The sequence below is a fragment of the Erythrolamprus reginae genome, chromosome 1 (genome assembly GCF_031021105.1).
Source record: "Erythrolamprus reginae isolate rEryReg1 chromosome 1, rEryReg1.hap1, whole genome shotgun sequence".
Lineage (NCBI taxonomy): Eukaryota > Metazoa > Chordata > Lepidosauria > Squamata > Dipsadidae > Erythrolamprus > Erythrolamprus reginae.
In genome coordinates, this window is record NC_091950.1 from 93,192,143 (window position 1) to 93,336,321 (window position 144,179).

The following is a 144,179-nucleotide window of genomic DNA, read 5'->3' on the forward strand; positions in this document are numbered from 1 at the left end:
CGACTCCCAGGTTGAGAACCACTGCTCTAAATGGACATGCTCCTTCTAAAGGTTCGGCTGCAAATTATATTATGCTCTTTTCAAAACCAGTTGAAGGTTTTCTTTTTTCTTTTCTCCTTTTTTCAGTTTCAAATGCATGCTTTCTCCTTATAGCTCTTCTCCTTTTTTCTCTCTTGAGTATCATGTTCTAATGCTGCTTTATCTTCATCTTCTATTTTTAGAGTTCATCTGTTTTCCTTTATATTATCCAGATAACGTAATGGAGGGCATAAGGAGATTTTTTTGGTGCTGATAAAGAAAACACCAGGCGGCAACATACCTTAGCTGTTATTCTCAGTGGTATGATTTTGAAAGTATATACAGAACTGAGACATCTTTGGAGTCAGTAAGGACACTCAATATTAATTTTTCAATGGCTAGAAAATGCTTTTCGCAGTAATATTTATAGTTTTGATAAGGCATTGGAAGCTCGCAGATTGTTGCACTTGACTGCTATACTCACTGTGTTTGTTCAGCCAATTGCATACAAAGCTACATTATTGCAAACAGCAGAAATATTTTCAGGAACTCATAAGGCAATGCAATTAAGAAATTTATCAGTGTGTGTGTGTGTGTGTGTGTGTGTGTGTGTGTGTGAAAGAGAGAGAGAGAGAACAAGAGAAGGTGACACTTCACATTCAGAAAGGGCAACTAGGTCATACCTGTATTCAGGAAGATGCTGGATAGCTTGAAAGGAGATAAATGAGAACATTGATTAAAAACAGAGTTTCCCTTTGAAACCTCAGAGTTAGTAATGATCTTGGTGATTCATCTGTACTGGGCTTGACAGGCTGCAAATTTATATCCATGGTCTCAATTACAGAGGCAACAGGTGAATCCTGGAAGACCTGAAAGACCATGGGGGTAAACCATTCATCCTGGAGAAAATCTATCTGTGAGGTCACTAAAAATTGACAACAGTTTGATGACAGATAATGAAAAAATCAAAAGAGAATCATGCTTAAAGTTGCATCTTTAAGCTATTAATGTCTTCAATAATATGGATGTTGGGATTTAGTACGGAGAGTACAGAAAAGATTTTATAAGCTTGAATTGTTTATCTTTTTTGATCCAGAAAAATGACTACAGAGATTCTTGGCCCCTAGAACTTCAGTCCAGAATTTAACCCTTCCATGCTTCTCATGGTTGCTGAATTACGTTCATAAAAGAATAAGCTTGTTTCAAAATTAAGTGTACATGGCATACATTTTCATACAGTAATAAAGTAAGGATTATCCTTAAATCTGATCTAAGATGTGATATAATACAGTGAAAAACCCTTTGGGTAAATGTCAAATGGGGAAGAAAGCTATTTCTGATAGATTTACATTTAATTTGTGTGTGTCAAATCTGTAGAACAATTGTCATGTTCCTTTACAGTGTATTCAGCATCAAATATATAAAACATATTGGTGTATTTATTGTATTTATATGTTGCTCATTCTGAAATGGACTCAGAGTGGCTAACAAGTGGGATAAATACAACAGTAATAAAATATAATCAAAATACACAATAAAATCAGTAATATAATAAAACAATAAGACAATATCCTTAAAAGAACCATACATACCCAGCAGTCAATCTAATTCCAGACCTGCCGGAAAAGCCAGATCTTAGCAGCTTTTCGGAAGACCGATAAGGAGGAGATAGTGCAAATGTCTGAAGGCAGTTGATTCCATAGGGTTGGAGCCATTACAGAAAAGGCTCTTCCCTGAAGTCCCACCAACCAACATTGCTTGGCGGATGGGACCTGGAGAAGGCCGACTCTGTGGGCCCTTATTGGTCATTGATGGGTATTATTATGAAGCATAGATATAAGATGGATGTTATTATGAAGCATAGTAACAGAAATACATAAGTATCAGGAATACATAGTATCATATATCAGGAATATAGTATCAGTAATACATAAGACAGCAACACCATCAGATGGATTCAAAGCTGGTTAACCAACTGCACTCAACGTGTAATCCTCAATGGAACTGAATCAACATAGGGTACTCCACACGCAGTGGAATACCCGAAGGCTCTGTTTTAGCTCAGTAATCTTCAACATCTTCATCAATGATGTGGATATAGATGAGAAACTCATCAAATGTGCACGAATAGCCTACATTCTAGAAGATAGACTCAAGATACAGAAGGATCTTGACAGACTTGAACATTGGGCACTATCTAACAATATGAAATTCAATGGTAAAAAAATAAGGTTCTATATTAAAGCAAGAAAAGCAAAATTCACAGGTACAATATATTGCTCAATGGTAGTAACTGTGAGAGGGATCTTGGAGTCCTAGTGGACAACTATTTAAATAAGAGCCAGCAATTTGCAACTGCCAAAAAAGCCAACACAGTTCCAGGCTGCATTAACAGAGGGATAGAATCAAGAACACATGAAGTGTTAATACCACTTCACAATGCCTTGGTAAGGCCACACTTGGAATACTGCATTCAGTTTTGGCTGCCATGATGTAGGAAGGATATTGAGACTCCAGAAAGAATGCAGAGAAGAGGAACAAAGATGATTAGGGGACTGGAGGATAAAACCTATGAAGAACAGCTGCAGGAACTGGGTAGGTCTAGTTTAATGAAAAGACGGACATGATGGCAGTGTTGCAATATTTGAGAGGGTGCCACAAAGAAGAGGGAGTCAAACTATACTACAAAGCACTTGAGGGTAGAACAAGAAGCAATGGGTGGAATGTATTCAAGGAGAGAAGCAACTTAGATCTAAGGAGACATTTCCTGACAGAACAATTAATCAGTGGAACAGCTTGCCTCCACTCCATTCTCCAGCTGTAAATACTCCAACCCTGGAGGTTTTTTAGAAGATGTTGGATAACCATTTGTCTGAAGTAGTGTAGGGTTTCCTGCCTAAGAATGGGCTTGAGCTAGAAGACCTCCAAGGTCCTTTCCAACTCTGTTATTCTATTCTATTCTATTCTATTCTATTCTATTCTATTCTATTCTATTCTATTCTATTCCTATTCTGTTCTGTTCTGTTCTGTTCTGTTCTATTCTATTCCTATTCTATTCTGTTCTGTTCTACTTCAATTCTATTCTATTCTATTAAATTTGCCTTAAATTCTCAGCTTCCTCAGTCTGATCAAAAATGTATCTTCAATCTTTGAAAGGCATATTATTTGAGATATTTCATTTTGCCTTGTAATGTCTGCATTATAAAAGTTAGTCCATTACTGCAGTGGGATTTGGGAGTTTTTCAGCAGCACAGCAAACACTAACCGTTAAGAAGACAAACATTCTTAAGGAGCTTAGATGCTTCCCTAAGTGAATTCACGATAGTTGCTTAGTGCCTTTGGAAAAACTGATGTGAAAAATACAGAGCAACAACAAAACCAAAACGCCAATCCTGAATTAGAGAAAATCATGTTTTTAATTGGCAGTGAATTGTGACCAGCTTTCCAAATATTTTTCATTCCAGGACTACTCTTTTAATTTTCTTCTGGAATTTACCTTCCTTGTTAAATAGGAAAATGGAATGTGTAGTTTCATCATTATTAAAGTATGAAATATTGAAAGAGTTTTATGGATTTGTGGAATGTATCTACTGTTCCAAAAAGTACCAAAATAGTCTCAGACCAAGATGAACAGATAAAATCTTCTGATGCATTGCTCCATTAATTGCATTGAATGTACAAATGTGATTCTGTATTTTCACACACTATATAAGGGGCTTGAACTTTCAGTCCTGGAATAAAACGGCTATTAATAAATAGTGGTTAAAACATACTTTGCTCTCCTATAAAAGGAATAGGCAAATTGATATCTTTCAGAAATGTTCAAACACAGTCCAGAATCCCATACTATTAGCCATGCTTGACTATGATAAAAGTAACAGTCCAAGACATTTGGAGTTTGCCCATTCTGTTGAAGAGCAAAAGTCCTCAACTTACAACCACAGTGAGTATCACCCAATTATATGACTTTGCCATGATTGTTAACCAAAACATGATTGTTGCTAAGTCATACAGTTGTTAAGCAAATCTGGCTCCTCTCCCCAAATCGATTTTGCTTGTCAGAAGCCAGTTCACAAATCACACGACTCCAGCATGCTGCAATCATTGTAAACACCATGTTTTCCTGAAAATAAGATACTGTCTTATATATATTTGCCACCAAAAAAGGCACCAGGTCTTATTTTCAGGGGTGGTGGTGTCATCCACTGGCTCACCTCACTTGTGTGCATCACCCCTGGTCTTGTTTTTGCCATCAGAAGCCTTCCGGATATTCTTTTGTGGCCAGCAACACTTTCCTGAAGGCCTCTGCGGATGATAACAGAGCTCCAGATCAATCCTGAATTCTGTAATCAGCTGTAGAGACCTTCAGAAAAGTCTTGCTGACTGCAGAAGAAATTGGCTGGCAAGGCAAGTGTCGGGGTTTAAGAGGCTTGGCTACAACTGACCGAAAGTAAGTAATAGGGCAGCTCCAACTCCACTTCCCCATCCCCACCCTAGCTTAATTTTTGCACCCTGGAGCCCTTAATTAGGGCTAATTTTGGGGGTAGGACCTATATTGGGCTCATGTGTACATATCAAGCTAGGACTTACTTTCAGGGTAGATTGTATTTTCAGGGAAACTTGGTCCATGCCAGTTGCCAAGCAGCTGAATTTTGATCACGTGACCATGGGAAGGTTGTCACAGTTGTGAGAATGAGTCGTAAGTCACTATTTTCAATGCCATTCTAATTTTGAACAGTAGCTAAATGAAAAATTGTAAGTTGGAGAGACTTCCGGTTTTGGCGTCACGCTGACACCAGGCAGCCTTCAGTTTCTCCGGGGTTGTCCTGGCTTTTTGTGTGGTTTTTTGGTGGCTTAACAGCGATCACCGACCTGGACAGATGGTGATTTAATAGAGGAATTACTTGTGCACCTGAGGGACGTGGGCGGGAAACCCTTTTCGCCAGCACACGAAGAACCGATCTGCAGATCGGCCTGAAGCTGTGACGCTCCGACTCCATTAAGGAAGCTGTGAGAAGATGGTGGTGAAAGCCTTTGGAGTGAAATAAGTGAAGGATTTCTGTTTGATCGATCGTTGTTTGTGGATAATAGCAGATGAAAGACCCCCTGTTGTGTGCTTTGCATTGTTAAAGAATAGTTCCAAAACCTCTGAGAAAAGTGGCGACTGCGATTTTGTTTAACTGGCTGATGACGGCAGAGAACAAACAAGATTAGGCAGTTCAAGTGGATGTGTGAGTGAAAACTATATACCATCTGGACTTTTCCACTGGACTCTGTGATTAATGCAGTGATAGATTGGAAACAACGTGTGATATACAACAGTTGGAGAGAGAAAGTTTTTGGATGTCTTGACAGTAAGAGGAAGTTTTGGACAGATTTAAGTGGATGAGAACGAATCGAGTCGGTGACAAGCTACAAAATCTGAGGTCTTTATATACTCCTTATCTTTTTTACCTTCCCTTTCACCTCCTCCCCTTTGTTTAATCCCTTTAATCCCTTTTCTCTACCTCACTTTTGACTGTGTATTGACTTTGCATTGTTGCTCCAGTTGTTAAAAAACAAAAAACTACGAACTTTGAACTTTGATTTCTTATTAAACTTACAACACTGTTCCCTTACTGACAGAGACTGTCAGAGACTGAACTGTGACTCAGCACTATTGCATAAGCCCAAGGAGAAAGAAAAAGAAAAAGGAAGAAAACATCTTCTCGTTAGTACCTGCTACTTACTGTTTTTCTTCCCACTCCTGAATAATCCTGTCCCTTGCTGCTCTCTCTTTCAATCATTTTTGAATACTTCATATGTGATTTGCTGCAACATTGAGAATAACCTTTTAATTGATTTTTGATAATATTCTATACTGATATACAGCCATTATACTGTTATACTGCCATTGATAATATTCTGTACTGTTATATTGTCATTACTATTAGAGATTTATTGAACCTATGAATTAATTGAACTACTGAGCTAGATTGACTTACTGATTTATATCTAAACTAATAATTTATTTATTGACCTATATACATATATGCTCTTGTGTTGATTTATCTATTAATACAAATACTAAAACTTGCTAATCAATTGTAATTAATTATTATGTATTAATTGAAAGTTACCTTTTGCTACTTATTAATTACTTAATTATTCTGTCCTTAATTTACTCCAACTTACTTGAATACTTGAATACGTATATTTAGAACCTTGAAGACATTAATAATACTTATGAGATATTGATATAGAATTGTATTTTGACAATTTTGACTCCTAAGACTTGGACTGGAGAGTTTATTATAAGTTATCTTACTAAGATCAATATAAATCAACGACTATGACCCTTTTGATTGACACAAATTCTGAACTACAAAGAAACTGAATGAACAAACCCTTAAACCACTGATACGTGTTGGCACTAGCAACTAAGTCAAACACTTATGGATAAAACTTTAGGGAAATCTACACCACCTATATGTTTAAACCACAGACTGCAAAGCATTGAAGCCCCAGCTCTAACGCTGGCCCTCTCCTACTCTCTTACTACTCTTTTTTGCTCTAATTTTCTATCCTTCCTCCTCTCGTATCTTTCTTCCCCTTCTTCCCCAATCTACCTCCCCTTCTTCTTTTCACCTTCCCCACTTACACGTACTATATAAGTAAATTATAATTGCTAGAATGTACATTATATATATTCCCTTTGCTTTTCTGTACCCTGTTTTTAATGTATATATTCAATAAACATATTTTTTAAAAAGAAAAATTATAAGTTGGAGACAGTCTGTATATGACAAACAATATACACAGGTAGTTGTTAACAAGGATTGGTGGCTTAAATCTAGAACCCTAGCCCATTTCCTGACTGGCACAATTGCCAAAAGTACACCTGTGAACAGAATTCATTGTTTCCCCACTTCAAGTAAATCCGAAAGGGAGCAGGAGGGAGCCATTCCCAATAGGCTTTTTCTGTAGCAAAGCCACTGTCACTACTAAGGAGGAGGTGTCACTTCTTTAGATGACATCCCAAGGATGTCTGTTTTTTCTTTCTTTAAGATTTGCTCAATGTAATATATGAAGAGCAATTTGAGGGGGGGGGGGAATCAATGAACATATTCCTTTGAAGCAGTTGGATTAGAACAACCCCACTGCTTCAGTCGGGAGGCTAATTTCCAACATACGCTCAGAAGCCAATTTTCTTGCTAAAAAGAGAACTGTATTTCCTCATGACTACAGATCTTCAAATATCTATTTTTGCAAAGATAATTAGGAGTACATGCAGATATCCATCAATACATTCCAAAGATTATGTTATTTTAACTTTCTTTTTTCCAATTGCTCTGTTGAAATTGTAACTTAAAATTTCCAATTAACATCATGAAGGTTGGGGAAAATATGCATTAGAGATTTCATTTTTTTACTTCTACTCAATAAATTAAAATAACAGATTTCCAGTTTAATTTAGTGGACTGTACTCTTATACGAATGCTAGTCAAATTTCCATGACTTTTTGAGATTAACAGGTTTTTCTACTTCTCTAAGAAAACCACAACATTGTTGTTAGTGCTTCTCAATTATTTTCTTTTAACACTTTGCACCCTTTCCCAACTCTCCGCCAGGACAATTGTTTGCAATATTCGGCACATTTTTGCTGAAAAATCTCAAACAATTGGGGTGTAAGGTGTTTAAGTGATGTCTTAATTTATTTGACCACATGCTGTCCTCTGTCAACATTTTTAGGCACAGTACACATACTGCTCTTCCTTTGTCTCTCATCGTAGTCAAAGTGAAGCCAAGCGCTACATACGCTTCATCATATTTCCTTGTCTTAGCTTTCGGGAGACTTGCGTTTGTCTCATTATCTCTGTCTCTCACTACCTTTCTTTTCATCCTTGTTAAATATTTTTCCATGATGACACTTAAGTTATCTGCACTTCATATCTTCTGCTCTATGCTGCGTGCTATTGTTCAGCGCAAAAAACCCCCCTACTCTCTGTGCAGCAGTGAGCTACAAGCCAGAATGCTAAATTGTGCTTGCTGCCGCGGCTCATAAGTTCTTGCAGGGCCAGCGCGATTTTGCTGATGCACCTGTGGAGGTAGCAAAATCGTGCATGGAGTCGCAGGTGTGCCTGTCTTTTGGTGAGGGTTTTTTTTGCTTCTGCGCATGTCAAAACACGGGCACACCTGTTTCTCCATGTGTAATTTTGCTACCTCCACAGGTGCAGCAGCAAAATCACGCTGTCCCCACAAGAACTTATGAGCCGCAGCGGTGAGCGCAATTTAGCGTTCCGGCTTGTAGCCTACCGCTGTCCCTGTAGTAAAAAAAAAAGCACTTTCCCCAGGTTAATGCACCCTTCCTGGCATTGTTCCGTGGCCCCTTGGGGGGTCTGCCCCACTATTTGAGAAGTACTAAACTATCCATTCCTCATTTTAGTGGCAAATGCACTCTCCTGCTTATTTGTCTGAGAAAAAACATCAAATAATTGTGTGATATCTCTGTGTAAAAACTGTTACAACTCCAAGCTTTAAAGGGGAATTTATTTCAAGAATTCATGTATGAAGTCATCTTTAAGTAAAATAAGCCAGAATTATTAATAAAAATCAAAGCTCTAGTTTTGGGTGTTCACGTCAATGCATTTTTAAAAGAGCATAGCAAAGAAATAGATATAAGAAGAGATGGAGACAGCTGTTGACATATTATTTATTTTCTTTTTTCATACTTGAAGGATAAGGAAACAGAAAAGAGAATTCAAAGAAGAACCACAAAAAACAAACTATACTAAAGACTAAAAAATAGGCCAAATGACACATGTCCATGAACTGCAGACAAGTTCAGGGAACAATTTGGTTAAAAAAAAATAAAAAGATTGGTCAAACTTGAAGCTTCCCAACTTTCTTTTTTAATTGAGTCTGTCATTTATACCTCTATAACAGGTTGGTTTGGCAAAGCAACCAAACAGAACAGGTACAGACTTCAATAGATAGATAGGACTACAGAAAAAACAATTGTAACTAGCCTATCTTCTATTGAGGACCTGTATATGGCACCAACTAGAAAGAAGGCTGAGAAAATGTCACATCCCGGACATAAACTGTTTCAACTTCTCCGCTCAGGACACTGCTATAGGGCATTACATGATGAAACTACTAGGAACAAAGATAGTTTCTGACTCCATGCCAATCACTCTGCTAAGCACCTAATTCCCACAACTGACTTATGTCGAAGGATATTTACCCAAATAGTAGAGCTGTATTGCTATTATCCTTACATATTTTCATCTTTCTCACCTTCTTGTCTTTCCTTCTACCTTCTCCTATTGGAATCTTACAATTTATCACTTGTTTGTATCTTATGATTTACGAACATGACTTATCACTTTGGTGTTTTCCTGTATGCTGAGAGCTTATAAATGTTAGAAATAACAAAATAAACTTGGAGCGATTAAAAAACAAAGAGTATTTATGGGAAAGAAATGGTAATGGCAAGGACAATGATAACGATAATAATAGCAGCTTGCAAAGTGCGGTGGATCATTCAATCTGACCTTAATTTTTGTTTTGCAATTTTTTTCTCCACACTGAAACATACATGCAATATCATATACCTTCAATACGACTTAATAAACATGTATCATCTGCTAAATAAATATAATCATTCATACTTCTTAATTTCATATACATTACACTTGGTATATGTCATTTATCTGGTGCTACCTCCTTTATCTAATTATGTTACCTGGATTACACAAATTATTTTATTTTCCAATTAAATTTAACACTATTGATTACTTCCTCTGCTGGTTGTTCGCTCTTGCTTAATAATTCTAAGCTGTTGTGCTTCATTCTTTTCCTTATTTCCTTACTCATCATTCATTTTTCTTAACCCCTATTTTCTCGTAACTAAATGCCCCTAAAAATTCCACATGTACTTATCTTCAAAAATGGAATATCAATTCATATTAAATATTTTATACCTTATATCTAACTAAGGTTGACTCAGACTTCCATCCTTCCGAGGTGGGTAAAATGAGGACCCGGATTGTGGGGGCAATAGGCTGGCTCTGTTAAAAAGTGCTTTTGCTAACATGTTGTAAGCCGCCCTCAGTCTAAGGAGAAGGGCAGCATAAAAATCAAATAAATAAAATAAATAAATAAAATAAATAATATCCTTCTGGAATTAATCAAATTCCAAAACTTAAACACATTAACTTCTTTCATTCATTATTCATTATACTATGTCTTATCCTCTAGTGTTACAAGTATATAATTTTAAATTTAATTCAACAAATTCAGTTTATACCAAATTATAATATAATTGTATTTTCCCAAAATTATCATTTAATTATATAATTAATTACATTTGAATAATTAAATTAGATTTAAATTCTTAAGTAGAAACTTGTTCATTATCAATATCAGTATTATCATCACCAACTATATTTGCAAATAAATAATAATCGTTCAAGATCCTCAATTTCCAGAGATTAACTCATTTCATCCATTGCTAATTATAATTCTTTCCCTCTAAAGATACCAATATGTATTGAACAATTTTAAGTTTAATCCATCAAATAAAAATATTGATTATTGACATCCAATATATTCATAAATGTATTTAGTTATATGTAGAAAAAAAGAAAATCATTATATAGTAATCAAATAATTATCAAATAATCAAATAACAATCAACCATTTTCTTTAAATTTCCATCTTCTTAACCTTAACTTTCCCTTCTTTTTCTTTCTTGTAACATTGTACCCACAATTTCTCCCTTTCTCTCTTTTTTCTTTTTTGTGTATAATAATTGTGTGAATTTTCCTTCAGCTCTCCTTAAACCTTTCTCCCTGCCAGTTTGCCATGCCCAATACCTATATCCTCTCCCTTTTCTTTTTTTGTCACGGTTAAGAGTGTAATAATCATAAAATTCAGTGTAATCATTGGTATGTCCATTTTCTTGGTCTGTGCAAGTTCTTTTCCCTTTTATCTCTATCATTCTCTGTATCTTCTTCTCATCTTGTTTCATCTCCACTTTGTTGTCTTGCTTTTTATTCCTTGCAATCATATTTTCAAAATCCTTGCTGCACTCAAGAGCTTTCTCTATATTTTTTCCACTTCTATCTTCATACTCCAAGAAGCAAAATAACCCTTAAAAGGGTTATAAGATCCTCATCTTCTAGAGCATCCATGTTGCCCAAATCACTGTTCACAAGTCTTTATTATTAGACCAGCTGTCAAGAAATATCTACCCCACAGCCTGATAAAATCCTTTTCTTTTGACATTAAACAAAATGCATATTTTGGGCTTTAACATTTAGTCTTTGAACATCAAATACATAAAAATTCATTTGGAGTTCATTCAGTACTAACAGATAAGATGTCAATTTTATTTTTGGGTTTTTTTTTCAAAGTAAAGAAACCCAATTGTTCAATACTATATATTTTCTCAAACTGTCCATATGATTCCCAGTTCAAGGTCAGTAGCTGCTTAAACATCCACAAAAGTCTTCCACAGAAATAATTCCTCCAACTGCAGGTGGCACTCCTCACTGATTCCACAAGTCTATTTTTCCTCTTAATTAATAAGATGATGTACAGTATATTTAAATCAATTCTGTTAGACCAGATGTTTAATTCAAAGTTAATTCAATACTCAATTTTCAAAGTTCTCAATCATTGGGCTTTAGTTACAACCTTCTTTAAACTTTTTTCCATTATAATCTTCAGTGCTAAATAGCTGCTTCGTCTTTGTTTTTTCCCCAGTCCTTTTTGTTCCCATTTTAAAATTTTGTTCTTCCTTATCTCTCCAGTGCTTTTCTTTAGTTTCCTCTTTCTAGGTGACTCCCAACCTTCAAAAAGCAGATCAATCAGTCCATTTGTGGCTGCTGTGGCTTGGGCTGCATTTACAAGCCTTACCCAGTGCTGGTCACGAGCACTTTGCCAGATCCCTGGGAGGTATGCCATTCCTCCCAATTACCTGGTGGTGTCTCTCTCTTTCTCCCCACCCCTACAGGGTGGTTCTGACCTGATTCTAATTGAACCATTTCCCCAAACAACATGGGTGTAGGGAAACTCCATGTGTCACCATGGTGCTTGGCTATGTCCCTCCAGCTTGACCTTAAATTGAGGTTTGAGCCAAAAGCCACACTTAAAGTTTCAAAAGCATTATATTTTATCGTCTCTATCTCGACACCCCCCTCAGGACCTTCCTATTGATACAGTCACCAATCCCTGCTACTCCGTAACACCTCAGAGAGAGCAGCATCTCTGACATGTTTGTCAACACCTTCCCATTATTGCCCATAATATATTTTGCAAGCACAGCATTTTTAATTCCAAGATTCACCCACGTTTCTTCAACACTCTGTGGCTTGCATTGGTTGCCGATCAGTTTCTGTTCATAATTCTATGTGATGGTCATGACCTTTAAAGCCCTACATGGCATTGGACCAGATTACCTCTGGAACTGCCTGCTACCGCACGAATCCCAGCAACCGATAAGGTCCCACTGAGTTGGCTTTCTCCGGGTCCCGTCGACTAAACAATGTCATTTGGCGGGCCCCAGGGGAAGAGCCTTCTCTGTGGCAGCCCCGGCCCTCTGGAACAAACTCCCCCCAGAGATTAGAACTGCCCCCACCCTTCCTGTCTTTCGTAAACTAGTCAAGACTCATTTATACCGCCAGGCCTGGGGGAGTTGAGATAGCTCTTCCCCCTAGGCCATTACAAGTCATGCATGGTATGTTTGTGTGTATGTTTGGTTTTATAATAGGGGTTTTTAGTTGTTTTTTATTATTGGATTGTACATGTTGTGTTTATTATTGTTGTTAGCTGCCCCAAGTCTGCAGAGAGGGGCGGCATACAAATCCAATAAATTATTATTAATTATTATTATTATTAAATTTTTCTTGCCTTGGCAATAAAAAATGTCCCTTTTATTTTGGCCCCATTCTAATTAATAAAAGGATATCTATTCATCATGGATTTTAGCCACCCTGAATCTTCAGAGAGAAGCGGCATACAAATGTAATAAATTATGAAATTACAGTATTATTATTTTCTCCAACTATCTTAAAGCAACTAATGTTTAACAAGTTCAGGCTGGAAAAGACCCTGCGAGTTATCCAGTCCAAACTCCCTTGCCCAAGCAGAATTAAATCTCCTCCATTTATATAAATTTCTTTATATTATTTTATTTTTGAATTTTCTTATATCCTACATGCACCAGGGAGTAATTCCTTGTATCAGTAGTGGGTTCTAAAACCCTTTACTACCAGTTCACTTCTGTGCGTGCATATACTACCAGATCGCTACAGCACATGCACAGAAGTGTCCTGGGCGGGTGGGCGGAGCCTCCCACTGCTGGTGCTACTGGTTCTTAGAACCGGGCCATATTGAGAGCAACCCACCAATGCCTTGAATGTCCAGTCACACTTGACCAATAAAGAATTCTATTCTATTTCAAGATTTTGGTATTGAGGCCCAATTTATTTTTTTTTTGCAAGATTTCTGGCATTAATCTAAATCTTATGTCATAAAACTACTATGTGGACTTGTGAGCTTTAAAAATTTATAGGGAATTATGCAGATACTGTTCCACTGGGCTTGCACATATCACATAGCTGACCTCTAGCTTGTACGACACTCATTGAAATTTTTTGACAAGGATGTAGTGATTTCCAGGAAATAAAAGGTTGCTTTGTGCCCACCCATGTTTTATGTTAGTATTTTCCCCAGCAAACTATTTACTTTAATTTCAGTTCTCATTATTTTGTCCTTTTAGCTAAAGAAAGGATTAGTTCAGGGGTGGCCTAGCTTTAAAATGTTGGGGCCAGCACACACTGCATTAATGAGCAAAATGTGCTGGTGGCAGAAGCTCTGCATGCAAGATTCAGGACTACAAATCTAATGAGGCAGTGTGACAAGTGAAAATGCACACATGACATCATCAAAGACCCAGGCTACCTCAGTTTATTCAAATTCATTTCTTTTCATTGATGGCTTTTCCATAGCAATCTAATGCTGAGAATGAAACTGTCATTGGAATTCCTCTTGCGCCTCTAACATCTGGCAAGCTTCCCAGCTTTTCTTTTCTTTTCCTTTTTAGTCCCCCACCACTTTTTCTGGGTGATGAGTGGGTAAATACATTGCCTACTTGTGTTTAATTTCTGTTGTCTTCTTCTGCTGTGAGATTTATGATCTCTTGTCCCTTGTGAAGTAAGGGTTAGACTTTTTTGCTGCAAAGGAAAATGAATCAGTCTCAGTGAAAGCGGTTTCCAAATAGCAATAGCATTTGGAAACCGCTCAAATACTGTAATGCTCTCTACATGGGGCTACCTTTGAAAAGTGTTCAGAAACTTCAGATCGTGCAGAATGCAGCTGCAAGAGAAATCATGGGCTTCCCTAAATATGCCCATGTCACACCAACACTCCGCAGTCTGCATTGGTTGCCGATCAGTTTCCGGTCACATTTCAAAGTGTTGGTTATGACCTATAAAGCCCTTCATGGCACCGGACCAGACTACCTCAGGGGCCGCCTTCTGCCGCACAAATCCCAGCGACCGGTTAGGTCCCACAGAGTGGGTCTTCTCTGGGTCCCGTCAACTAAACAATGCCACTTGGCGGGACCCAGGGGAAGAGCCTTCTCTGTGGTGGCCCCGGCCCTCTGGAACCAACTAACCCCAGATATTAGAATTGCCCCCACCCTCCTTGCCTTTCATAAGCTACTTAAAACCCACCTCTGCCGCCGGGCATGGGGGAATTAAGACTTCTTCTCCCCCTAGGCCATTACAACTGTATGCATGATATGTTTGTATGTATGTTTGGTTTTATATATTAAGGGGTTTTAATTTGCTTTCAGTATTGGATTTATTGTATATTGTTCATGATTGTTGTTAGCCACCCCGAGTTTTCGGAGAGGGGCGGCATATAAATCCAATAAACTTGAAACTTCAATAAACTTATATGTATATACCCAGTGATGGACACCAGCCGGAACGACTGGAACCGCCATTCTGCTGGGGAAAACGGAGCTCACCTTGCACGAGAAACCGGAACCATTACGGTAAAAAAATTCAATTTTTTTGCTTCTGCGCATGCGCAGAAGCAAAGAAATAGGCAATTTTTGCTGCCGGAAGGACGTCTGTGTGCGAAATTCCAGCTGATGCACATGCGCAGCAGCCGAAATCTCGCTGTGGCATCTAGAGTGGCAGCTGGCAAAAGCAGCCTGCCCAAGCACTGGCCACTCGCCTGCTCTCTCGTGCTGCAGGAGAGAGATGCCTGTAGTGCAGGAGAGCACAGAGCAGGCTGGGTGGCTGGAGCCTGGGGCTACCCAGCATGCATGACCTCAGCGCCTGTGCAGGAGGTCACAAAACACATTTTCTGAGAATTTGTGAGAATTCTTCTTATAAATGTAACCCTACTGGCACAATAGAAGAGTGTTATGGGGATGATGACCAATTATCAACCCCATTCACTCATTCACAAAAAATTAAAAAATAAGAAGAAAGATTGGGATTTACTGCATATTCAAGGAATGTAACCTTGAGTTTAGATCTTGAAGGTTGGAAGAGCTGGGGGAAAAATAAATTTCAGGCTCAGAAGAGAGATCTTGACAGACTTGACGAATCATGCAGTTTGCAGGAGTAAAAATATCTTTTTAAAAAATTCTGCAGGGAGAATCACAAAACACCCTTGAAAATATAGCATGGTTTGGAACATCAAGGGGGAAAAAACCCAAGCCAGCTGGGAAGTAGAATGGAATACAATAAAAGGGTGGCAGAAAGGCAAGACCCAGAAATATAACAAGGTTAATAATGAATCGTTTCTCTGTCTGCCTAAGTCTTTCTTTATTTCACGCTGAGAAAGAATTTCAAATTGTCCATGGAGATAAAAATAGATCTTCCAATAGAGACCCTGGAGAAATGTCAGATGATGATCTATCTGAGATTCAACATCAGTAAGCAAACCATCATCAAAATCGTAAAGATACTACCAAAAATATGTTTTTCTTCAGTGCATTCTCTCTCATTCTCTCTTCACCCCCTCTCTCTGTCACTCTCTCTCTCACACGCACAGGGGAAGAGAGAGAGAGAAAGAAAAAGAGAGAGAGAGACTATTTTATATTGTAGTTAGCTTACCACAAACATGAAATGTAATTCTATAGTGACCCCTGCTCTATGGAATATCCTCCTTGGAGATCAGAATGGTCCCAATTTGGTTAGCCTTTTGTAAACGTTAAAAACCTGGTTATGTCTGGAGCCCTGAATGTGCCAAGGGCCCTGTTTTCTGGTTTTATTGCTAATAAGCCAATATCTTCCTCTTGTGCCTCTTGAATTTGTCACACTGAATATTGCCAGCCCCAGAGACATTTTAGTAATTAAAGAGTTAACTGTGTGTGCTTTGTTAAGTTCCTCCTATTATGATGTAATATCCTGCCACATCTAACACTACTTCCTTCTTCTTCATCCTAAAACTCCATACTTCTTTCTATCCACCATCATGTAAGACGTATTTGTTATGTTGTCCACCGAGACATGTTTTATTTTCTACTTTTATAATAAAAGAAATCTTGTTTTGAACAAATGACTAAAAGCTTCTATCCATCGCCTCCGCGGTAATTAAGGTACTAACGGACTTTAATCATTTACATTATCGCGACAGAATTGGATGTTTTAAATGTTTTTTTTACTGTTTTGGATATTTTTAAACTGGTTTTATTGCCTTAAAATCAGTAGTGAAATCCATTTTTTAAAATTACTGGTCCAGTGGGTGTGGCTTGGTGGATGTGGTGTGGATGGATACTGGTGTGGAAGGATAACATTATTACCTGCCAGAAATTGAACAATAAATAAATAAATTGTGTGATTATGCATTGCTCAGTTTATAAGCAAAAATCGAGAAGTTTGATTGAACTCGCGAGATGTTTTCTTTTAGAATGCGCTGCCCTGGACACAGCATCAGGAACGCAATGGAGATACAAGTGCCAGGTAAGACTCACGTTTTTGGGGGTGACAGGTTGGGTGGGGTGGAACGGAGTGGGGGTTGGGTAGAGGCTGCGCAGGAGCTGGGCGGGCCGCAAGACAGGTGTTCTACCTAAGACTTGGCTGCTTCCTTTTCCTTCGCCAGCTTTCCTTGCATGAAGATTTCAAGCAAATATTGGGGAGGGGCTGTAGTATCCCCACATTTTCGTAAAAATAGGGAGCAAGCCAACTGCAGGTGGCATGAGTTGCAAGGCATACATGCCCTCATCACCTCGAGGTTTGATTACTGCAACGCTCTCTACATGGGGCTACCTTTGAAAAGTGTTCGGAAACTTCAGATCATGCAGAATGCAGCCTCGAGAGCCATCGTGGGGCTCCCTAGATTCACCCACATTTCTGCAACACTCCGTGGCCTGCACTGGCTGCCGATCGGTTTCTGGTCACAATTCAAAGTGTTGGTAATGACCTTTAAATCCCTACATGGCATTGGGCCAGAATACATCCGGAACTGCCTTCTACCGCACAAATCCCAGCAGCCAATAAGGTCCCACAGAGTTGGCCTTCTCCGGGTCCCGTCGACCAAACAATGTCGTTTGGCAGGCCCCAGGGGAAGAGCCTTCTCTGTGGCGGCCCCAGCCCTCTGGAATCAACTCCCCCCAGAGATTAGAACCGCCCCCACCCTCCTTGTCTTTTGCAAACTACTCAAGACCCACCTTTATTGCCAAGCATGGGGGAATTTAGATATTCTTTCCCCCTAGGCCATTACAAGTTATGCATGGTATGTTTGTGTGTATGTTTGGTTTTACTATAAGGGTTTTTAGTTGTTTTATTAATTGGATTGTTACATGCTGTTTTTTTAATCATTGTTGTTAGCCGCACCAAGTCTGCAGAGAGGGGCAGCATGCAAATCCAATAAATAAATAATAAAAATAAATACATGCCATGAACGCAAATATTCTGGGGTTAAAAGCTGGGGCAGCAAAGCCATAAACATTTAGTGGCCGGATTGTTCTCCCCTGGGACCATGCCTCAGCCACAGTTTGAAGTCACACAGCCACTAACCTCTGGGCTTAGAACTGCCCAACTTTGTGAAGTTAAGGCAATGGCAGCCAGAGTTGCCCTTCTCCACCCTGCCTGTGCTGTGCCATTGACCCCAAGCATTTCCCCGAACTTCTGATTTGTCTGTTAGGGGATTTATTTGCCTCTGGGGCTGTCTAGAGGGCAAAACAGCCTTTCTGAAGCCCAAAAATCAGCTGGCCAGTGCATATGTGTGCTGGAGCTGATAAAGGGCAAAGTCTCGTGTGCCCTCCAATATGGCTCCATGTGCCACTTGTGGCATGCGTGCCATAGGCTCACCGTCATGGGTTTAGACAGAGCCCAAGTTTTGTCTTCTGCCAAAATAATGTTGCATGCATTTGTACGTTGCAATTGTAGAGATATATGTAAAAGATACATATAGAACCAGAGTCTCCGGAGAGGGGCGGCATACAAATCTAATAAATTATTATTGTTAAATTATTAAGGTGCCAGGATAGAAAACAGAGGATTGTAAGTTCTAGTTCCACCTTAGGCATGAAAACCAGCTGGGTGACTTTAGGTCCAACTCACCTAGGGTCATTGTTGGTAGGAAATTCAAAGAAGGAAGGAGTATTAGATATATTTGCTGCTTTAAATTGTTGGTAAATACAATTAAAATGGAATATAATTCCAGCAAGTAAGTAGTTTCCCCAACTTTCTTCCAACAGATCATGCAGTGTATTGAACACAAATACAGTTATAAATTAATCGTAAAATTATCCTTAATTAATGATGAAAATTTCATTCTACTACTGTGGAGAAAATCAAGTCATTTTTATGGAGAGATCCATGTTCCCCTTTGTATTTTTGTTTTTGTAATATGTAAATAAAACAACTTAGTTATTTAACTCTGGGGATTTTTTTTTGGCAACATGTCATTGTCGCAATATGTTAATATCCCATTTCATACTTAAGAATTGCAGTTCCATAGGTTCAGTACCTTAAATCTCCATGGAATTAAGTACTCCACAGTCACATTATTGTATATTAGGAGGATTTAAAAGGATTTTTATGATGTACTATTATGCTAGAGAACAAAAAACTTGCTCATGACTTTGGGACTGATGTATTCCTGATAAAATTATAGTGATAGAGTGTCTTTGAATTTTTCCTTAATGAAAAAAATGATTAATGATATTTTACTGACATAGTTTTGTCATATTGATCACTGTGACAACTCTTGAGGATGTGTAAATAGGAATCTTAATGCTGTTATATTATTATTTTTATGATATATTACAATTCCCATTTATTTTATGTAGAATACATCTGGGAGTTTTGCCAGCTGAAGACTGAGATAAACAAACACAAACTTTTTCTAGTCCTTTCTTATACACCAGGAGTCCTCAAACTTTTAAAACAGGGGGCCAAGTCAAAGTCCCTCAGACAGTTGAAGGGCCAGACCAGAAGGGCCGGACCTGGGGGTGTTTTATTTGCTTTGTTTGCATGTTGCTCTTTTGGTTGACTTATTTTTTTTACTAGATTAATTTTTCATTTGTTTAGGAGTCTAGTGGTCCACTTCAAAAAATTCAGTTCTGCAACAATTCTTCTCAGCCCCAAGGAGCTTGAGAAATCTCTCTGTCTTCCTCTCTCTCTTTACACTCCCCCCCCCTCTGTCTACCTATCTGTACCTATTTTATGGAGGTGGAGGAGATGAAAAACAGTTTATGTTGAATCAGAGTCTGGAGACCGGTACAGTTGTCAGCTCTTTTAGTTATAACAATGGCAAACTAGGAATGTCTTCGCTCTGAGAGGAAAACCTCAAATGAGGCAGCGGCGAGAAGCCGCACCTATTTATATTCTTTAAAAATGTGGGAACTTTTGACAGCCGTTTGTTTTTGGCGGCAAGTACTTTTGACTTGCCGCGTCAGAGCCAATCAGCTTTAAGCTTTATTTCATTCAGACGGACATAACAGTCTGTTTCCACCCTTTTATTTTTTGGCCTCCCGGGGCACCTCCGTGCCCTGTTTTTCACCTCCCCTGCCTCCAGAAGCATCCTGCAGGCCAAAAACAGGCAACAATGGACCTTTTTTTGGACAAAACTGGGCCATTTTTGCCCATTGCTTGACCTTTGGGGGCATCTATGTCCCAGTTTTCTGCCTTTCCCACCTGCAGAATGTCTCTGCAGGCCAAATTGTTGGCCTTACCTTTCAGTTCCAGCACACAGGGCTCACAAAGATATGTCCTGCACTCGACCAAAGGGTGGGCAGGGTGATGTGGGTGGGGTATCCTTGTGTTCCTGTGCAGGTTAGATTAACAGCTTCAGTAGGCCATGTGCAGCCCACAGGTCATAGTTTGAGGAAGTATGTTATACATAAAGGCCAGCTGGATGACTTTGGGCCAATCACTCTCTCTCTCTCAAACCCCATGTGTTGAGGGAAAAGCTAGTTGGTCAATTCCTATCATAATTAGTGGATCAATTTTCACTTTATCTGAGAAAAGTGAACCCTGCACCAGCAAAAAAAAAACAACAAAAACATTAGGAGGAAATGTAGGATGAAGTCTGGAGAGGCATTTTTCATTCATTTTAAGAACTTTAAGTGATATTGGTGAGATTTTTGCCTGAGGAAAAGTTGCAGATTCTGCCATCTGCTAAGATTATAGGTATACATTTGTCCAATAATTATCTTTTAGCTTAAATGCCCAGATTCATTATGATGGTGTTAGTGGGCACTTCTTTAACAACAAACAACAGATGGTGCATATAAGCCAGGTTTCAAATCTTTGGCTAAAAGGTTCCATATGGCAAGAACGAGGGAGACCTTTGCTTCAGAAATTACGACCACCTGTATGTACCATGGTAGGCTGAAACTGTTTGATTATCTCAAAGCAAAAAGGTTCAGTTTAGGCTCTGAGATATAGTTTAGGAATCCATGAATTGTTTTAATTGACAGATCCTTCATTTATGTAGATTTAAACATAAACATATACATAAAATAAGCTTAACCCTGCTGTTCTGTTTAGAAAAAATCCCCAATCTTATGTTCCCGGGTCTATTTGACCCGGACTGCAAATTGGTCATTTTAGGTACTTATATTTGGTCTTTTTGAAAGCTTTTTTCACCTGGAAACAAGTTTGAACATTTCTGCACACAATGGAATGAAAATTGAACTGAAAAAATTAATCCTTATTGGTTTATTTTGCACATAAATGTGCCTCCCCCCCGTTTTTGTGAAATGTTTTTCAATTTATGGATAGTTTTGCTTGTAAAATGCATTCTATTTTACTGAAGTTGTTGTGGGATTGGTAGCTTGAACATTTCTGCACACAATGATATGAAAATTGAAATGGAAAAAGTAAATCTTATTGGTTTATTTTGCTGATATAATGCATACCCCCCCCATTTCTGTGAAATAGTCTTCACTTTATGGATAGTTTTGTTATCAAAATGCATTCTATTTTACTAAAGTTGGTGTGGGATTTGTAGCTTGAACATTTCTGAACATAATGATATGAAAATTGAACTGGAAAAATTGATGCATATTGGTTTATTTTGCACATAAAGTTATTTCAATTTATATAAAAATATGCTGTTAATTTCAAACTTACATACTTTTTTTTAGTAAAATGGATTTCTTTCATAAAATTAGTTCTCTGGCTACAATGTGGTTGATTTTCAAAAGGATATTCCAAATATTTCTAGCCAAATATGTATAAGAAGTGACAATAATGGCACACAGCAAGGCCGAGGGGGGTGGCCCTTTTGTGGCAAAAATAAACCAATAAGAACCATTTGTTTCAGTTTATTTATATTTTTCTTATGTTCAGGATTGTTCAATTTAGTATATCAAACCTTTGGGGGGAAAATTCCTTAGGGATTTGTAGCCTTAAAAAATATAAATTGACACGAAATTCAGAAAGGATGGGGGGAGGGGCTTTTTGATCAAAATAGAAATATAAGTCTCAATTTTTCCAGTTCAATTTTCATATCATTATGTTCATAAATGTTCAAACTAGTTTTCCAGTTGAAAAAGTTTTCTAAAAGACCAAATTCAAGTACCTAAAAAAAATCATTTTGGTCCGGGTCTATATGACCCGAACAGACTAAACGTGACCTTTTTTTTGCCCAGAAATTTTTTTTCCCCACCCCCACAAATATCTTTTTTGATGATCAGCATTGTTAAATTGAGTAAATGAATGCCTAAGATTTTAAAGAATATTTTGGATTTGGAGCATAAAAAAATAAAAAGTGAAAATGGTTGCAAGCAGCCGAGGGGGGGGGGGAGGCCTTATTTCTGATGTTAAAAAACCAGTAAGAATCATTTTTTTCAGTTCCTTTATATTTTTCTTATATTCAGAAATGTTCAAGCTACCAATCCCACACCAACTTCAGTAAAATAGAATGCATTTTGCAAGCAAAACTATCCATAAATTGAAAAACATTTCACAAAAATGGGGGGCGGCACATTTATGTGCAAAATAAACCAACAAGGATTAATTTTTTCAGTTCAATTTTCATTCCAATGTGTGCAGAAATGTTCAGACTACTTTCCAAGTGAAAAAAGCTTTCAAAAAGACCAAACATAAGCACTGCAAATGAAGAGTTTTCGGTCCGGGTCTGGGTGACCCGGGAACAGAAGATTTGTAACTTTTTTTGCCCAGCAAAAACTAAACCCCCCACCCCCCCAAAAAAAATTCTCATAGAGAGAACTCCTGAAATGATGAACAGTCATGAAATTTCAAGTTTCAGATATGCAGGGAAAATTTTTTACAGGGACTCAAACTTGGCTTCGGGTCACATACGACCCGAACAGAACAGCAGGGTCTGGAAACCAATAAATAATCATTAAGAAATTAAAATATTAATGGTTGAATTTTCTTGAACATTTGTGGTATAATTACATATAACCAACCCTTTCTTACTAGCAGAATCACATTATATACACGAGGACCCCTGATTTAGTGCAATAGAAAAAATGCAAATAATTTTTCTGTGGACCACCAAAATTTTCTTAAAGACCATCAGTGGTCCATGGACCACCAATTGGTCAATGCTGACCTAAAGTATCTTTCAGTTGCTACAGTCTCCAGTTAGAGCTAAACTGAGGAACATTATTCTAGATGACTGAGCCAAATCCTTCCTGAGAATCATGGGAATTGAAGAGCATTACATTTGGAGGTCAAAAGATTGAAGAACTGCTGAAGATAGAAGTTCTTTCCTTGTTTGCAACTCAGGAAAATGCCAGAATGCATTGAAATTCTTTTCTCATTCCCATGCATATATATGCAGTCAGAAAATCAATGCTAGCACAGATAATCAGTTCTGGAAGTAGATCTAATTATGCTGTGGTTGTTGAATGGATCAGGGTCAATCAACTTGTTAGATAGTATATCACAGGGAAAGTAATATATAATCATTTGGACATTTGCTTATTCTGATCCTTTTATTTTCCTGATTGTGATTATTTTCTGAGATGCACATAATAGAATACATAATACAAATAGTTAATAAAAGAGAAAAGCCCACTTTATCAACTGGGGAGGCTTCATCTCTCTTTACTGATGGAGAATAAAATGAAGGAAAATGGATTTTATAAGAGTGGATAGCAAAGATGCTAATATTCAGCATATGGGTTTGATAATTTCTTTTCCCTTTGGATTTCAGACTTGTCTTGCACCTGAATCCATCATTAGGAATTCACAGGACTGGGGTGGCAAACAGTTTATTTTATCTGTCCCTTACTATGATATCTTTCCTAGAATTCTCTTTTTAAACTAGGTTTAGGCAGGGTTAATATTAAGATGAGTGGTCCACAGGCAAAGTGCAGAGAATTGCAGAAAATGGCTTTGTGATTTAATTCACACTGCTTTCCATTTCATCTGCGCCAAAGGAATAAGCCACAATTACATTATGAGGCAGAGAGGACTTGGTACTGCCTCCTTTATTTGAGCTGTGAATTTCAATTTTGTAGTCTAGGCTGTTAAAGATTACAAGTGGTATAAGACTCCACACAAAATGGACAGAAGGCTAAAACTGAAAGGCGGAAACTGTTTGATTTTGCAGCACCAAATGAAATCTATTCAGTTTTACCTTTCTTTAATCAAAATTGGTCCCAACCCCAAGATACAAGATTTTTTTAAAAATATAAAAGTAAACACTGGAATAATTTATGTGTAAAATTTCCCTACAAAATTAAAATGTAGTTGCCAAGGGAGTTGGATGGTTTACATTTTAAAAATAAATTTTTAAATTTACATTTAAAAATTAAATAAACATTACCAGCTATATTAATCACCCTCTATACAAAGAATCTGGAATTTAAAGATATGTTAAATATGAATAATTATAAATTAGTCTTTGGCTTTTTTTAAAAAAAATAGAAATCAATTTCTGTGCTGAAATGTTTTATTTTATAAGTGCAAATGGTATAGATAGACTGAATCTCCTTAGTTTTGAGTTCCTTGGAGAAATCCTAGTTGGGCTTGGAAGAAAACTGATTTTTCTATAAAGTTGTTATGTTAAGAAGCTGCTTAAACTTCAACTTGGCTGCAATCAAAAGTTCAGGCTGTTTATGATGATGCTATACCAGATTCAGCAACTGAAAAATAAATCAGGAAAGGAACATACTTATTCCAAGGGAAAACAACAAAGGAAACTAGTTAAACAAGAGGAAATATAGATCAAGTTCAGCAAATGAGATCTGAAACAGGGTCTATGAAAGTGTCTTGCCTCACCAGGGGCTAGATATTGTGAAGGGTAAAGAGATGAATGTAAATAGTTTGAACATCCTAACAGGACCAGACAGAACCAATTGTGATTTGGTTAACATGACCAGATTTTAAGATTGGGAAAGAGGGACACCATTGAGGCGATGGGGATGGGTGGGCTAAATAAAGTGTAGTCAAAAAAATTAGCAAAAAAATTTCTCTCTCTCTCTTTCTCCATCCCTTTCTCTCTTTTTTCTCTCCCTCCCTATTTCTCGCTCCTACTTCCTTCCTCTTTCTTTCTCTCTCTCTGTCGCTCTTTCTTTCTCTCTTCCTTCCTTCCTCTCTTTTTTGCTCTCTCTTTCTCTCTCTGTTCCTCCCTCCCTCTCTCTTTCTCTCTCTCTCTTCCTCTCATATTTCAAATTTATGATGCCTGACAAATACAATGTGGCTGTTATTCCTACAAATTTGGGACACTGATTAAACCTCAATGGGTTTTTAAAGAAAAATTTCCAAAGCTTTAGGAAACAGCCATTTTCTGACATGTTCTGGTACTGCCCAATCACATAAGCAAGAACTATTTTTTAATTAAAAGATCTTGGATTTTATTGATAATGTGTTCTTTTGTTAAAACTAGCAAACATTCATGCAACTTTCTCTTAATCTTGGGAGTAAACAGAAGATATAGTACTATTTATAAAGTGGCTTCTTGGGCTGACTTTTAATATATTAATAGTTTGGAATTCATTTTTTGCCACTGTTGAACATGCTATTTAATACTGTTCTTAGTTTTCTTCTTTGTTTCCAATAGATTTTAATATTTTTCACTCTAGATAAATAAAATAACTGGTGTTTCTTCCTAGTGCTTTGTAAAAAAAGTTATTTAGATTGGGGAAATAGCTTGAGGAGGGATTAAGATTTCCCTTTTAAAAAAGGGAACATCCTGCTCATAATTTGTTCCAATTGAGATGCTAGAGTCATACTTCCATACAGAAGACTATGTCCTCTACTTGCAAATTGGCAAGACTAGGTGTTTTCAATCAATTTATTTATGACAAATGATAATAAATCATAACAAAAGCTATTGGCATAATATATACTAAGTGAAGACATGATATTTTATATTTATGCATTTGGGATTTAAAGCCATTTTTATATTTAATTTGGATGTTACTCAATTTTACTGTCAGTTTTAACTTCCTTAATTATTGTTTTCTTTTATTGGCTATAGTATTTTTATGCTAGCTTTCCAGAACTATTGAACAGAGTGGGGTGTAAAGGTTGTAGCAAACTTATTTGATGAATAAAATAACAGAATAATAATAGAATAATAGAGCTGGAAGCAGGATCCAATCCCCTGCTCAAGCAGGAATCCTATACTACTTAAAACAAATAGTTGTCAAATCTCTTTTTAAAAATCTCCAGTGATGAAGGACCCATAGCTTCTAAAGGCAAAGTACTTATTTTATTTTATTTGTTTTTTTGTTTTCTCAAGTACCTATTGGTGGTATACAAAGATATAATAATATTTATATACATGATACTAGTAGAAGAGAAACTTTAGGACAGGGGACAGAAGGCACTTTGGTGCACTTTTGCACGCCTCTTACTGACCTCTTAGGAATCGGGAGAGGTCAACAGTGGATAGTCTAAGGGTAAAATTTTGGGGGTTAGGTGATGATACTACAGAGTCTGGTAGTGAGTTCCTTGTATCAATTACTTGGTTACTAAAGTCGTAATTTCCTGCAGTTGAGTTTAGAGTGGTTTACTTTAAGTATTGAAGTATTAAGTATTACTGTATTCTTCTTTCTAGTGTTAATGCCACACTATGGCAGGGTCCACTTGTCATCTCCATATAGATCAATCCAGGACATCTTTAGGGACAAAGCCCAGGTCCTTCATGTCTTCCTTGATGTGCTCCATCCACCTTTTCTTGGGCCTGCCATGTCATGTCCTCATCAGCGCCTGAATCTGCAGGGGAAGACGAGCTGCAACTGGAGCTGACAGAGATCAAGGAGGGAGGGGTTTTGGCTTCAGAGGAAAATGGGGAGGAACAGGGCTGGTCAGGCCAGTTAGGATGGCTTGTAGGCAGGGAAGAATGGGGTCAGGATGACCAAGAGAGGCTAAGCAGTGAACATGAGAGACAGAGCTCAGGCGATGAGCAAGGACCACCCCCTCCTAATCTTCAAACACGGAGAGTGGAGAGAAGGTGAGAACAGTGCTAACTAAGCCAGCTACTCAGGAGAAGAACATCCTGCCCCACTTCACAAGGCACACCTGTGGACTGAAACTTAAGGAGATTCTGTGGGGAGGGGCATTTGTTGAACAAATTATGTTGTAAACCACCCTGAATCAATTGAGAAGGGCGGTATAGAAATATAAGTAAGTAAGTAAGTAAGTAAGTAAGTAAGTAAGTAAGTAAGTAAGTAAGTAAGTAAGTAAGTAAGTAAGTAAGTAAGTAAATAAACGTTGAATTCTTTGTGTGATGAGTGCCAATATTTGAATTTTCCTGGATTCCTTGCATCCTTTCAGGATTACTTCAGTGGTGGGTTGCTCCTGGTTCAGCCCAGTTCTGCAAATGGGTAGTGGTGGTGGCACACTCCGCCCGCCACCTGGGACACTTCTGCAGAAACATTGCAGAAGCATTGTATGCATGAGGGCATGCATGACCAGTAGCAACAGGTTTTAGAACTACTGGATTACTTGCCATGCTCCCTTGCTTCCTGGACTCTTCAACTTCCCTTGCTGGATTTCTTGCTGTGCAGCCATGGTGTTCACAGCATTGGGCTGGAATATTTGCACCCATAGGCTGCTTGAAGAGAGAGAGGGGGGTGGGAAGAGAGGAGAGAGAGGGAGAGATGGAGGGAGGGAGGGAAGGAGGGAGGGAGCGAGTGGTCATTTTGCTTTGGGATTTGCCAGAAATGTTTTTGGGGAAATTTGGAACAATAAAGGGGTGGTTTGAACTGTCAGCTGCCTCGGTTATCTCTGTGCCATGTTCCAGGTCATCACAGCCATCAACTCTTCTTTATACATACAATATGTCCATGCCATCTAAGTCTTCCTTCCCACATTTTTGCTATGATTGGCATGACTCCCAGTTGACAGTTGAAGTCAGATGTAGTTCATAGTATGGTCAAATTGCATTAGTCCAAGGCACATCCACATTTCCACCGCATATATGGCATACTCATACTTTGCCATCATTGGCCAATACTCCCATCCATAACTGGGCAAGTCATTCTACTGATTAATTGCTCTTATTATCAGGAAATTTATCTAGGTTGGTTCACTCCTTGATTAATTTCCATTACTGCTTCTTATCTTGCCTTTTGGTGCCTTGAAAAATAGGTTGACTCCCTCTTCTTTGTGGCAGCCCCTCAATAATTGGAACACTGCTATCATGTCACCTGGTAACCTTCTTTTCACTAAACTAGACGTACCCAGTTCCTGCAACCTGCATTGCGTGGCTAAGCCTCGTTGGTGCTTGTAATACGTAATACCCATCCTCAAATACAGCTCATCTGTTTGGAACCCATATCACATCTCAGACATTAACACCCTTGAAAATGTCCAAAGATACTTCACAAGAAGAGCCCTTCATTCCTCCACTCGAAACAGAATACCCTACAAAACTACACTTACAATCCTGGGTCTTGAAAGCTTAGAACTACAATGCCTTAAACATGATCTAAGTATTGCCCACAAGATCATATGCTGCAATGTCCTGCCTGTCAAAGACTACTTCAGCTTCAACCACAACAACACAAGAGAACACAACAGATTCAAGCTTAATATTAACTGCTCCAAACTTGACTGTAAAAAATATGACTTTAGTAATCGGGTTGTCGAAGCGTCCATTACTGGACTCTGTAGTATCATCCCCTAACCCCCAACATTTTACCCTTAAACTATCCACGGTTGACCTCTCCAGATTCCTAAGAGATTCCGTCCCCTGTCCTATAGTCTCTCCTATATCTCATATTTCTTCTCTAATATATCCTCTATAACCTTCATTGTGTATTATTGTGTATTGGACAAAATAAATAAATAAAATAAATAAATACCACTATGTGGAATTTCATAGATTTAATTAAAATAATAATACTAATAATACTAATAATACTAATAATATTAATAATACTAATAATACTAATAATACTAATACTAACACTAATACTAATAATACCTATTGTTATTGTTATTGTTATTATTTGAATAATGATATATAGCAAGCTCACATTTAATTTAAGTATGTACACAAATTCCAGTGATAAAAATGTTGGAGGCAGCTTCAAATTTGTACCTTAAGATAACTCAGTTTTCTGGATTTCCACTTATGCTATTTGTGACAAATAAAATTTTAAAGTTGTTGGTTTCATCTTAATAGTTTTTGTTGTAGCAAGGAGATTGTTCTTGAAAGCTTTGGATCAATCATCACTACTATCACATTTTAAACTAATTCAACCCGAGGGATTAGAGAAAGCAATATTACAAAGAATGATACAAATTGTACAGAGTAAAATAAACTTATTATGCTGTGACATGAAAACTACCCAAATACTCTACCCACAGTAACGATTAAAAATTGCCTTGAAGCATAAGGAAAATGTGATTTCTGGAAAGTACAGATTTTCAGGTTTGAAGCAATACTCTCAGTGCATAGATTTTTTTTTTAAAGGACCGACTTTATTAAGTTTCAGAGAAAGATTTAAAAAACCCAAAAAATATTTAAAACAAATGGAGATCAAAGGGGGGAAATGTTAAAAAGTGACCAAAAAGTACAAAACCCCCTGACTCTACATTCTTCAGTACAGGTACAAATATATAATAAAATAAATTCTGATTCTAAATTGAAGCAAACACTTTGTATAAACAATATAAAAATATTTTATTTATTTTATTTTTATTTATTATTTAGATTTGTATGCCGCCCCTCTCCGCAGACTCCTATATTTGATCCCAATATTTCTTGGCAAACTTACATGTTCACTGAAGATGGTACCTTCACATTGATTACATTTTCAACACTATTTGATATTTCTTTATACATCTTTGAGAGTTTCCCAGAAGTTACATACCAATAGTTCATCACTTTTTTTCTTTCAAATTATAATGCAATGAGAATGTCATCCATAAGTTCATATATTTCTCCATTGTTCCAATAAAATATTATATGAAAATATTTTTACGCATTTAATCATACATAATTTAACATATTCATTCTCCTGAATGCTATAATAAGTTTGCCATAAGGTGTTCATCATTAACACACAATTTCATTTCAAAGTCTATTTTCTTCCCCTATAAAAACACTTTTTATCCAAATTAAAATTTTGTACCCATTGTGCGTAAGTAATCTATTGATAAATATCACCTTCCTTTTCCAACTTTTTCCTCATTTTTAATTTAGGATCTCTTTCAATAAAAGTCAATAAATGAAGATTGAATAGCCATCATTTCTCCTCTAAAGAAAGCTTCTTGGGGCGACAACCATAAGAGAATTTTAGGAGACAATCTTGCTACAACATGATTTTAAAAATCTATGTTAACCTTAAATAGCTATGCCAACCAAATCTCAGATCATGTCCCTTTAACTCAGGGCTTCTCAATTATTTTCTGTTATGCCTCCCCCACTAGTAAACATTTTGCACGCCCCCAACTCTCTGATCTGGGCCCCAATGGAATATTAATGTTAATATTTATTATGTTACTTATTTATTAATTGGATTTGTATGCCACCCCTCTCCGAGGACTGCACTTATAGGCTGCAAGCAAACGATTGGCTGGGGAAGGCTGCTTTACCCACTTACCTGGGAGTACGTCACACCGAACTCTGTGCAGACTGTTTTGGGTTAGGCAGGCATAGGCTACTGTGCTTGGGGCCCTCTTTTGACACAGGGTCAGGCCAGCTTAATTCAAGCTGATATTTTGGGGTTGCCGGCCTGGCCCATAAGCGCTGCTTCTGCCGGGCACTCACAGCAAATGCTGTGGAAGGAGGCTTTAGGGTGCCATTTGAAGCTTTTGCCCAGCGGCAGAAGATGTTTCTCCAGCAGCAGGTTTGCCATACTGTTCATGGCTACCACAGCACCTGCTGAGAACAAGAGCCTGTGCAGCCACCCTGCCCCATATGGCCACCTTCTCTTCTGGGCTCAGAGCAGCGTGCAACTGGGAAAACATTCCCCATCCAGGAGAATTGATCATGAGGGACCACGCATGTTCCCCATGGTCATAAGCGCCTCCCTAGCATTACTTTGAGTCACCTAGGGGGGCACGCCCCACTATTTGAGAAGGACTGCTCTAACTCCAATAACAACCTGTTCTTTAAAATCATCCATACCTTCATCCACACCAAACAGCATGTCTCAAAGTCCAATTTTAAATCAGGTAGTTCTAGCCCACCTCTTTCTTTTGCATCTTGTAACTGTTTATACGGAATTGTTGATTTTCTACTCTGACATAAGATTCATTTATATGTTCAAAAGATAGATCCGCTGTCAATATTGGTATTGAAGTAGACCCAGACGCAGGGTTCAAGCAATCGGTACTTTTTATTCAGCTCAGAGAACAAGTGACAGCTCAGCAAGGCAAAGTGACAATTCAGCGAGTACCGACTGACTCTGCCTGGAGAAACCGCTCCTTTTATACATTTGCGGTTCCCGCCAAAGCTAGAGCCGGCCGCGTCTGAGCCAATCAGGAGCGACTTCCTGCTTCGGCTCAGACAGCGCTGGAAAGAGGAACAAACTATTTACAGGAATTACAAGGTAGCCATTTCAGGATACAACACCCCTCCCCTCATAGTTGGACACATCCATCACGAAAGCCATGTGACAAAGTCGTCCAATCGGTGGGGCCTCCGTGGAGCTCGCGCTGACCTGCGCAGTTCAATTTCTCCTTCGACACCGACTGTGGAGGATGGCTCGCCGCTGTTCTCCCGGCGCGGCGGACTTGGCCTGGCGGGCCCAACGAAGGCTTCGGAGGACGAGGATGGCTCGGCGTCGCTGGATGGTTCCCCCTGGCCCGATAAGTCTCTTTGCGTGTTTCTTAACTCGGGCAATGTGCTAAAGTCTGTTGAAGGGGGAGAGTCCATGTCAGCGGTTTGTGTCAATTGATTTTCTGTTCGCTTCCGAATGTGGTCTATGTGTCGTTTCAACAAACGACCATCCTCTAGTTTTACAATATAAGTCTTTGGTGCATTTTGCTTAACAACAATTCCTTTCATCCAGTTTACATTTCCATCAAAACTTTTTACATATACATTTTGTCCCAAATACATTTCTCTTTCAGGTTTTACACACATTTGGTTATTATTAACACAGAACCTTGGGTTCAACCTGTCTAGTGGTGACCTCAATTTCCTTCCCATCAATAACTCTGCAGGGCTTACATGTGTGTGCGAGTTAGGGGTAATGTGTTGGGTGAGTAAGAATTGGTCCAAGTTTTGTTGTACATCCCCAGGGCCTGACCTGCGCAATGCCTCCTTTGCCACACGAACGTAACGTTCTGCCAATCCATTAGCCCAGGGCGAATAAGGCGAGATGAGGGCATGCCTGACCCCTAGGCCATCTAGGAACAACTCGAATTGCCTGGCTGTTAGCTGTGGCCCATTGTCAGACACTAAGATATCTGGGCAACCATGGGATGCAAACAGTCTACTCAATACCTTGATGGTGGCACTTGTGGTTATGTTGTTCATTGCTATTATTTCCACCCATTTGGAGAAAGCATCAACCACTATTAAAAAATACTGGGACCCCACTGGACCAGCAAAATCAATGTGGATTCTTGACCAAGGACCAGCAGGCTGCTCCCACTCAGCCGGAGTTGTTTTGGGGGGACTAGGCCGTGACTCTTGGCATGGTTCACACTTTGAAACCCAACTTTCAATGTCAGCATCCAGACCTGGCCACCATAAATGCCCCCTTGCTAGGCTCTTCATCCTGACAATCCCAGGATGACCCACATGTAACATTTTGAGTACCTTTTCCCTTAGGCTTTTGGGGATGATCACTCTATCTCCCCACAGCAGACAACCCTTTACATAAGATAACTCAAGTCTTTTGTTTTTAAAATCACACAATTCAGGTTTCACAACATCATTTTGCCATCCCTTTAGTACACAGTTCACCACTTGTTTAAGGATTTGATCTTGCTGCGTGTGTGCAGCTACCTCTTTGGCCGTGGTTAGTGGGTTATCCTCGAGTTCTATCATTAGTACATCTGTGGAAGGAACAGGGTCCTCCACTAAGTCTGTTATGGGGCACCTGCTGAGGCCGTCTGCGTGATTGATTTCCTTCCCCCCCTTGTGGGTGAGATCATACTGGTACCCTGAGAGGAAAAGAGCCCATCTGATTAGTCTTGGAGACATAAAAGGCGGAGTGGGCTTGTTGGGGGCTAGCAGACCTAGTAGGGGCTTGTGGTCAGTGACTAGTTCAAAACTTCTTCCAAAAATATAATTGTGAAATTTCTTTACCCCTGCCACTAAAGCTAGAGCCTCCTTGTCTAACTGGCTATAATTCCTCTCTGTGCTGGTCATGGTTCTTGAGAAAAATGCTATTGGGGCCTCTGTCTTATTAGGTAGAACGTGAGCTAGGACTCCTCCTATGCCGTACGGCGAAGCGTCGCACGTGAGCCTAATGGGTAGTGAAGCACTATATTGGACTACTACACTTTTAGAAGTTAATAATTGCTTTATTTGAAAAAAAGCTTCACGTTCAGTTTCCCCCCAGGTCCAGCGGGCTTCCTTCTGGAGTAAACGATGAAGAGGCTCTGCTACTGTTGCCTTCTGTTTTAAAAAAACGGAATAAAAATTAAGGAGGCCTAAAAATGCCTGCAGCTCATTCTTATCTCGTGGCTCTGGGGCTTCTCTAATGGCTCTCAGCTTCTCTGTTGTGGGGTGGATACCTTCTTTGTCTATTTTATATCCTAGGAATTCTATACTGTTGGTTCCCCAGACACATTTGTCAGGCTTGATTCTTAAACCTTTGTCCTGTAACCTCTTAAGTACTTCCCTTATTCTTTTGTTTACTTGTTCCTGGTTTTCCCCTGCAATTAAGATGTCATCAAAGTATGGAATGGCCCCATTTACCCCTGACAATAGGCGTTCCATAATGCTCTGGAATATCCCTGGGGCTATGCTTACCCCAAACTGTAACCTCGTGCATTTGAACGCCCCCCTGTGCGTTACAATTGTTTGTGCGTTTGCTGTTTGTTCATCGACCGGGAGTTGCTGGTAAGCTTGCGCAAGGTCGATCTTTGCGAACCTTTTCCCCTCCCCCAGGGAGTGTAGAAGTTGTTGTACAACCGGGATGGGGTAGGGGTGGTGTTGGAGTGCCTTATTCAGGGTAGATTTGTAATCAGCGCAAACCCTTAAAGAACCATCTGGCTTCAGAGGTGTAACTATGGGAGTTTCCCATGGCCCCTGTTCCACAGGGACCAAAATACCTTGGCTTATGAGTTTATCCAGCTGCAGGTCTAGTTTGGGGAGAAGCGGAAGGGGGACCCTGCGGGGTTTTAGCCTGACCGGTGGGACCTTGGGGTCAATAGAAAATGATATAGGGGCCCCCTTATACAATCCTAAGGTGGGGCTGAACACTTCAGGGAACTCTTTCACAAAGTTAGGCATATTATCACAGTTTACATTACACACACCCAAAATTCCGATCCCCAACGGTTCCATCCAAGCTAAACCCAGAAGAGAGTGCTTAGCCCCCGTTACAATAAGCATGGGAAGGGTACATTTAACATTCTTGAATGCAATAGGTACATTTGCTGTTCCCAGGACCGAGATTACCCCCCCTTGAAAATCTCTGATCACTAAAGAGGTTTGATTTAGATCAGCTTTAGACATATTAGGCATATACAGTTTAAACTTCTCCCAAGGCATGATGGTATATCTAGATCCCGTATCAAGCTCCATTGAGCAAGGCTGGTTATTTAGTAACAGTGAAATAACAATTTTAGCCCCCTTTTTTGTTGCCGTGTTATTCACGGAAAATTGAGAGTTACCTCTATAGTAGTCGCGGTTAGCGGTTGAGTAGTTTCTTTGACCCGAATTGCGGAACGGTCTCTTTTCTCGTGATTGGGGGGTCTGGTTTTGTGGTCGTTGGTATTGCGGTGTGGCGAATGTCTCTTCTGGTGCCGTTGCTCTGCATGCGATGGCGATGTGGCCTCGACGGTTGCAGCGGTGGCATGTGGCGTCTCGGAAAGGGCATCGATGGCGCTGGTGGTTTCCCCGGCAGCCCGCGCAGGGGGCTGGGTGAGTAGCTCTGTGGTGTCTCGGCTGGTCTTGTACCAGGAAGCAGTTGTCCCCGTTGTGAGCTGGTTGGCTGGGGTCGTCTGATTCTGCGGCGCGGGGAGACGCGGAGTCAATCTTGGCAATGAGTTCTCGCCTTCCATGTTCTTTCAATTCTCTAGCTGCTGCGTCGGCGGCTTCTGCGGTTTGCGCTAGTTTAATCACGGTTTGTAGAGTCGGCTCTTCTTCGGTGAGGAGTTTATTTCTCACTGTGGCGCTTTTCATGCCGAAAACCAGGGCGTCGGTGAGGCGAGCTTCCGGGTCTTTAAACTTGCATTGAGCAAGTACCGTTCGAAGTTGCGTTGTAAACTGGTTGATTGACTCAGTTTCCTTCTGAGCCATCATGGAAAACTGATGCCGAAAAACCATGGCTGGTTTGGTCGGTTTGAAATGGCTCGCTAGCTTCTCCTGTAGGACGTCCCAAGCTACGGTTCTTGCTGGCTGCGGGTCGGTGAGAGTCTGGGCAAGGCCACGGATTTCTGGGCCGCAGTAATTAAGAAAAATAGCCCGTCTGCGATCGGCTTCGGCGTCCTGTATTCCCGCCGCCTCGAGGAAGATCTCGAAGGTGGCCATGTATTCGTCCCAGGACGTTTTTTCGGGATCGAAGAGTTCCGGAGCCTGGCCGATCTGGACTTTGTTCATGTTGCACGCGATGTTTCTTCCGTCCGTTCGTCGCCAGTGAAGTAGACCCAGACGCAGGGTTCAAGCAATCGGTACTTTTTATTCAGCTCAGAGAACAAGTGACAGCTCAGCAAGGCAAAGTGACAATTCAGCGAGTACCGACTGACTCTGCCTGGAGAAACCGCTCCTTTTATACATTTGCGGTTCCCGCCAAAGCTAGAGCCGGCCGCGTCTGAGCCAATCAGGAGCGACTTCCTGCTTCGGCTCAGACAGCGCTGGAAAGAGGAACAAACTATTTACAGGAATTACAAGGTAGCCATTTCAGGATACAACACCCCTCCCCTCATAGTTGGACACATCCATCACGAAAGCCATGTGACAAAGTCGTCCAATCGGTGGGGCCTCCGTGGAGCTCGCGCTGACCTGCGCAGTTCAATTTCTCCTTCGACACCGACTGTGGAGGATGGCTCGCCGCTGTTCTCCCGGCGCGGCGGACTTGGCCTGGCGGGCCCAACGAAGGCTTCGGAGGACGAGGATGGCTCGGCGTCGCTGGATGGTTCCCCCTGGCCCAATAAGTCTCTTTGCGTGTTTCTTAACTCGGGCAATGTGCTAAAGTCTGTTGAAGGGGGAGAGTCCATGTCAGCGGTTTGTGTCAATTGATTTTCTGTTCGCTTCCGAATGTGGTCTATGTGTCGTTTCAACAAACGACCATCCTCTAGTTTTACAATATAAGTCTTTGGTGCATTTTGCTTAACAACAATTCCTTTCATCCAGTTTACATTTCCATCAAAACTTTTTACATATACATTTTGTCCCAAATACATTTCTCTTTCAGGTTTTACACACATTTGGTTATTATTAACACAGAACCTTGGGTTCAACCTGTCTAGTGGTGACCTCAATTTCCTTCCCATCAATAACTCTGCAGGGCTTACATGTGTGTGCGAGTTAGGGGTAATGTGTTGGGTGAGTAAGAATTGGTCCAAGTTTTGTTGTACATCCCCAGGGCCTGACCTGCGCAATGCCTCCTTTGCCACACGAACGTAACGTTCTGCCAATCCATTAGCCCAGGGCGAATAAGGCGAGATGAGGGCATGCCTGACCCCTAGGCCATCTAGGAACAACTCGAATTGCCTGGCTGTTAGCTGTGGCCCATTGTCAGACACTAAGATATCTGGGCAACCATGGGATGCAAACAGTCTACTCAATACCTTGATGGTGGCACTTGTGGTTATGTTGTTCATTGCTATTATTTCCACCCATTTGGAGAAAGCATCAACCACTATTAAAAAATACTGGGACCCCACTGGACCAGCAAAATCAATGTGGATTCTTGACCAAGGACCAGCAGGCTGCTCCCACTCAGCCGGAGTTGTTTTGGGGGGACTAGGCCGTGACTCTTGGCATGGTTCACACTTTGAAACCCAACTTTCAATGTCAGCATCCAGACCTGGCCACCATAAATGCCCCCTTGCTAGGCTCTTCATCCTGACAATCCCAGGATGACCCACATGTAACATTTTGAGTACCTTTTCCCTTAGGCTTTTGGGGATGATCACTCTATCTCCCCACAGCAGACAACCCTTTACATAAGATAACTCAAGTCTTTTGTTTTTAAAATCACACAATTCAGGTTTCACAACATCATTTTGCCATCCCTTTAGTACACAGTTCACCACTTGTTTAAGGATTTGATCTTGCTGCGTGTGTGCAGCTACCTCTTTGGCCGTGGTTAGTGGGTTATCCTCGAGTTCTATCATTAGTACATCTGTGGAAGGAACAGGGTCCTCCACTAAGTCTGTTATGGGGCACCTGCTGAGGCCGTCTGCGTGATTGATTTCCTTCCCCCCCTTGTGGGTGAGATCATACTGGTACCCTGAGAGGAAAAGAGCCCATCTGATTAGTCTTGGAGACATAAAAGGCGGAGTGGGCTTGTTGGGGGCTAGCAGACCTAGTAGGGGTTTGTGGTCAGTGACTAGTTCAAAACTTCTTCCAAAAATATAATTGTGAAATTTCTTTACCCCTGCCACTAAAGCTAGAGCCTCCTTGTCTAACTGGCTATAATTCCTCTCTGTGCTGGTCATGGTTCTTGAGAAAAATGCTATTGGGGCCTCTGTCTTATTAGGTAGAACGTGAGCTAGGACTCCTCCTATGCCGTACGGCGAAGCGTCGCACGTGAGCCTAATGGGTAGTGAAGCACTATATTGGACTACTACACTTTTAGAAGTTAATAATTGCTTTATTTGAAAAAAAGCTTCACGTTCAGTTTCCCCCCAGGTCCAGCGGGCTTCCTTCTGGAGTAAACGATGAAGAGGCTCTGCTACTGTTGCCTTCTGTTTTAAAAAAACGGAATAAAAATTAAGGAGGCCTAAAAATGCCTGCAGCTCATTCTTATCTCGTGGCTCTGGGGCTTCTCTAATGGCTCTCAGCTTCTCTGTTGTGGGGTGGATACCTTCTTTGTCTATTTTATATCCTAGGAATTCTATACTGTTGGTTCCCCAGACACATTTGTCAGGCTTGATTCTTAAACCTTTGTCCTGTAACCTCTTAAGTACTTCCCTTATTCTTTTGTTTACTTGTTCCTGGTTTTCCCCTGCAATTAAGATGTCATCAAAGTATGGAATGGCCCCATTTACCCCTGACAATAGGCGTTCCATAATGCTCTGGAATATCCCTGGGGCTATGCTTACCCCAAACTGTAACCTCGTGCATTTGAACGCCCCCCTGTGCGTTACAATTGTTTGTGCGTTTGCTGTTTGTTCATCGACCGGGAGTTGCTGGTAAGCTTGCGCAAGGTCGATCTTTGCGAACCTTTTCCCCTCCCCCAGGGAGTGTAGAAGTTGTTGTACAACCGGGATGGGGTAGGGGTGGTGTTGGAGTGCCTTATTCAGGGTAGATTTGTAATCAGCGCAAACCCTTAAAGAACCATCTGGCTTCAGAGGTGTAACTATGGGAGTTTCCCATGGCCCCTGTTCCACAGGGACCAAAATACCTTGGCTTATGAGTTTATCCAGCTGCAGGTCTAGTTTGGGGAGAAGCGGAAGGGGGACCCTGCGGGGTTTTAGCCTGACCGGTGGGACCTTGGGGTCAATAGAAAATGATATAGGGGCCCCCTTATACAATCCTAAGGTGGGGCTGAACACTTCAGGGAACTCTTTCACAAAGTTAGGCATATTATCACAGTTTACATTACACACACCCAAAATTCCGATCCCCAACGGTTCCATCCAAGCTAAACCCAGAAGAGAGTGCTTAGCCCCCGTTACAATAAGCATGGGAAGGGTACATTTAACATTCTTGAATGCAATAGGTACATTTGCTGTTCCCAGGACCGAGATTACCCCCCCTTGAAAATCTCTGATCACTAAAGAGGTTTGATTTAGATCAGCTTTAGACATATTAGGCATATACAGTTTAAACTTCTCCCAAGGCATGATGGTATATCTAGATCCCGTATCAAGCTCCATTGAGCAAGGCTGGTTATTTAGTAACAGTGAAATAACAATTTTAGCCCCCTTTTTTGTTGCCGTGTTATTCACGGAAAATTGAGAGTTACCTCTATAGTAGTCGCGGTTAGCGGTTGAGTAGTTTCTTTGACCCGAATTGCGGAACGGTCTCTTTTCTCGTGATTGGGGGGTCTGGTTTTGTGGTCGTTGGTATTGCGGTGTGGCGAATGTCTCTTCTGGTGCCGTTGCTCTGCATGCGATGGCGATGTGGCCTCGACGGTTGCAGCGGTGGCATGTGGCGTCTCGGAAAGGGCATCGATGGCGCTGGTGGTTTCCCCGGCAGCCCGCGCAGGGGGCTGGGTGAGTAGCTCTGTGGTGTCTCGGCTGGTCTTGTACCAGGAAGCAGTTGTCCCCGTTGTGAGCTGGTTGGCTGGGGTCGTCTGATTCTGCGGCGCGGGGAGACGCGGAGTCAATCTTGGCAATGAGTTCTCGCCTTCCGTGTTCTTTCAATTCTCTAGCTGCTGCGTCGGCGGCTTCTGCGGTTTGCGCTAGTTTAATCACGGTTTGTAGAGTCGGCTCTTCTTCGGTGAGGAGTTTATTTCTCACTGTGGCGCTTTTCATGCCGAAAACCAGGGCGTCGGTGAGGCGAGCTTCCGGGTCTTTAAACTTGCATTGAGCAAGTACCGTTCGAAGTTGCGTTGTAAACTGGTTGATTGACTCAGTTTCCTTCTGAGCCATCATGGAAAACTGATGCCGAAAAACCATGGCTGGTTTGGTCGGTTTGAAATGGCTCGCTAGCTTCTCCTGTAGGACGTCCCAAGCTACGGTTCTTGCTGGCTGCGGGTCGGTGAGAGTCTGGGCAAGGCCACGGATTTCTGGGCCGCAGTAATTAAGAAAAATAGCCCGTCTGCGATCGGCTTCGGCGTCCTGTATTCCCGCCGCCTCGAGGAAGATCTCGAAGGTGGCCATGTATTCGTCCCAGGACGTTTTTTCGGGATCGAAGAGTTCCGGAGCCTGGCCGATCTGGACTTTGTTCATGTTGCACGCGATGTTTCTTCCGTCCGTTCGTCGCCAGTGAAGTAGACCCAGACGCAGGGTTCAAGCAATCGGTACTTTTTATTCAGCTCAGAGAACAAGTGACAGCTCAGCAAGGCAAAGTGACAATTCAGCGAGTACCGACTGACTCTGCCTGGAGAAACCGCTCCTTTTATACATTTGCGGTTCCCGCCAAAGCTAGAGCCGGCCGCGTCTGAGCCAATCAGGAGCGACTTCCTGCTTCGGCTCAGACAGCGCTGGAAAGAGGAACAAACTATTTACAGGAATTACAAGGTAGCCATTTCAGGATACAACAGGTATGGTTTGACATAAGAATAACATCCTAGTAAAACATTCATCTTGATTACTGAGATTCTATCCAACAGTGACAAATGCAATTCATCCTAGGTCTTTTTAATATCATTCCATAAACAGTTATTCTAATATAGTGTACAATTCACGTTTGTTACGGTAATTCCTGAATATTTAATCTTTTTCATTCTCTGTTTCTTGAATGTTCATATTTTTAATCAGCATCTTTGTCTTTTCTTTAAAGGCCACTGCTTTGCCAGTCTTTTAATTTTTACATTAAAAGTTCAGCACTGTTCTGTGGCTCTTGCAGTACCAAATCTAAATCATTAGCAAAAGCCCTCAATTTGTAAGTGTCTTTCTTCATTCACAAATGTCTAATTTGTTTATCTTGTCTTATGTCTCTGTTCACCCTCCCAAGCTAAGATAAAAATAAAAAATAAAGCTGAAAAGGGGCATGCCAGGTTCCAGCAGAAATATAGGAATAAAGGATCATGAACTGGTTTGTGTATTTGCCTTTACTGCTTCTCCAGAATGAACTGGTGAACACTGCTAAAAGAAATGAAGTGTCTGTTGCAGCAAAAAACAGTTACCAGTCAAGGGAATGGAGACCACAAGGAGATTGAGTAACTCAGGTTTATTGCATGCAAGGTTCAGAAATAAGACAAGGAAATCTGAACAACCATTAACATTTTTAGTTACATTCTTATACCTTTTCGGAAAAGTAGGACGAACAAGTGTGTCATTGTGAGGACCAATAATATTGGTTACATGTTTGCGTGCATACAAAAAGGGAAGTAAAAAAGTAAAATCAACATAAAATATGATTACATGGTGAAATAATGACAAGGTATGTACAAGTGCAGCGTATGGAATACAAGATATGTGATAGTTATATATAAATTCTTCAGCATTCAGATGTTTCACTTCCCAATTCCCGTCGCGTGTATGTCTCCATAAGCAAGTTGCTTAAGGGAGAGATAAGAGAAAGAAGAAGTAAAGTAAAATGCAGACTATGCAGTTATGATCTTTTACAGTGTGGAACTAATGATTAGAAGTTTTGTAAAACTTAAAGATTAATAAAAGTATTAGTAAGGCACTTAATATATATAGGAAAATACATATATTGGGGTGTCTTCCTCTTGTCAAATCTGCACACTGTGTGTACCCCACTACCTTTAACTCTCATGTGCTATACCCATCTGATTTGTAGCCCTCCAATAAGTGACTGAAGCCTGTTCTGGGTTGCTGTGGCCAACTCCCACTTATTAGTTGGCTGCACCAGTAACTGACGTCCAATGCCTCACATTGCTCTGTAACCAGCTTGCAGGCTTCCAGTTCCCTCACAGAGGTGATATGAGATCTCTTTCAGTGTCCAGTGATCCTATTGCACACCAGGTACTGGTGGGCTGTCTTGTTGGGATTCGCCTCGTTCCCCAGCCTGAATGACAGCTCCGCGCTGGCCGGTTCGCCGGAGTTGACAAGGCATTCTTGTCCTGCTCCTTTTTGTATCTGATATAGTCTGGTCAGATCACCACTAACAATAATGTGTGGTTTTTGCATAGATTTTATGACAGCACACATTAGATTAGATTTATTGGATTTATATGCCGCCCCTCTCCGCAAACTCGGGGCAGCTCACAACAATTAAAAAAAAAACAGTACATAATAAAAAATCCAATGCCCACCAATCTAATTACAATTTAAAATTAGTAATTTCATAAAACAATCCCAATATATATAAAAAACAGGCACACAGTCAATCAATCAACGGCAAAACAACATGGGCAAGGGGGAGATGTTTTAGTTCCCCCATGCCTGGCGGCAGAAGTGGGTCTTAAGGAGTTTACAAAAGGCAGGGAGGGTGGGGGCAATCCTAATCTCTGGGGGGAGCTGGTTCCAGAGGGTCGGGGCCCCCACAGAGAAGGCTCTTCCCCTGGGTCCCACCAGACAACATTGTTTAGTCGACGGGACCCGAAGAAGTCCGACTCTGTGGGACCTAACCGGTCGCTGGGATTCGTGCGGCAGGAGGCGGTCCCGAAGATATTCTGGTCTGGTGCCATTGTATGCTTAGTTGGATATTTTTTCACAAGACTGATGACATATATGATGTCTCTTAAACTGTAGTTCATATTAGGCCATAAGTTCAATTTTCAGCATTAAAAAAGAAGGAATATAAATATGATTTATTTGATCCATATTAAATAAGACTATTTACATAAAGTTCTGGCAACCTTTTATTGACTCCTTGCTGACACCAGGATTGAAAAATTGATGTCTTGTGGATTTGCTTATAGATAAGGGATGGGTTATGGAAAGAAGAGATATTTGTGACCTTATTGGGATGAATAGCTATCAAGCCTGTTTCCACATGGAAGTCATTTTTATTATATATTTCTTTTCTTTTTATTTACCTCAATGTCTCATTTTTCCCCTTCTTTGCATTTTTACTCTCTTTTTACCCCATTTTCTTTATCTGAGCTGAGTTTCTATTAGTTTTTATCATTGTTATTAAAAATTTCAATATATCCAGTATAAGCTCTTTCAGTTGGAATTCTGTTTCCTATTTAATTCAGTCATCCCTTTGTCCTCTTGGAATTCTACATTTGGTTTCAGAAATGCTGACACCGCCTCAGTCTGACACTTTATAATATCATCATTAGACAAGAAGACTCCTTGTTTGAGGACAATTGGCCTGACCCAGGGCTGGCTTCTAAATATTTTTACTTCCTTTCCTGTGGATGTGGCTTATTTTGGGGGTGTGGCTTGGTGATCATGTGACTGGGTGGGAGTGGTTTGGCAGTCATGTGACTAGATAGGTGTGGCTTTGCGGTCATGCTAAAGCGCACTAAAAAGGGCAATATAAATAAAAATTGTTTATATTGTTATTGTTACTGTTACTGTTACTGTTACTGTTACTGTTACTGTTGTTGTTGTTATTGTTGCTGCTGCTGCTGCTGTTGTTATGTGATTGGGTGGGGTGACTGGTGATCATGTGACTGGGTGATCATGTGACTGGGTGATCATGTGACTGGTTGGGCGTGGCCAACCTGACATCACTAACATCAAGGGTTAGGGTTAGGGTGCTTACCACTCCTTACCTCAAAGGCCTCAATGAGATACAATTACTACTACTGAACATCCAAAATATACTACTTAATCCTATGTATATATGCCATATGTGTACATACATATTACACACAGGCACACAAAAAGATACATTATCTATTACATATACTGTATGTGTATGTACACACACACACACACACACACACACACATAAACACAGAGCTCTTCTAAAACTATACACATTCAATCTCGCTTACTGCATTTGGAAAAACACACTCAGAGTCCACTTTCTGCCATGTATTTAATCATAACTTTTGTACATTAGAACATTGCACATGCCTTCAGATTTACAGCCCCAGCTTGCACATGACTGTTAAAACCAGGAGATGTCATGGATTGAGTAAAATGTGATGAAACTCACTTAACAATGCTCTTGCTTAGCAAGAGGTGGCAGGGCAGGTAGAGTGCTGTACTGCTGGCCACTGAAGCTGACTTGTAGATCTGAAGTCAGCGGTTCAAATCTCATCACCGGCTCAAGGTTGACTCAGCCTTCCATCCTTCCGAGGTGGGTAAAAGGAGGACCCGGATTGTGGGGGCAATAGACTAGTTCTATTTTAAAAAGTGCTATTGCTAACATGTTGTAAGCCTCCCTGAGTCTAAGGAGAAGGGCGGCATAAAAATCGAAGACATAAATAAATAATAAATAAATAAACCAAAATCTGGGGCTCAATTGCAATCATAAGTCAAAGACTATCTCTGCCTTCCTCTGCATGGCATCTAATTGTGTGCTTTGTGAATTCCTGCTCTTGACTCCTGCTTTGTTTCAAATTGGGGCCTTCCTGATCAAGTCCCTGGCCTTTCCTTTAGTACTTTTCAAGCTGTTGTGTGGTATTTGATTACAGACTGCCTGATTCAGATTACACCTTCTGCTCAGCCCTTAGTAAGTTGTTATCCACACAGATGCTCTTTCTCCTTCTTCCCAAATTCTTCTTCTGTTGCTTTCTTCTGCGTGGCTGTGTTGCCATCTCTACAGACAAGTTGTTTTTACAAGCCTTGAGCCAACTATATTGGTCCTAAATATTCTACTCCTTCCACGGTGTTTTCCTACCCAAACCCCACCCCTAAGCACCCACATCATGCCTGCGTTTTGCCTGCCAATTACATGGGCGTTTTCTCCCTTCGCTGAAGCCTGCACATGAAAACAGCACAACAATTTGTGACAGATCATTAAACCAGCAAGTTGTTGAGTCAAACACTGAGCTCTGAAGAAGCATTTTGTTCCAGCTCTTTAAAAGTTTTCTTCTATTCCCCGAGGGTAAACAAGCTGGGAAAAAAGTGTCGGAAAATTGAAACAATAACAACAACTAGTGGATGCCTTCTTGAATGGAAATTAAGGTTAAAACTAAGTTATTTTGTGTATGGTTGTGTAGGTTTAAAACAAAGTGTGTCATAAACAAAAATAATAAGAACTAGCACCAATATCTTAGATGATAATTATTCTGCACAGCTACTAAAAATACATTCTTATCCAGATATTTAGATATTTTCTTATCTAAAAATATCCAGATCCAGTTCCAAACTAGAAAAAAGGTACTGGAGACAAAATGGAGGCTGGAGACTAATTGGAAAGAGGTTCAATTTACTGTTGAAGCTGAACCACCAAGCACGTGTGATTCTGGGTAGCTGACCACATAGAGTTGATACTGAGGGTTTTTATGCTTTCTCTTGGGCTCTGCACTTGAACTTCCTGTTCTGTGGAAGAAGAGATATTCTATTGGCTGTTGTAGGGGTCATGGCTGGCTCTGTAGGTTGTCTGAGCTCCCAGGTTTGGTTGAAGCTTGGCTGATGCAATGAAGGGACTTGCTGGGCAATTCCTATTGTGGCTACCTTTGTTCAGACCTTGCTGCAGGGGATTTGCTTATGAATAGAGCTAGCTATCTCTTTATCTCTTAAGTGCTGATATTTACTGAGGGCTATTAAGTAAGGTGGGGGATGCTTTCCAAGACCATGTTTCTCCATTTCTCACCCTGGGAAATATAATATCCTGCCTTTTTAATATTTCTCAAAACATTTCATTCTTCTAGGAGAGGGATGGGTGCTAACTTTCTACAAAAGCTTCCTTTCTTGTTTATTTATTTATTCAACTTCTATGCCGCCGAATCCTGAAAGACTCAGGGTGGCTTACAGCTATAATAAAAATACAATGTAAATAGATACAAAGGGATAAAAAGAAGTCGAACATTATCTAAAACTAAAACATTATCTAGAACTAAAACCCCATAAAGGTTATTTAAAAAAGGAAGTCACAGTCATACACATGCACACCATTCATAGAGTGGGCCATCAAGGATGTAAATTTATGCCCTCAGGCCTGCCAACAAAGCCTGGTCTTTGTGGCCTTACGGTGGGAGAAGTACAGACATCAGGTGGAAATTGGTTCCATAGAGCTGGGGCAGCCACAGAGAAGGCCCTCCCTCGTGGTCCAAACAACCTACATTGCTTAGTCGACGGGACCCGGAGGTGGCCAACTCTGTGAGCTCTTATTGGTCTCTGGGAGGTATGCGGCAAGAGACGGTCCCGTAGATAGTCTGGCCCTGAGCCATATAGGGCTTTATAGGTAATAACCAACACCTTGAATTGTGCCCAGAGACTACTAGGAAGCCAGTGCAGCTCACGGAACAAAGGTGTTATATGGGTGTACCAAGGTACACCCATGATAGCTCTCGCGGCTGCATTCTGGACTATTTGCAATCTCTGCACACTTTTCAAGGGTAGCCCCATGTAGAGCGCGTTGCAATAATCTTCATAGAGCCACAAGAGTCAAAGAGTTGGATATAGCTATAGCTAACATGAATGCCATAATCTATGCTTTTCATCATCCTCACTAACTTGCTTATCAGAATACTTGGGGAAGAGAGTTCATTTCTAAAAATTTAAGCATACACATGGAACGTCTTTCTTCTACTTTTAAAAATTTTTTGTTTTATCATGTCTTTGTAAGTGATTTTCATTCACTGTGTGAGTGACTCCGAGATAATGAACATGAACTGTATGTGTACATAATTCATATACAAATATACCTTAAGTTTTTAAAAAAGTTGCTCAAACCGCAGCTTCTTTCTATCCCCCGCCCCAAAGCCTACCATTGTCAACAATTCATTCTAACCCCACCAGTTCAGAAAAGCAAATGTAAGAGGATGATGGGTTTGTCAAACTTTTAGCAACGGTTTATTTTCAAACCGCTTCTATTTTTTTAAAAAAGAATAAATTGGACTATAAGGCTTTCTGTCCTGGCTCAGCACAATGTTTCAGTAGGTGAAAAGAAGTAGAGGAAAAAGATTTTTAAAAGTTATTGTGTTAAAATAACTGTTCAGCTGAAACCTGAAAGAATTGATGCTCTTTTAAAAGTCTACCATAGCTGCTATTTTGATTGGGTTCAGCCAAAAGAATTGAAGCAATATAGGTATTTTATTGTATATATATTTTTAACGAGAGTGAGTGGGTGGACGTGTGTGAAATTAAGTTTCAAAGCTAAAATTAGTTTAATTTTATTTTCTTTTAATCTCAAATTAAGATAGAATCTTACCACCTTCTTATGCTTACTTTTAATTGGATCTTGGTTGATTCACACCTTCCTGTTTTACCAACCTCACATCAAAAGCAAATATCTTCCTGTGTATATAAACTGAAATTTCACCTTGTACCATAACATGCAGTCATTTATAGAAAGTCAATTTGGTTTAAAGAAAAGAATAAATTAACATAACAATTTTTGAGCCAGATAGTTTTTATTGTTAAAAAATGTAAGTATAACTTGTTGCAGAAAACTGCAGAAGGAATCAGTCAAAAAGGCTTAATAGGTAATGCAACACCAAAACTTAACTTATACAGCCAGATGACCTTGGCAAGCTGTAGTTGTGTGATAACACATGAATTGCAGAATGAGCTCCAAAGAAAATGCATGAAGAAAGTTTTGTCGAGCACCTAGGAAATAATATTTCAAAAAGACAAATGTTGAGAACTGGAAGGATTTGTTTAAGCCAGACACATCTTTTTGTAAACGGCTTACAACAATAACCTTATTTATGATCTAGCACATAATATTAATAATTCTGTTGCTTTCAACTCCTTAAATCAGTTAAAAAAAAGTCCAAAGGGTCTGTCTATCTGTCTGTCTATCTGGTCCTCCATACAAGAGCTTTTTTAAAAAATCCTTGAATCCTTTTGGCTGCTTCTCAAAACTGCTCAATATGCAAAAAACAATGCAAAGCTAAAAGGGCAATGTCAGGGGAAGAAGGAGTCATACAGCCCACTACCGATTAATCATGTCCAACTTTGCATGGATGATGTATGAAGATGCTGTACCTCTCAATCTTCTTATTGCTATATCAGTAAACTGGACAATTTTCCATATTCTTCATTGGCTAGTTTGGTCAGGTGATTCACTTCTCATCTTCCTTAGACGATGGCAAACTGATAAACTTAACAATCAGAGGCTTCTGTGGAAACTAACGGTGTTATCAGTAAGACAAAGAAGCATTACAAAGCTTTTATGTATGTGCATGAAACATTATGACGTGTACAAAAAAAGGAAGGAATATTGGAACAGAAATGTTAAATAATAAAAAGTAGGGATTATAAGGAACTGAAGTGGAAACACAAATGTAAATCAAGATAATGACCTATGTAAGGACTTTCTTCTGCTCACATAAAAGAAGTTGGCTACAATTTTGAAAATCAAAGTAGAAATACAAATGAAAAAAACCAAGAGAATAATCTGAACAAATGCTTTTTTCTGGATTTACAAAAAAGATTTGTTAAAGCCCCAAAAAGAAAAAGAGAAATTGAACCAGGGGTGGATTCCTGCCAGTTTGGAACTGATCGCCTGACTGGTAGAGACCCACTGGTGATGTCATGATGGTATCATGGATCTGTTTCGGTCAATGCTGGTCCATGGGCAGCACTAGATTTTTTTCTGAATTGCTTACTGTTTGGAAGTTTTTTCCTCTGCTGCTGCTTGAAAAAAGCCCTCCTGCCCACCCCTGGTTTTATACTTACCTTTATTCCTTCACCCAAAGCACAGCTGATCAGCTCCTCAGCTGTGTTTTGGGCTGATTATAGCTACTAGGCATGACCAGAAGCAGAATTTCACAAAAAGCACGTGCACACGATTGGAATGATCATACATGCATGAAATGTCGCAATGCGAACTGGTGTTGAAGGTAAGTCCTTTGACAGCATCTGAATGAATTAAAGATCAAGATTGTCAGAAGAAAAGGAAGATATGTAAAATTGGTTTATTTCGCCAAGGTTACAAGACATGTTTCTATGAAGGTCTAGTAAACATCTGCTGATATCAGTCTACGGAGTCTACGGAGAGGAGCGGCATACAAATCTAATAAATAAATAAATAAATAAATAAATAAATAAATAAATAAATAAATAAATAAATAAATAAATAAATAAATAAATAAATAAATAAATAAATAAATAAATAAATAAATAAATAAATAAATAAATAAATAAATAAATAAATAAATAAATAAATAAATAAATAAATAAATAAATAAATAAATAAATAAAGACTGAAAAGTTGATGTCTTGTGGCAGAGGTCTTCAAACTTGGCAACTTTAAGAGTTGTGGACTTCAACTCCCAGAATTCTCCAGTCAGCATCGCTTATATGCCGTATCCCGGATAGAAGGAAGTGAACTACCAATAATCTTTCTTGCCATCCTCCCCATTCTCTGCACGACCATCCTGTCTGAAGCGGTAATGCTTCCAAACCAGACAGTAATGCCTTATGACAAGATGTTCTCGATTGTCCCTCTATAGAAAGTGGTAAGGACAGGGGGAGGAAGATGTGCTTTTCTCATGAGACACAGGAAATGCAGATACTGCTGTGCCCATTTCATCAGTGTCTCTCTGTTGAGCGATCTAGCCAGCCTTTTACTATTGTAATCAAAAATCTTCAGAAATAGCACTAGCAGCACTTAGACTCACTAAAACGGGGCAAAATTATGCTGTGGTTTCTGTATATCTCAAGAACAGGTCAAGTCTTCTCTTTCTTTCCAGGAACTCATGCAGCTGCTTCAGAGATTCTCTCCATTGACTGAACAAGTCTGGGTTTTGCCCCCTTCCTCTCTTTTCTTGCTTGCAAACATATAATCAAAATGTATTTCAATTACTCATAGCCCAGTAGCCATCTTGGGACCACATTTGGAATACTGTGTTCAGTTCTGGAGACCTCGCCTACAAAAAGATATTGACAAAATTGAACGGGTCCAAAGACGGGCTACAAGAATGGTGGAAGGTCTTAAGTATAAAACGTATCAGGAAAGACTTAATGAACTCAATCTGTATAGTCTGGAGGACAGAAGGAAAAGGGGGGACATGATCGAAACATTTAAATATGTTAAAGGGTTAAATAAGGTTCAGGAGGGAAGTGTTTTTAATAGGAAAGTGAACACAAGAACAAGGGGACACAATCTGAAGTTAGTTGGGGGAAAGATCAAAAGCAACATGAGAAAATATTATTTTACTGAAAGAGTAGTAGATCCTTGGAACAAACTTCCAGCAGACGTTGTAGATAAATCCACAGTAACTGAATTTAAACATGCCTGGGATAAACATATATCCATCCTAAGATAAAATACAGAAAATAGTATAAGGGCAGACTAGATGGACCAGGAGGTCTTTTTCTGCCGCCAGACTTCTATGTTTCTATGACTGGCACAAAACTATATTTAGAAAATATATAGATGTTTTTAAGGGATATGGGATCTCACTTGGTAGTTGCATGATTTTAATGAAGAAGTAATTTTAATTTATAATCGCTCATGTGAAATGAGAGTTACATTAAGATTTTTGTCCAAGAGAGACCAATCTTAAAAATTGAATGATCTGAATTCTTAGCCTAACATTCTTGTAAGGAGTTAACCTGAATGATTTAGCTATTTCATTGAAGGGGGGGGGGGAGTTTTGCCGGCACAGTTATTTCTGCACCCTATTTTGATATTCTTGTGATATTAATATCAAAGCATCTCTGCAACTTGACAAGGAATAAAGATGAAATACTCTTTCATGTTATTACTGATCTAATAATTAGGCAACATTGCAAGATTCCTGTGGAGCACACAGTTCAATGTTCTGCAATTTCTTCAGTAGTTAACTGTGAAGCCTGTATTTATAAAGCCAAATTTCCTTCCTAGAACTACAGCAAGATCAGCAAAACTGCATTGCTTATGTATCACTGAAAACACACACGTATTGAAGAATTGGCTTGTGGCAGAAAAAAGAAATACGTCGTAAACCAATCGTAAGCAGCATTTGAAAGAAGTAGAGATCACTTTCTGATTTAATAAATGGGTACAAGAGCTCCTTCAGTGATGTGCAGTGGTAGGTTGTAAATAATTTTGCCACCAGTTTGTGTGTGCACTTGCGCGTGCATGCAATGCTTCTGTGCATGTCCGTCCCAGGTGGGTGGGCGGAGCTTCCCACTGCTGGCGCTACCGGTTCTAAGAACCAGTACGAACTGGGAGCAACTCACTGCTGGTGATGTGAGGGCATGGGGTAAGGTATCATCAGTACGCTGATGATACCCAGCTTTACATCTCCACCCCATGTCCAGTCAACGGAGCAGTGGAAGTGATGTGCCAGTGCCTGGAGGCTGCTGGGGTCTGGATGGGTGTCAACAGACTCAAACTCAACCCTGATAAGATGGAGTGGCTGTGGGTTCTGCCTCTCAAGGACAATTCCATCTGTCCGTCCATTACCCTGGGGGGAGAACTATTTACACCCTCGGAGAGGGTCTGCAATTTGGGCGTCCTCCTCGATCCACAGCTCACATTAGAAAACCATCTTTCAGCTGTGGCGAGGGGGGCGTTTGCCCAGGTTCGCCTGGTGCACCAGTTGCGGCCCTATCTGGACCGGGACTCATTGCTCACAGTCAGTCATGCCCTCATCACCTCGAGATTCGACTACTGTAACGCTCTCTACATGGGGCTACCTTTGAAAAGTGTTCGGAAACTTCAGATCGTGCAGAATGCAGCTGCAAGAGCAGTCATGGGCTTACCTAGGTATGCCCATGTTTCGCCAACACTCCACAGTCTGCATTGGTTGCCGATCAATTTCCGGTCACAATTCAAAGTGTTGGTTATGACCTTTAAAGCCCTTCATGGCATTGGACCAGAATACCTCCGAGACTGCCTCCTGCCGCACGAATCCCAGCGACCGATTAGGTCCCACAGAGTGGGCCTTCTCCGGGTTCCGTCAACTAAACAATGCCGGTTGGCGGGCCCCAGGGGAAGAGCCTTCTCTGTGGCGGCCCCGACTCTCTGGAATCAACTCCCCCCGGAGATTAGAACTGCCCCTACCCTCCCTGCCTTCCGTAAAGTTCTTAAAACCCACCTTTGTCATCAGGCATGGGGGAACTGAAACATCTCCCCCAGGCACATACAATTTATGTATGGTATGTTTGTGTGTGTGCTTGTTAGTATATTGGGGTTCTTTTTAAAACTTTTTTAAATATTTAAATGTATTTGAATCTATTTGGATTTGTACAATTTGTTTATGCCTGTTGTGAGCCGCCCCGAGTTCACGGAGAGGGGCGGCATACAAATCTAATAAATAAATAAATAAATAAATAAATAAATAAATAAATAAATAAATAAATAAATAAATAAATAAATAAATAAATAAATAAATAAATAAATAAATAAATAAATAAATAAATAAATAAATAAATAAATAAATAAATAAATAAATAAATAAATAAATAAATAAATAAATAAATAAATAAATATCATCCCTAGGCGGCAAGGAGATCTCTGAGGCTCTTTTCAGATGAGAATACTAATACTAAGACCTTAGAATACTAATATCGAATGACCTAAGTGCTAAAGCCCACTGCAACAATATCGCCAAAACAGCTTCTAGAGTTGTTAACCTGATCCTACGCAGCTTCTGCTCAGGCAATCTCACACTACTCAGCAGAGCCTACAAAACTTTTGCCAGACCCATCCTAGACTACTGCTCATCTGTCTGGAACCCATATCACATCTCAGATGTCCAAATATATTTCACCAGAAGAGCCCTTCACTCCTCCACTCGAAACAGAATATCCTACGAAAATAGACTAACAATCCTGGGCCTAGAAAGCCTAGAACTACGGCACCTAAAACATGATTTGAGTATTGCCCACAAGATCATATGCTGCAATGTCCTACCGGTCAATGACTACTTCAGCTTCAACCGCAACAACACAAGAGCACGCAACAGATTCAAACGTAATACGAACCGCTCCAAACTTGACTGTAAAAAATATGATTTCATAATCATAATCGAGTTATCGAAGCGTGGAACTCATTGCTGGACTCAATTGTGTCAACCCCTAACCCCCAACATTTCTCCCTTAGACTCTCCACGATTGACCTCTCCAGGTTCCTAAGAGGCCAGTAAGGGGCGTACATAAGTGCACTGGTGTGCCTTTCGTCCCCTGTCCAATTGTCTTTCCTTTCTCTTTCTTTCACATATCCTCTCCTCTAAGTTCACTTTACCCTTATATATATTACTACATGTCTATTTTTCTTCCTATGTATTTGTGTATTGGACAAATGAATAAATAAATAATAATAATAAAGAATCAGAGCAGGCAATACACTCAGATATCTCTCCCCTCTAATCCTAGAAAAATCTCTGCTCCTTAACCTTTTCCCCATGTTTTTTGCCCAGAGTAGAAATGTTAAGAGAGGATGGGAAACACTACCTTCCAGAGACATATTTAGTTATTTAGTTAGTTGGTCAAACATGTACAAGATAACAGGTATAAGCCTAAACATGGAGATGGGCACATGAAAAGAATACAAATAAATGGGGATAGTAGGACAAGGACGGTAGGCATGCTGGTGCTCTTATGCACATACCCCTTCTCTCTCTTATTTTTCTCCTTCTTACTCTTATTTCTTCTCATTCTTATTTCTCCCCTTAACCCCCCCCTTTTCAACCCCCCCCCCCCCTGAAAAATAGGCTAATTTTTGTTTTTAGGGAAAAAAGGACAATTTCAGACTGTTGCCAGAGATGGATCAAGAGTGGGAATGAAGGAAGTCAAATGTAGGAATGAGATTATGAAGCCTCCTGCATCAACCACTTTTCTCCAGTTGCATCAAATTATGGCAGTACGATCTCAATTCCCTGGGTGGAAATTCATAAAAACTGCAGGGCCCAGTTTGCCTATTTCTTCCTAAATCATATTTCAGATTTTAATCTCCTAAACAGTGTTACAGATTTTAATCTCCAGCGTCACTGATGTAACTGAGAAGCTGAAAATGAACTGGAGAGTGCCATGGATCTGCACAAAATCCTTGATCCCAACAGCTGTATAGTAAACACCAGTTTAGACTGGCAAGGCTGAAATCCAATTATAACACCTCGGAGCTTCATATGCATAAGTTAAATTCTGTTATCCATTTCAATTTAGAAAAGGAATGCTGGGCACAAAGGGGGCCATTAGCTCTTTAGAGACATGGTAGAAAGTACAGGACTGCCATCCAGTGATCACTCTGATGAGCTTAGGCAAGTGGTTTATATTTCACATGTCTCGATGGAACATAAATAGATGGTTGAGAATAATACATATATTGCAAATATGTTCTTATTCATATGCACTGGATAACTGAGTCAAGGGATTTATTCAAGTTGGCAATGTGATAAATGATATGGGCATGGAAGCATGATGCATGGGACACTGCCATTTTTGCTTTACTACAAGAAGACCTCCAAGATCCCTTCCAGCTCTTGTTGTTCTTGTTTATTATTATTATTATTATTATTATTATTATTATTATTATTATGTCAATACAACACAGCAAATGAGATCACTATGCTGGATTTTGTATTTCATCACCAGTCGGGCGCTTCCCAAGCACCTAGGACTGCATGATGTAGCGGCGAATTATGTTTGCTGATCCCAGTAAAGCGGCCTTTTGCTATTGACAGATGGAGATTTTGTCAATTCCGATGGTTTTCAAATGTCCGCTGAGATCCTTTGGCACTGCGCCCAGCGTTCCAAGTACCACTGGGACCACTTTCACTGGCTTATGCCAGAGACGCTGCAGCTCGATTTTTAGATCTTTGTATTTCACTAATTTCTCTAGCTGCTTCTCCTCAATTCTGCTGCCCCCTGGGATTGCGACGTCGATGATCCATACCTTCTTTTTCTCTACAATCAGGATGTCTGGTGTGTTATGTTTCAGAATTCGGTCAGTCTGAAGTCGGAAGTCCCACAGAAGTTTTGCTTATTCATTTTCGACCACCTTTTCCGGGTTATGATCCCACCAGTTCTTTGCCACTGGTAAATGGTAGTTCCAGCACAAGTTTCAGTGGATCATCTGTGCCACAGCATCATGTCTATGCTTGTAGTTAGTCTGTGCGATCTTTCTGCAGCAGCTGAGTATGTGATCGATTGTTTCATCTGTTTCTTTACAGAGTCTGCATTTTGGATCGTCTGTTGATTTTTCAATTTCAATAATAACAATAATAATAATAATAATAATTATTATTATTATTATTATTATTATTATTATTATTATTATTATTATTATTTAGATTTCTATGCCACCCTTCTCAGGACGGCTCAGGGCGGCGTACAACATTAAATATAACAATACATGAGAAATCTAAATAACTATAAAAAATATGAAAATTTACTAAAAAACATTTTAAAAGACCCCATGTACACCCACACACATTCATCCAGTCCAATCATATTGGCAGGAGAAAGTCTCATCACTCACGGCCCTCATGCCTGCTGACAGAGGTAGGTTTTTAAGGCTTTATGAAAGACCAGGAGGGAGAGGGCGGTATGTATGTCCAGAGGGAGTTCATTCCAGAGGGCCGGGGCCTCCACAGAGAAGGCTCTTCCCCTAGGCCCTGCCAGCCGACATTGTCTGGCCGATGGGACCTGGATAAGACCAACTCTGTGGGACCTAACTGGCCCCTGGGATACATGAAGCAGAAGACGGTCCTGAAGATAATCTGGTCCTAAGCCTTGTTGTTGTTGTTGTTGTAGCCAAACAAACAGAGCTTCTTGCTGATATGTAAATCACTTGGGCTCTTCAGCCTTGAAAGACATCGTTTAAGGGGTGACTTGATTGAAGTGTATAAAAATCATGCATGGGATAGAAAAGTTGGATAGAGAAAATATATTTTCTCTATCCAACTTTTCTATCCCATGCATGATTTTATATTTTCTCTATCACACAATGCTAGGACAAGGGGGCACTCCCTAAAGTTCATAGGTAAGAAAGCGAGGACAAATCAAGGGAAATATTTCTTCACCCAGAGGGTCATTGGTTTATAGAATTCATTTCCAGAAGAGGTCATGACAGCTTTCAGCCTTGATAGCTTCAAGGCAGGATGAGACAGATTCATGGATGCCAAGTGTATCAATGGTTATTGAGGCAGGCAGGATTCCCTTGAGTACCATTTCTTGAGGGTCAGGAGAAAGGGAGGGTCTTGCCTTCTCTTTCTGCTCAAGATCCCCATGGACAATTGGTGGGCCACTGTGTGACACAGAATGCTGGACTCGATGGGCTTTGGCCTGATTCAGCATGGCTCTTCTTATGTTCTTATTTAATCCACCCAGGGGGTCGTTCATTTAGCTCCTACTGAAAATAAACGTTAAAAAAAGGGTTCTGATTTTGATTTCATTCTTAAGCTGTCCTTACTAACAAAAGATGCCATGTGAACCTTTGTTTGTGCCAAAGTGTTTTTACTTTATAAGCAGATGTGTGATAGAACTTATTGAGAGTTAAAAGTCCAATGCTTCTGCATAGATCTAGGTTGATTGTGAAAAACCTCCACTATGGATTCCATAGTACAAAACAGCAATTTTCTTTTCTTTTCTTTTCCCTTTCCTTATGAAGGTTATTATATCATCATAGAAAGAGGAACACAGATTATTCTCAGATCTCTGGTTTGGAACCATTGTTGCACAAGCTGCAGTTTTGGCATACAAAGATGCTATTTACTGGCCCTCTGTCAATCTCTCCCTTTGCTTTGTATGCTATCCTATTATGGATTTAATGCTCTTGCCAGTTGCCCCATCTATATATTGCCTTGTTAACAATTTGCTGTTGCTTTGGGTAAAATAGATCAGCAAATGTTATAAGGCATTTGACAGCTAGTGATAGGAGTGTGTGTGAGAGAGAGAGAGAGAAAGAGAGAGAGAGAGAGAATAGGAGAGAGAGAGAGACCCCAAGTGACCCCTAGCCTTATAATGATCATTTTCCTTTTTTTCCAAATGGATTTGTTGATTGTCAACACTATTTGTAAACTGATTTAAGGGATTATGGTGGCCTAAATAATTGTGAGATATGTATCAAGCTGCCTTTGATTTAGAAACGAACCAAACTAAAATTAGGCATGCAACATTTAAGAAAAAAAGGGGGGTGTTGAAACATCTTTTAAAAACCTCAAGCTAAGCCTAAGGCAGGATAGCAAGATGTTGGGGGGGGGGGGAGAAATATTTTTTCCTTTGGAAAGAGGGGGAATAAATCAGCATAATATATGCCATTGTGATAGCAGTGTGCAACTAAACAAAGTATATAACAACTTCTCCCTATATTGAATAAATACATTCAACTCCCATAGCTACAATCCTGGGGGTTTTTTTTAGATCCAAATCAAAGGAATAAGCTTACAATTAAGACACCAGAGGAAGGGAAGGAAATCCCTTTGCTGTGCACAAATTAGTTCAGAGCTGCAACAGTTCTTTTTTTCTGGTTAGGGAACCCCATTTGGTTTAATCTGATTAGGGAAGAAAATTATTACCTTGAGACAAAAAAAACCCCCTAATAACACAAATAAGGAGTATCATGGTGGGAGAAAAGAAACCTAAATCTTTCATCTACAAACCTAAAATCTTGCAACTAAAGCCGCTAAGAATCACCTAAGGAGACCTGGAGAGCAAGCAAAATAGGAGAAATGCTGTATCTGCTCCTTTGGATTTTATGATTTAATGGTGGAGATTTCACAGTATGAGGAAAACTGTTGAAACAAAATTGGCTCCGTGACAAATATGAAATTTCTCAACTCCTCTTCTTCAGAAATCAAGATAGGGGCTTTTCCCCTACTCATAGACAGGGGAAAATATTTTTGTGAAATCTTTCTATTATTCTTATTTTCATTTCCCACACAGGAAAATAATGTACTGATCTAATATTGTTATAGCAATGGTTTTTTTTAGTATCACTGATAAGTTTTCAATGTACCCAACAGAGAGCAGGAAATTTTGAAGCTATGACAGATTTATACAATCACCTCCATGGGAATAAGATCCCTTGATGAATGAAGGAGAATAAACATATCCCAGGATAATGTCGCATGATCCACTATGGTCACAGGGACCAGACTTTTAGTCTCCCAAGCTTTCCAACTCATGCTGGAACCTACTGTCTCTCCAATATTCCATGTGTAGTGTCACATGGAACAGTGCCACATGGAACCACAACAACACATGAGCACATAACTGATATAAACCTAATGTTTGGTTGTGGTCTATAAAGCCTTTCATGGCATCAGACCAGAATATCTCCAGGACTGCCTTCTGCCGCACAAATCCCAGCGACCAGTTAGGTCCCACAGAGTTGACCTTCTCCGGGTCCCGTCAACTAAACAATGTCGTTTGGCGGAAACCAGGGGAAGAGCTTTCTCTGTGGTGGCCCCGACCCTCTGGAACCAGCTCCCCCCGGAGATTAGAACTGCCCCCACCCTCCTTGCCTTTCATATACTCCTTAAAACCCACCTCTGCTGTCAGGCATGGGGGAATTGAGGCATCTCCCCCGGGCCTATACAGTTTATGCATGGTATGTTTGTGTGTATGTTTGCTTTTAATAAGGGGTTTTTAGTGATTTTTAAATTATTAGATTTGTTGTATATTGTTTTATTGTTGTTGTGAGCTGCCCCGAGTCTGCAGACAGGGGCGGCATACAAATCTAATTAAATAATAATAATAATAATAATAATAATAATAATAATAATAATAATAATAATAATAATAATAATAATTCGCTCCAAACTTGACCGCAGGAAATATGATTTTAGTAACCAAGTAATTGATGCATGGAACTCACTACCAGACTCTGTAGTATCATCACCTAACCCTCAAAACTTTACCATATCCACTGTTGACCTCTCCCGATTCCTAAGAGGTCAGTAAGGGGTGTGCATAAGTGCACCAGCGTGCCTCCATCCCCCTTCTGTCCTAATGTTTTTTTTTATTTTTTACTAATACCATGCAGATGAATATTATTATAGCTAATGTTTCTTCTTATTTTTCTTCTTCTTCTTTTCTTCTTACTGGTATCATGTATATGAATATTATTATATCTTTGCATACCTCCAATATGTGCTTGACAAAATAAATAAATAAATAAAATTAGAACTCTTCTTAAAAGGGGAATGACAAACTGGCTCGGCCTTCTGTAGAAGAGGCAAAAAAATCTTGAACACCTGGTTCTTATCTAGAAAAGTTCTTAATAAGTAGAGGCGTTCTTAGGTAGAGGTACCACTATACTGCTAATGCAGGAATAGGTGACTTACAGATCATGGACTTTATATGCTTCTCAGTAACCATGTATGACTCCTGAAAATGTGCTACTAACAGGGGCTCATTTTGCAGAATTTGGAGGCATTAAGGATAAGGATAAGAGGCTCTTGCTCTTATTCCCATGACTAAAACCATGATTATTCAAACATTGCCCATCTCATAGTAATTTTATAGAACTATACAGATATTCAATTTAGACATTCAATTTGAAGTCAATTAGACTGCATCTTTGAGTCAAATCAATTTTCAATAAAATCAATAAGAAAGTTGATTGAAACTGTTGACTTGAATCAAATGGCTTCAAATCATTTATATATACATAGAAACCCTTTTATGTACACATAGAAACAACTTTTTTTAAAAAAAATACTAATTTTCTAAATCAAATTGACTCAATTTGATAATTTGATTTGAACATCCAGATTAAATTAGATCTATTTTCCAAATCAATTGAAACTGTCAAGTCAAATTGGATTGATTTTACAAATAAAATAGACCATTCAAATTGGATTTTACCTGATTCACAGATGCCTACCCAGGCAACAGCTTCTCACAATATTTGCAAACTGTTGTTTTTTTCCCCTTTCACTTTGAGCAATGGTGGAAAATGTCAGAGCAAACCACAGTAGATGGGTGTTCTTAAAGGAATCAGATCTTATAGGGCTTTACAGGTCACAGTCAGCAAATAAATTGTACCTAGAAGCAAGTGCAGCTTATGAAGTAGGATTATAACATAGGCACTTCAAAGCATGCACATTAGTGCACATGTGGCTGCTTTCTAGAGCAGTTGAACTTTTGAGTGGTCTTGACTGTGGAGATTCTCAGTCATCCAAGTCATAGTTGTCCCAAAGGTGCTTTTTCAACAGGCAACTGGGCTTTCTGGTTTCCTTTGAAGATGTTTCACCTCTCATCCAAGAAGCTTCTTCCATTCAGCTCTTCTGGAGCTTTTGAATGGTCTTATGATAACAAGGATTGAACTATAGCTTTTGAACAGTCTTCAGTAGTGAGCATTCATTGTTAAGCAAGGACTGAGGAATCTGTCACTTGCAAGTCCAATTCAGCATATCCAATATTATCTGCATTCTGAACAGTCACTGGTTTGCTACTTTCTGATTTTTTGGCCTTCCCATAAAGCAAAGTTCTCATAAAGTGTTCTCTTTCAGATAAAAATTCAATCAGCACTCAGAATTACTGTGTAGCAACAACTGCATAAATGACAAATAGTTTGAAGGTCATAGGTATGACCTGTATGCATGGGGAACATAATATTCAATCAATTTGCAATAGGTCATAATTGTCACTGTTTGTAAGTGATTAATGTCCATTTGAACATTAACCCACCGTGGAGGCGCCGGATGAGAGCCCATTCATTTGTTCAAACAAGATTTCTTTTATTATAAAAGTAGAAAAAATAAACATGTCCCGGTGGACAAAACAACAAATACATCTTACATGATGGAGGTTAGAATAGGAATGGAGATCTTTGCATGAAGAAGAAGGATGTGAGGTTAGATGTGGCAGGATATTACATCATAATAGGAGGATCTTAATAAAACACACATAGTTAACTATTTAATTACTGAATGTCTCTGGGGCAGTCAATATTCAGCGTGACAATAATAAGGTCAGCAAGTTTATATAATTAAAGTGCTGGACTGGAAATCAGGTTACCACGAGTTTTCTCCTTTAGGCATGACAGACAGCCTTCCATCATTCTTTCATAGACCAAGAAACCTCATGCAGCTGTTGCAGGGAGAATGGGTGGGAACCAGTGTTGGTTTGCTCATGGTTTGGCCTGGTTCTGTGAACTGGTAGCACCGACGGTGGGAGGCTCCACCCACACACCTGGGATGCTTCTGTGCATGTGTAGAAGCGTCACACGCATGAGCAAGTGCGCATGAGAACCGATAGCAACAGATTTTAGAACCCACGACTGTTATGAACATTATGGATGCTTCTTTGTATTGTACAAAGTAAAGGAGGCTATGAATCTAGTGTTAAAAATAAAAAAAGTAAGAGGAAGAGTATGTGGAATGAAGAATAATGCACCTATCCTGAGTGAACATGTTTGATCCCAAGCTGTGTAGTCTATTCCAATCTGTCTTTACCCCCATATATTGAAAATACAGCCAGTGAAAATGGACTTAGGATGCAGTCCAAGAAAATGAACTAATCTGTTCTGAAGTGTTCATATTGAAGTGGGTGTGAAATGTATGAAGTTCATGACAGTGATCAGTAAAAGCTATAATGCTTTCTGTCGATGAAATATCAAGGCAATTTAGAAAGGTTGCTGTTCCACTGCTATCGAAATAAGAGGGAACTGCTTGGGATAATAACTTGTCAACAAAATAAGGTATGCCCAGGGGCAATGTCATTTCTGTGATATCTCTGAAAGCACAACAGAAATGTTTTCTTAAAATTGGGGTAGAAGAAGCCATGTTTGGGTTTGTGGCAAATATATATATACATACATACATGCATACATACATATATATATATATATATGGCACAAAAACAAACATGCCTGGAATGAGTTTGTAGACATTTATTTCAGAATATTGGGTTACAAAACCAAAATACTTCTTTGCCGATTAAAATAATAAATAATCAAAATTTTGCCAAATTTTAAAATACTAGGGCATTGAAAGGTACAATTGACTCATGTGCATTTTTAGATGATGGTGCATGTCAGTGAAGGGCTGCAAAAAAAAATTACTACCACATTGTGGGTGTGGTTTATTCTGTGGGTGTGGCTTTCTGACCGTGTGACCAGGTGGGAGTGGCTTGATGATCATGTGACCGGGGTGGCTTAAAGTTCATGTGACTGGCTTAAAGATGGCCAACTTGATGTCACTCACTCCAAGGGTTAGGGTTAGGGTGCCTGGCCTCTCCTCGCCTCAAAGAGATACAATTTCCATATCTATTTACTATTACTGAACATCCAAATTATACTATTTAATTATATGTATATATGCCACATGTGTACATACATATTACACACAGGCACACAAAAATGTATATGTACACACACACACATACAGCTCTTCTAAAATTATATGCATTCAACCTCATTTACTGCGGTAGGAAAAACATACCCAGAGCCCAGAAGGGAAAAAAAGAAAAAAAAATCAATTTTTTTCTACCTGACCAAACTTTTTGAGTAGCTGATTATAGTTCTGAGTAGCTGATTATACCTGTAGGAGCTCATCACTGGTGCATATCCACATTGGCCAAAATTATCTCCATGTGGGAAAAGGTCATCTCGGAATTGACTTTAAAATGATGTTTGCATTTATCACCATTCCTTACTCTTTTGTTTCTTTTTAAACCATCAATTGTACGTGCAAAAGGTGCCTCGACAGGTTGGATCCAACTTGGATTAAACAGAAAAAGTAATTATTAACTGGCACAGAGGGGCTCATGGATAGCAGTGGGTGGGAGCATTCACAAGATAGCAGAAAGATTTGTAGGTGTAGGTCAACTAGACATGGTGGAGGTGGAGGCATGATCTACTGCAGAGGTCCCCAACCTTTTTTGCACCAGGGACCGGCTTTAAGCTAGACCAGTTTTCCATGGCCCGGTGGGGGGGGGGGAGCTAGCTGTCAGCGGCGCCGTAAAAGGGGCGATCAAGAGAGGAATGGGTGAATGAATGGACGGAGGGTGGGAAGGAAGGAAGGAAAGAGGGAAGGGACAGGAACAAAAGAAGGGTGCAAAGGAAGCAAGGAAAGGTGTGAAAGGGGAGAGTAAGAGAGGAAGGAGTGAAAGAAGGGAATGAGGGAGGAAAGAAGGGAGGAAGGAAAAGGAAAGCAAGAAATGGAGGGAGGAAAGGAAGGAAAGAAAGAAAGAAAGAAAGAAAGGGGGAAGGGACAGGAACAGAGGAAGGAAGCAAGGAAACTTATGAAAGGGGAGAGTAAGGGAAGAAGGTAGGAAGGAGAAAGAAAAGAAGAAATAGAGGAAGGGAAGGTAAAAGAGAGAAAGAAAAAGAGCAAGAAAGAAAGCAAGAAAGAGAAAGAAAGAAAGGCAACTTCAAAGAAAGGCTCACTGAGCATCTCTCACTCTCTCTCTCTTTCTATCCCTCTTTCTTTCTTTCTCTTCCTTTCTCTCTCTCCTCTTCCTTTATCTCCTCTCTCTCTCCCTCTCTCTTTCTCTCCCCCCTCTCTCCCCCTTTCCCTCTCTCCCTCTCTTGCTATCTCTCCCCCCTCTCCCTCTCTCTTTCTCCCTCTCCCTCTCTTTCTCTCTCTCCCCCCTCTCTCTTTCTCTCTCTCTCCCCCTCTTTCTCTCTCTTCTTCTCACTTTCTCTCTCTTGTTTTCTTTCTGTCTCTTTTGCTTTCTCTCTCTCTCACTCTTTCTTGTTTTCTTTCTCACGCTCTTTCTCTCTCTTGTTCTCTCTCTTGCTATCTCTTTCTCTTCCCCCCCTTTCTCACTCTCTCTTTCTCTCTATCTTGCTGTCTGTTGCTCTCACTCACTCTCGTTCTCTCTCCGTTCTTCTCAGCGATGACGCGTGCACGCCCTGCCCGCCTCACCTTTGCGAGAGCACTTTCGCCCCGGGCTCTCAGCAAGGGGGTTTGCAGGAGAGGCGGGGCCGGCGAAGGTGATATTGAATGTCGGGGGAGAACGGGCGGTTGCACGCGCTCCCTATCCCCCTGCTAGCCCACTCGGAATATTCAAAATAAGAAAAGCCTTCGCCGGCAAAGGTTTTTCTTATTTTGAATATTCCGAGTGGGCTAGCAGGGAGATAGGGAGCGCGTGCAACCGCCCGTTCTCCCCCGACATTCAATATCACCTTCGCCGGCCTCCGCTGAGGAAAGCCTTTGCCGGCATTTCCTCTCGGCGTCAAGGAGGCGCAGCGGCGGGCGGAGAGAGGGAAGGGGGGGCAGCGGCGTCCCTCCTGGCCTTGGCGGGCCGCCCAACCCTCCCCACCTCCTGCAAACGCGGCGGGCGGCGGGGGGAGAGCGAGGAGCTGGTTCCGGCGGGCGCGGGGCTTGGCTGGCTGGCGGGGGGAGCGCCGCTGGTGGTGCGGAAAGGCCGAGGGGGCCCTGGCGCCGCGGACCGGCTGAAAAGCCCCAACGGCCCGGTCCCGGTCCGCGGACCGGCGGTTGGGGACCTCTGATCTACTGGATCCAAACTTGAAGGATAGGATTCCCAAGGAGAAAAGAAGAAAACCTGTTCCAGCCTTTTGCTCTAGCAAGGTAGACCCCATAGGTCATTCAAAGTGGTGAGTCACCTGCCCTACTGTTCTCACTCACTCCAGTTAGGATTGATCTGCTTGTGCACAAAGGTTCAGTTATCAGCAGTGAGGGGCTCCTACGGGTACGGTCAGGTACACAGAACCGGTAGAAATATTTTGGCCAGATACTCAGTACTGGTAGAAAAAAAATGATTTTTTCCCCCTCTGGGTATATTTTTCCTATCGCAATAAATGAGGTTGAATGTGTATAATTTTAGAAGAGCTGTGCATGTGTGTGTGTGTGTGTGTACATATACATACAGTTTATATAATAAATAATGAATATTTTTGTGTGCCTGTGGCTAATATGTATGTGCACATATAGTATCTATACATAGAATTAAATAGTATGTTTTGGATGTTTAATAATAGTAAATAGATAAGGAAATTGTGTCTCTTTGAGGCAAGGAGAGGCCAGGCACCCTAACCCTAACCCTTGAGTCTTTGGAGAGGGGCGGCATACAAATCTAATAAATAATAATAATAATAATAATAATAATAATAATAATAATAATAATTATTATTATTATTATTATTGATGTGAGTGACATCAAGAAGGCCACTTTAAGCCAGTCACATGGTTTAGGTTTAGGTTTATTGGATTTATATGCCGCCCCTCTCCGCAAACTCGGGGCGGCATGACTTTTAAGCCATCCTGGTCACATAATTGTCAAGCCACTCCCACCTGGTCACATGACCAGCAAGCCACACCCACAAAATAACCCACGCTCACAGTGTGGTAGTAAAAAAAATTGCAGCCCTTCACTACTTCTCAGGCACTACAGATAGGAATCAAGCAGGGAAGCAAGTTTTGCTCTTCTGTGTTGTTTTTGCTGCTGATGCATTTTTCAACCACTGAGGCTTCAATAATAAATTTTGATTAGTGTTCTTCTCAGTCTTTCAATCAATTCATTCATTTGCACTGGGATGTGTGGGTAGAAGATCAATGGTGAAGATAAAACAGATAGAGAGAAGAGAAGCAAGTTTATTCCACTACCTAGTGGAGAAAGAAGTTGACATTGTCTGTTCCTATAAACAGTTGCCGTTCTGGTGACATAAACTATTCACCTGGCCATTCAAAGTAAGAATGTCAAAAGCAGTGCAGACAACTTCAGCTAACTGCTAGCTGTAGTTCAGCAGTTCAAATCTCACCACCGGCTCAAGTTTGACTTCACCTTTCATCCTTCCAAGGTGGGTAAAAATGAGGACCCAGATTGTTGGGGGCAATATGCTGCTTCTGTAAACCGCTCAGAGAGGGCTATAAACGCACTATGAAGCAGTATATAAGTCTAAATGCTGTTGCTAAAAGAAGGAAACCCTGATTTCCTTTTTCTTCATGCACTGCCTGTTCCTTCGGTGTGTATTATCTTTTGGACTATAAATCTGAAAGCAAGGATAATAGTCAAACAAACAAACAAAACAAACTTATATAAGGGGCGTATATAAGTGCACTGATGTGCCTATCGTCCCCTGTCCAATTGTCTTCCCTTACCTTATCTATCTATCTATCTATCTATCTATCTATCTATCTATCTATCTATCTATCTATCTATCTATCTACATATATCTATCTATCTACATATATATACATACATATATCATATATATTCTCTCCTTATTTCTTATATCATATATATCCTCTTTTTCCTTCTATCTTTATATATATTACTTAATGCCTACTCTCTTCCATATGTATTGTATATTGGACAAAGAATAAATAAATAAAAAATAAATAAACAAAAAACAAACAAACAAACAAACAATATTTGTTAACTACTTTGGGATTGTTTTGGCTAAAGAGCAGAAGGTAGAAAAATCAACAATAAATAACCAGGAATGGATGTTAGCATCATTCATGAAAAATCTGAACATCATAGATAACCTGAAGAAAGTTCATTAGGTTGATTTATTCAACACTTTCTCTTATTTATCTAAAATTTTAAATATTAGATATAAGGAAATGAGCTACTGAAAATATATCTAGTTCACAATTGTAACACAGACCTACTGTACACCCGCCCACCCTTTCCTTCCTTCTACTTTCTCTCTCTTCTTCTTTCTTTTCTTTTTTCTGTATGTCTGTATGTCTGTCCACGTTCTTTGTTTATTTGTCTCTGTTCATTGTCAAATGCATACTGTTTAAATTATAATTCGACAGGATTATTGCTTTAATCTGTAATTACCCATTATTCGCACTTTCAGTAATTTGACATGTCTATGTCGTTAATTGTAACCCATGTATATATTGTATATTTATAAATAAAAACTTTTAAAATTTAAAAAAAGAAAGTTCATTAGGTCAGAAATCTTAATTCTGAGTCTAAAACACTCACACAAAGGTGAAGGATAGCAGGCATGAATTATCACTATTTAAGCATGTTGAGATAGTAGCATACAGTAACAGTGAATGGAGTAAACAAAAAAGTTTATACAGTAATGATCCTACAAAGTGTGCATTTTACTTCTGTAGTAGATAAGAAAATTCAAAAATAAAATAGTATATAGAAATTTATATAAATGTAGAGGTTTTAACTCTGTTTGGGCGGGGCGGGGGTTGAACTGGTTGACCTGCAGGTCATCCTTGTTAAACATTAATCACTTTAAGACAGTTGGAGAAAATATATGCTGAACAGACATTCTTTTGTTAGTTAGAAAAGGGTCCAACTAAAGGGACATTCCTTAATGCCAAGGCAAGGGACATAAGAATATGCTGTGCTTGCAAAATATTTTATGGGCAATAAAGGTGTTGATGAACATGTCAGAGATGCTGTTGTCTCTGAGGCGTTATGAACTAGTTGTGATCAGTGACTGTATCCAATAGGAGGGGCATGGGGGGGGGCTCAAGATGGAGACTATAAAATATAATGCTTTTGAAATTTTAGTGATCATTATGAGCAAACATATGTTGCCCATATAGAATATAGTTTGTCGGTTATAAAAATTGACTGCCTGAATGGCCCCTGAAGGGGCTGAGAGGAAAAAGGGAGTAGTATGCTCCCTCCCATATTTGGGTATACCAGGTGTTCTGTCGAGCTCTCTGGTAGAATCCTCCCAAAAATGCACAGATACAATTTCAGACACACACACATTTGAAAATTCAAAACAATGTTCTTTATACCGAAAATGCAAATAAACAGAGCACTCTTTTTGCATAGCAAAGAGCACTTGTCTCCAAACAAACTGGTAATTTGTACAAGTCCCTTATCAGTTCTGTGATAATTAGCTTGCAGCTGTGAGGTAATTCACAGTCCTTCTTCTTTCACAAAGTGAAAGACACTTTGCTCTGGTTTAGTTTCAAAGCGGGGAAAAATCAGCACACAAAGGTCAAAGTCAGCAAAGCAGGCACGAAACACAACGATCAGATAATCCTCCACAATGGCCAAACTCACAGGCTGCTATTTATAGCAGCCTCACTAATTACCACAGCCCCACCCAACCACAGGTGGCCTCATTTTCTTTGATAATAATCTCTCAGTTGTTGTTGCCTATGCATCGCTCTCCACATGCATGGCTGTATCATTAACTCTTGTTCCGAATCCAAGGAGAAGCTAGATAATTGATCTCCTTCTGAGCTGTCTGCCACACTCTCCTCCTCCCTGTCACTCATGTCTTCTTAGTCAGGGGAGCCTTCATCAGCAGATTCCACCGGGAGTAAAACAGGCCTGCAGCATGTGGATGTCTCCCCCACATCCATAGTCCTTGGGGCAGGAGCTGGGCCAGAGCTAACCACAACACCAGGGTAATTTGCCAGAAAAAAAAACCCCATATATAACTCTTCCCTGCTGTGAGCTGAGAGAGAAAGAGATCTCGTGGCCTAGAGGTTAAAAGCTACTGCCTTATAGGCAGACTGCCCAGGTTCAAATCCCGGTAAGGGTATGGCTAGCTGATGGGAGCAAAATAGCTTGAAATAGAGCTGTACTAGTCTCCCTTCATTTTCATTATCAGAAAAAATATCAGGACAGCCCCATGAATCAAGTCTAAGCACCCCATGGGCCGGATCCAGTTTGACACCCTGATCTAGTCCAAGAAAGTTTGCACTGACTTGCAGCAGTTTTCAGAAACTTTGCTTAACCTTACCTGAAAACAATGAGGATTCAAACATATGACCTTCTGCACACAGAACCTGTGTTTTAATGCTGAGCGATGGTTCTCATTTACCCATGCAGCTGTTTTGCAGATTCAGCTGTTTTCTGTAAAAAAAATTCTCTCTTTTTCACTGGTAGGAAGAAAGGATATGAAAGCTGGAACTTAAATATTAGTACTTATGAGTTTTAAATGATCAGCTCCCAGATGTGCTGGTTCAGCACATTATAACGGACAGCAATATGACAGATGTGCCAGCCACTGCAAGTTGGTATAATGGAAAATTAAGTTCACATACATGGGAGCAATTTGAATGCCCTATATTCCACAAAGCTTAAGCCATAATAAATATGTTCATGTTTAAGATGCCACAAGTCTCTCTATTATTTCTCCTTAAAACTTTACTATTACCTTCACCTTTATCCATTCCTAGAAAGTGTGGACAGATTATATTGTGCTTCATTTTTTTAAAAAAACTTGAATAAAAGCATCAAGGAAATAAGGGGGGGGGAAACCCATGCCAGTAGGTGGTAGAGAAAAAAAAAACAGGTGTCAGGCTATATGTTGGGCTTAGACTTAGCAATAGCATTTAGACTTATGTATCTCTTCACAGTGCTTTACAGCCCTCTCTAAGCAGTTTAGAGAGGCAAACATATTTTCCCCAACAACAAATTTTACTAATTTCATAAGGATGGACAACATTGAGCAAATCAGGACTGATCTACTGGCAGTTGGCAGAGTTAGCCTATACTGCATTCTCACGGCTGTCCCACCATGGCTCATAAAATAAAATTTAAGGCATTTTTAAAATATTTTAGCTACTTTTCTATTTATCTTTTTATAATTTGAAACATGCCCAGAGTTGCCTTACAGGGGAGATGGGCAGCATAAATTTTTAATAAATAATAATAATTCAGCCAACTTTATTATTCAGTCTCGGTTGCAGTGAGCATATTTAGTTTTCAGTGGAATATATTGAAGGAAAAGACAGTGTAATTATTTGTGCTTTGAAGATGCTAAAAAATCAGTGTTCCATTGAGCATTATATAAGAGACAATCTAGAAAAAATACAAAAGGGAACCATTATTTTTCTTTTAAGGCTGTTCAGTTTTTTAAATGTTTCCCAAAGAATAGTAAACAATTCCGGAACGTCTTCAAAATTAATTTCAAACATGGGGGAAGAGAGAAAAAACCATTGATAAAGAGAACAACAATTCTGACTTCACTGGAATCATTAAGCAAACCCAATTAGCTGGTTTGGTAAACAATATTTACAGTGAATTTATTTTTACTGTTGACAGGAAACATTTTATTGATTTTTAAAATGAAGTAGAATGTTTTAAAAATATTAATAAAAAGACCACCTCATCATTGGCCTAAAAAAAGATGGATATAAGTGTTGTGGTTAACTCTGGCCCAGCTCCTGCCCCAAGGAATGTGCAGGTGGATGTGGGGCAAACATCCACATGCCACAGGCCTGTTTTGTTCCCAATGGAATCTGCTGACGAAGCCTCCTCTGACCAAGAAGCGCGAGTGACAGGGAAGAGGAGAGTTTGGCAGACAGCCCAGGAGGAGATCAATCATCTGTATCATCCCTGGATTCTGAACAAGAATTAATGACACATCCACGCATGCATAGAGTGATGCATAGGAGACAACAACTGAAGGATTATTACAAGAGAAAATGAGGCCACCTGTGGTTGAATGGGGCTGCTGTAATTAGTGCTACAGATAAAAGTGCAGCCTGGTGTTTTAGCCTCATGGCAGTTTATCTGATTCATTGTTTTGTTAAGATTGTGGTTTTTGTGCTGTTCAAGATTGTGTGTGGACTCTCTGGACTTTAGAATTGGACTCAATTTCCCAGTTATTTGGTGAGCAATTGGATTGCATTTAACCTGTGCTTTGTGTGTACCAGAAAATCCCATTGACATTTAAAAAGGGATCTGTTTCTGTTTTTCTGCTTATAAAAACTTTTGGTTTTTCCTTTTATCCTGTGGTGTGTGTTTTCCTGGACTAATTGCCCTGTAATTACGGGCGGTTGAAACATGCTGGCAGAACAATAAGGTTATTCTTTATCATGGGAGGGTCAGTGATGAAACTCACATTTGGACATGATTTTTATGATGAAATCAAAGTGAAAGTTAAACAAAAAATGAGACAAGAACACACCTATACCTTAACTGCAAATACATGTTTTCGTACACCATTAGAATCAAATGTAATAAACACCAATGTCTAGGGAAATTTTCTTTTCTCCTCCATGGTCTCATTATAAATATCAAGTTGGAAGCGGATCTTAAATTGGTAAAAGCAGCATAAGGTTTTCCTTTTGGATGCCTGGAATGTATTTTTTTCCAACAACTGGTGCCATCTGGCTAGGAAGGCAGCTTGTTCCCCAGCTAATGTATTTTCATGCATTCCCTCATAAATACATCTCACATAGAGATGTCTAGGATACAATTAATGAGTCATGCTTAGTAAACTGATGGGAAATAACTGTCCAAGTTCATCATATCTCCTCTCTTAAAAATTGGAACTGTTATGGATTGGTACCACTCTTTAGGCATCTGTGAAGATGGATTGATACAGATATAGAATAGAATAGAATAGAATAGAATATTTTTATTGGCCAAGTGTGATTGGATACAAGAGGAATTTGTCTTGGTGCACATGCTCTCAGCGTACATAAAAGAAAAAGATAAGTTTGTCAAGAAGCATAAGGTAAAACACTTAATGATAGATAAGTGTTGTACCTTATGTAAGTAACATAGTTAAAGATGCTAAACAGAAATCCACCAGTATAACTTCCATTTCAAGAATCCTGTTGGAAACAGAACTTCACCAATTATTTCCCCACTTTTCAGTTGCGCTATGAGATTGAAGATAATAATAGGAAGCTAATCATTGGAAGGATCTGAGATTATGAGCAGAGGACTCAGATCACTAGAGATAGACGTGATAAAAGTGTTCATACTAGGTTTGAAACTGAGCAACATGTTCCAGAAACACCTAAAGGAAGTGGCCTGACAACAAGATTTAAAAAGAAACCAGTAAAGATTCTCTCTCTGACAGCTTGTGCCATTCGCTCCCAGTCAGCCATTTACAATTCCATTTATTTTTCTATAGAGATTTCAATTTTTTCTCCAGGATACTATCCACATACCATAGAGGAACTTCACAAGGGAGTCATATATATTTTTTTCAATCTTATGTACTTCCTCAAGCTTCACCTGACAGCAGGTGAAGCAATGAAGACAAGAAGAAATAAATCGAAACTAATCAAGGAAAGAAGCAATCTAGAACTGAGATGGGGAACCTTTTTCCCCTCAGGTGCCGAAATCGCATGAACACACCCTATCACGCACATGCAACTTCACACCCATAATTCAGTGCTTGGGGAGGGTGAAAACGGCCTCCCTCACCCCTGCAAAGGCCCCCTAGAGGTCAGAAATGGCCCATTTCCAGACTTCCGGAAGACCTGGTAGGCCCGTTTTTCATCCGCCTGAGGTTCCAAATGGTTCCTGCAGCCTGGGGAGGGTGAAAATGCCCCTGAACCCCAGAGGCCCTCCAGAAATCTAAAATGTTCTCCTGGAGCCTCTGTGCGAGCCAAAAATCAGCTGACTGTTGTGCACATGTGTGCAGGAGCTGAGCTAGGGCAACAGCTCATGTGCCAGCAGATATAGCTCTATGTGCCACCTGTGGCACTTGTGCCATAGGTTTGCCATCACTGATCTAGAACAAAAGAGAAATTTCCTGACAGCTAAAACATCTGGAACCGCCTTCTACCACACGAATCCCAGCAGACAATAAGGTCCCACAGAGTTGGTCTTCTCCGGGTCCCATCGACCAAACAATGTCATTTGGCGGGCCCCAGGGTAAGAGCCTTCTCTGTGGTGGCCCCGGCCCTCTGGAATCAAGTCTCCCCAGAGATTAGAACGGCCCCTACTCTCCTTGTCTTTCGCAAATTACTCAAGACCGACCTTTATCGCCAGGTATGGGGGAACTGAGACATCCTCCCCCAGGCTTTTATATTTTATGTTTGGTATGTATGTGTTGTATGGTTTTTAAATTGTTGGGGTTTTAGATATGTTTTATTTTAATATTAGATTTGTCTCACTGTTATATTGTTTTTGTATTACTGTTGTGAGCCGCCCCGAGTCTTTGGAGAGGGGCGGCATACAAATCTAATTAATAATAATAATAATAATAATAATAATAATAATAATAATAATAATAATACAATTAATCAGCGCAACAACTTGCCTCCAGAAGTTGTGAGTGCTCCATTACTGTATGTTTTCAAGAAGGGAGTGGAGAACTGTTTGCCTGAAATGCTATAGGAATTTTTGCCTGGACTAGAAGACCTTCAAGATATGGGTGAAATTCAGCAGGTTCTGACTGGTTCTGGAGAACCAGCAGCAGAGATTTTGAGTGGTTCAGAGAACCAGAAAATACCCCCTCTGTCTGGCCCCAGAGTGGGGTGGGAATGGAAATTTTGCAGTATCCTTCCCCTGCTACACCCACCAAGCCACACCCACAGAACCGATACGGGAAAAAATGAATATTACTGCTGCTTCAAGGTCCTTTCCAACAGTTCTTCGGTTCTTCTTAGCTTTAGCTGCAACATGTTGTTTGTCATATCACAATTTGGGAGGCTTAGGATCAGAATTCTGAACAAGCAGCATGTTATAACTTACAAACTGTGCCATATCTCAAAACCATACAAAAGTATATTAATCGTTTGTTGGTGTAACTTTAAGGCATCTTTTGCACCAGCTAAAACTTTCTTTCCTTCAGATAATATTGAGTTGTTGAGAGGCTAAAAAGCAGCATTTGCAAGTTCATTCATCCATTGATCCGAAGGTGCCTCTCCCATACTTTTAGGACTCAGCTTTGAGATCAAATTAATAGAATCTTACAGTAAGCAGCAAATGATCTCTGTAAAAGAGAAAAGTTATCCTAAAATCAATTAAAAAAAAGAAAAGTTATCCTAAAATCAATAACCCCGTAGAGCTCCATGGTTCAATGAGGAGCTCCGGGAGTTGAAGCGCCAGAAGAGACGTCTAGAGAAGCGATGGAGGAAGAGTAAGTCCGAATCCGATCGAACACTTGTAAGAGCACATGTTAAGACTTACAAAGTGGCGCTCAAGGCGGCAAGATGCGCGTATAATGCCGCCTTGATTGCATCAGCGGAATCCCGCCCGGCCGCTCTGTTTATGGTAACCCTCTCCCTTCTTAATCAGGGGGGAGTTGGGGAGCCCTTACAGAGTAGTGCCGAGGACTTTAACACATTTTTCGCTGATAAAATCGCTCGGATCCGGGCGGACCTCGACTCCAATTGTAAAACAGAGTCGACTGACAATGAATAAGTCGAGGTGACTGGGGCTAAACGTCTTTGTCCATCTGTCTGGGAGGAGTTTGACTTGGTGACACCTGATGAAGTGGACAAGGCCATTGGAGCTGTGAGTTCCGCCACCTGTTCACTGGATCCGTGTCCCTCTTGGTTGGTTTCGGCCAGTCGAGAGGTGACACGGAGCTGGGCCCAGGAGATTGTCAATGCTTCCTTGGGGAGGGGGTCCTTTCCAGCCCTTTATAAGGAGGCACTTGTGCGCCCCCTCCTCAAGAAGCCTTCCCTGGACCCAGCCGTGCTTAACAACTACCGTCCAGTCTCCAACCTTCCCTTTATGGGGAAGGTTGTTGAGAAGGTGGTGGCACTCCAACTCCAGCGGTCCTTGGAAGAAGCCGATTATCTAGGTCCTCAGCAGTCTGGATTCAGGCCCGGCTACAGCACGGAAACTGCTTTGGTCGCATTGATGGATGATCTCTGGCGGGCCCGGGACAGGGGCTTGTCCTCTGTCCTGGTGCTTCTTGACCTCTCAGCGGCTTTCGATACCATCAACCATGGTATCCTTCTGCGCCGTCTGGAGGGGTTGGGAGTGAGGGGCACTGTCCTTCAGTGGTTCTCCTCCTACCTCTCCGGTCGGTCGCAGTCGGTGTTAGTGGGGGGGGTCAGAGGTCGACCTCTAGGTTTCTCCCTTGTGGGGTGCCTCAGGGGTCAGTCCTCTCCCCCCTGCTATTTAACATCTACATGAAACTGCTGGGTGAGATCATCCAAGGGCATGGGGTGAGGTATCATCAATATGCCGATGATACCCAGTTATACATCTCCACCCCATGTCCAGTCAGCGAAGCAGTGGAAGTGATGTGCCGGTGCCTGGAGGCTGTTGGGGCCTGGATGGGTGTCAACAAACTCAAACTCAATCTAGACAAGATGGAGTGGCTGTGGGTCTTGCCTCCCAAGGACAATTCCATCTGTCCGTCCATTACCCTGGGGGGAGAAACATTGACCCCCTCAGAGAGGGTTCGCAACTTGGGCGTCCTCCTCGATCCACAACTCACATTAGAGAAACATCTTTCAGCTGTGGCGAGGGGGGCGTTCGCCCAGGTTCGCCTGGTGCATCAGTTGCGACCCTATTTGGACCGGGAGTCACTGCTCACAGTCACTCATGCCCTCATCACCTCGAGGTTCGACTACTGTAACGCTCTGTACATGGGGCTACCTTTGAAAAGTGTTCGGAAACTTCAGATCGTGCAGAATGCAGCTGCGAGAGCAATCATGAGCTTTCCTAAATATGCCCATGTCACACCAACACTCCGCAGTCTGCATTGGTTGCCGATCAGTTTCCGGTCACAATTCAAAGTGATGGTTATGACCTTTAAAGCCCTTCATGGCATCGGACCAGAATATCTCCGAGACCGCCTTCTGCCGCACGAATCCCAGTGGCCAGTTAGGTCCCACAGAGTGGGTCTTCTCCGGGTCCCGTCAACGAAACAATGCCACTTGGCGGGACCCAGGAGAAGAGCCTTCTCTGTGGCAGCCCCGGCCCTCTGGAACCAACTCCCCCCAGAGATTAGAACTGCCCCTACCCTCCTTGCCTTTCGTAAGCTACTCAAAACCCACCTCTGCCGCCAGGCATGGGGGAATTAAGACTTCTTCTCCCCCTAGGCTGATACAACTGTATGTATGGTATGTTTGTACGTATGCTGGTTTTATACATTAAGGGTTTTTTAAGTTAGTTTTTAGTATTGGATTTTTACTGTATATTGTTCATGTATATTGTTCATGACTGTTGTTAGCCGCCCCGAGTTTTCAGAGAGGGGCGGCATATAAATCCAATAAATTGAATTGAATTGAATTGAATAAAGCTGGGGAACAAATTTGGAGATATTGCTATATAATTGGGTGTGCTGGAGCCCCTGCTTCCCCAGAAAATCAGACCTCCTGATTTACCAGGCACTTAAAATTGGAAAATCATATGACAGCATAAACTGCATAAATTGATTACCTCAGGGACCGCCTTCTGCTGCACGAATCCCAGTGACCAGTCAGGTCCCACAGAGTGGGTCTTCTCCAGGTCCCGTCAACCAAACAATGTCGCTTGGCGGGACCCAGAGGAAGAGCCTTCTCTGTGGCGGCCCCGGCCCTCTGGAACCAACTCCCCCCAAAGATTAGAATTGCCCCCACCCTCCTTGCCTTTCAAAAGTTGCTTAAAACCCACCTCTGCCGCCAGGCATGGGGGAATTGAGTTATACTTTCCCCCTAGGCCTTTACAATTTTATGCATGGTATATCTGTATGTATGATTGGTTTTTATATAATGGGCTTTTAACTGTTTTTATATTGGATTTTGTTATATACTGTTTTATTGTTGTTGTTAGCCACCCCGAGTCTGCGGAGAGGGGTGGCATACAAATCAAATAAATAAATAAATAAATAAATAAACAAACAAATAAATAAATAAATAAATAAATAAATGAATGAATGAATGAATGAATGAATGAATAAATAAAATAAAATAAATAAATAAAATAAATAAACTATCTTGACCTCTCTGCTTTGCTGAGCATAAAGGATGGTGTTGAAGTTTGTCTAATTGACTATATGTATGTGTGTCCGTCCAATTCATTCCACTTATTAATAAGACAAATTAATAAGGGGTATAATCAAGCCATGCTGGCATGAGTGAATGATAACAGTGGTCCAAGATGTCACACTATGCCAGGGGAAAGAAGCAGATTTGAGGGATAACAATTTTAATCATGCCCTGTAGACAGATTTGGTCTTTATGTCAGAACTGTGGCAGGTGGCAGAATCTAGCTGACCTCCGCTGATCTTGAAAAACCAAAGTAGGTTGACCTTGATTAATACTTAGATGAAAGGTAGCAATGGTAACTCAGTTACCTATTGTTGCCAAGATATGGATGTGTCAGGATCTAAACAGATTTGTAATTTTTAATCATAACCTCCAGTTTATTTCACTGAAGAAATAATGCAGATAAAAAAGATGCATCAGCTGCAAATATAACGATACCAAATTTTATTTATTTACATCAGATTTACTATATGCAGCTGACCATCTCATGAATGTGACTCAGGGCAGTGTAGGATAAAACAAAATTATCAAAACAAAGTCTTACAATGGTACATAAACATGATATCATCCCGTAAATGCCATGATTTTTTTCTTATCTCCTAATGACTTTCACAGATTGGTAATTCCCATTTACTCCTCCAGCAGATGCCTGTTCTGTCCCAGCTATGGACCGTAAAGAACGCAGCAGACACAAAGACTGTCCAAACCTTCGTTTACTAAATTAATGACTACTAATGAGTTTTCTTAGTAGTTGGCAAGCACAAATACAGTGTAAAACAGTTTTTGCTGAACACCGGCTGTTAATTCAACTTCGTTAACAGCCAACAGAAGTCCATGAAATAATAAATCAAGTCTGAGGAAACAGTCTTGGAGATATAAGGAAGCTCACAATAGTTGGCAAAATGTCCAGAAGCAATTTGCAGGAAAAATGTCAAGAGCGTGCATAAGTGCACTAGCGTGCCTCCCGTCCCCTGTCCTATTGTCTCTCCTATACCTCATATATTGTATCTACTATTCTTCCATTCTATTCTTCTTATACTACTCTCATAACATCCTTTTATTCTGTAATTGATATATTCTATTCCTAAACTTTCACTTCTATTCCTTCTCTAATATATTTTACTCGAGTATAACCTCTATGACCTTCCTTGTGTATTATTGTGCATTGGACAAAATAAAAATAAAATAAAATAAAATAAAATAAAGTAAAGTAAAGTAAAGTGAAGTGAAGTGAAGTGAAGTGAAGTAAAGTAAAGTAAAGTAAGATAAGATAAGATAAAAAATAAAATAAAATAAAATATAAAATAAAATATAAAATAAAATAAAATAAAATAATAAATAAAGAAGAAGAAGAAGAAGAAGAAGAAGAAGAAGAAGAAGAAGAAGAAGAAGAAGAAGAAGAAGAAGAAGAAGATGATTTGAAAACTGAAAGAGAATCCAGGGTAAGTGAAAGAACTAAATTGTATTGTATTATTCTATATATTTTTATGCTGCTGTAGAAGCATCTGGTGGAAAGGCATACATTAATAGGCAATGAGAGGGGTCTTTGCCCTCCTGAACATGTCCTTCAATGCTACCCTCTCCTCATAATTTGGTGCAGCTTCTGGTTTGAGTTATATAGGTCTTTTACTACCACTCATTTTCTGGATAGTGTCCATGTTCCTCCCATCAGCATTCCAAGTAATGTGCTCATAAAAATCAAACTCAGAGGCACTCAAGCTCCTCAAAGAACAATTTATTGGGTACAGCATATTGGCACAAACTGGTGAAAGACGATTCTAGGATTTGCCACAGCTTTCCTTTAATTAAAACTAAAAGGTTTCCCTTTCCCCCCCAAATCACTAGTCATGCTGTCGAATCCTAGATTTGGCTGGTCACTTGGTTACTTGTTCCTCTTCTGTCCAGCCATCTGTGAGAGTGTCCTTGATTCTCACATGTGTTGTGGTTAGCTCTGGCCCAGCTCCTGCCCCAAGGACTGTGGATGTGGGGGAGACATCCACATGCTGCAGGCCTGTTTTGCCCCCGGTGGAGTCTGCTGATGAAGGCTCCTCTGACCAAGAAGACATGAGTGACAGGGAGGTGGAGAGTGTGGCAGACAGCTGAGAAGGAGATCAATTATCTAGCTCTTCCTTGGATTCAGAACAAGAATTAATGATACAGCCACGCATGCAGAGATCGATGCATAGGCAACAACAACTGAGAGATTATTATCAAAGAAAATGAGGCCACCTGTGGCTGGGTGGGGCTGTGGTAATTAGTGAGGCTGCTATAAAGAGCAGCCTGTGGGTTTGGCCATTGTGGAGGATTATCTGATCGTTGTGTTTCGTGACTGCTTTGCTGCCTTTGACCTTTTGTGTGCTGATTTTTCCCCGCTTTGAAACTAAACCAGAGCAAAGTGTGTTTCACTTTGTGAAAGAAGGACTGTGAATTGCCTCACAGCTGCAAGCTAAGTATCACAGAACTGATAAGGGACTTGTACAAATTACCAGTTTGTTTGGAGACGAGTGCTCTTTGCTATACCAAAAGAGGGCTTAGTTTAAGTGAATTTTCATTATAAAGAACATTGTTTTGAATTTTCAAACGTGTGTGTGTCTGAAATTTGTACCTGTGAATTTTTGGGAGGAGTCTACCAGAGAGCCCGACAGAACAACATGAAAACTTTATTTTTTTGGCTACAAACCCCCACATAACTATCCCCCCTACCACTGCTTTGTGGCAACCCTGAAGCCTCCAAAATGGCTTCTCAACGATTTGCCAGTAAACTGGGCGTAATGATGGCTACTATAATAATTATAGTGACCTTAATGAAAACATATGAAGCATCATTTTCTTCACCCATTGGACACAAATCCAAGAGAGATGGGAATCAGGTAGAAACCATTGAACAGAATATTCTGCCTTTCTGAGATAAAAATCAGAGGCAATTTCTGAAAACAATCAATACTTTCAAAGTATCAGAATCCACAAAGCAGATCAGTGTGCATTAAAACCAGAGGAATCTGACTACAAATCCTTGCCTTTAACATTTACCTGAGAGAAGACAGATTTTCCCCAGTTCACTTCTCCCTCTAGCCAAACCAGATTAATTTCTATTCCACCCAGATTGTAACTTTTGATTAAAATTTTTGAAGCACTTCCTCTTAGCTCCTGCTGAGTCCCTAGAGATTTTTGAGTCTCCAGTCAACTCCTTATCTCACTTCTAGCCTAGAGACAGTTTGCTCTCTCTTAAGACCTAGACAGTACATTTGCCTCCTCACTGTGTACCGAAAATATTTTGTGTCCTTTGAATTTTTTCTTGGGTCTAACCTTTCATTACCTCCTGGCCCATAGAAATGTATTTTTGCTCTTATCATGGTTCACTTCTTCTTGAACATGGAAACTAGCTCACACCAAAATCCTGCTACTGTTTCCAATCTTCACTTGTTTACATCTTTCAGCAATCTTTCCTTTTCTTCCTTCCAATAATTTTTCATCTTCATCTCCCTACTTATTTCTTGAAACATTCTCAGGGAAATTTTTTTTAAGGATAAAGGAAAATGCTGGGAGACCTTGAAGGATCTCTTCTTCTGCACAGATCAGAGGTGCTTTTCGTCTTCTTTCAACCCGCTTCCTTGGGACAAAAAGCATCCTCGTCTACTGTGGGGTGCTGGCTGCGGAGTGTAATTGTGACAGGCGAATGGCCTGCAGTCATTGCCACGGCCAACCAGAGTGACAGTGCACTCAACCTGTAGTGATGCAATGATGACAGCATGGTCCACTCAAATGTCCAGTGAGGAGGTCTGCCGGGCAGCCACTTGGGTTTCACCAACTCCCTTTATCTGCCATTACAAAATTGATGTTTTTACATTGACTGAGGAGGCATTTGGTCACAGAGTTCTCCTTCCGTCCCCTGTCCAATTGTCTCTCCTTATCTCATTTATCTTGTCTTCCTTTCATATATGATCTCCTATACTTTTATATCTTTTATTCTCTCCTTTTCTTTATTTATATTACTACATATCTATTCTCTTCAATGTGTATTATGTATTGGACAAAATAAATAAATAAAATGTGTGGTACCACAAATTGGGGAAGCCAGACAGCCTTAGCCCTCCCAAAGGACAGACCTCTTTGGTATGTCCCATTCTTGGAGATTAGCTCCACCCAAAATGGAGAAGGGGCATTTATCTTACCTGTTATGCCTCTTCTCGTAGAATGGAGTCAACCTCCAATCCCACCCAAAGTTAATCTGTTCTTGCCTTCAGGACATCTAATTGTTTATCTTTTTATTTGTTTTTGACTGGTAGCTACACGCTGAGACTGACCATCATCCTTCATCAAAGAGGGGGAACTGAGGCAGGAGGATGAAGATATACAATTTGTCAGTCCTCTTTGGCTGAAGGGACGGTGGCATCCATTCATGGAGGTTCATTCCACCCTATGAGAAGAAGTGTATCATGTAAGAGCGACGCCCCTTTCCCTCCACCAACTTTCTGCATATAAGGGCTCCCCTAGCTCCAAAACTTTTGTTTTCCTTAGACAAAAGAAAGGCCTGTGGGTGACATCATGGCACCTTCATGGCACCGGACGAGGTTATCTACGAGACCGCCTTCTGCCGCACGAATCCCAGCGACCGGTTAGGTCCCACAGAGTTGGTCTCCTCTGGGTCCCGTCAACTAAACAATGTCGTTTGGCGGAACCAAAAGGAAGAGCCTTCTCTGTGGCGGCTCCGACCCTCTGGAGTCAGCTCCCTCCAGAGATTAGAACTGCCCCCACCCTCCTTGCCTTTCGTAAACTCCTTAAAACCCACCTCTGTCGTCAAGCGTGGGGGAAACTGAAACATCTCCTCCTGCCTATGTAGTTTTTTTGTGTATGATATGACTGTATGTATGTTTTTAATATATTGGGGTTTCTTGTTTTTTAGACTTTTTAAAATGTATTATTGTTATTTTAGATTCTAACTATTAGATTTGTCATTGTGTATTGTTTTTATCATTGCTGTGAGCCGCCCCGACTCTACGGAGACCGGCGGCATACAAATCTAATAAATAATAAAAAATAATAATAATAATAATCATGCTTACCAGTGGTGGGCTGCTGCCGGAATGGCTAATTGTATGCAGCTCCACAGCTCTGGAGAATGAGTGCGGGATCGAGTGCAATTTTGCTTCCTGCACCTGTGAAGGTAGCAAAATCTCACACAGGGACACACGTGCCGGGAAGCAAAATACCTCACTGAAACATGCCAACACACATGCCCGTCCCTGTGTGAGATTTTGCTACCTGCACAGGTGCGGGAAGCCAAATTGCTCTCAATCCCGCACTGGTGCTCAAGAGCCACGGAGCTGCACACAATTAGTCATTCTGGCAGCAGCCCAACCATGATGCTTGCACTTGAAGTCATTTTGGATTCTCCTGACTGCTTTTTGAGGCAACCGTGCTGTATAATTGAATGAGGAGGAGAGAACAGACTATCATGCCTTCTTTGTACAAATGCAGATTTCCCATTCATTACAGCTACCTGGGAGCAGAACAGGATTTTAGGGTTTAAGTACCAAAACACTTTGACCCAGTTTGCAACAAGGGATGCATCTTGAATGGATGCTACTCTGCCTCGAGCTGCAAATATCTTCCGCCAACTCTAAATAAATTACCCAATATTTTATACTGAAATAATAAGAAGCCAAATGGGATTTCAAGTGGAAAATAAAAATTATGCAGTGGTTACACTGAGCCAGACTGTAATATAGAAAGTAAGGGGAAAAGGAAGAGAGAGATTAAATTAGAGCAAGGATAGGCAAAGTTGGCTCTTCTATGACATGTGGACTTCAACTCCCAGAATTCCTTTGCTAGCATGATTGTTCTGCCGGCATGTTTCAACCGCCCGTAATTACAGGGTAATTAGTCCAGGAAGACACACACCACACAATAAAAGGAAAACCCAAAAGTTTTTATGAACAGAAAAACAGAAACAGCTCCCTTTTTAAATGTCAAAGGGATTTTCTGGTACACGCAAGGCACAGGTTAAATGCAATCCAATTGCTCACCCAATAACTGGGAAATTGAGTCCAATTCTAAAGTCCAGAAAGTCCACACACAATCTTGAACAGCACAAAAACCACGATCTTGACGAAACAATGAATCAGATAAACTGCAATGAGGCTAAAACACCAGGTTGCACTTTTATCTGTAGCACTAATTACAGCAGCCCCTCATTTACTCTTGTAATAATCCTTCAGTTGTTGTCTCCTATGCGTCACTCTACGCATGCGTGGATGTGTCATTAATTCTTGTTCAGAATCCAAGGATGATACAGATGATTGATCTCCTCCTGGGCTGTCTGCCAAACTCCCCTCTTCCCTGTCACTCACACTTCCTTGGTCAGAGGAGACTTCGTCAGCAGATTCCATCGGGAGCAAAACAGGCCTGCGGCATGTGGATGTTTCCCCCACATCTACCTGCACATTCCTTGGGGCAGGAGCTGGGCCAGAGCTAACCACAACAATGATAGGTCAGGAACTCTGGGAGTTGAAGTCCACAAGTAATAGAGGAGCCAACTTTGCCTACCCCTGAACTAGAGCATAGTACAACATTGTTGCCAAGCCCTGTCTGTAATACAAGCAAGTGCCTAGGCCAAAGTGCACACATGTGTGAATGTGCGTGCACCCGAATCCCTGAAATACAATGTGCGCAAAGCCCCTGGACATACTCCCCACCCCCACATGAGCCTCGTGCATACATGTGTCTCCCCATGCACAACAGGGTCCTGTACACCAGCTGGCCTGCAGGAGATGTACATCATGCACAGTGGAGCTGAACTGGGACGATGGCTCACATGCCCACAGAGAGGGTGCTGCATGCTACCTCTGGCATGCGTGCCATAGGTTTGCCATCACGGTCATGGGCAGCACAACTATATGGGAATACAGTGGTACCTCAAGATACGAACCCCTCGTCTTACGAACAACTCGTGATACGAACCCGGGGTTCAGAAAAATTTTGCCTCTTCTTACGGACTTTTTTCAAGTTACGAACCGGTGTTCGGAGACTGCTGGGAAGCCGCGTGGCTGTTTTAAAAGGTGACAGCCGGGCGGCGGGGCTTCCCAGAAGCCTCCCGAACGCCGGTTCGTAACTCGAACAAAGTTCGTAAGAAGAGGCAAAATTTTGCTGAACCCCGGGTTTGGTTCGGGAGGTTGCTGGGAAGCCCCCCAGGCCAGCTGCGACCTTTTAAAACACCCGCGCCGCTTCACAGCTGTCTCCCGAAGCCGAACGCTAAAGCCGAATTTCCGCGTTCGGCTTCGGGAGACAGCTGCGAAGCGGCGTGGGTGTTTTAAAAGGTCGCAGCCGGCCTGGGGGGCTTGCCAGCACCCCCCTGAACCCTGAACCTGGGTTCGGGGGGGTGCTGGGAAGCCCCCCAGGCCGGCTGTCGCCTTTTAAAACAGCCGCGCGGCTTCCCAGCAGTCACCGAAAGCTGTTTTTTTGCGGGGGGGGGGGGGGGTTGGTTGCACGGATTAATTGACTTTACATTGTTTCCTATGGGAAACAATGTTTCGTCTTACGAACCTTTCGTCTTACGAACCTCCTCCTTGCACCAATTAAGTTCGTATCATGAGGTATTACTGTATGTTAAATGCCTGGTTATTTTTTTTCTATTCAGAAAAAATTGAGAATTTATGAATTAACCCAGATTAATTTAGCTGGACTCATCTGGAGTTGGGTGGGGGGAATCCAGAAAAAGGCAGTGGTAAACCTTTTCCCTGCTTAAAATCTGTCCAGATATTCCCATGTACAGTAGATAGGAGTCTTACTTGTAGTATGCTTTTGAAAATTAATTTAACTTCTATTAAAAATAGATTAAAAAGTCCCCGTGACCTTTATTACGTTCGATTTATTCACAAGTAATTTCAAACGATGCTAAGAGATCAATATTAATAACTCCCAATGCTATTCCTATCCCAAAGTATCAATTTTTTCCCCCATTAGAAAACACCACACTGAGTCAGTTGTCCTAGTAACAAACTCTCCAAAGTTCAGGTCTTTTTGGATTGGGACCAGCTTTTCAAAGGAAAATGTGGAAACAGAAATAAATCTACCCTCCCACTGCTAATTTCACTAGTAGCTGCTCATCCAACCAATTTGTCTTTCCAGATCCTCAGCCCCTCTCGCTTAAGCTGCAACCATGGCTGTTGCAACAACTGCTATTGATTAACAATGCAAGGAGATAATTGCTTTCTTGCCCTTCCCTATCTACTTTCTCCCAAGCAGCTACCATGACTTTAATGAAAGAGCAACGGCATTTTTCTCTGCTCCTCTCACTTCTATCTCTTCCTTTGCACCTCTCCCTCCCGTCCCATAATACACAGTTACATACGGCTTCCAGGAGCCATGAGAAATGTAATTTCCCTAGGGCAATAATATACATGCTAATGTCAAGAGTTTTGAAAAACTGAAGTATATATGTAATTAATAAGGCCAGCCCAAGATGTTCTGTTGCCTAAGGAACATGACAACTGCCTCCAAACTGACAAACAGAAGTGAAGTGTATGATGCCATCAGAATTTACTGTTTATCATTCCTTCTAGCAATTGGATGTGAGGACTTAGATCTTGATAATTCAACATGAAAGCAAATCTTCATGGACTCTGAGAGCAAAATGCTGATTCCATATAATTTTGAATCATGTTTTTTTTCCCTTTTCTTTGCAGCTTTACTAGGTTGACATAGAGTCAAAGAATGGCTGAAGGTCAGACATGCCACCACTTAAACCTCTAAATAGAAACAAGCAAGCCTTGGTTCCATTTATTGCGAAAAGTGTTCTCCCGAACTCTCTGGTAGGAGCCCCCCAAAAATTCAAAGGTACAAATTTCAGACACACACACACACGTTTGAAAATTCAAAACAATGTTCTTTATCACAAAATTCAAAATAAACTAAGCACTCTTTTTGTACTGCAAAGAGCACTCATCCCAAAACAACCTGGTAGTTTGTACAAGTCCCTTATCAGTTCGTAAGTACTTAGCTTGCAGCTGTGAAGAAAGTCACAGCCCTTCTTCTTCCACAAAGTGCTCTGCTTTGGTTTCAAAGTGGTGAAAAGTCAACAAACAAAGGCCGGAGTTAGCAAGACATTCAGGAAACACAACGATCAGATAATTCTCCACAACGGCCAAACCCACATGCTGCTATTTATAGCAGCAGCACTAATTACAGCAGCCCCACCCAACCACAGGTGGCCTCATTTTCTCTTATAATAATCCTTTAGTTGTTGCTTCCTATGCATCACTCTACACATGCGTGGATGTGTCATTAATTCTTGTTCAGAATCCAGAGATGATACAGATGATTGATCTCCTCCTGGGCTGTCTGCCAAACTCTCCTCCTCCCTGTCACTCAGGCCTCCTTGGTCAGAGGAGACTTTGTCAGAAGATTCCACTGGGAGCAAAACAGGCCTGCAGCATGTGGATGTCTCCCCCACATCCACCTGCACATTCCTTGGGGCAGGAGCTGGGCCAGAGCTAACCACAACAGAAAAGTATAGTTTTATTAGAAGTCAAGTGTATTGAAGTAATGCAAAGCCAGAACTGAAAACCACATGCCAAAATCCCTACATTGGACCATGGACCTCACCCCATTCTTAAGAGGTTCATAAAAGGAGTGTGCATAAGCGCACCAGCATGCCTACCATCCCTGTCTTACTGTCCCTATTTATCTGTATTTATTTCTTTTGTTCAGGTTTATGTTCATACCTATATTTGTTAACTTGTACGTGTTTGACAAACAAAACAAACAAACAAACAAACAAACAAACAAGTTCAAGAAACCAACAAGAACTTTTTGCAAAATGAAAGAATGATGCACTGTAATTCAGTAGTGTTAGGTTCTGAGCAGGGGTGAAATTCTATCAGTTCATACCAGTTCAGGAAAACCATTAAGCGGACATGTAACCTGGTTTGCCAAACAGGTAGTGACTGGTCACACCCCTGAACCAGTCCCATGGTTGCCTCTCACTTACCCTGCTCTGCCCAGTCTCTGCTCTGCAGCTTACCAGTAAAAGAGAAACATCAGGACAGGGGATGGAAGGCACTCAGTTGCACTTATGCACGCCTCTTACTGACATCTTAGGGATTAGCTTGCCTGCCTTCCACATGGCCTTCCCAGTGTCCCCGTGTCCAGTTTGCAAAGGACATGTTGCTGGCAAGTGGAAGACCACATGGAAGGTAGACAAGCATGCCAGGCCAGTGCACTGGATCTATTCTGGGAACAAAAAGAAGTCTGCTGGGGCAACGTCAGGACTATAGGAAGGGTGGGGCAGCATTGGCACATGGTGTTTGGCCAGGAACTCACGGACTAGTAGTGCATTGTGGCAAAGTATGTTTTTTATCCATAGAAGAGATCCAATCAACCATGACAAAGAACTTGCGAGAGGTCCCTGAACACGCCTTCCAGGGTGCATACCGGTCACGGCAGAGTGGCTGAAAAAAATGTGTAGAGGCCCAAGGACAGTATTTTGAAGAATTTTAAGTGTTTGTGCAAATATGTTCAATAAATTACTTTAAAAAAAATAATTGCATTACTTTTGGAGCGCACCCTGTATAATATCTGGGCTGCATTGTCTTTTACTCCTCTGAAATGCAACCCCTCCCTCCTGAAGCTGGGTAAATATAACCAGGGAGAAGTGGTCCTGCAATTGCCCAGTATTAACCAGCCCCTTGAATTATATCTGGAAGGGGTGACACATGTGGAAATTTTGAATTGCATAAAACTTTGTGAGCAACTGCATTTTATACCATTTGAAGCTTCTGGATGCTCTTTAGGAGTAACCATAGTCAACTTATAGTCAGGGGTGGGCTCCAGCCGGAACTCTAAATTGGGCTCACCGCCATGTCTCCTGAGTGCTTGCGGGGCCAGTGCGATATTGCTTCTGCACCTGTGGAGATAGCAAAATCGCGCAAGGAGCTGCAGGTACGCCCGTGTTTTGGAATGCGCAGAAGCAAAAAACCCTCACTGAAACATGGGCGCACCTGTGCGATTTTGCTATCTCCACAGGTGCAGAAGCAAAATTATGCTGGCCCTGCAAGCGCTCATGAGCCGCGGCAAGCCCAATTTAGCATTCCAGCTAGCAGCCCACATCTGATTATAGTAGTCCAGGTGATTAGGGTGATGTGTCTCCTGTTGTGCAGAGAATAGTTTAGAACTGATCACAGTGATCTATCCATGTCAAAGGAGTAACAAACAATTCTTACACTTTTGGATCACCAGCTCTAGGCCAACAGAATACCAAATGCAGCATGTAGCTAGTTAGCTAAAGATGTAATTAATATACCAACAAGTTGCACTTGATGGGTCTTCAACATTCCTCATCCTGCAAATGAGCTATTTAGTCAGGTATTACCTTTGCCACAGTTTTCCTCTTAAAGTATGCTGGGCACACAGAGTGGTCATCAACAGGACAGATCTAAGGAAGATTCAGAGGTACAAGACTTGAGTGATTAATAGCAATAACGATGGGTTTCTTATGGCAAAATAATATGGTACAGATTTATATCACAGGATGATTAGCAAAAATGAAAGATCAGCTAAACAAACGAACAAAAATGCTTTCCATTTGTACAAAGCCAGGGTTGGATACAAGTCATTGCATTTTTAAGTTTCCAGTTTCACCAAATTAAAAACTAAAATTCTAATTTCTAATGGTTGCAGTGGAGCCAAAACAGTTCTGTTATATGCATGGTCTAACAGGAGAAGTAAAAAGCTCAGATTTTATGGTTTAGTCCAGAGATGCCTTGTATCTTGGTATTAGCACATAGCGTAGATTTGCATTCTCCATCATCATCATCATCATCATCATCATCATCATCATCATCATCATCATCACACACCATCACACACCATCACAATCACCATTTCTTGAATTGGAATTGCTTGCCTCTCTTTTTGATCTGGATAATGACCTGCTTTAGATTTTTAAATGAATAAAAAGGGACACATATGCATCAAATGATGCCATTATGTGAATACAATTTTACAAGCAATTTCAGGTTCACAGTAAGTTTCCTGTAATGTGAAACAAAATGAATCTCCAATATCACACAAAATGCCCATTCCAGGTATGTTACTTTACATAGTTAGTAAACTGTGAATAGAAAGCAATGTGTTATGGTTTCCAGTTTAAAAAGATTTAATAGCATATTTACGCAATAATTAAAAGCTCTGTTTAACACTCTAGGTTGTAAATCCTCCAGCTGCCACCATTTAAACCAACAAAGTATCTCAATTCAATATACAAAGGTTGGAGAGCTCAAATCTTTAATTATTGTTATACATGCAGAGTTATTTTTAATTAATAAATGCAAGTGATTTTACAGGAGAGGGAGCAGGAGCTCATCTGAAGAGAGCTTAGGCAATGAAGTATCCTAAGGGAAGCATTTATTCTTGGGTTTAAAAAAAACCCACAATAATGAAAAAGATATAAATAAAAAGAGAGTCTTTAAAAAAAAACCACCAACAAACTAATTAATTATTGCACCGGTGAACAAATGAGACAGCAGATTTGTTCTTCTTCAAGACACTTAGTGCGGAAGGTAAACACTAAAGATAAACACTAAAGAAGAAAACTGTTCTGCCTGGGTCCCCCCAGACTCCAACACCAACCAAAAAGAGTATCCAGACACACTGGTAAAAAGCAAAGGCAGTTTATATAATTGAAAGCAAACACAGGGAACAAAAACTGTTCTTACAGACAGGAACACTATGAAGCTTCACAGAGGTTTCACGAAGGCCAGGCAATAAAACAGGATTCTTGCTGGCAAAAACAACGCTGGAGATAATAAAACCCACGCCTCCCCCAAGTCTTCCAGACTTCTAGGCCCCAAGCCAAGATCAGAGACACCGAGAATCGAAGCAAGGTCACAGGACTCCCAGTTGATAACTCTCCACAAGACTGTAAGGGCGGGCCTGCCTTTTCAACCCTGCTGAGGAGAACCACACCCAAACCCAGCTGTTGCCAATTCAGGGATGGAAATACCTTTCTAATTGGCCCCGTCTTTGAGCTGCACGTCGCTGCCTCATGTCTGTGCGTCTTCATCCAATGAATCCAGGCTACTAGCTGGGGAGAGCCCCCTCCCGGGGGTCTCAGGCTGCTCTCCCTCCTCCTCTTCCTGACGTTCCTCTCCCCCGTCTGCCTGGTCCTCCCCCTCCTGTTCACTGTCCTCCTCCTCTGGGCATGGATCCGGCAGAGATCCAGCCGGTCCCTGAGGAGCCTCAGGCTGAATCACAACAAAAACCAAGGGGCCATATGATGGCAAGGAAAAGAAGAACAAATCTTATCAGTGCTGAAACTATCACCATTCTTGACAAGTCAACGGTATCATGTTTCAGTTGTTGATCTACTTGGTGACAGACAGGTCATAGCAGCAAAATCTGGATTCCAATTGTCAGTTGGTATTCATGTATCCAATTTTTTTTTAAAAAAGCCTTTTTTTCTACAATCTTGTAGTTCCTACTCGGGGTAGAGTTGTGGCAACTGGATGGAGTTGAGGATTTACTGGCTGGCTGCCCTCCATGATGCCTATGCAGTAGGTCTGCAGCAGGTTTTTTTTCCCTTTGCGCCCTAAGAGAGAAATATCTTCTGCTACCTAGAGTTGAATTCTAAATCAGGTGATCACCTTTGCCATTAGACCATCATGCCCCTCTGTCAGGTATCTAAATACTGTTGACTTAATTTCCAGAGGTGTGTCAAATTTGCAAATCTGCAAATTTAATTCAACCGCCCAAAGTAATTTAAAACATTCGGGCAGTTTGTTTCTTTGTTTGTTTTTTCGTGGTTGGTTGGTTCATTGGTGTTCTGTCGGGCTCTCTGGCAGACACCTCCCAAAAATTCACAGGTACAAATTTCAGACACACACACGTTTGAAAATTCAAAACAATGTTCTTTATAATGAAAATTCACTTAAACTAAGCCCCCTTTTGGTACAGCAAAGAGCACTCGTCTCCAAACAAACTGGTAATTTGTACAAGTCCCTTATCAGTTCTGTGATACTTAGCTTGCAGCTGTGAGGCAATTCACAGTCCTTCTTCTTTCACAAAGTGAAACACACTTTGCTCTGGTTTAGTTTCAAAGCGGGGAAAATCAGCACACAAAAGGTCAAAGTCAGTAAAGCAGTCACGAAACACAACAATCAGATAATCCTCCACAATGGCCAAACCCACAGGCTGCTATTTATAGCAGCCTCACCAATTACCACAGCCCCACCGAACCACAGGTGGCCTCATTTTCTTTGATAATAATCTCTCAGTTGTTGTTGCCTATGCATCGCTCTCTGCATGCGTGGCTGTATCATTAACTCTTGTTCTGAATCCAAGGAGGAGCTAGATAATTGATCTTCTTCTGAGCTGTCTGCCACACTCTCCTCCTCCCTGTCACTCATGTCTTCTTGGTCAGAGGAGCCTTCATCAGCAGATTCCACCGGGGACAAAACAGGCCTGCAGCATGTGGATGTCTCCCCCACATCCACAGTCCTTGGGGCAGGAGCTGGGCCACAGCTAACCACAACAGTTGGTTGATTAGATTTCTATGCCACCCTTCTCCTCAGACTCAGGCGGCTCATATCAAGGGGAAAAAAATACAACATCTAAAAATCTAAAACTAAAAGCAACCTAAAACCTCAATTTCTTAAAAACCAATCACTCACATTCATCCAATCGTGTAAATAAGTTTATTTGTCATCCGGGGCTAGATATTAAACTTAGTGGCCCCAAGCCTGTCAGCAGAGATGTGTTTTTAAAGCCTTACGGAAGGTGGGGAGGGTAGGGACAGTACGGATCTCTGGAGGGAGTTGGTTCCATAGGGCCGGAGCCACCATAGAGAAGGCTCTTCTGGAGAAGAGACTGGAGAAGGCCAACTCTGTGGGACCTAACCGGCCACTGGGATATGTGAGGCAACAGATGGTCCCGTAAGTAATCTGGTGCAGTTACCTTGGGGTTTTTTTTCTTTTTTTAAAAAAAATATAAACATCCTTAGTAATGATGAACAATAATCACAGAACTCTTTTCTGTAATTTCAGTGCCCTGTAATTGGCCATGGACTCTTCATATTTAACTTGGAATGCAAGGCAAGGTTGGGATGAAATCAGCAAGGAATTCCAGACCTATGGACTAGACCAGAAGGTCTAAAACCGTGAGGGCAAACCTATGACACCTGTGCTGCAAATGGCACGTGGAGCCATATTTGAGGGCATGTGAGGCCTTGCCTATGTCAGCTCCAGCTGATTTTTGGCCATCTGGATGGCGGGGGAGGCTGCTTTTGCCCTCCCCTGGCTTTAGATAAGCCTCCGGAGCTTGTGGGTAGTGAAAAACTGGCCCAAGGGGCCTACTGGAAGTTTGGAAATAAACTTCCAGTAAGACTGTTGGGCCATTTTTCACACTCCCAGGCTGTAAGAAAGCCTCCCAGCAGGCCTACTGGACGTTTGGGTGCTTCATTGAGGCCTAGAGGCCTGCGCGGGGGGAGTGCAGGGGGCGTTGTGCATGCATGCACAGGGGAGGGCATTGCATTATGGATGTAGTAGGCACATGTATGCATGCTATTGCACGTGCACACGCCCTTTTAGCACCCAATGAAAAAAAGGTTTTCCATCACTGGTCGCTCTCAGCTGCACTGAGTCCTTTGGGATTGGGCGGCATAGAAGTTGAATGAATGAATGAATGAATGAATGAATGAATGAATGAATGGTAAATAAACAAACAAACAAACAAATCAATCAATCAATCACCTGGGAAAAGGATAATACAGTTGCCAAATAAAAGCATGGATGTCTCCATGAGGTCACCAGGGCCCAAACTCAACTTCAAGATGACTTTTGTTTTACCACATACTGTATATAAACACACACAATTCCCCTCCCCTCTCCCATGCCTCTTTATCTAGAATCTGTCCTATTCCGTTGCAAATGACCTCTAGGATTGGGTTGATTGGTTTGAGAGACAATGATTGGTTCAAAGTCAGTTTCCTCTGATTGACAGAGAAATTGACCTTGGTCTCCCTGGTTCCAGTTGAATACCTTAAGACAGCATCACATTGACGATCGCTTAGGACATTTAGATCCACGGATCATAATGCAAGTCTGCTGAATGTATATAGCAAAGTAAATAGATACATTTATCTAGTTTTCCTGCTGAAAAGGATCTGAGATTGTTGATATTATATGTTGTAATCAGTAGTCATTTGCTACCGGAATGGTAAAGGACACTGCACCGATAGAAAAATTGAGCTATGTGCATAGCTTCATTTCTTCTGCGTGCACATCATCATCATCATTGTCATTGTTGTTATTATTGTTGTTGTTGTTGTTGTTATTATTATTATTATTATTATTATTATTATTATTATTATTATTATTATTATGAGGTTCCGCCCCAGACGCCTGATGGACCCCGAGGGCTTTCAGAGGGCGCTTGGGGTTTTACCAGATTCACTTGTCCACAGCTCGGCAGAGTCTCCTACTGAGGCCTGGAACAAGGCTGCAACGGAGGCTCTTGACCGAATTGCGCCATTGTGACCTCTCTGTGGCACTAGACCCCGTAGAGCTCCATGGTTCAACGAGGAGCTCCAGGAGTTGAAACACCAGAAGAGACGTCTAGAGAAGCAATGGAGGAAGAGTAAGACTGAACACTTGTAAGCGCTTTTATTAAGACCTACAAAGTGACGCTTAAGGCGGCAAGATGCGCATACCATGCCAACTTGATTGCATCAGCAGAATCCCGCCCGGCTGCTCTTTTAGGGTGACCCACTCCTTTCTAAATTGGGGGGAGTTGGGGAGCCCTTGCAGGGTAGTGCCGAGGAATTTAATTAGTTTTTCACTGATAAAGTTGCTCGGATCCGGGCTGATCTTGACTCCAATTGCATAGCAGTATTGGCTGACAATGAGTCAGTCAAGGTGACTGGGGCTAAACGTCTTCGTCCATCAGTCTGGGAGGAGTTTGACTTGGTGACACCTGATGAAGTGGACAAGGCCATTGGAGCTGTGAGTTCCGCCACCTGTCCACTGGATCCATGTTCCTCTTGGTTGGTTTCGGCCAGCCAAGAGGTGACACGGAGCTGGGCCCAGGAGATTGTCAATACCTCCTTGGGGAGGGGGTCCTTTCCAGCCCTTTATAAGGAGGCACTTGTGCGCCCCCTCCTCAAGAAGCCTTCCCTGGACCCAGTGTTTAATAACTACCGTCCAGTCTCCAACGTTCCCTTTATGGGGAAGGTTGTTGAGAAGGTGGTGGTGCTCCAACTCCAGCGGTCCTTGGAAGAAGCCGATTATCTAGGTCCTCAGCAGTCTGGATTCAGGCCCGACTACAGCATGGAAACTGCTTGGGTCGCGTTGATGGATGATCTCTGGCGGGCCCGGGACAGGGGCTTGTCCTCTGTCCTGGTGCTTCTCTCAGCAGCTTTCGATACCATCGACCATGGTATCCTTCTGCGCTGGCTGGAGGGGTTGGGAGTGGGAGGCACTGTTCTCCAGTGGTTCTCCTCCTACCTCTCCAGTCGGTCGCAGTCGGTGTTAGTGGGGGGTCAGAGGTTGACCTCTAGGTCCCTCCCTTGTGGGGTGCCTTAGGGGTCGGTCCTCTCCCCCCTGCTATTTAATATCTAAATGAAACCGCTGGGTGAGATCATCCAAGGGCATGGGGTGAGGTATCATCAATACGGCGATGATACCCAGTTATACATCTCTACCCCATGTCCAGTCAATGAAGCACTGGAAGTCATGTGCCGGTGCCTGGAGGCTGTTGGGGCCTGGATGGATGTCAACAAACTCAAACTCAACCCAGACAAGATGGAGTGGCTGTGGGTCTTGCCTCCCAAGGACAATTCCATCTGTCCGTCCATTACCCTGGGGGTGGGGAAACTACTGATCCCCTCAGAGAGGGTTTGCAACTTGGCCATCTTCCTCAATCCACAGCTGACATTGGAACATCATCTTTCAGCTGTGGCGAGGAGGACGTTTGCCCAGGTTCGCCTGGTGCACCAGTTGTGGCCCTATTTGGACAGGGAGTCATTGCTCACAGTCGCTCATGCCCTCATCACCTCGAGGTTCGATTACTGCAAGGCTGTGTACATGGGGCTACCTTTGAAAAGTGTTCGGAAACTTCAGATCGTGCAGAACACAGCCGCGAGAGCCATCATGGGGCTTCCAAGATTCACCCACGTTTCTTCAACACTCCATGACTTGCATTGGCTGCTGATCAGTTTCTGGTCACAATTCAAAGTTTTGGTCATGACCTTTAAAGCCCTACATGGCATCGGACCAGAGTACCTCCGGAACCGCCTGCTATCGCATGAATCCCAGAGACCGATAAGGTCCCACAGAGTTGGCCTTCTCCGGGTCCCGTCAACTAAACAATGTCGTTTGGTGGGCCCCAGGGGAAGAGCCTTCTCTGTGGCGGCCCCGGCCCTCTGGAACCAACTCCCCGCCGGAGATTAGAACTGCCCCCACCCTCCCTGTCTTTCGTGAACTACTCAAGACTCACTTATACTGCCAGGCATGAGGGAGTTGAGACACCTTTCCCCCAGGCTTTTTTATACTTTGTTTTATGTTTGGTATGAATGTGCTGGTTGGTTTTTTAAATAATGATAGGGTTTTATATGTTTTTTAATATTAGATTTGTTCCACTGCTATATTGTTTTTATTACTGTTGTGAGCCGCTCCGAGTCTTCGGAGAGATGCGTCATACAAATCTAATAAATAAATAAATAAAATAAAATAAATTATTATTTATTAGACTTGTATGTCGCCCCTCTCCGAGGACCCGGAGCGGCTTAAAACATGCAAAACAAACAATATGTATACAAATCTAATAGTTAAAACAGTAAGCTAAAATCCCATTATGTAAAAAACAGTCAGTCTATTCAATCACATCCACACATAACATTTAATGGTCAGAGAAGAAGGGGGCATGATCTAGCTGCCACATGCCTGGCGACATAGATGGGTCTTAAGGGTCTTGCAAAAGGCGAGGAGGGTGTGGGCAGTGTGAATCTCCAGAGGGACCTGATTCCAGAGGACGTGCGGACGAGTGAGATTTCAGAGATTTTCACTGATATTTTTGCTTCCACGTGTTCTGTCTGGGTGCCCCCAGACTTCAACACCAACTGGAAAAAGCAGCCAGACACGCTGGTAAAAGCAAAGGCACTTTATAGTTTGAAAAATAAACACAGAGAAAAACCTGTTCTTCCCAACAGGCAGGCTGTGAGACTTCACAGCAGAGTCCTGATGGCCAGACAATACAGCAGACTTCTTGCTGGCACACCCATCACTGTAGAGAATAAGACCCACACCTTTTCCCCCCAAGGTTTCAGTATTCAAAGTCACAAACCAGAATTCCAAGACGCCAAAGATCACAGCCAGGTCCCAGGACTCCCAAAGATAATACTCCACAAGCCAGGAAGGGTGGGTCTGCCTTTTCAGCCTTTCCAGAGAGCACCACACCCAAACCCAGCTGTTGCCTCTTTAGTGCTGAAAGTACCTGGCTAATTGTCCCCTTCGTTGTGTTGCTCTTCTCTGCCGGAGATCGATTATTGCTTGTGCATTTTCATCTAAGGAATTCAGGCTGCTTGCTGGGGAGAGCTCCCTCTCGGGGGACTCTGGCTGTCCTCCCTCTCCCTCAGCCTGAGATTCCTCCTCCCCGTCTGCCTGAACCTCCTGTTCCTCATCCTCCCCCTCTGAGCAGGAAGCCGGCAGAGGATCAGCCGTTCCCTGAGGGGCCTCAGACGGAATCACAACACCACGCATGCACAGAAACAAAAAATTGGCAAAAATTGCCGAAATCTCACTTGTGCGAGCATCCTCATGCAAGATTTTGCTTGCTGAGGATGTGTAGAAGACAAATCTCACACGGGGGGCGTGCATGCGTGCATCCGGTCCTGATATCTCCAGCAAATCAGGCTAACCTGACCATGGAAGGGATGTTCTCATAGCAACTTCAGTTGACCAACAGAACTTGGCGTCATCACCCAGAGGATGAATGAGACATTGCAGATTGATTGAATGAAGACAGAAAATGCTACCTTTAAATTGGGACAATCATGACCAAGTTTAGGCTGCTTCCACAGTAGGCCAGGGATAAGACAAGGACTGGTCCACGAAGACATGTCCTTTAAAAAAGAAAGAGTGAAGCATCTTCCTGGTACAATTACTGCAGTAAGGCATGACAATAAATCCCAAGGGGGCAGAAAATTACACCAGCATGAAATTAGCTGCCTAGATTGCATTCTCTTTGCCTGCCATTATTACTTCTGCTCTGATTTAATTGCTGCATGGTGCCATCCTGATTATTAGAAGATGAAGTAGCAGAATCCCATTATACCTTCCTTTCTCTTTTTCCTTTATAAAATAGTTTTGTTTATTAAAAGTGTTTAGTAAGAATTAATAATAAATTATAATAATAGAATAAGAAGTTCAAAAAAATTGTAAATATAATACAAGTGAAGAAGGAAAAGAAAGAGACAAAGATTAAAAGAAACAGAAAAATAGAACAGAAAACATGAAATATATATACATATACCAGTCTCCCTTATTTCTTTATCAGTTCTTTGCAAACATCAAGTCCCAGTGCGTATGGCTAGCTGATGAGGCCAAAATAAGGCCGAAATAGCTCTATCCTAGTCTCGCTTAATTTTCAAATTCAGCAAAAAAACCCATGTGACACATACAGATAGAATTGTCGGCTATCAATAAAATTAACTGCCTTGGAAATGGCCCTGGGTTGGACCGAGAGGCAAATAAGGAGCTGTGATGTTCCTTCAATACACCAGGGTGATTCGACACCAAAATATATAACCCTTCCCTGGTGCAGAGCTGAAGGGATTGGATACTGTAGCCTAGAGCAGTGTTTTTCAACCAGTGTGCCGTGGCACACTAGTGTGCCGCGAGACATGATCAGGTGTGCCGCGAAGCTCAGAGAGAGAAAGAAAGGAAGAGAGAGAGAAAAAAAGAGAGAAAGAAAGCAAGAGAGAGAGAGAGAGAAAGAAAGCAAGAGAAAGAGCGAGCGAGAGAGAGAGAGAAAGAAAGCAAGAGAAAGAGCGAGCGAGAGAGAAAGAAAGAAAACAAGAAAAAGAAAGAAAGAGAGAGAGAAAGAGAGGGAGGGAAGGAGAGAGAGAGAGAAAGACATAGAGAGAGGGAGGGAGAGAGAAAGAGAGCAAAAAAGAGGAAGGAAGGAAGAGAAAGAAAGAGGGATGGAAAGAGAGAGAGAAAGAAAGAGGAAGGGAGAGAAAGTGGGAGGGAGAGAGAAATAGAGTGAAAGGGTGGAAGAGAGAGAGAGAATTTTTTTGTCCAAACTTTTTTTAGCCGCCCTCCCCTCCGCTCAATGTGCCCCAGGGTTTTGTAAATGTAAAAAATGTGTCGCGGCTCAAAAAAGGTTGAAAATCACTGGCCTAGAGGATAATTCTCTGCCTTACAAGGCAAAGGTTTCAGGTTCAAGTCCCAGTGGATATGGCTAGCTGATGAGGCCAAAATAAGGCCGAAATAGATCTATCCTAGTCTCCCTTAATTTTCAAATTCAGCAAAAAACATGTGACGTACACACACACACACACACACACATATGTGTGTGTGTGTGTGTGTGTGTGTTTTCATAGATTTTCACGGGTATAGGTATGTAGGTCTTAGCATATTTGGGTCTTTTCCCGTGTAATATATATATGAGAAATATATAAAGTGGCTTCTGATTTTCTTCTTTGCAGTTATCTATGTAACTGGAATGGAACCTTTCTTTTTCTCTCTCGCTCCTTTCTTTCTATAAACTATTCTTTCTAATCATAGAAACCATAGGTCACAAAATAATTTTCTTCTTGACACAAAAAGTCCCTAAGGGGTTTCCCAGTCACTGATGAATGACCTTTCTCTAATCAAAAAAGTCACTTTTGCCATCTTAGCAAGTTTTATAAATTTCATTGACCATTCCTCCATGGTAGTAATGTCGAATTTGGCAGCACAAGGAAACAACAATCATATATATAAATATATTAATACGAAGTGCCATATATATATACATAGGAAGTGCCATGTCTAATTCTGCTCCTGTCAACAGTGGAGTCCCTCAAGGCAGTGTCTTAGGACCAACTCTCTTCATTCTCTATATAAACAATCTTTGCCCATGATGTTAAACTATTTAATACTACTGACAATGCTGCTACCCTTCAAAAGGACCTTGATCATTTAGCTGAATGGTCTAACAACTGGCAACTTCAAATATCAACCAACAAATGCTCTGTCTTACACATTGGTAAAAAGAATCAGAGTACTAAATACATACTTGGAAGTAACGAACTCATAGCTAACCCTCACCATATCAAAGACCTTTGAGTACTCATATCCAATGACCTAAATGCAGAGCTCACTGTAACAGCATTGCTAAAAAAGCCCTAAGAGATACAAACCTAATCTTAGGCAGCTTCTTCTCCAGAAACATTGATCTACTAGCCAGAGCTTACAAAACATTTGTCAAATCAATACTCGAATACAGCTCACCTGTATGGAACTCCCATGGCATAACTGGCATTGACACAATTGAGAGAGTCCAGAAATACTTCACAAGAAAAGTCCTTCACTCCTCCTTTTGAAACAAACTACTGTACTCCTCCAGACTTCAAATAGTACGGCTAGACAATCTACAATTACATCGCCTCCGGACTGATTTAACTGTTGTTCATAAGATCATACACCATAACATCCTTCCTGTTAGTGACTACTTCACCTTCAACAACAACAACACAAGAGCACATAATAGACACAAAGTAAATGTAAATCGCTCCAAACTGACTGCAGAAAATATGACTTCAGCAACAGTGTTATCAATGCCTGGAACTCACTACCTGACTCTGTTGTTTCTTCCCCTAACCCAAGTTCTTCAACCTTAAATTATCTACTGTTGACCTCTCCCCTTTTCTAAGAGGTCTGTAAGGAGCGTGCATAAGTGCACTATTGTGCCTACTGTCCCTGTCCTTCTGTCCTATTATCCTTTTTATCACCTCTTTATACTTCGTTATGTTAATACAAACTATAATTCTATACTTGTATGACAAATATATATACATAAATAAATACAAATAAATAAATAAATCGGCACACCAATTAACCAATAGGAAGGCACCACACAAATAACCCAATGCACATTTTCAAGTAGAGAAAAGTTCTCTGAAGATGGATTCCAGCACAAGTCCGAAAGCTCAAAAGAATAAACTTCTGGTCCAAGTGACTGAACGAGATTTAATTATGTAATTTTGAATTTTTCCATCTTAAGCCATCTGAAGCAGAATCATACTAGAGCTGGAAGGGACTTTGGAGGTCTTCTAGTCTAGCCCCCTAGCATGAGATCCTATACCCATGATGGTGAACTATGGCACCATAGGAGCCATATCTGAGAACATGTGAGGCATTGCCCTGTGTCAGCTCCAGTGCGCATGTGGGTACTGGCCAGCTGATTTTTGCCCTTCCAGAGGGCAGGAGGAGGCCATTTTTCACCCTCCCCAGACTTCTAGAACCTGTGGATGGTGAAAAATGGACCGGAAGTTCAGAAACTAAGTAACAGTAGGTCCGTTGAGCCCGTTTTTCGCCAGCCACAAGCTCCAGAGGCTTTCCTGAAGCCTGGGGAGGGCACAAAATTGGCTAACAGATCTATTGGAAGTCTGGAGATTTCAGTGAGGTCTGGGCGCATGCAGGGGGACAGTATAGGGTGGTTGGGTGCACATGCATTATGGGTGTGGCCATGCATATGCGCACCTTCTTGGCACCCAAGCAAAAAAAAGGTTTGCCATCACTGTCCTATACCATTTCCGACAGGTGGCTATGCAGTCTCTTCTTAAAAACCTCCAGTGATAAAGCACCCAACAACGTCTGAAGGCAAGCTGTTCCATTGGTCAATTGTCCCCACTGTTAGGAAGTTTCTCCTCAATAATCTGGGTTATTAGAAGATGAATTCCACTAGACCTTCCTTTTTCTTTTTCTCACTGCCCTTGAAAAAGTAGCTAACTGATAAACAGGAAGTCTTCGGAGAGGGGCAGCATGCAAATCTAATAAATAATAAATGATAATTATTATTATTATTATTATTATTATTATTATTATTATTATTATTATTATTATTGCCATGACCAGGTCTTTTCTTTATCCACTTTGCCTTCAATCTTCTCCAAGAACTGGCCATGCAGACATCACCAGGCATCCTGATTGTGGAGAAAAAGAAAGTATGGATCATTGACATCGCAATCCCAGGAGGCAGCAGAATTGAGGAGAAGCAGCTAGAGAAATTAGTGAAATACAAAGATCTAAAAATCGAGCTGCAACGACTCTGGCATAAGCCAGTGAAAGTGGTCCCAGTGGTACTTGGCACGCTGGGCGCAGTGGCAAAGGATCTCAGGGGACATTTGAAAACCATCGGAATTGACAAAATCTCCATCTGTCAATTGCAAAAGGCCACTTTACTGGGATCGGCAAACATAATTCACTGCTACATCACGCAGTCCTAGGTGCTTGGGAAGTGGCCTGACTGGTGATGAAATACGAAATCCAGCATAGTGATCTCGTTTGCTCTGTTGTATTGACATAATAATAATAATAATAATAATAATAATAATAATAATAATAATGGTGATGTGCCCCAGTGACTCAGATTTGGTCTCCATTGCCAACAAGACCCAGCAAGTAAATAAAGCAGTGTTTAGAATTTTCCTTTGAGGCCAGATTTAGTTTCTAAGCAATTATGAGCATTGCTCAGCATGGGACTTCTGTAGTGTGCTTTGAGGTCATGCATGTAGACTGGACGTTCTGTCTCAGGAGGCCCAATGGGACTGATTTCTGGACTGAATTGAGTGTGCAGCCTAAAAGGTTTTGAAACGCAAAGGGACATTGTGTTCAAGCAAACTGATATCGCTACTTCATGCTAAACTTCATTAACTGCCCAGTTTTTTATTGTGTCTATTTTAATCCATTGCTAATACACTGTTTGGCAAATACCAACTTTTCATCTTGCTGAATTAGTGCCATCCTTGATGTCATCACATCAGCAAGTATTTTCTTTGTGTTATATAAAGCTTTCAGAACTGGATGATGTTTTATATTTCTTTTCATTTCCTCAAAAAGCCTTTTTCTGTAGCTTTCTTTTTGTTGCTGTTGTTGTTCATTCCTTGTGGATCAATTTTCTCAAAGGTTCACACATCTCCATTAGCGAATGCAAAATTTTGACAGGTGCATATTTTACAATAAGTTTTCTGGCATGTTATTTCAAAAGTACAGCCTGTCAAACCTGAAAGGCCTAGAGGCTCATTGGGTAACAAGCTTTCCAGAATAGGTTCTAAAGCTGCAAAGACTCTGCTTTTTCTAGGTCCAATGATTGGAGCAGAATGTAGCTACACAGACATTTTTCCTCTAATTTTTCAGATTGGAGTAACAATTAATTTTATATGTCATCCCAATAGTAAATTCAACCAGGATATGATTGCTGGAAAATATGGGGCATGATCTCACTCCACACTCTGTCTCCTATGATGGAAATAAACAACTTATTTTTCTGATAACAATTGGCTAAGGCTAACCTTTGAAAATTTGACAGATTCAGAGTTGATTATTACTTGAATCGGAGACCACAGAGAAAAATTGTGGAGGAAAGATTTATTCTGTCTGTCTGTCTGTCTGTCTGTCTCTCTTCTCCCTCTCTCAATGGAAAACTATTTCTAAAGTTTTGCCATAGTGAATGGGAAAATTCTCCATGACCCAGTTAATGAGTTGGGATCACACATCTTCTTAAGACAAGTGCATTTGAATAGTGCAGGGACAGACAACAAAATTCTGCTTACTTAAGGAGGGCACAAACAACTTTAAATATAAAATAAATGCTGATATTTATTTATTTATTTATTTATTTATTTATTTATTTATTTATTCATTCATTCATTCATTCATTCATTCATTCATTCATTCATTCATTCATTCATTTATTTATTTAGAAACATAGAAACATAGAAACATAGAAGACTGACGGCAGAAAAAGACCCCATGGTCCATCTAGTCTGCCCTTTTACTATTTCCTGTATTTTATCTTACAATGGATATATGTTTATCCCAGGCATGTTTAAATTCGGTTACTGTGGATTTACCAACCACGTCTGCTGGAAGTTTGTTCCAAGGATCTACTACTCTTTCAGTAAAATAATACTTTCTCATGTTGCCTTTGATCTTTCCCCCAACTAACTTCAGATTGTGTCCCCTTGTTCTTGTGTTCACTTTCCTGTTAAAAACACTTCCCTCCTGAACCCTATTTAACCCTTTATTATTATTATTATTTAGATTTGTATGCCACCCCTCTCCGCAGACTCGGGGCGGCATACAAATCTAAATAATGTTGGTTTGAAAGTCTTGGTTCGGGTATCTGTTTTACTCCTTAAATAGACACATCCAAAGATTCATCAGGGTTGAAAATAATTTGCAATGTCAGAACAGACCTTAGATGTCTTTCTAGTCCAATCCACTGCTTAAGCAGGAAACCTTATATGATTCTGGACAAATGGCTGTTCAGTTTCTTTTTTAAAACATCCAATGATAGAGTACCCACAACGTCTGGAGGCAATTAATTGTTCTCACTGACAGGAAATTTCTCCTTAATTCTAGGTTGGATCTCTCCTTGTTAAGCTTCCATCCATATTTTTTCTCTTGCCTTTAGGTGCTTTGGACAATAGGCCGACTGCCTCCACTCTGTGACAGCCCCTCAAACATTGTAAGACTTCTATCATGTCACCCCTAATATTTCTCTTTGTTAAACTAGACATACCCAGTTCATACGTTCATCATACAGTTTAGCCTCCAGTCTCCTAATCATGTTTCAACTCCTGCCCTCAAAATGTTGCTACAGAACACTGCACACCAAGATAACTAGACACAATAACAGTTTCCCCCCGAATGCCATTACTCTGCTAAACAAATAATTCCCTCAACACTGTCAAACTATTAACTAAGTCTGCACTACTATTACTACTAGTTTTTTCTCATCATTCTTACCACCCATTTCCTCCCAATTATGAGTGTCTGTAACTTGTTGCTTGTATCCTTAAGATTTTTATTAATGTTGATTGTTTCCTCATTGCTTATTTGACCCCTATGATAATCATTATGTGTTGTACCACATGATTCTTGACAAATCTATATTTTCTTTTATGTACACCGAGAGCATATGCACCAAGACAAATTCCTTGTGTGTCCAATCACACTAGGCCAATAAAATAATTCAATTCAATCTTTGTTGCTCTTCCCTATACTCTTTCTAAAGTCTCAATATCTTTTTTGTGTCATGTTGACCAAAACTTGCTGCAGTATTTCAAGTATGGTCTTACCAGTATAAATTGGTGTTAACACTTCACATGATCTTGATACTATCTCTCTCTTGATGCAGCCTAGGACTGCATGGACTTTTTTTGGCAGTTGCAGCACACTACAGACTTATTTTTGATTGTCCACTAGAATGCGCAGATCCCTCTCACTGCTGTTTAGACATATATGACCTATTCTATACCTATGCATTTGGGTTTTTTCTTGCTTGAGAATAAAATAAAATCGCATTTGTTAGCCGCTCTGAGTCCACTTTGCAATGAGCAGCAAATTAAATAAATAAACAAACAAACAAACAAATCTTACCTTTCTCCCTACCAAATTGCATTTTCTTAGATAGGAACCAATTTTCAAGTCTGTCAAGACCCTTCTGGATCTTGAGCTTATCTTTTATAGTGTATATCTTTTATAGAAATGGTGGTAGACTTTAAGAGAAACCCTTCCACCCTTCCACCTCTCACAATACTAGAAAACACAGTATCAACTGTAGAGACCTTCAAATTTCTAGGTTCTATCATATCTCAAGACCTAAAATGGTCACCTAACATCAAAAACATCATCAAAAAAGCACAACAAAGAATGTTCTTTCTGCGCCAGCTCAGGAAGCTCAAACTGCCCAAGGAGCTGCTGATTCAGTTCTATAGAGGAATCATTGAGTCTGTCATCTGCACCTCTATAACTGTCTGGTTTGGTGCTGCAACCCAACAGGACCGACACAGACTTCAGAGGATAATCAGAATTGCAGAAAAAACAATTGCTGCCAATCTGCCTTCCATTGAGGACCTGTATACTGCACGAGTCAAAAAGAGGGCGGGTAAAATATTTACTGACCCCTCACATCCTGGACACAAATTGTTTCAACTCATACCCTCAAAACGTCGCTACAGAGCACTGCACACCAAGACAACTAGACACAAGAACAGTTTTTTCCCGAACGCCATCACTCTACTAAACAAATAATTCCCTCAACACTGTCAGACTTTCTACTAAATCTGCACTTCTATTCTACTAGTTTTCCTCATCATTCCTATCACCCATTTCCTCCCATGTTGACTGTATGACTGTAACTTGTTGCGTATATCCTAAGATTTTTATTAATATTGCTTCTTCATTGCTTATTTGACCCCTATGACAATCATTAAGTGTTGTACCACATGATTCTTGACAAATGTATATTTTATTTTATGTACGTTGAGAGCATATGCACCAAGACAAATTCCTTGTGTGTCCAATCACACTTGGCCAATAAAATTCTATTCTATTCTATTCTATTAACTATTCCCCCCAAACTTGGTGTTGTCTGCAAATTTGATGAGTTTCCCTTCTATCCTTTTACATAAATTCTTTATTAAGATGTTGAACAGTACTGGGCTTAAGAGATAACCTTGTAATACCCTACTGCATGCTTCCTTCTGTGGAAATGGAGTTGAGAGCTGCATATTGAGTGCAAGGGGGTTGATAGGAAAAACTGAAGAATGTTTGGAGATGCTGCGTGTGTTTAGCTTACACGGTGACCCAATAATTGTTTCAAGTAATTACAGGGTTGTCACATAGAATATTTATTTATTTAGTATTTATTTCAATGTGTATGGCTGTCTATCTCGTCTTTATTCCAACACCAGTTAAAATATAAAATAACAATAAAAATAATGTCCTTGGAGAGGGGCAGCATATAAATTCAATAAATAAATTACAATAATCAAATCTAATCTATAATATTTTAGTCACCAAGGTAAAAAGCATTCTAGTCACAACCATGGGCTCTGGCACATATTCTGACCTTTTAGCCTGGTGACATAGCTAAGTATTCAAAGCTGGTCGAAAGGCCACCAGGGTTGGAGCTAATCTGATCTCTGGGAGAAGGATGTTTTAAAGACCAAGCACTACAACAGGAATGTTTCTCTTTCTGGGTCCCACAAAGTGGCAATCTTTAATAGAAGGGGCTAGTATCATGCTTCTCCTGTTGAATTTAATGGAACAGATAGGCAGAACAAGTGAAAGGCAATTCCTAAATGAGATAGTGTTGTCCATAATTGTTCCAGAACGTAGACAAGAAAGAATGAGTTTAAATTATAAGCAAATAGAAATTTAAACAGTCAACAATCTACCTCAGGAGCTGGTAGATTTTCACCCAAAAGAGGCTAAATGGTCATGTGTCATTAATACTGTAAGAGGTATTTTTTGCATTGGCCAGGATGTCGAACTAAAAAATTTCATACAGTATGTCCTTCTATTCTTCTTCTTTATGATTCTATGCTTACATATCACTATAAATGAGGTTTAAGATTTAAATTTAATATTTTTCCATTACTAAAATATTTCAACCTTCAAAGCAACCTTCCAGTTTGAAGCTTTAACATAAATCTCTTCTATAAAGTATAAGCCATAAAGAAATTAAAACTAACCTTCAGATGCTCTTGAATGAACATCAGCTAGTAGCAAAAAGAAAAAGGGCATCTTCATTCTTGCCTGACATCTAAAGTTCTGCTCTTCAGACTTTTAAGCTGCAATCCTATACACAGATTCCTCAGCGTAATCCATAATTCCATTGCATTCACTGGGATAGATTTGAATATGTGTATAAACGAGTTCATTTGCTATGTGTATATGTCTGTCATTCTATTTAAAGTGATCATTCATAAATAAAATTCCTTACTAAAACTCTTGAGTAGTCATTTTCATGATAGCTCCATTGAGATCCTTTGGTGTAGTAGTTAGGGCACCAGGATAGAAACAGGATGACTCTGGGCCAGTCAGACATTCTGTCTACCAAAGAGACAATGACAAGCTAATTCTGAAATGTTGTCAAGAAAATTACAGGGAAATAATAATAATAATAATAATAATAATAATAATAATAATAATGACAACGACAACAATAACAATAACAATAGAGAGAGTTGGCCTTCTCTGGGTCCCGTCGACTAAACATTGTCATCTGGCGGGCCCCAGGGGAAGAGCCTTCTCTGTGGCGGCCCTGGCCCTCTGGAATCAACTCCCCCCAGAGATCAGAAGTGCCCCCACCCTCCTTGTCTTTCGTAAATTGCTTAAGACCCACCTATATCGCCAGGCATGGGGGAATTGAGACATCTCCCTCAGGCTTATATAGTTTTATGTATGGTATGCTTGTGTTGTATGTTTTTTAAATAATGGGTTTTTAGATATTTTCTTTTAAATATTAGATTTGTTCATTGTACACTGTTTTATTATTGTAGTGAGCCGCCCTGAGTCTGAGGAGAGAGGCGGCATACAAATCTAATAAATATAATAATAATAATAATAATAATAATAATAATAATAATAATAATTTATTAGATTTGTATGCCACCCCTCTCTGGAGACTCGGAGTGGCTCACAACAATCACAACAATATACAAATCCAATATCTGAAAAGAAACAAAACATTTAAAAAGCCCACCATTAAGAACCATTCAATACAATCATGCCATTCATAAACTATATATGCTCAGGGTATCTCAGTTACCCCATGCCTGGCGACAAAGGTGGGTCTTAAGTAACTTGCGAAAGGCAAGGAGGGTGGGGGCCATTCTAATCTCCGGGGGGAGCTGATTCTAGAGGGCCGGGGCTGCCACAGAGAAGGCTCTTCCCCTGGGGCCTGCCAGACAACATTGCTTAGTCAACGGGACCTGGAGAAGGCCAACTATGTGGGACCTTATCAGTTGCTGGGATTCGTGCGGCAGAAGGCAGTTCCAAAGGTATTCTGGTCCGATGCCTTGTAGGGCTTTATAGGTCATTACCAACACTTTGAATTGTGAAAGGAAACTGATCGGCAGCCATGCAGGTCGCGGAGTGTTGATGAAACATGAGCAAATCTGGGAAGTCCCACGATAGCTCTCGCAGCTGCATTCTACATGATCTGAAGTTTCCGAACACTTTTCAAAGGTAGCCCATGTAGAGAGCGTTGCAGTAATTGAACCTCCGAGCAATTGACCAAGCAATTGTCAGGAATCAAAAAGGCACATGCGCGCACACACACACATATACACAAACCTTAAATTATATACAGTTTATCTTTCCCCATTTCTAAGAGGTCTGTAAGGGGCGTGCATAAGCGCACCATTGTGCCTACCATCCCTGTTCTACTGTCCTATTATCCTTTTTTATCATTACTTTCTACTTATGTTAATGCAAACTACAATTCTATACTTGTTTGACAAACAAACAAAAACAAAACAAACACCCACAAAAGAACACTCCATGAGCAGCTATTCTAACAATGGAATGGCCATTCCAGAAGATAACCAATTCTTTTTAAGAATCAAGAAAATATATTTTATTATCCTGAGGAAAATGATGCATTAGTGGACTCATAGTACAATAAAATCTTGATTTAATGAACTCACTTGCTGGATGGGTTCCATTATTCTCATTATTCTGTTAAAAAACAAAGTATATTGTTTGGCTCAATTTGTATCCTTTCTGTTCCGCACAGTCATTTGTGATTCAATTGCAATTGAAAGTCCTAGCATCCCTTTTAAAGTCCTACATGACATAGGCCACATTACTTGCAGAATCATGTGTCTCTGCAGGTTTCTGATTGCTCCATCATCAGATTTTACAGAATAGGGAAGCTCCAGATTCCCTGTAGCAAACAGTGCCACCCTATGGGGCTAAGGAGGCATGTTCTACGGTCTGGCCAGCGAGATTTGATAGCCTCAACCCTCTCAGCCTTCTGGAGAGCTGTTCAAACTTGGCTTTGCCCCCTCCAAGAGTTAGGGTGTTTTGTGCAAATATGGGTATTTATTTATTTTTCCATGCATTTTTCAATTTTAATTAGTTGTAGTTATTGTTTTTGGATGTATGGTTTGCTGCCCAGAGTTATGGACAGCTGTGTACATTTTATTTTCTTTAAAAAAAATGCATTGTTTTTTATCTTTAAACATCAAACTATTTTAGTATAGATTTACACCCAATTTCATATATTGTTATCATTTGCTAATGTACAGTTATTTCATGTGCTTAAATAGTCTCATATCATCATCTTCATCTCACATTGTCTCACAGTCTTTCCTTTTTTTCCTAGTCCAATCATACCATTTACTCCATATTTCATAGTATTGTGAATTGTTTAGTCCTTTAAATTCAATCATCAACATATCCATCTCGGCACATCTATATATTTTGCCCATCAATATATTTTCCGATGGAATTTTGTTGTCCTCCCAATATTGGGCATATGCAGTTCTTGCCACTGTTATAATGTGTAGCTTTAGATATTGTATGTTTTTAGGATGCTGTTTTTCTTATTATTCCCAATAGGAAAAATTCCGGGGTATATTCCATTGTTCTTTCCATAATTTGTTGTAGCCATTTGTGTACTTTTTTCCAATAATCCTTTGCCTCGGGGCAAAACCACCACATTATGGAAGAATGTACCTATGACTTTTTTACATTTCCAACAAGCCAAATTTATGTTTGGGTATATTTTAACCAATCTTGATGGAGCTAGGTACAATCTATAGAACATTTTATAATATATGTATATATTTGTATGCTACGGATTTTGTTACTTTTCAATTAATATTTCAGGTCCTCTCCCTGTCAGCCAGGTGTATATTGGTGACTTACATTCCTTGCCCATGCTATCATAGGGTCTTCATGATCTCCATTTTATCAGATTCTAATAAGTATCTATATAATTTAGATATTATTTTTTCATCTGGGGCCATCAATATTTTATCTAATTGTTGTGTTTCTGTGGCTATGCCAATTCCTTCAGTATCTTTTTTATATCTTGATTTTAATTGTAAATAGGACCACCAGTCAATTTTTATGTTTTGGTCTGCCAATTGTTCTCTGCTTTTAAGCTTTCCAAATGGACCTAATATATTCCTATATTTAATTGTTTGGGTTGCATCTATTAGATTTGGATAAATCATTGCTTCTATGGTAGAAAGCCATTTATGAATTTTCATGTCATTTTTCTTTTTGATTTCATACCAGGTTTTTAGAAGGGAGTTTCTAATTAAGTGTTGATTGAAGTTTTGCTGTAGTTTGATTCCATAATTCCATATATAAGCATACCATCCCACCTGAAGGTCATGGCCTTCTAATGTCAATATTTGTTTATTTGTTAAGTTGTTCCATTCCTTTACCCATGTTAGAGATGCTGCTTTATAGTAGAGTTTCTAGTCAATGAGTCCGAGGCCACCTCTGCTCTTATTATCCTGTTAATTGGTTAATTAACAAACTTCCAGCAGACGTGGTAGATAAATCCACAGTAACTGAATTTAAACATGCCTGGGATAAACATATATCCATCCTAAGATAAAATACAGAAAATAGTATAAGGGCAGACTAGATGGACCATGAGGTCTTTTTCTGCCGTCAATCTTCTATGTTTCTATGTTTCTATTTAATTCTTGGTTGTTGTTTTTTTAAAAAAAGTTTATTATTTATAAAAACCACAAATGTGTACAGTATCACAGTACTATCGTTACTGTAGTAAATTAAATGTTATGAGGAAGGAGCAGATAATAAACCCATTTTTGACAAAAAAAAATCTACTTAGGTGTCCTATGACAATTTATATCACTAACAATCAAGTAGAAACCTACAAGGAATTGTGGGAATGGATGAATCAAGGAAAGGAATTTTTATAGTCACCTTGTCTGCCTTTTTCTAAGCAAAAGAAGGAAATAAATACTATGGAAAATCAACCATTTAATCTCCAGATTATAACAGCATGACTTTGGGGGATTTGGAGACTGCCTGGTGGTCACACTTTGCCCAATCTTGCCCTAGAAAAGTTAACACAGCTGCTTTTTTCATTTTCATTTTTTCATCTAGTTCGTTGAAAAGCCTTGCTGCTTCTTAATAATAATTCCAGCATGAAAAATTTGCTGTTGTTAAAAAAACTTTTCTAGGGGATTTTGAATATAAAATTCTTTCCAGTAATTATGAATTTTCCAAAGATTTCAAAAGCATTTATCATTCATTAAGCCCACTCACATTTAATTTCTTTTTATCTAATGAAACGCCAACACTTATTCTTTTATTTGAACCATAAGTCATGGATCAAGGTACAGTAAAGTACTTTGTACAGTACAGCACAATAAAATATTGTGTTTTCTATTACTACATAAAATAATAATAATTTTCATTGTCGGCTTCTTGAAGCAGATTTTTTTCCAGAAACATACTCTATAAACGAATGACCTTTTTGTAATCAAGAAAAGATTAGATTCTATTTATTTGTTTTTGCCGCATTCGATGTAAAATAATTAAAGTCATCAGGTTAAATCTATTTTTGAATAATATTTGCATGGCACAGATAATGAAAAGGAACATTTTCAGGTAAGAACTGCAAGCTAAAGATGGAGACTGGCTTGTGGAGTAGCACGACTCATTTCTGGACCAGTGGGGGGGAGGACGTTCATGGGTGGGTGGTAATTAATGAATATAAGGTGATGGGAGGCATGGGTGAGCAGTCCTAACAAGAGTTTCTCTTTGAGATTGTCAGTGAGTGCCAGGAAAGAAGTAAAGCAGACATTAGCAAATCAGGTTTGTGTTTTTTCCTGTGTTTTTTCACCTTTTCATTTTGGAACTTGTCAAGGATAGTTTGCAGTTAAATAATGCATATATTGAATCCACATATCATACAATGCTATAAAATGGTTTGCCTTGTTTGGATTTATGTCTTGTATCAGCATTGTGATTTGCAAGCTTTGTGGTTTCTGGCTTAGAACTTTATGTAAAATTCACAATTTGGTTTATTACTAAGCTAGGTAGTATTTTATGCCTGGACGAGTGCTGATTCTGAGCGCAAACTTGCACTCAGGTTGAAATTTCACTCAGGTTGCATTCAGGTTGAGATTTCTTATCCGTCTTTCTGGGATCATCATAGCTCTGGTACTCAACAAATTAGGCTGACTCAAGATAAGTTTTATGTTTCTGCATAATAGTCAGGAAATGTTCCTAAAACTATTGGCACAGTGGTTACAGTGCAGTGCTGCAGGCTACTTCTGCTGACTGTCGGCTCCCTGCAATTTGGCGGTTCATATCTCACCAGACTCAAGGTTGACTCAGCCTTCCATCCTTCCAAGGTGGGTACTCTGTAAACCATTTAAAGAGGGCTGTAAAATAATAATAATAATAATAATAATAATAATAATAATAATAATAATTATTATTATTATTATTATTATTATTATTATTATTATTATTATTTATTAGATTTGTATGCCGCCCCTCTCCAAAGACTCGGGGCGGCTCACAACAGTAATAAAAACAGTATAACAATGGAACAAATCTAATAATAAAATATATAAAAACCTCAACGATTAAAAACCATACAGCACATACACATCAAACATTAAATATAATAAGCCTGGGGGAGATGTCTTAGTTCTCCCATGCCTGGCGATATAGGTGGGTCTTAAGTAACTTGCAAAAGACATGGAGGGTGGGGGCCGTTCTAATCTCTGGGGGAAGTTGATTCCAGAGAGCCGGGGCTGCCACAGAGAAGGCTCTTCCCCTGGGGCCCGCCAAACGACATTGTTTGGTCGACTCTGTAAAATGGTATATAAGTCTAAGTGCTATTGCTATTGTTAAAACAAAGTATATTCATGTGTAAGCCTTTAGTGACTAAATTAAGTGCTTGGTTAATTGTGTATTGAGAGCCAGTTTGGCCTAGTGGTTAAGGAATCCAGCTATAAATCTTAGGTGCAAAGTCAAATGTGTGACCTTGGACTAATCACTTTCTCTCTGCCCTAGGAAGGAGGCAATCTAAATCACTTCTATCGAGGGTGGGGGAACAACCCTTGTGAAGAAGGAGTCAACCTATTCTCCAAAGCACCTGAGGATAAAACAAGAAGCAATGGGTGAAAACTAAACAAGGAAAGAAGTAACTCAGAACTAAGGAGAAATTTCCTGACAGTTAGAACAATTAATCAGTGGACCAAGTTGCCTCCAGGAGTTGTGAATGCTCCAACAAAGGAAGTTTTTAAGAAGATGTTGGACAACCATTTGTCTGAAGTACTGTAGGGTTTCCTACCTAAGCAGGGGATTGGATTAGAAGACCTCCAAGGTCCCTTCCAAATCTGTTGCTGTTGTTGTTATTGTTGTTGTTATCATTGTTGTTGATGTTGTTGTTGTTATGAAAATTTTAGAAATTTGTTGACATGTTCTCCAAGAATTAGTGTAGTATGTATCTATTTATTTATCTATCTATCTGTCTGTCTGTCTGTCTGTCTGTTTATTTGTTTGTTTGTTTATTTTGTCCAATACACAATGAGGGTTTTAGTGGGTATATATCTATATACACATAGTAAAATACATGATGAAGGTTATAGAGGAGATACTCATAGTAAAATATATCTAAGAAATAATAGAAAAGAAGGTATAGTAATAGTTGTTACTATTAAAAATTAATGCAATTTATTTTTAAAAAAATGTTCTCCAAGAATTGGACATGACTAAATGGAAGGACAAAAAAAAATATCTATATTATATGTTCAATTACATAAGAATATAAATATTTGTCTATTATGAATCCCTGGGAAATAGCAACAGTTCTTCCTTGCCAGTCATCTGATGAATCACCCATGCTGCACTATTTCATGCAAGTTGCTGGTACAACATTTATAGTTCAGTGGCATCGTCTACCAGCAGTTGGAGAATGTTCATTCCAAGCAGCTCAGCCAGGCAAATAAACCTGGTAAATTGGTAGAATTTGGAATCCATGACCAAAATGAAACGCCGAGTGTTGCTGGCTACAATTTAATTTAAGCATTATGTATAGTCAGCATATGAAAACTGAAGTTCAGAGATAGATGTTTTTACAGAGGACAAAATACTGAATATGATGGACAGCAATGTAGAGCAACTGCATCAACAGGAAACTCAAAGAACATGGAGTTTAGTTTACATTCAGTGACAAAAAGAGAGGGTGGGGTGTAAAATAGATAGAATGACAGCGAAAATTAATGTGAAATACAGAACAGATATGGGAAGAGTAGAGTAGATGTAAAATATTTTTCCCCTAACTAAATGAAAGCATAAATGGAAGTGGACAAATGGTGCTCTCAGTTCTGTTTCCACTAACATTGATGGCACTTTGCCCACAAAGCTAAAATTGGGCATTATATCATATTGACATTTAAGGGCAAAATATCAGTTGGTGAAAAAGAGGGATAACTCTGCTAAAAGTCTGATTACTTATAAACAGCTGACTACAAGAATTAGTTCATCTCAAGCAAGCCATGTTCAATATATCATTCCATGAGTACATCATTATGCTTCAGTTGGGCTAACATCAAATTGTCCGAATAGCAGAATGAGAGTTTAGAGGTTAAAAAAAAGAGGGGCAGTCTTACAAATCTAAAAATGAGAGTATTTTATTTTTATTTTCCTTTTGATCCACCCCACCCCAAATAAGGATGGATAGTGTTCTGGTTTCTGGTAGAAATTTAGCAATTACAAATAACTCTTATTAAATGCATTATTTCATGAATAAAGAAACTCCATTTATTTCTCTATTCTTCTGGAATTCAAACACATTCCATAAAGGCACTCGGTCCATTATCTCCCTTAGCTGCATTTCTCACATTCCTTCTCCTGCTCCACTTAACACTCCTGATCCACTTAGCATGATTTGGAAAAACAGCAGAACTGACAGTTAACAACACAGAATACTTTTGCTTACTTGAGATCGACAAGAAACACATCCATCTTTCCTTTCGGCAATGTTGAAACTCCACCCTTCTTCCCCACTGACCCCCTGATGTGCCAAATACATCACTACAGTATTTAACCCATTCCTCTCCTTAATATCTTCTTCCAGACCTCTGTTCTCTACGTTTTTGAGCCCTTCTGAATTTAGGGTTAACCCAGTGAGCATCTGATTCTCCCTCGCTAGATCCTGAACTCATAGCCCCATCCTGTAACTGGCCTCCCACCTGTTCTACTACCTGAATCTGAGTCCTCAATATCTTCATCATCCTCCAACTGATCAGGAGTATGTACAACAGATAGTATGCTGAATACCGCTTGTCTATTTGTGTTCAATGCAGCACTATGAATTAGGGAAACAATCTCCAATTTCCAGTCTGCACCCTTCGGGTGGGGTCATCCCCTCATTATCCTGCCACTATTTTAAAAAATGCAACCTGCCCCAAACAAGAGGTGGCCTTTTCCTGACTTATAACCAGGGGTAGGCTACTGCCCGGATTGGGGGGGGGGGACGCAGTGGGGTAGCAAAAATAGAGCTCCACCCCAGAGCACCCAATTTGCACTGAAAGATGTTGAAAGAAAATGCATAAGCCACACCCACAGTGTGGTAGTAAAAAAATTGGTAGCCCTTCACTGCTTATGACCAATATCTAAATCGTACATTTCTCAGGAAGTGAACTCTGAGATGCAATACAAATCAGGAATGTTATATTTAAGAATATATACAGCTGCCTTATACAAATCAAAGCACCTGGTACATAGATCTATGATAAACATACAGAAGGAACTGACTTTTCTTTAAGGCATGCAACTTTATAAAGGGTTGGCTAATCCATTCTGGATTGGACATGATTTAACCAAAACAAATTCTGGAGGACCCTAAAAAAAATGAGTAAGGCAAGGCTAGTAAACACAGTCCCTGCTCCTATGGTGGCACTTTAGTTGGAATGTAGTACAGGTATTACAACAGTTCATTTAGTGACTGTTACAGTCACAGAGGTTGAGAGGGAATAATGCAAAAAAAAATTCCAATCTGAGATAATTTAGACAGGGAAAAACTGCACTAGAGTAATATATGGGTGAGAATCATTTTAATCTTTCATGAGAGTTGAAGCAATTCTCGTTCACAGAAGAAATTACTGTATAAACCATATTCCCTTTCACTAAATCTCACCAAATGTTAAAACAAAAAAAGATCCAAAAATCAGTTATCATTTTACTTAAAGGATCCCATGTTGGAACTCAAAGGCCTAAGAGATACACATTCCATGTTATGACCATTTGTTTAGAGAAACGATGGTTGATGTTTCAAAAGAATAAAAACAATAAAATATAGAGTATATTGAGTTTTTAATGCCAAAGGGAGGGGGGGGAGGAATGAAGGAACCTTAATTTTTTCTTAAACAGGTGGAATTGTAAGGAAAGTTTAACAAAAGTAAAGTTTAACACCAGTTGGGTCTAGTGGTCAAGGCACCAGGCTAGAAAACAGGACATCATAAATTGAAATCCTGCCAGTCGGGTGACTTTGGGCCTGTCATACCATCTCAGCCCAATAGGGTTCTTATTTTGCAGAAAACAGAAGAAGGAAAGTGTGTTGGGTATATTGAGTTATTTGTAAAAATAAAGGCAAGATACAAATAAATAAAAATGTACAAGTGTTTAATGATGCAACACAAGCATTGGAAACCATTTAAAAGTGCCTCATAACCAACACTCCGCAGTCTGCATTGGTTGCCGATCAATTTCCGGTCACAATTCAAAGTGTTGGTTATGACCTATAAAGCCCTTCATGGCATCGGATCAGAATATCTCCGAGACCGCCTTCTGCTGCACGAATCCCAGCGACCGATTAGGTCTCACAGAGTTGGCCTTCTCCGGGTCCCGTCAACTAAACAATGTCTGTTGGTGGGCCCCAGGGGAAGAGCCTTCTCTGTGGCGGCCCCGACTCTCTGGAACCAACTCCCCCCAGAGATTAGAACTGCCCCCACCCTCCTTGCCTTTCGGAAACTCCTCAAAACCCACCTTTGCTGTCAGGCATGGGGGAACTGAGATATCTCCCCTGGGCCTATACAGTTTATGTATGGTATGTTTGTACGTATGTCTGCTTAATAATGGGTTTTTAAAAATATTTTAAATTGTAAATTATTAGATTTGTTATGAACTGTTTTATTCTGTTGTGAGCTGCCCCGAGTCTACAGAGAGGGGCAGCATACAAATCTAATAAACAAATAAATAAAATAAATAAATAAATGAAAAGTTTAAACTGCCAAATCTTTAGAGAATAACTTAACGTATTGAGTAGATGGGACTCTATCGCCAGGTGTTAACAAATAAACTGTCTAGGTTTTAATATCTAGCTTTGCTATACTATTTTCCTCTCTCCCTTCCCTCCAAAGTAATAAGTAACAGATGTTCTGCCTCAATATCCCCAAATGTGATTGATAAAAGAATCAAAGAAAACAAGCTGGTTCTCTTAGAGGATACTAAGGGGCAAACTTCATGTTATTCTGAAGGTGTATTTTATTATATTTATAATTCCAGTTCATCCTTTCTAGTGTCTACTATATCTGGGTAGGATTTTGAAATCGTCCAGACCTAATTTTCTTAACAGCAAAAAACCTCAGATGAGAAGGAGAATAAACTAGGGATTCATTTCAATTCTCTTTCATTCAGTAGCAATCTTGTATTTGGACTTGAATCAATAATCTAACTCAACAACACGCTCACACATTGTGCCTTGTCAGTCATGCTTCTTTGGGGTGCGGAATCACACAGTGCACATATAAAAAAGAAGAGGGATTGCAATATCCTCCTTGATTCAGAGTACAGTGGTACCTCTACTTAAGAACTTAATTCATTCCGTGACCAAGTTCTTAAGTAGAAACGTTCTTAAGTAGAAGCAATTTTTCCCATAGGAATCAATGTAAAAGCAAATAATGCGTGCAAACTCATTAGGAAAGAAATAAAAGCTCGGAATTTGGGTGGGAGGAGGAGGAGGAAGAAGAGGAGGAGGGCAGTCTCTGCCGAAGGAAGAAGGTGAGGTGAGGGGAATCAAAAAAATCCAAAACTTTAAGGCTTAAAAAAAAAAAGAGGGACACTGAGGCGGCAAGGAGGAGCATGTGCCTCCAATACACCCAGCACAAGGCTGCCTCCCATACACTGGCTGCTGCTGCTGCTACCTGCTGCCTCTTCCTTCCCATGCTGAAGGGCTCCCCTCTCCCCTCGCTCGCTCGCTTTGTAGCTGGCGCCCTTCCTTTGCTGTGGTGACTCCTCAGCTGCCCAGAGCGAAGGGAGAGTTTCTTTTCTCTGGGTGCTGGCAGAGGTTTATTCCCTCTCCAAGCACCCAGAGAAAAGAAAATGCTCTGTTCTCTCTGGACTGCAAAAGCCTCCTTAAGCGCCACTGAAAGGCTCCTCTGGCAGCCCAGAAAAGTCCAAGATGGGGACTGGCAGGAGGGAAGGGGGAATGGCAGGAAACTGTCCGGGCTTTCGTGCTGCTCTCAAATTTCCTGGGAATTTTTTCCGGGCTCGGGTTCTTAAGTAGAAAATGGTTTTTAAGTAGAGGCAAAAAAATCTTGAACACCCAGTTCTTATCTAGAAAAGTTCTTAAGTAGAGGCGTTCTTAAGAAGAGGTACCACTGTATTATGATTCATAATGTTGCAACCTGCTGATTCCCATTGTCACTCTGTAAATTCTCCCCATCTTACATGAAGAGTTCCAATTATTTCCTTGCAAGAAGCATCACAAAATGGGAAGCTCCCAGTTGAGACTACCAAGGTTATCTGCAGGGGATGGTTAAAAAAGCAAAAAGGTAGAGATGGCAATGCCACAATTAAAGGTTTGTTAATGTTTTGTGTGCATGACATATTTTAAAAATGGACTTTTGATTATAACTTCATGGCTTTATTTTTTTTTTGTCATATCATGCAGACATCCCTGGTCACTGCAATATACAGAGTTGGACATAATTGTTGGCTTTGTTTCATTTCTCTACTACTATAGTGCAGAAGAAAGAAAAAGATTAATGGGGGGGTTCCTAAGAAATGTTTAAACCCCCATCCCCTTTGCCATATCATGGTCTAAATTTGAATTTAAATTTAAAAATTAGAAATACAGAAATCTAGACAAATTGTCTGAAAGCTTGTAGCAAGCTTTAGTAGATTTCTGTTGCATTCATCTCGTTGGCTTGAATATTTATAGAAATTCTGCTCTTCTAAATCAAAATAACAAAACTACCAAATGTTATAAAACTTTTTTTATGTTATCCCTCCTTTATTTTTTTTTTATAAATTATTCAGGGAGGCAAAAAATACCTACAACTCCTCCCTCCTCCTATTTTTCCCAGCTGCCAAGTTACTACCAGTTCCATAAAACCAGGAGGAACCCACCTCTGAAACTATGACATCTTTAATGACTTTTTAAAAGGATGAGCTCTTGGTAACTCTCTTTTTGAGCTGAACTTGACTAGAGGTACTGTTTTTAGTAGCAATGTAGAAAAAACAGTGGTATTTTGTTTTTCAATTCTCCAGTCTAATCTCATCTAAAGCTTTGAGATTTCAGGGAGATTGATTGATTGATTGATTGATTAGTTGATTGGTTGTTTGTTTGGTTGTTTGTTTGGTTGTTTGTTTGTTTGGTTGTTTGGTTGCTTGTTTATATTTCTATGCCATCCAACTCCCTAGGGACTCAGGGCGGCTCACAACAAAGATGAAGATGAATCAGTATAAAAACATTTCAATTTAAAATAATTACAGCCATCCATACATTCATGGGCCAACCTCGCTATTTATCCCCCCCAAGATCAATGGCCCCAGGCCTGTCAGAAAATCAAGGTCTTTATGGATTTCCAGCAGGCCAATAAGGTGGGGGCAGTACAGATCTCAGTAGGTAGCTGATTCCAGAGAGTCAGGACAACCACAGAGAAGGCTCTCCCCTGTGAACCCGCCAGCAGACCCTGTTTAGCTGACATGACCCGAAGAAGACCAACCCTATGGGATCTTACTAGTCACTGGGAGGTATGGGGTAGAAGGCTGTCTCGAAGATACTCTGGCCCTGAGCCATGTAGGGCTTTAAAGGTAATAACCAACACCTTGAATTGTGACCGGAGAGTGATAGGAAGCCAGTGCAGCTCACAAAGAATTGATGTAGTGTGCGTGAATCTGAGCGCACCCACAACAACTCACACAGCTGCATTCTGGACCAATCTGAACCCTAAACTTCTATTTACCTACGGAGTCTACGGAGAGGGGCGGCATACAAATCTAATAAATAATAATAAATAATAATAATAACCAAATCACTCTTGCTTAAGTCTTTTCAAGATAGGTCAAGACCAAGAAAGTGACATTAGTAGTGACATCTAAAGATCTACTTCCTCCTGTGTTATCATAGCCATCCTAACATGCAGATTACAGTATTCTAAATTAATCAAGATGAATAGACGGATCACGTCAATGGCCACACTCTCATCATAAAACACTTAGTACTTCTATGGGATGGGTACTTATGGGTTGCTTTATCATTATTAAAAATTTAAGACCACCAAGTTCCATAACTGAGTACAGTTTACAATAAAAAAAGTACTGTACTCTATTAAAAGTTTGTACATTGTTTTGGGTTGGAGTGAGAAAGAGGAGGACTTTTAAAATGCCACTGAAAAGGTCCATTTCCAATAAAGAATGTGTTCCCAAGATCAGGTTCAGGAAAATTAACCCAAATACCACTGTTATTTACCCAAGCTTGTTTTAGCGTATGAAATATAATAATTCAAAGTTGATAGTGATGTGTTAATTATCTGACAAGCTGCTTTAGCTTTTATTATTTTAATCTTTCCATAATGAATGTTTTTGAACAATTTTCTGAATATTGATTGGTGCCTTGAACACTACAGTAGTAAGTGAAGGGATGGGATATAAATTGTTCTAATAAATTAATACGTAGGTATTTATATAGTGGCCCACTCTCATATATCACTGTAGGATTCAACATTTTCAGTTATAACTCATTTTGTTCGCTAAGCAATTGAGTAATTGCTTGTAGTAGAAGAAGATTTTAAGTAATCCAAATAAATTTTATTGCACATATCCAGTGATTTATGTAAATTACAAAAACCAATGTTATCAGCCTTAAACAGAAAAGGCCACCCAATTTTAAGCAATAGAAAAAGGCGTTATAATGTTCTGACATTAAGTGCAATTTTTATTTTTTAACATTTTGAATCTATAGTGGAAGAGGAAACTTGAGAGTTCGAATGGGACATATACTTTGTAAGTCCAACAAAGTCAGCAATGGATAATTATCAAATTCTCTGGTTTGATAGTGGGTTTAATATATCATAGTGGGCCATGACGTGGCTTATTTCTTCTTTGGCTTAGCATGTTGATGAACTCCATTGGTGTTTGTACATTAATTTCCTGACAGTTAGAACAATTGATCAGTGGAACAGCTTGCCTCCAGAAGTTGTGAATGCTCCAACACTGGAAGTTTTTAAGAAGATGTTGGATAATCATCTGTCTGAAATAATGTAGGGTTTCCTGCCTAAGCGGGGGGTTGCACTAGAAGACCTCCAAGATACCTTCCAACTATGTTGTTGTTGTTGTTGTTGTTGTTGTTGTTGTTGTTGTTGTTAATGATGATGATGATTAAAGCTCTTCATGGCACCGGACCAGATTATCTCAGGGACCGCCTTCTGCTGCACGAATCCCAGCGATTAGTTAGGTCCCACAGAGTGGGTCTTCTCCGGGTCCTGTCAACTAAACAATGTTGCTTGGCGGGACCCAGGGGAACAGCCTTCTCTGTGGCAGCCCCGGCCCTCTGGAACCAACTCCCCCCAGAGATTAGAATTGCCCCCACCCTCCTTGCCTTTCGTAAGCTTCTTAAAACCCACCTCTGCCACCAGGCATGGGGGAACTGAGATACCCTTTCCCCCTAGGCCTTTACAATTTTATGTATGGTATGTCTGTATGTATGTTTGGTTTTATAATAAGGGTTTTAACTGTTTTAATATTGGATTGTTATATGTTGTTTTTATTACTGTTGTTAGCCACCCCGAGTCTATGGAGAGGGGCGGCATACAAATCCAATAAATAAATAAATAAATAAATAAAATAAATGATGTTGTCATGTTATATGAATCCATCATGTGCTTTAGTTAATCCATGCATAGGGAAGCCATAGTTGCATGAATTAAACAATCACAAGAGTTGTGTTTTCTGTTAATGTTAAATATTTAGATTCTAGCCTAGAAGGATGCAGAACGGACTGCATATTTATCTCTGAAGCATATCTTAATTAGACTTTGTATTTTGAATAATTGAGAAAGAGCATAAATATTTCCTATCCAACTATTATTTCTTCTATGTTGTCTCCCTTGCTTGTTTTTACTTCTGATCAAATGACACTATGAGAAGGATGAACCAAAAGGACTGGCAGCTTCAGTATAGCCATCATATAATCATCTGGAAATCTAATTTATCTTTTATTTGGGCACCCCACAACCATCTGCTGCAAAGATCTGCCACAAAATAAATTGCCAAGCAGAACGGGCCCTCCAGTAATTGCTTTTATTGGATTGACACAGGCTACAGAGCTCGTCTGCTGCTCTCCAAGAATGATGAAATAAAAACTGCAACTATTTTGACTTTCTGTCATGGAAGACAATGCAACACATGCCATCCATGAGCTACTGTCCTGATTGTGGGAGAGGAAAGATTCTGAAACCATATTGCCATCCAACTCAGAATTAAAGGAGTACCTAATTTAGTTGCTTGAAAAATTCTGTATCATTGGTACGGTTCTGCAGCTTCATTCTTATCTACATGGAAGCCATTCCTATAGCACTAAGTAGGAGTTACATCAGAGTAAATATGGCTTGGATTCATTACAGCGGCTTCATACTGGCAGAAATGATCTCTCTTCTGCCACTGAAAGTTGGATTGGCAGAAGATCCATCAAAAACTGTACTTAAAAAAAACCAGCGGAAACTATTTCACTATTTCAGTTATTAGGTTCTCACTACCGTGTTTCCCCAATAGTAAGACACCCCGATTGTAAGACATATCGGGGGTTTCAGGGGGGTCGGCTAATATAAGCCGTACCCCGAAAGTAAGACATATGTCTTACTTTCGGAGAAACACGGGGGTATTGCCGGGGGTGAGCCCGATGAGGTCGGGAAGACCCAGGGAAGGTTTCTTTGGCCGCCCAGCAGCTGATCTGCTCGGCAGCGCGGCAGCAGCCCTGGCGGCAGTTCCCTCGGCAGCGCGGTGGCAGGGAGAGGCTTGCGGCCGCCGAGCAGGTGGGAGAGCTCGGCGGCAAGGCACAAAGGATTTCCCTCGGTGCATGCGTGGAGCCGCAGACGCTTGTCGGGGAAGCGTGTGTCTGGAGGGGAGGAGCCACTCTGCGCAGTTGGGCAGCCCCACCTGCCTGCCGGAAAGGAGGCGGGCGAAGGAGGGCGCAGCTCCGGCCGCTCGCCTCGGAGCCGGTCGGCCTCGCTGGCCGCTTGCAGCTGAGCCTCGGCAGGACTCGGTTGCTGGGACGAGCGCCTTCGCTGCAAGCCGCCACCCCGCTCGGCTCGCTTCGGACCAGTGCCGTCCTTCGCTTTGACGGCGCTGGTCCGAAGCGAGCCGAGCGGGCGGCGGCTTGCAGCGAAGGTGCTCGTCCCAGCAAACGAGTCCTGCCGAGGCTCGGCTGCAAGCGGCCAGCGAGGCCGACCGGCTCCGAGGCGAGCGGCCGGAGCTGCGCCCTCCTTCGCCCGCCTCCTTTCCGGCAGGCAGGTGGGGCTGCCCAACTGCGCAGAGCGGCTCCTCCCCTCCAGACACACGCTTCCCCGACACGCGTCTGCGGCTCCACGCGTGCACCGAGGGAAATCCTTTGTGCCTTGCCGCCGAGCTCTCCCACCTGCTCGGTGGCCGCAAGCCTCTCCCTGCCACCACGCTGCCGAGGGAACCGCCGCCAGGGCTGCTGCCGCGCTGCCGAGCAGATCAGCTGCTGGGCGGCCAAAGAAACCTTCCCTGGGTCTTCCCCGCCGCCCACGCAAAGGGGAAACCCCAATCTTCGCCTCCTCGCTGCTGCGCCGCTGAAAGGACCCTTTCAATTTTTTTCCAATGTAAGACATACCCCAAAAGTAAGACGTAGTGGGGCTTTTGGGGGTAAAAAGAAAGTAAGACACTGTCTTACTTTCAGGGAAACACGGTAATTGTTGCTTGCAATTTCACCTTCAGGTGAAATATGCTCATGTGAAAGATCTGTAAAAAAAAACCAAAATAATTTAGATAAGAACGGTTGATTCAATCATGTCTATCAATCATACAACTGTTAACTCTTGAGGAACTAATAATAATAATAATTAATAATAATAATAATTTGTTGGATTTGCATACCGCCCCTCTCCGTAGACTCGGGGCGGCTAACAACAATGATAAAAAAACATGTGACAATCCAATAATAAAACAACTAAAAACCCTTATTTATAAAACAACTAAAAACCCTTATTTATAGAACATGGTATGTTTATAAAAACAAACATACCATGCATAACTTGTAATGGCCTAGGGGGAAGGAATATCTCAACTCCCCCGTGCCTGGCGGTATAGGTGGGTCTTGAGTAGTTTACGAAAGACAGGGAGGGTGGGGGCAATTCTAATCTCCGGGGGGAGTTGGTTCCAGAGGGCCGGGGCCGCCACAGAGAAGGCTCTTCTCCTGGGTCCTGCCAAACGACATTGTTTAGTCGACCGGACCCGGAGAAGGCCAACTCTGTGGGACCTTATCGGTCACTGGGATTCATGTGGTAGCAGGCGGTTCCGGAGGTAATCTGGTTCAATGCCATGTAGGGCTTTAAAGGTCATGACCAACACTTTGAATTGTGACCGGAGACTGATCGGCAGCCAATGCAGGCCACGGAGTGTTGAAGAAACATAATAATAGAGGGAGATGATGCACACAATAAAAATTGAGTAGAATAGAGTAATGTGGTTACAATTGCATGATCGGAAGAGATAAGAAGCTGAATTAGCAACAAGTCATTCCTGTTAACAATATGTTTTGCCCAAGATTTGAAATAGACCCAGTGTACATTCCAGCCAAGAGTAAACTGGAAAGCATAGAGCTGGAGGGAGGGAATATTGCTGTATGCTGATTGCATGCTGGTTGAATGAGAAATGGGTCGTACATTTATGACTCACTTTGCCACACAGCCAATTAAAAGCCTGCAGCAGGTACTAGGATTTTCAGCTAGGAGCATTTGCTGCAAGCATTCCCCCTCTAGTCTAATTTACAGGGAAATGGGAGGCCATCAGTGTGCAATAGCAGAGCCCATGAATATAGATATTGTCTTCAGTGGTACAACAACATTATTATACAAACTGCAAACCATGCAGATGTTTGTCCAGCAAAGTTGAGCTTATATTGCCAGAAGTGGCTCTTTGCCATAAACAAAATAGTCGAGCTTTCAATCATTTCAACTTGGCCAGTCTAATATCCCAGGAACAAATAATGACTTTGAGAATCAACATCCATATTTTGTGGTACACAATGCATGTTTATGGACAATGTCATTAGCAAGTACGCTTAGTATTCCCTAACAGACTTCCTATCTACCCATTTGCCTAATCATTTCTTAAAATCATTAAAGTTCATGGTTATCTTCCAACAATGCAATATTTGGACTGTAGGAAAATACACTATGGAACTTTGCCTCTCTCATATCTGACCATTGCCCAGACATGCCTTGACAAACTCTTTTTTTCTACTGTGTCCCAATGATCTTAAACAAATATTTGCCTCCTAACACCATCTAAGGCCAATTTAAAGATGTATGAACTCATAGACTCTGTTGTGGTTAGCTCTGGCCCAGCTCCTGCCCCAAGGAATGTGGAGGTGGAGGTGGGGGAGACATCCACATGCCGCAGGCCTGTTTTGCTCCCAGTAGAATCTGCCGATGAAGTCTCCTCTGACCAAGGAAGCGTGAGTGACAGGGAAGAGGGGAGTTTGGCAGACAGCCCAGGAGGAGATCAGTCATCTGTATCATCCCTGGATTCTGAACAAGAGTTAATGACACATCCACGCATGTGTAGAGTGATGCATAGGAGACAACAACTGAAGGATTATTACAAGAGAAAATGAGGCCATAGGGCTGCTGTAATTAGTGCTACAGATAAAAGTGCAGCCTGGTGTTTTAGCCTCATGGCAGTTTATCTGATTCATTGTTTTGTCAAGATCGTGGTTTTTGCTGTTCAGGATTGTGTGTGTGGACTCTCTGGACTTTAGAATTGGACTCAATTTCCCTGTTATTGGGTGAGCAATTGGATTGCATTTAACCTGTGCCTTGTGTACCAGAAAATCCCTTTGACATTTAAAAAGAGAGCTGTTTCTGTTTTTCTGTTTATAAAAACTTTTGGCTTTTCCTTTTATCGTGTGGTGTGTGTCTTCCTGGACTAATTACCCTGTAATTACGGGCGGTTGAGACACGCCGGCAGAACAGACTCACATCACCTGAATCAAGCATTTGAGATGTAGATTTTAGGTGAGTCTCTTCGGAGCACTAAGCAAACCTGTGTGATACTGCCACTAACCTGATGTATCTCCCTTGGATGTCTACATCAACTGAGTTGTAATAGAAAAACCACCCTGTTTCCACGATCTTACTAAACAAAACTCAGCTCATTCCAGGGGTGGGCTACTGCCCAGACAGGGGGGAACGCAGTGGGGTAGTGAAAATGGGGCTCCACCCCAGAGCACTCAATTTGCACTGAAAGATGTTAAAAGAAAATGCAGGGCATCCTGCATAAGTCACGCCCACAGTGTGGTAGTGAAAATTTTGTTAACCCTTCCCTGGTTCATCTACCTTCACATCCGGCCAGTTATGAAGTAGTTAGGTTGTAACCACTGTAGTAGTAGTTGCCATCTGGGAAAGTGGTAACCCATGGGTGGGGAAGGAGAGATACTGCTATTTTGTAAAAGATTGTTCCAAAGAAATTGGGCTTGATGTAGATGTGTTTGATCCAGGCAAGGAAATGTACTCAGAGTATGCAGCAGTGAAGGGCTACCAAAATGTTTACTACCACACTGTGGGCATGGCTTATGCAGGATGCCCTGCATTTTCTTTCAATATCTTTCAGTGCAAATTGGGTGCTCTGGGATGTAGCTCCATTTTCGCTACCCCACTGCATCCCCTCCCCGGTCGGGGCAGCATTAGTATTATCACATGATAATACTCAGAGCTCTATGATCAAAGTCTAATTGTAGAGTGTCAATACAATGTACTCTGTCTTGCCCGCTGATGTTAAGCTTCAGGATGCCTTTTAAAAATGAAGCAAATGCCAGTATAAAATATTTTGGGCTTCCTGTGCAATGCAAGGTGCTCTTTAATTACATGGCACAGGGCCAGGTTAGTTGCAGGACCAAATGTCTTCAGTTTTAATATCAGAATAACACATTCCACACACTCTTTCAGGCTGGGCATGTTCCTGGTCCCCTTTTTGCAACAATGTTATCTGGTTATACTTAGAAAGCATTGTCATCTCTGTCTCAACCCCAGCCTTCAGAATATCTCCCCTCATGTTTCAAAGTGGCCCCAAGCCTTGCTAACCTTTCCAAAGAACTAAACCCACCCACCGACCCCAGGCATTTGGAACAGGATATTAGATGTGCCCATCCCTTGGCATTAGGATATGTATGATGACTAGAATGCATGTTCTGGATTCTGTTGCTTTTTATTATTGTTTTTAATTTCGTGTTAGATGCCCAGAGTCACTTTGATAAAAGTTGGGGTGTTATATGAATGAATGAATGAATGAAGGAAGGAAGGAAGGAAAGAAAGAAAGAAAGAAAGAAAGAAAGAAAGAAAGAAAGAAAAAGAAAGTTTTGAAAAGACATTTCCCAAGAACATATGACTGCTCCAAACACTCCTACAGCTAGGGCACAGTGTTCTCTCTAAATTTTTTTTGGGGTGGGCGGAAAAGTATAGTGTCTGAGCGGCAGTCCCTTCGGGACTGGGCGACACAGAAATAATAATAAAATTTCCCTCTCAGCTTCTGGGCAGGTTTGGAAAACTCTGAGTTGATGATGATTTTTAAGTGAGCGATTGCTCACCTGCTCAGCTTAGAGGGAACTACGGTAGGGCATGCTTCAAGTTCCTTCTTTTAAATCTTGACATCTTATGTGGCAGTCCTAAGAGCTAGTACAGACAAGACGCACCAACCATGAAGCACCATCTTCATTGTAAGGTTACAATAACAGAATCTTGCAAATCTGAAAATATATCTTTTCTCCATCATCTCTCTCCAAGAAACCATAGAAGATTTTCTGGGATGTTTGCCACACTCCTCATTTTTTTTGCAGAAAATACGACTTTAGCAACATAGGGATCAATGTCTGGAATTCACAACCCAACTCTGATTTTTTCCCCCCAAATCCCAACCTTAGACTGTCTATTGTAGCCCTCACCCCATTCCTAAGAGGTCTGTTGTAAGGGACATGCATAAGTGCACCATCGTGCCTACTGTTCCTGTCTGACAGTCCTATTGTCCTCATTTATCTGACCATTGTACTTAAAAATATAGAAAACTGATGGCAGAAAAAGACCTCATGATCCATCTAGTCTGCCCTTATACTGTACTATTTTTTGTATTTTATCTTAGGATGGATATACATTTATCCCAGGCATGTTTACATTCAGTTACTGTGGATTTACCAACCATGTCTGCTGGAAGTTTGTTCCAAGGATCTACTACTCTTTCAGTAAAATAATATTTTCTCATGCTGCTTTTTATATTTCCCCCAACTAACTTCAGATTGTGTCCCCTTGTTCTTGTGTTCACTTTCCTATTAAAAACACTTCCCTCCTGGACCTTATTTAACCCTTTGACATATTTAAATGTTTCGATCATCTCCCCCCTTTTCCTTCTGTCCTCCAGACTATACAGATTGAGTTCATTAAGTCTTTCCTGATACGTTTTATGCTTAAGACCTTCCACCATTCTTGTAGCCCGTCTTTGGACCCATTCAATTTTGTCAATATCTTTTTGTAGGTGAGGTCTCCAGAACTGAACACAGTATTCCAAATGTGGTCTCACAAATGTGGTCTCACAATCTCCCTCTTCCTGCTTGTTATACCTCTAGCTATGCAGCCAAGCATCCTACTTGCTTTTCCTACTGCCTGACTGCACTGTTCACCCATTTTGAGACTGTCAGAAATCACTACCCCTAAATCCTTCTCTTCTGAAGTTTTTGCTAACACAGAACTGCCAATACAATGCTCAGATTGAGGATTCCTTTTCCCCAAGTGCATTATTACATTTGGTAACATTAACCTGCAGTTTCCATTGCTTTGACCATTTATCTAGTAAAGCTAAATCGTTTATCATATTACAGACGCCTCCAGGAATATCAACCCTATTGCACACTTTAGAGTCATCGGCAAATAGGCAAACCTTCCCTACCAAACCTTCCCCTATGTCACTCACAAACATATTAAAAAGAAAAAAAATTACTTTGCTAATGTTTATACCTATACCTGCTATCTTGTACATCTTTGACAAACAAACAAACAAATAAATAAGATTTAGGTGCCTCTTACCTTATCATTGCCTACCTGCTGTTCTCTCTAGTACATCCCCATAGGAAGCTTGTCTTTTCTGGGGTTGCCACAGTTCTCTGGAATAATCCTCCCCCAGTATATTCTGATATTCATACTGCTCACAATTAACTTTTTGCCATTTCTCAACCAGAGTGATTTTCACTTACCCCAAAGCTACAGAGACAAAGCTCTAAGCAATGAGCAGCAGTGCCTCCTGTTATTGTTCTGTTACTTTGAAAAAATACCGTATATTTGGCAAAAATGTTTAAAGTATGGTTAATACAAGCTGTCCCCTTACATTAAGTCAAAACGACTAGGAACCATCTGCTGAAATACCTTGAAATGAATTGAAAAGCCTCAAGGTCACAGATGAAGCCTGTGCTGGAGCTATTCCCAATTGATTGTATCCCTCAGCACATTTCACAAAATCTGCCTTAGCAGCTAAGGGTCTTGCAAATTCCCCTGGGCACATAAAATCTAGATCTCTCTTGGATGGTTTCTAAAGTCTCAGTCAATTATATTTTTAAAAATACAAGAGATGTAAAGATATTTTGAATCTTGTCCAGAGATTACCACGTACGTATCCTTTTTCCATTTTTTTATTTTTTCTCCATAATAAAAACATGCTTATGACATCATATACCTTCAATGCATATAATCTTCTTTTAAATACAATTTTTAAAAGAATCACATATCCAATCTATTATATCTTACCTTTTAGTATATATTACTTAACTTTTGCTACCTCCTTTTCTAATTTCGACACCCAGATACACAAATTAACTTTCAATTAACTTTATCGCTAATGTTGCCTTCACCTGCTAAGTATTATATCTCTAACTTCTTAAACCTAAGCCGTAGTGCCTCCTTCTCCTTCTTATTTACTTTTTCTGATAACTAAAAACCTTTATCCCCTAAAAGTTCACATTTACTTATATTTAATATTCAACATCAAATTATAAATTATTTGTATACAATTTCTAATTGGTAACCTATCTAATAGGGAAGGCAAATTCCAAAATTCACAGTCATTTCTTTCATTTTCATCATAGTTTATCTTACTACTGGTGGTGCAATATGTATTCACTAATTATAAATTTAATCCAAATCCAATTAATAATCTTTCAAATTCCATAAACTTCTACACATTATAACATTTACTTTACTTGTGGTCAATCTTTCTTCTAATAATATATAAATATTTACCAATTTTAAACTTAATCTATTAATCAGGTTCATATCAAATTATATCCCATTGATACATTCCATTCATTTTGCTTATATTTCTTCCTCTTAATTCATGTAAATATTTATAATTTTAATTATTATTGTTCTGGTTTCTGGTAGAAATTTAGCAATTACAAATAACTCTTGCATATAAGAGTTATATAAATGCATTACTGTATATCATGAATAAAGAAACTCCATTTATTTCTCTGCTCTTCTGGAATTCAAACACATTTCATACAGGCACTTATCTGTTGGTCCATTATCTCCCTTAACTGCATCTCTCACATTCCTTCTCCATTTAACAAGATTTATTTTCCTAACAGCATGATTTCTAAAAACAGCAGCCCTGACTGTTAATCACACAGAATACTTTTGCTTACTTGAGAGCGGCAAGAAAAACATCCATTTTTCTCTTCGGCAACGTTGAATTTCTATTTGGAGCAGAACCTCAGTGTAGGAACATGAAGTTTTCATCTCTAATCTGTTCTTTCTTTTGAAGTCCCAACATAGGAATAGGCCCATGTACCTATTTGTTTGCACTGAGAGAAAGTTTCCATTGCAGAAACAAAATAAAACAAAATGAAAGTCCAATTTTTTTAAAAAAAATATTTTTATTGAACACACATAACAAAACTAACATTAAACGTTCAAAAGACAAAACATATAACAAAGAGATAGGGCATTTATAGCCCTCTGTCCACCAAAGGCTATTATTAGGTATAATCATAATTGACATCGTTCACTTAAATATTTGTATTGCTCTCTAAACATGTTATTTCAAATATTGCTATTTTTAATTATATCGCAAGCATAGTAGAGCCTTTGATAGGTGTACCCTTAAAAGTAGACCTTTATGGCTTTGTTTTATTTGTTGCTGCTCCCTTTCAGCCAATCATAAAATTTATTCCATACCTTATAAAAATCAGATTCCTCTTTTTTATTCTGGTGCAAAGAAGTAGGCCACTGGGTCAGGAACAGGGAACAAAAAAGAAAAAATCTCTGCTTTCCATCTGCTATTTATTTTTTAAAAAAACTAGTAATAGTCAGGGAAATCAGAACCAGGCAATTGAAATGGTTATAAAGATTTATTACAGGGTTAAGCTTGCTACACGATCTGAACTACTAACAACCAAAGCAAATTGGAGGTATATCAATGGAATTCAAAGTGGGCTGGACGTAGATTTCTTGTGAGCATGAAGGCACTCAAGACTGATGACACTTTTGATCTTTTCCTCAGGCTGGTCATCTCCAATACTAATTGTTGTGGTTAGCTCTGGCCCAGCTCCTGCCCCAAGGAATGTGCAGGTGGATGTGGGGGAAACATCCACATGCCGCAGGCCGGTTTTGCTCCTGATGGAATCTGCCGACGAAGCCTCCTCTGACCAAGTAAGCATGAGGGACAGGGAAGAGGGGAGTTTGGCAGACAGCCCAGGAGGAGATCAATCATCTGTATCATCCCTGGATTCGGAACAAGAATTAATGACACATCCACGCATGCGTAGAGTGATGCATAGGAGACAACAACTGAAGGATTGCTGCTGTAATTAGTGCTACAGATAAAAGTGCAGCTTGGTGTTTTAGTCTCATGGCAGTTTATCTGATTCATTGTTTCATCAAGATCATGGTTTTTGTGCTGTTCAAGATGTGTGGACTCTTTGGACTTTAGAATTGGACTCAATTTCCCAGTAATTGGATTGCATTTAACCTGTGCTTTGCGTGTACCAGAAAATCCCGTTGATGTTTAAAAAGGGAGCTGTTTCTGTTTTTCTGTTTATAAAAACTTTTGGGTTTTCCTTTTATGGTGTGGTGTGTGTCTTCCTGGACTAATTACCCTGTAATTACAGGTGGTTGAAACACGCTGGCAGAACAACTAATTGTTCTGCTCGGGCCTACTCAGATTGGAACAAAGGGAGAATCCACGCACAGAAATTTCAAATCAAACACTTTTATATGTAAAACAAGATTTATACAAGCAAAGTCAGGCGTTTCAGTCCATGTTGGAAGCTTTCCTGGTTAAATTGGCTAAGAGATAAGAAACGGGTTGCAGCGGAGAATCAAAGCTAATTAAAACATTCCTCAGTGAGATAATGTTTCTTCGGTCTCTCTCTCTCACACACACACTCGCAGATCTACAGGTTTTTCTCAGACAGCTGCATCTCTGCTCGATGAATTTAGAAGAACAAGAGCAGATTGCCAGCGGAGCATTTCTGGAACTTCCACCATTACAAACATTGGAACTCCATGCCCCTTTACCCATAAATCCTCACTTATATACTGTCTAGGTGTGGTCAAATGTTTCCTAGAGCTATAACTGTCTAGACTTTCTTCCATAGACTCACCTTCTGATACTTTTCCCATAAAGATATTCCTGTCTGCTTCATAACCTTCTGACCTGGGCATCTAATTAAGGTTCCTGACCCCCAATGTCTTCCTCCTCTTCTGACTCAGGCAATACCATCATTGGGGCTTCTACAGTCTCTGGAGGTTCCTCAGGTTTTTCAGGTCCCAATTTTCCCTCACTCTCACTCTCTGACTCAATTGTTAAAAACATTGCCCTAGGGTACCAAGATGGACCCTATTCATCCTCCTCATAATCTGGGACTAAGTGGTCATGGACCACTCACAACACTAATATAGTTGGTTTTCACTGAATTGTATCTTGTAATTATTTTATTACCTCAAATTGCTGGGGTTCAGTGGGATTTCTTGCCAAAAACTTCCCATGTCTACTGTTTTACCTTTAGTTAGAAATCTGGGAAATGGAAGTAGAAAGGTGTCGTGAAGGACAATTCAGCTACATTGTGCACCTGCTGAATGGAAGCATTAGCTGAAGAAAAGGATAGAGCCTTTTTATTCTGTCCAACCCCCCCCCCTCCCCAAAATTACATCAAGAGACTGGGGACAGTACCTGTCAATGGAATGTCTTCACCAGAACCCAGCATAACCACTTCATGTGGGGGAGCAAACAGCAAAGAAATATCTAAATATTTAGTTATAAACATTTATCTATCTATCTATCTATCTATCTATCTATCTATCTATCTATCTATCTATCTATCTATCTATCTATTTTGTCCAATACATAATGTAGGTTTCAGAGGATATAAACATAGTACAATATATAAATGGAAGATTAGAAGAAATATATAGTAATAATATGGAGGAAATATTAGAGTTTGTAAACATACACATGTAGTTAGTAGAAATATAAGAGAAGTATTAGGATAGGGGACAGAAGGTATGCTGGTGTGCTTATGCACGCCCCTTACTGACCTCTTAGGAATCGGGAGAAGTCAACCATGGATAGTCTAAGGGTAAAATTTTGGGGGTTAGGGGATGACACTACAGAGTCTGGTAATGAGTTCCACGCTTCAACAACTCCATTACTAAAGTTGTATTTTTTACTGTCAAGTTTGGAGTGGTTAATATTAAGTTTGAATCTGTTGTGTGCTTGGGTGTTGTTGTGATTGAAGCTGAAGTAGTCGCTGACAGGCAGGACGTTGTAGCATACAATCTGGTGGGCAATGCTTAGGTTGTGTTTAAGGCGTCGTAGTTCTAAGTTTTCAAGACCTAGGATTGTGAGTCTAGTTTCATAGGGTATTCTGTTTCGAGTGAAGGAGTGAAGGGCTCTTCTGGTGAAGTATCTTTGGACATTTTCAAGGGTGTTAATGTCTGAGATGTGGTATACAAGGGAATGTGCATGTATTTGAGTGTAGCAAGCATGCACATGCAAAATGTCATGATGCGCACCAGTAGGAAAAGGTAAATGAACCCGCCCCTGGCTTATATATACACTTCCAAGTTATCACCAAAATCTTGACAATTGTGGTCATATTGTATTGCTCCTTTGCAACTGTTATTTCCTATTACAAAGCCTTCAGAAAGGAGATGTATAGACAAAGGACATGGAAAGGACGCTCACACTTGAATGGCCATATAAAATAGCTGATTCTAATGATCACTTTACAGGCAGCAGAGATGGAGAGGCTATAAAGAATTAAAATGCTATTAAAGGTGTCAGGATGCTCTTTATAACTTTTATGTCTCAGAAACCTGTTTCCAACAAGACACGCTTTCAACATTCTCTTCATAATTTATATCTGACACCAACGCTGGAAGGGACTCATCAGTGGAAACAGATGAGCTAGACTTGTTGACGGTAGTTAAAGAGAGAGACAGAGAAAATTCTCAAACTATTCAGCTGATGATGGATTCTGAATCCAGAACAGATTGGTATAATTTGGAGTAGTTTTTAACTAACTTCAAGGCAGAAATTATTCAAACATGCACAAAGAAATGCCATCTTGAATACGTAGTTCAGGAATTTTGCCATCCATAGAAAAATATTGCCAGCATGTTTTCTGATTCTTCTTTGAAAACTCAGTAGAATTTATGCAGCCATCATCTAAACCAGCGATAGTGAACCTTTTTACCTCGAGTGCCAAAAGAGCATGCATACACACTATCACGCATGCGCGAGTGCCCACACCGATTATTCAAAGCCTGGGGAGGGCGAAAACACCTTTCCCCACCCCCTGGAGGCCCTCTGGAAGCTAGAAATGGCCTGTTTTCCCAACTTCTGGTGGACCCAGTAGGCTCGTGTTTCACCCTCCCCAGACTCCAAAGGTATCCCTGGAGCCAGAGGAGGGTAAAAAAGCCCTCCCCCATCGCCCCCAATGCTCTCTGGAAGCCAAAAACACCCTCCCAGTGTCTCTGTGTGAGCCGGCACACACATGCACATTGGAGCTGAGCTAGGACCATGGCTCACATGCCAGCAGATATGGCTCCACGTGCCACCTGTGGCACCCGTGCCATAGGTTCGCCATCACTGATCTAAACCAATTCTTCAAGATCTAGTTTTTAAAAAAAAGTTTGCAGCAAAGATCTTCTTTCAAACTACGCAAATATTTCTTATAAACCTAGTATCCATTTATATTTAATAATAAAAATGAACAATTGATGTAAGGATTTTACTGTTTATTGATGATAAATCAACTCCACAAAGAATTCTAAATATTTTCTTCAAAGAAGTTCTTACTTCTATAGAAACTTAAAAGGCAGCCAACAGGTCCCACAATACCAAATAGCAATTTTTTCAACTGTGGGTTTAGACATGAATGCCTCCTTTTAGCCTAGTTTTGAAAAACTGATTTATCCAGAGAGAGGGAGAGGGGGGGAGAGAGAGAGAAATATAGCATTCTAAAAGACACAAGAGGTAAACTATGCAATTTTGCATAGTTTCAGAATAAGATTTGTGTGAGAAATCACATTTCAAACAATGCAGCCAAATGTCCCGGTGTGAAACGAACAAGGGAGAGTAGCAAAGGATGGTTGGAAGCTCTCTTTTTCTCCGTTGCTAGCTGAGCAATGACCATTTTATCAGACTACAGTAGAGAGAAGGACAGATTCAATTCAGTTTATCTGAGTCCGTGGCTTTTCAGAGCTTTCACTTCTAGTGAAGTCATGATAAGAAGAAGAACTGAGTCTTCTCACTGCTTTATAGGTATTTAGAGGTAAGGGGTGTGGGCACTGGAGTCACTTATGATTCCTGGTGACTGCCTGCACAATTCCCCAAGTTTTCTTGGCAAAATTTTGAAAATTGTTTGTCATTGCCTCCTTGATTATGGTTAAGAATGACTGGACCACAGCAATTCAGATGGCTTCATGTTTGTTTGTTTGTTTGTTTGTTTGTTTGTTTGTTTGTTTGTTTGTTTGTTTATCCAATACACAATACATATGGAAGAGAATAGACATGAAGTAATATATGTATAAAGTTAATATGTAAAAATAGAGGAGAAGATATATGAAAGGAAGAAAATATATATGATATATGAGATAAAGGAAAGACAATTGGACAGGGGACAAAAGGCACACTAGTGCACTTATGCACTGACCTCTTAGGAACTTGGAAAGGTCAATCTTGGATAGTCTAAGGCAGTGTTTCCCAACCTTTTTTGAGCCGCGGCACATTATTCATATTTTCAAAATCCTGGAGAACATTGAAAGGGGGGGGGGGCGGGCTAAAGAAAAGTTTGGACAAGAAAACCCTCTCTCTTCCTCCCTTTCGCTCTATTTCTCCCTCTTTCTCTCTTTTCCTTCCTTCCCTTCTTTCTCTCTCTCCATCCGTCTTTCTTTCTTCCTCTCTTTTTTGCTCTCTTTCTCTCTCCCTCCTTCCCTTCCTCTGTCTTTCTCTCTCCCTTGCTCTCTCTCTCTGTCTCTCTTGCTATCTCTTTCTTGCTTTTTTCTCTCTCTCTCTCTCACTGTCTTGCTATATGTCTCTTTCTTTCTCTTTGCCTCTCTTGCTATCTCTCTTTCCTTCTCTTTCTCTCTCTCTCTGCCTCTCTTGCTAAGTCTCTCTTTTTCTCTTGCTATGTCTCTCTTTCTTTTTCTCTCTTTCTGCCTCTCTTGCTATGTCTCTCTTTCTCTCTCTCTTTCTCTGCCTCTCTTGCTGTCTCTCTTTCTTGCTCTGTCTCTCTGCCTCTCCTGCTATGTCTCTCTTTCTCTCTCTCTCTGCCTCTCTTATATGTCTCTCTTTCTTTCTCTTTCTCTTTCTCTCTCTCTCTGCCTCTCTTGCTAAGTCTCTCTTTTTCTCTTGCTATGTCTCTCTTTCTTTTTCTCTCTCTCTGCCTCTCTTGCTATGTCTCTTTCTCTCTCTTTCTCTGCCTCTCTTGCTGTCTCTCTTTCTTGCTCTGTCTCTCTTTCTCTGCCTCTCTTGCTATGTCTCTCTTTCTCTCTCTCTCTGCCTCTCTTATATGTCTCTCTTTCTTTCTCTTTCTCTCTCTCTCTGCCTCTCTTGCTAAGTCTCTCTTTTTCTCTTGCTATGTCTCTCTTTCTTTTTCTCTCTCTCTGCCGCTCTTGCTATGTCTCTCTTTCTCTGCCTCTCTTGCTGTCTCTCTTTCTCTGCCTCTCTTGCTATGTCCCTCTTTCTCTCTCTCTCTCTTGCTATGTCTCTCTTTCTCTCTCTCTCTGTCTCTCTTGCTATGTCTCTCTTTCTTTCTCTTTCTCTCTCTGCCTCTCTTGCTAAGTCTCTCTTTTTCTCTTGCTATGTCTCTCTTTCTTTTTTTCTCTCTCTGCCTCTCTTGCTATGTCTCTCTTTTTCTCTCTCTCTGCCTCTCTTGCTATGTCTCTCTTTGTCTCTCTCTTTCTCTGCCTCTCTTGCTGTCTCTCTTTCTTGCTATGTCTCTCTTTCTCTCTCTCTCTGCCTCTCTTATATGTCTCTCTTTCTTTCTTTCTTTCTTTCTCTCTCTCAATTGACCGCCACGTCAGGGCTCCCGCTTGCAGTCAGCTGAGAGAGAGCGCTCCCTCTCGCCGCCGCCTGGAGCTCCCTCTCGCCGCAGCCATCTCCCTGCGACTGCCTGCGGCCGCTGCAGCCCCCCCCCCTCCCACCGGGCCACAAAGGACATTTGCCGCCGACGCCAGTGAAGCTTCAGCTGGGCGGGGCGCTGCCGGTACTTCCCTCCTGGGGCTCCCGCTCGCAGCTGTCCCCCGGCTTCTGCTCGATGCCGCGGTTTTCGGCGCTGTCCTGCTGTGCCCCAAAGAAGGAAGGCGGGAAAAAGGCGAGAAGAATGGAGCTCTCCTCCTTCCTGCCTTCCGTCTTTGGGGCCCAGCAGGACAGCGCCAAAAACCGTGGCATCGAGCAGGAGCCAGGGGACAGCTGCGAGCGGGAGCTCAGTGCAAGGAGCCGCTGACTGCGGGCCCCAATTTGCCCGGGGCCGGGAAGCGCGCTCCCTGTAGTACCCGTCTATCGGCGGCCCTGGCTTTGCGCCATGAAGAGAAAACGGCAGCAGGGAAAAGTCGGCCGTTTTCTCTTCATGGCGCAAAGCCACACAGTCCCGGACTCTCGGATTCCTCGCCCCAAGGCAGGAGGTGGTGGCAGAGAAGAGTGGGCGGATCGGGCAGGCAATGGGGCAGGACGGAGAAGCCAGGGGCACGTTTGGCCGGAGGCACCGTGGGGAGCAGGGGCAGGGTGGTGCGGCAGTAGGAGTAAAGGGAGCCGCGGCTGCCCCTGCCTCCCCACGGTGCCTCCGGCCAAACGCGCCCCTGGCTTCTCCGCCCTGCCCCATTGCCCGCCCGATCCACCCACTCTCCTCCGCCGCCTCTCGCCGCGGCACACCTGACAGTGTCTCGCGGCACACCACTGTGCCGCGGCACACCGGTTGGGAAACGCTGGTCTAAGGGAGAAATGTTGGGGATTAGGGGTTGGCACAATTGAGTCCGTAATGAGTTCCACGCTTCGACAACTCGATTGTTAAAGTCATATTTTTTACAGTCAAGTTTGAATCTGTTGCGTGCTCTTGTGTTGTTGCGGTTGAAATCTAAGGTGGGACTAGAACCCACAGTCTTCTGGTTACTAGACTGGTGCCTTAACTATAGCTCTAAATTGGCTGTTTTGTAGCCATTCCATGAATATATATGATAGCATTACCATATTTTCCAGAGTATAAGAAACACTGTTATCCCCCCTAAAAGAGGGTGAAAATCGGAGTGCATCTTATACACCAAATGTACCCCCACCATGTCAAACAGAGCTTTCGGAGGCTGAAACAGCCTCTCAAAATGGAGCTTTAAGAGGCTGAAATGCAGCCTCTGAAACAGAGCTTTGGAAGGCTGAAAAAAACCTCTCAATTCAGGTTTGCAAGGCTGAAAAACCAACCTCTCAAATGGAGTTTTGCAAGGCTAATATATCTGTTCTAAGCTGTTGGCTATGGATGCTAGCTAGATGGATGCTGGTTGGCAGAATTTTTCTTCTTGTCCTCCCCAAAAACTAAGGTGTGTCTTATACTCAGGTGTGTCTTATAGTCCGAAAAATACGGTACATTCAGAACTGATGTCTTTTTGTTCTCCTTTTTCTACACTCCCGGTTCTTCTGTGGTTTTTAGACTGTAAGTCACTCCTTATTGATTGGTAAGTCTCCCTAACTAAAGAGCAGAATGTAAATGCTGCAAACAAATAAATAGGAAGATAACAGTTAAACAATTAGAATACCAAATAAAAATCAATATAGTAGCATCCTGCACGCTACCTACTTGAGCTGAGGCTTTAATTTCCGAACGTAGTAAGAATCCCCCGTTGAGAGATTGATCCAAGTAGGAAAGAACATTTCTGACCTAATTAGGATTCAGATCATAGCCTTTTGAAAATGTCTAGAGTAGACTGCATGGATGAAGATTAAAAGTATGTGGGGGAGACTTTGTAAACATACAAGTCTCCTACTGTTTCATTTACTTATTTATGTTACAATTTTTTTGACAGACAAATCGAAAGAAAAAAAGGAAAGAAAAAATGCACGAATGAAAAGAAAGAAAAAAACCCCTGAGTTAAGGAATATATGAATGACATCAGATCTTCTTTTCAATATATAATTACAATCTTATTATCCCATCTTCTAGATGTTATATAAGTCCTTTTAAAACAGTGTTTCCCAACCTTGGCAACTTGAAGATATTTGGACTTCAACTCCCAGAACACTGGCTGGGGAATTCTGGGAGTTGGAGTCCAAATATCTTCAAGTTGCCAAGGTTGGGAAACACTGCTTTAAAAGATAAAGGTTTCCCTCGCACATACAATATGTGCTAGTCGTTTCCGACTCTAGGGGGAAGTGCTCATCTCTGTTTCAAAGCCAAAGAGTCAGCATTGTCCGAAGATGTCTCCATGGTTATGTGGCCGGTTTGACTGAACATCAAAGGCACGTGGAAACAAAAGTGGTCCCTATTTTTCTACTTGCATTTTTACACACTTTCAAACTGCTAGGTTGGCAGAAGCTGGGACAAGTAACAGGGGCTCGCTCCATTACGTGGCATTAGGGATTAAAACTGCTGAACTGCTGACCATTCTGATCAACAAGTTCAATGCCTTAGCCACAGAACTACCATGTCTCTTTAGCTCTTTAGCTCTTCATTTAATCTATGTTTTTCCTAATCTTCAACTCCATGAATCTGTCTAGGCAAGCCACTGACAGGAATTAAAAATCTCACAGTCACACACAATGGATAGTATAGCATTAAGATATATTGTTTAAAAACACCAGAGTATAAAATAGTTAAATTTCAAAGGGCTATTTTAGTCCAGAGCATGATACCCTGGTCTTTCGAGACTGAAGGATGTGAATGCAATTTTAGTCCAACCCAGCAGTAATCAAAGACTAATGACTCTCAAATAAGAACAGTCTTAGGCCGGCATCCAAGAACTCATTAAAAAAGTATCTTTGAAGTGATTCTGTCAATCAACCCACTCACACATCTCCGTAGCCTCTCCAAAGAAGCAGATTGCATGATTCAAAACTGTCTTGAGGGAGAAGTGCTCTCTAAACTTTGGATTCATGCCCAGCCTTGTTACTACGTTGTTTGCCACACTAAATTCTCACGAGAGTTACCCTTATATAGTCACAAGGCATGGCAAAGTGTTCTATAGAGCTATTCACACCCAAATCTCTTCCTTCTCAAATAATCCTGTCTGGACCTGGTCCTGCGCATCCTTGTATCTATAAGTGGTTCGACATCATCACTTGAGTCACTTGATAACATCTCTGGGGGTACCATAAACTCTGGTTGGCTTTCCCTCTCTAACTCCTCATCCTCTTCATTCTCAGACTGATGTGCCAAGAACACTGGTCTAGCAATACACATCTGTCTCTTGATCTTCGAAATCTATAATCAGCTGAGCAAGACGTGGACCAGCCACAACAGAATCATTTCATTTATTTCAGCAAAAATATTCCAGTCTTTTAAAACTGTTCACAATGTTTCTGTGTACAATTGGCATAGACCTTCATGACTATGGACATGTGTGAGGTTGCACATTTAGCAAAATAGCTTTGCAAACATATCTTTATAAGTCAGGCTGAGGTCCCCAGTCATGGATTGAAGAGTTCTATATGCTGAATTTGTTATTATGAAATATGAGTTATGTAATGAGTAACATTGCCTTATTAAGATTATTTTTTTCTCCGAGCTTTATTACTTTACTAAGTCTTGGAATGTTCAAAAGCAAGGGATGGACTTCAAAACATTTTAATGGTGTCATTCTGATCTAAACTTTCTTCTCCTGTGTCAGTTTCAGAGGCTATCATCTTATTTTAGATGCTTCCTGCTTAATTTCTATGTGGAAAAATTATATTTTTCTTCTTTCTCTGTACTACCCATGATTGATCAATTGTGAGGCCTAAAGTGGGAACAATCCTATTCATTCCCACCTTGTTTTTATTTTTCAACAACTGAGAGAGAACAGCCTTTTTACAAAAAGAGCCAACCCAGCTACTGATGCTTCTGATAAATTGCAAATAACAATTTAAATCCCTGATTCATTAGAGATTCCAGATAGGAAATAAGTAACTAATTTGGAACAGCTTGTTGCTTTAAAACCTGTCTTTTGTAATAAACAATATTACAGAACCATTGAGTACCTGGGGGGTGGGGAACAACCAGTAGATGCTATTACACTGATTTTGGATACCTTGGCTAAAAAGTTAAAAGAGATAGTTACTGACTCTCTTGAGAAAAGGATTAATCAGCTGGAAAGTGCTATAAACAATGTCCCACAAGAGTTGAAGGACACCAAAATAGAATACCAATTTCCAAGAGTACAAGTCTCCTGTATAGAATTAATCTAGATTAATATATATACCTCTAGATTATATGTATGTATGTATGTATGTATGTATGTATGTATGTATGTATGTATGTATGTATGTATGTATATATGTATATATGTATATATGTATATATATGCATATCTGATGAATATATATATATGCCTGATGAAGGCAAATAAGTCTGAAATAGATTTATAGTAGTCTCCCTTCCTTTTCATTATCAGCAAAAATATGTTACATACACACACACACACACACACACAGCTCAAAAAAATAAAGGGAACACTTAAACAACACAATATAACTCCAAGTAAATCAAACTTCTGTGAAATAAAACCATCCACTTAGGAAGCAACACTGATTGACAAATCAATTTCACATGCTGTTGTGCACATTCAGCTTTGTACAGAACAAAGTATTTAATGAGAATCTTTCATTCATTCAGATCTAGGATGTGTTATTTGACTGTTCCCTTTATTTTCTTGAGCAGTATCTATATTTCCCACAATGTTGAGCAACTTCTTCATTAAGGCTAGGATATAAGTTTAAGCTTCAAATTGTTTTGCATACTGATGTTTGATACTATCCAGCATGGAGACTCAGCCCTATTGTGCTGAGATTTCTCAGGTCATACATGATAATATTTTATAGTTATCTCAAGAAAGAGATTTCTTGAATGGCAGGCTGTGACTTGACTTGCCTCAACAAAGAGTCCAGAAAAGTGAGCTGTTCTACGGGACTTGTTTAATGGAGAAAGACATCCATTATTTTCCCTGTTCAGCCTTTTTTTTTTTTTTGCTTAATACTCTGATTATGAGTTTCTGACAGTCTCAAAATGGGTGAACAGTGCAGTCAGGTGGTAGGGAAAGCAAGTAGGATGCCTGGCTGCATAGCTAGAGGTATAACAAGCAGGAAGAGGGAGATTATGATCCCGCTATATAGAGTGCTGGTGAGACCACATTTGGAATACTGTGTTCAGTTCTGGAGACCTCACCTACAAAAAGATATTGACAAAACTGAACGGGTCCAAAGACGGGCTACAAGAATGGTGGAAGGTCTTAAGCATAAAACGTATCAGGAAAGACTTAATGAACTCAATCTGCATAGTCTGGAGGACAGAAGGAAAAGGGGGAACATGATCGAAACATTTAAATATGTCAAAGGGTTAAATAAGGTCCAGGAGGGAAGTGTTTTTATAGGAAAGTGCACACAAGAACAAGGGGACACAATCTGAAGTTAGTTGGGGGGAAGATCAAAAGCAACATGAGAAAATATTATTTTACTGAAAGAGTAGTAGATCCTTGGAACAAACTTCCAGCAGACATGGTAGATAAATCCACAGCAACTTAATTTAAACATGCCTGGTATAAACATATATCCAACCTAAGATAAAATACAGAAAATAGTATAAGGGCAGACTAGATGGATCATGAGGTCTTTTTCTGCCGTCAGTCTCCTATGTTTCTATGTTTTTATTATATAAATTCACCAGAACAAAGTGTTATATCCTGCCAATGTACCAAATGCATTCTTGTGGTATTTTTATCTGGAAGCTAAAGAACAATTCTAATATATATTGTATCTAAAACTCCTTTCATATTTTATATATGTCTATCCACCATAGCTTTGAATTAAGCAACAACACAGCAGGCATTTCTGCAACTACCATTTAGCTACTCCTTACTGTATTATTGCTAGCTTGACTCTAGTTTAACCCACTTTTAAAAATCTTGTCTGGACTGAGATATTTAAGGAAAAGCTGCCAAGATGTTTAGTGCTGGCTGGAGGCTACTATCTTCCATCCCATTGGGAGATTTTTTTTAAATTCCATGAAAGAATTGGCCAGTCACTTTCCTTCCTTTGTGAGGGTCTTTCTGGGCATGTTGGCTGTGTACGGGCATGCATACTTGCACACACACATTAAGCACAAACTTTTTTTTTAATCCTTCCTCACATCACAGTTCTAATAGGTTGTATCCCTTCCTATAGCATCACTGTTAATATTAGTTTTTTCTAACTTTTTAGTGTGAAGTTTGTCTTACCCTATTTCACTATATTCTTTGCGGTTCTCATTTTTTGTCTTTATACAATATGCAATATATTTCTTTCGACCTCAATTTTTGAAGACAATGTTTTTTTTCTCAGCCCCAGTTTCTTTCATTACATCATTCCGTGAATCATTATATTTCGTTGGTTTGTTATTTCCCCCATTCATTTCTGTGATAGTCTGTTCTAAGTAACTTCCACATTATTTTTCCCTGCACAGTGATGGGTAATTATTTTGTCTGTAATATGCTTTCATGTAGGCCCCCGGGATGGCACAGTAGTTAGAGTGCAGCACTGCAGGCTACTTCAGCTAACTGCTAGCTGTAGTTCAGCAGTTCAGATCTCACCACCGGCTCAAGGTTGACTCAGCCTTCCATCCTTCTGAGATGGGT

The 144,179-nt window shown here is 40.6% G+C and overlaps 1 long non-coding RNA gene across 1 annotated transcript; it reads left to right on the forward strand.

Moving 5' to 3' along the window:
* The first annotated feature begins 5,655 nt into the window (after nt 1-5,655).
* LOC139157662 (uncharacterized) lies at nt 5,656-77,016 on the forward strand. The gene is made up of 3 exons (XR_011557528.1): nt 5,656-5,728; nt 16,939-16,991; nt 76,943-77,016. It is a non-coding gene; the product is annotated as an uncharacterized lncRNA (long non-coding RNA).
* The last annotated feature ends 67,163 nt before the right edge of the window (nt 77,017-144,179 follow it).